Source organism: Ornithorhynchus anatinus, chromosome 11 (assembly GCF_004115215.2).
Source record: "Ornithorhynchus anatinus isolate Pmale09 chromosome 11, mOrnAna1.pri.v4, whole genome shotgun sequence".
NCBI lineage: Eukaryota > Metazoa > Chordata > Mammalia > Monotremata > Ornithorhynchidae > Ornithorhynchus > Ornithorhynchus anatinus.
The window spans coordinates 14,351,294-14,471,544 of record NC_041738.1 but is presented as its reverse complement, the minus strand read 5'-3'; the positions used below and the strand labels follow the sequence as shown (position 1 = coordinate 14,471,544).

At 44.3% G+C, this 120,251-nt stretch overlaps 6 protein-coding genes, 1 long non-coding RNA gene and 2 other non-coding genes across 9 annotated transcripts; 7 read left to right on the top strand and 2 right to left on the bottom strand.

The window, feature by feature from the left end:
• The first annotated feature begins 30,839 nt into the window (after positions 1-30,839).
• Positions 30,840-31,253, top strand: LOC103169165 (keratin-associated protein 1-3-like). Its single transcript, XM_029075268.1, has one exon. It carries the CDS (start codon positions 30,840-30,842, stop codon positions 31,251-31,253), a length of 414 nt encoding a protein of 137 aa, XP_028931101.1.
• Positions 31,254-32,378: 1,125 nt separating this feature from the next.
• On the bottom strand, positions 32,379-47,667 carry LOC120638691. The gene is made up of 3 exons (XR_005660555.1): positions 47,580-47,667; positions 46,101-46,166; positions 32,379-32,659 (listed from the first exon to the last, which is right to left on the bottom strand). It is a non-coding gene; the product is annotated as an uncharacterized LOC120638691 (long non-coding RNA).
• LOC100091834 (keratin-associated protein 3-1-like) lies at positions 35,116-35,609 on the top strand. The gene has a single exon (XM_007664245.4). The coding sequence runs from the start codon at positions 35,152-35,154 to the stop codon at positions 35,458-35,460; it is 309 nt and encodes a 102-aa protein (XP_007662435.1). The 5' UTR covers positions 35,116-35,151; the 3' UTR covers positions 35,461-35,609.
• A 7,237-nt stretch (positions 47,668-54,904) lies between the features above and the next one.
• LOC114815244 lies at positions 54,905-55,042 on the bottom strand. Its single transcript, XR_003763010.1, has one exon. It is a non-coding gene; the product is annotated as a small nucleolar RNA SNORA7 (small nucleolar RNA).
• Positions 55,043-55,713: 671 nt separating this feature from the next.
• On the top strand, positions 55,714-56,020 carry LOC100091810 (keratin-associated protein 3-3-like). The gene has a single exon (XM_001520538.2). The coding sequence runs from the start codon at positions 55,715-55,717 to the stop codon at positions 56,018-56,020; it is 306 nt and encodes a 101-aa protein (XP_001520588.1). The 5' UTR covers position 55,714.
• A 6,666-nt stretch (positions 56,021-62,686) lies between these two features.
• On the top strand, positions 62,687-62,992 carry LOC100091803 (keratin-associated protein 3-3-like). Its single transcript, XM_001520534.1, has one exon. The coding sequence runs from the start codon at positions 62,687-62,689 to the stop codon at positions 62,990-62,992; it is 306 nt and encodes a 101-aa protein (XP_001520584.1).
• Positions 62,993-70,307: 7,315 nt separating this feature from the next.
• On the top strand, positions 70,308-75,586 carry KRT40 (keratin 40). The gene is made up of 7 exons (XM_007664244.2): positions 70,308-70,718; positions 71,580-71,662; positions 72,298-72,454; positions 72,861-73,022; positions 73,120-73,245; positions 74,518-74,738; positions 75,487-75,586. The coding sequence occupies exons 1-7, from the start codon at positions 70,308-70,310 to the stop codon at positions 75,584-75,586; spliced, it is 1,260 nt and encodes a 419-aa protein (XP_007662434.2).
• Positions 75,587-90,410: 14,824 nt separating this feature from the next.
• Positions 90,411-90,548, top strand: LOC114815381. The gene has a single exon (XR_003763143.1). It is a non-coding gene; the product is annotated as a small nucleolar RNA SNORA7 (small nucleolar RNA).
• Positions 90,549-94,380: 3,832 nt separating this feature from the next.
• Positions 94,381-103,382, top strand: LOC100091780 (keratin, type I cuticular Ha4). The gene is made up of 8 exons (XM_029075267.2): positions 94,381-94,407; positions 94,927-95,199; positions 96,705-96,787; positions 99,249-99,405; positions 100,344-100,505; positions 100,613-100,738; positions 102,121-102,341; positions 102,868-103,382. The coding sequence occupies exons 1-8, from the start codon at positions 94,381-94,383 to the stop codon at positions 103,154-103,156; spliced, it is 1,338 nt and encodes a 445-aa protein (XP_028931100.1). The 3' UTR covers positions 103,157-103,382.
• The last annotated feature ends 16,869 nt before the right edge of the window (positions 103,383-120,251 follow it).

Below are 120,251 nucleotides of genomic sequence, written 5' to 3'. Positions count from 1 at the left end.
CAGAACAGTGTACTAAGAGCTTGGGAGAGTACAATACAACAGAATTGTCAGACATGTTCCCTGCCCACATTGAGCTTACAGTCTAGACGGGGTGTCAGACTTTAATCCAAATAATTTATTCCATATAGTCATCATGAACTCTGATTTTATTTCCAAAGTGACAAAATAAATATTTGAACGAACAGTAGATAACACCTGGAGGCCACACTGCTGGCTCCGAAACTGAGAAAATGGTTATTACTGCTGTCATTTGTTCTGTTATCCTTGCAAAGCCTCACTCTTCCCCTGCAAAGTGGTAGGCTGAGCCTCATCTCTTCCCTGGGCTGAGGGTAAGGATTTTACAACACGTCTAGTACTGAGTTAGGGAGGTTCAAAAATGGTGGTGGGTCCAGGTGCCAGTTGGCGGCATGCACTACTTATGATTTTGTCAGGGTTTGCTCTGCTCTGGAGCCAGGGAGAGAGCAATCCTCCCCAGAGAGCCACCCTAAAGGTGACCTGTGAAGCCTGCATGACATGGCAACTGAAGAAGGTTGGCCCAGAATTCACAATCACCAAATATGAACTCACTCCATCTATTTTCAGGTGTGACGATCCTCAGAGTAGAAAATTCAATGAATACTGAACCTAATGTAAAGGCTTTAATTCCAATTACAGGTATACACTTGGGTGAAATTTTTCTTCTCTGCTTCTTTACCCAAATGTGGTCTTCTTATCTTTTGTTTATCTCCAAAAAATTAGATATCCATTTGATATTTTCTCAGCCTATCGATGTGGTAATGATATAAAGAAAAAGAAAAATGAACTCATAAATAAACAGTATCAAGGGCATTGATTACAGTGAGAAGTAATGAAGTTACATTAAAATAAGCGAGAGTTTGGTTGGACACAAAGAAGAATTTCTTGACTCAGAGAAATGAAATATCATCATTACACCCTCCTCTTCTAACACTTACTAAAGCATCAACAAAGTACTGTGCTAAAAGCTGGATGAGAAACAGTGTTGCCTAGTGGGAAGAGCATGGGCCTGAGAGTCAGAGGACCTGGGTTCTAATTCCTGCTCTGCTACCCACCTGCGGTGTCATCTTGGGCAAGTGACTTAACTTCTCAGTGCCTCTGTTTCTTCATCTGTAAAATGGGGGTCATTCCCTCTGATTGAGACTGTGAGTCCCATGTGGGACAGGGACTGTGTCCAACCTGATTATCTTGTATCCCAGTGCTTAGTACAGCATTTGGCTTACAGTTAGCGCTTACCAAGTACCATAATTAATTCATGATTACACATAAATTCAGTGCTGTCTTCTCCTGATAATCTGTTTGTAGCAGATTTATATTTCCAATTTATATTAATGTGTTTCCCTCTAGACTGTAAGTTCTTTGTCGTCAGGGAATCTATCAACTCCTTCGTATCGCACTCTCCCAAGTGCTTAGGTCAGTGCGCTGTACACAGTAAGTGCTCAATAAATGCCACATTGATATATTGATTGTTAGTCTGAATTTTTTTTAGACAAATTTTTCAGGTATCAAAATGGGAAGAAGCCAAGGTTTTCCTTCTGAAGTATTCCAGGTCTACAGTACCCAGAATGTTGTTGAGGCTCCCTATGAATACAGTGGAAGGGACTGTTCCCTCCTTCCCTATACCAAAGGCTTTGGGGCTTAGTAGGTTTGAGCCTGGCTATGACAGAGAAACCAAGTAGTTTTTAAACCAGCATCTTTTATTTTAGGAGTCTAACTTTGTATTCTTTGGGGATTCCATTTCGATGACCTCAGACTTTTCGCACACTAACTGATTTCAGAATCAGTGGTGATTCTTTCCGCTTCCCACTGACCTGTCAAAGACAGGGTCAGATACTGGGATAATGGAATCACACAAAACTATCACGCCTTGCGTTAGACTTAGTCTATCATATACTGCCCTTGTTCATATAAAAATAAGAATAATTGTGGGTATTTGTTAAGCCCTTATTATATGTCAAGCACTGTACTAAACGCTGGGGTGGATACAGCCAAATTGGGCTGGACACAGTCCCTGTCCCAGGTGGAGCTTAGAGTCTCAATCTCCATTTTACGGATGAGGCAACTGAGGCACAGACAAGTGAAATGACCTGCCCAAGGTCACGCAGAAGACAAGTGGCGGAGCCTGGATTAGAACCCATGACCTTCTGACTCCCAGACCCGTGCTCCATCCACTGAGCCGTGGTGCTCATATGAAAGAGGGATGACGTTGGGGTTAGAATTATAAGATTTTTGAGTGAACTAAACAGAGTCATTTACTCTATGGATAAAGAGAAATTACGATGAGTATTGTCTGAGTAACAAAGCCATGCCAGCACTTATAGTTATCCAGAACGTTTCATGGATTACTTAGTAACTGGCCAATTGAAGGTCAAGAAGGAAACGTTCACTGGGACACCAACAAGGAAGTGGAGTTGGATGCTACGTAAACATCGAGCGATGAGGGTATATAAGGGGCCCAGGGTGCAAGGAGGCAAGCAGACATCGGGAATTTCTCCTTGCAACAAAACCCATAACACATCTCCTGCCACCATGGCCTGCAGCCCCTGCTCCACCGGCTTCTGCGGCTTCCCTGGCTGCTCCAGCGGCGGGTGTTCCGGAAGCGGTGCCTTCCCAGAGGGCGGCTCCGGCCCCCTCAGCTGCCGCACCAGGTGGTGCCGTCCCAGCTGCAGCGTGGAGGGCACCTTCCTCCCACCCTGCTGCGTGCTCAGCTGCACCCCACCCTCCTGCTGCCAGCTCCACCACGCCCAGGCCCCCTGCTGCCGCCCGTCCTACTGCGGGCAATCCTGCTGCCGCCCATCTTGCTGCTGCCCCTCCGACTGCGGCCCGCTGGCGTGCGGTCAGCCGTCTTGCGGCCAGTCATCCTGTGAATCAAGCTGCTGCCAGCCCACTTGCTGATGTTTTATCTGCTGAGGATGTATTACCATTAACCAAGCGGGAGAACACTGGTAACCTGTCACATCGCTCGCAACCTCCTCTTACTGCTGCTCGATTTGCTGTTTTCTGAGCTGATTTAAAGCACCAAAACCAGCCTGGAATGGGAATTCCTCAGGATATGGAAGGAGATTTACACCTTCATCATCAGCATTCAGGGAAAATTTCAAGCTATTCTCCGAGACTCAGTTTCCATGACGTTGCCCATCTCTCCTTCCTCTCAACTAATGGCTGTTTAGAACACGATTCCCTAAATGATATCTGAGGGCAAAGAGGACTTAAAATGAACAATAAATCTGACTTGGCAATATGATCTCAGTTCCTTCTTTATTCTTCCAATTATATTCCTTTTGATGATTTTTCTTATCTATATGCTCTCTAGCATGATGGCCAAAGTATATGCCAAAGAGAATATATTGAAATGGGTCTTGGATCTTCTAGAGTAAGCCATTCTACTCATACTTCATTGCCGATTAAAACTGAACTTCTGCTCATTGTGATCACTAGACCTTTTTAAAATGTTTGGGTAACTACCCAATTTCTCCCCATTCAGTATAAGCGTTTTTGTAGTAATAGTATTTATTAAGCACTTACTATATGCAGAATGCTCTACTAAGGCCTGGGAAAGAATAAAGGAGGGAATTGGTCACAGGTCCTGGTGTTCATAGGGCTCACGATCTAAAAATATAATAGAGGAGAGCGTCTGGCAACAAAGACATAAGGAAAGATGAAATAAAGCATTAAGACAACAAAAATATATGGTAAATGCACAAAATAAAAACAATATAGCAGTTTGGATGGAAAGCAAAGGGCGGATTTTGGTGATGTTGTGAAGGTGAGACCTGCAGGTTTTGGTGACGGCTTGGATATGTGGGGTGAAAGAGAGAGCGGAGTCAAGGATAACACCAAGGTTGGGGTCTGTGAGATGGGAAGGATGGCAGTGCCGTCCACAGGGAAGGGAAAGTCAGGGAGAGGACAGGGTTTGATCGGGAATGAACGGCCAGAGAAATAAGAGGAGAATCAGGAGAGGACAGAGTCAGCGAAGCCAAGGTTGGATAACGTGTTGAGGAGAAGCGGAAGTTTCATTCAGGAGGAAGGGGAATAACAGCGTGAGAAGCAGTATGGCTTAGTGGAAAGAGCATGAGTCTAGGAGTCAGAGGATCTGGGTTCTAATCTTAGCTCTGACACTTGTCTGTTGAATAACTTTACTTTTCTCCCATTTTGCAGATAAGAACTCCTTGTTTTACAGAAGAGGAAACTGGCACAGAGAAGTAAAGTGACTTGCCCAAGATCAAAAAGCAGACAAGTGGCAGAGCTGAGATTAGAACCCAGGTCCTCTGACTCGCAGGCCCATGCTCTTTCCAGTAGGCCAAGGTGTCCACAGGTGCTGGATAATTTTATTCATAGGAAGGTCTTGGATTTTAGACTGTAAACTCCTTATGGGTAGGTAATATACCTTGTAATTCTATAGTTTTGTACTATATTTTGTATATTACTGAACATATTTGGCGCTCAATAAATACGGTTGATTCTAACCCCTGCTGTGTGACCTTGGGAAAGTCACTTAACTTCTCTGTGCCTCAGTTATCTCATCTGTACAATGGGGATTGAGACTGTGAGTCCTATATGGGATAGGGACTGTGTCAAACCCCATTATCTTGTATATACCCCTGGACTAAGTACATAGTAAGTGTTTAATAAATGCCAAAATTATTATTAGAGTACCTCTATTTGAAATCTGATCATTTGAGGAGGACCTTTTTTTAGAAATTCTGGGAATCTTTTGGTCCCCTCCACAACAGAATCTAGTCCCCCTAAGCACAAGGCATGAGGCAAGACCTAGCACTTCTTCACTGGGGCCTCTGCATGAAGATAAAGTGAAATGCTTTATTCATTTGATGTATGTTTTATACAGCGGAGAAGCAGCGTGGCTCAGTGGAAAGAGCCCAGGCTTGGGAGTCAGAGGTCATGGGTTCGAATCCCGGCTCTGCCACTTGGCAGCAGTGTGACTGTGGGCAAGTCACTTAACTTCTCTGTGCCTCAGTAACGTCACCTGTAAAATGGGGATTAAGACTGTGAGCCTCACGTGGGACAACCTGATGACCCTGTATCTACCCCAGCGCTTAGTACAGTGCTCTGCACATAGTAAGCACTTACCAATACCAACATTATTATTATTATGACATGGGAATTTAAAATTAAGTGCTCAGAGGAAGAATGTTAATACTGAGTTAAATGTATACTACACCATGATGGAAAACTGTACTCCATTTGTGACATGAACTAAAATGGCAGTCAATCAATCAATCATACTCATTGAGTGCTTACTGTGTGTACTGAGCACTCGGGAGAGTATAATAGAATTGGTAGACATGTTCCCTGCCTACAATAAGGCTACAGTCTAGGGGCCATTAAAGTCAGTCAATCAATCAATCAATCATATTTATTGAGGGCTTATTGTGTGCAGAGCACTGTACTAACCACTTGGGAGAGTACAATTTAACAGTAGAACAGACACATTCCCTTACCACCGTGAGTTTAGAGGGGGAGGCAGACATTAATACAAATAAATGAATTACAGATATATACTTAAGAACTGAGGGTCTGTGGGATGGGGGATGAATAAAAAGAATAAGTCAGGGTGGCACAGAAGGGAGTAGAAGAAAAGGAAAACAGAGTTAAGTCACGGAAGGCCTCTTGGAGGAGATGTGGCTTCAATAAGGCCTTGAATGGGGGGGAAAGGAAGGGCATTCCAGACCAGAGGCAAGACGTGGGCAAGATGTCAGTGCCGAGATAGACAAGATCAAGGCACAATGAGTAGTTGGCATTACTGAAGTGAAGAGTGTGGGCTGACTTGTGGTTGTCGAGTAGTGAGGTGAGGTAGGCGGGGACAAGGTGACTGAATGCTTTAAAGCCAATAGGAGGGTGTTTCTGCTTGATGCAGAGGTGGATGGACAACACTGGAGGTTCTTGAGGAATGGGGAAACACAGACTAAATTTTTTTGTAGAAAAATGATCTGGGCAGCAGAATGAAATATCGAGACAGGAGGCAGGGAGGTCAGCAAGGAGTCTGATACAGTAATCAAGGCAGGGTAGATAAATGTTTGGATTTACATGGTAGCAGTTTGGTTGGAGAGGAAGGGGTGGACTTCAGCGATGCTGTGAAGATTTAAAGATAGATTGAATATGGGGGTTGAATGAGAGAGAGGAGTCAAGGATGATGCCAAGATTATGGGTTTGTGAGACAGGAAGAATGGTGGTGCTGTCTACAGTGATGGAAAATCAGGGAAAGGACAGAATTTGGGTGGGAACCTAAGGAACTCTATTTTGGACATATTAAGTTTGAGGTGACAGCAGGACATCCAACGAGAGATGTCTCGAAGGCAGGAGGAAATGCAAGACCGCAGAGAGGGAGAGAGACGAGGGCTGGAGATGTAGATTGTGGAATCGGGAATCATTCATTCATTCATTCAATTGTATTTACTGAGCACCTACTGTGTGCAGAGAGAGCACGCTACTAAATGTTTGGGAGAGTACAACAATAAACAAAGTCCCTACCCACAACGAGCTTACAGCCTATATGGGGTGAGACAGATAGCAATACAAATAAATAAATTAGAGATATGTACATAAGTGCCGTGGGGCTGGGAGGGGGGAAGAGAAAGGGAGCAAGTCAGGGAGTGGGAGAGGAGGAAAGGGTATGCTTCGTCTGGGAAGCCCTCTTGGAAATGTGCCTTCAGTGAGGCTTTGAAGCAGGGGGAGAGTAATCATCCGTTGGATTTGAGGAGGGTGGGCATTCCAGGCCGGAGGTAGGACGTGGGCGAGGGGTCAGAGGCGAGATGGGTGAGATTGAGGTGGTAGGAGGTGGGAGGTTGAGGAGACTGAGGCGGGAAGCAGCATGGCCTAGCGGCTTGGCAGTTAGAGGCCATGGGTTCTAATCCCGACTCCCCACTTGTCTGCTGTGTGACCTTGGGCAAGTCGCTTCACTTCTCTGTGCTTCAGTTACCTCATCTGTAAAATGGGGATTAAGACTGGGAGTCCCACTTGGGACAACCTGATTACCTTGTATCTACCCCCCGGCACTTGGAACAGTCCTTGGCACATAGTAATATTAGAAGCAGCATGGCTTAGTGGAAAGAGCACGGGCTTGGGAGTCAGAGGTCATGGGTTCAAATTCCAGCTGCCACTCGTCAGCTGTGTGACTCTGGGCAAGTCACTTAACTTCTCCGTTCCTCAGTTACCTCCTCAATAAAATGGGGACCAAGACTGTGAGCCCCATGTGGGACGACCTGATAACCTTGTATCTACCCCAGCGCTTAGAACAGTGCTTGACACATAGTAAGGTTCTTAACAAATACCGTGGTTGTTGTTATTATTAGTTCAACCATCTGCATAGATGTGGTAATTGAAGCCATGGGAGCGAATGTGTCCTCCAAGGGAGTGGGTGTAGATGCAAAATAGTATGGGATCCAGAAGTGAACCTTGAGGGACCCCCCACTTTAAGGCAGAGGAGGAGCCTGTAAATGAGGCTGAGAATGAGTGGCCAGAGACAGGCAGTGAACCAGGAGAGGCAGGCTGGAGATCTCCTCTTGTGATACTGCTGGGAGAGATGGGAGAGTTGGAGGAAGGGACTTTGGAGGGGCAGGGGAGATTTTATGGAGATCATGCCCTATAGTTTTGATTTTCCCAATAAATTAGGTGGCCAGTTCACTGGGGCAAGAGATGGGGAAGAATTGGGGGACAGAGATTGAGGAGGGAGTTAAAAATCTGGGCAGCTGGTGAGGGGAACAGGCATGGGTGTCAATAAGGAGGGAGAAATACTTTTGCCAGGCATAGGGGAGGATCTGTTAAAGCATGAAATAATAATAATAATGATGATGATGAATAGTTATGGTATTTGTAAAGCACTTTCTATGTGCAAAGCACTGTTCTAAGCACCGGGATAGACACAGAGTAACCCGGTTGTCCCATGTGGGGCTCACATTTTAATCCCCATTTGATAGATGAGGAAACTGGGGCACAGAGAAGTTAAGTGACTTGCCTAAGGTCCCACAGCAGACAAGTGGCAGAGCCGGAATTAGAACCCATGACCTCTGACTCCCAAGCACGTGCTCTTTCCACTAAGCCACGCTGCTTCTCTGAAAGGACAAAGTATTTTGTTTTCTTTATTTCTCCATTGCTGATGTCCAAAATCCTTCCTCCAAACAAACAGAATCACTGTGTACGGAAAATGACAATTCGCTTTAATGCTGAGACACTGGCAAGTTTTATGGGTTTACTAAGCATGTCCATAGGCCTCAGTAATGCTTAATGGATGGACTTCAAAGAGCTCCATTCTATGACATAAGGGTTTTGATATTCCTTCTCCATCCTTGCCCTGAAAAGTCTCTGAAGTTGACCTACTTTAAAAACAAAGATGCAAGTATTCATCTTATTGGGTCTTTTAATTGCCGTTTGGTATCTGTAACTCTGAATAAATACCTGGGTTAGTAATCGCAGATGTAAAGAGCCCTGACATAGCAGCAAAGTTATTTCAATTTTTCCTTTGAGCTGTGAAACAAAAATGCAGTTTTCTTGCAGATTAGGCATAGTATAAATGACCGTCTACATCCCGTCTTTCGGCACCAATCAGAGGTATTTATTGAGTGCTTGCTTTGTGCATAGTATTAGGAGCTTGGGAGAGTAATAGTAATAATTATTATGGCATTTGTTAAGCACTTACTATGTGCAAGGCACTGGTACTAAGCACTGGGGTAGATACAAGCAAATTAGGGTGACACAGTCCCTGTCCCACGTAGGGCTCACAGTTTTAACCACCGTTTTACAGAAGAGGGCACTGAGGGACAGAAAAATTAAATGATTTGCCCAAGGTCACACAGCGGGTAGGTGACAGAGCCGGGATTACAATAAAAAAGCAGCTTGGCTTAGTGGAAAGAGGATGGACTTGGGAGTCAGAGGGCGTGGGTTCTAATCCCACCTCCGCCACTTGTCTTCTGTGTGACCTTGGGCAAGTGTTTAGTAGAGTACCAGAAGCATAGTAAGTGCTTAGAAAATACCATTAAAAATTAAAAGAAAGTAGGTATAGAGCGTGGGAATGTAACGTTTGTGTTGGAAAGTTCCTCACTGGGAAAGGGTGACATTTCAGAGGTCCAAGCATGGAACAACTCACTCAGCTTCATTAATCATGTAACTCTGTCTTCAACCAAGGATCTCTTTCACTCTACCTGAGATTAAGAAGGAAGCTCAGAAAGGACAGAAATAAAAATGCATGCACTCAGTGGTGTTTTAGGATACGAAGGCCACCTGAATAAAAAAATAAAGATCTAAGCAACAAAGTGAAGTAACGAAGGGAGAGACGAGAGGCTGGGAGCCTCCCTGATATCTACCCTAATATTTAGAGATGCTCAGTCAAGCAACTGAAACTTTTCGTTCTGTACCCACTAACTTTCCCTATAGTAAAGTAGTGTGTAACACTTGCCCATGAATTTCTCTAAATCCCTTTTCAACTTAATAACTAATTCATTCATTTATTATTTTTGATTATTGAGTGTCTACTGTTTTCAGAGTACTGTTTTACTGTTTTCACCGTACTAGGTGCTTGGTGCCTTAAATAAAAGTTAAAGACATCGTCCCTGCTCTAAAGGAGTTTACATAATATCAACCCACACAACTTTTTGTGGGAGCAAATTCCATATGCTTGCCACCCATTTTCTGAAGAAGTGTTCCCTTTTGTTTTTGTGGAGCAATGTATTGTTACTCTTATTAAGTTTGTTAAGTGCATACTGTGTGTCAAACATCATTCTAAACACTGGAGTAGATAAGAGTTAATCAGGTAAGACATAGTCACTATCTCAAATGGAGGTCACATTCTAGGTATTAGGGAGAACAGGTATTTAATCCTTATTTTACAGTTGAGAAAATCAATCACATTTCCTGAGTGCTTATTTACTGAGAGCACTGTATTAAGCACTTGGGAGAGTACAATATAACAATATAACAGAATTGGTAGACGTATTTCCAGCCCACAATGACCTTATAGTCTAGATGGTGAGACAGACATTAATAATATAAACATATAAATTACAGATATGTGCATGTGTTATGGGTCTGTTAGGGGCGGTGAATAAAAGGAGCAAAGCAGGGCCCCACAGAAGGGAATTGGAGAAGAGGAAATGAGGGCTAAGTCAGGGAAGGCCTCTTGGAGATGTGCTTTCAATAAGGATTTGAAGGTGGGGAGAGTGATCACCTGTTGGAGATGAAGAGTGAGGACATTTTAGACCAAAGGCAGGATGTGGGCAAGAGGTCAGTGGCAAACAGACAAGATTGAGGTACAGTGAGTAGGTTAGCATTAGAGAAGTGAAGTGCGCAGGCTGGGTTTTCATAGGAGAGAAGGTATGTGAGACAGGAAGGGGCAAGGTGATTGAGTGCTTTAAAGCCAATAGTAAGGAGTGTCTTCTGATGTGGAGGTGGAGGGGCAACCACTGGAGGTTCTTGAGGAATGGGGAAATGTGGATTGAATGATTCTGTATAAAAATGATCTATACAACAGAGTGAAGTATGGATTAGAGTGGGAAGAGATGGGAAGCAAGGAGGTCAGCAGGGAGGCTGATACAGTAATCATGGCGGGATAGGATAAATGCTTGGATTAACAAGGTAGCAGTTCGATTGGAGAGGAAAGGGTGGATTTTAGTGACGTTGTGAAGGCTGAACTGATAGGATTTAGTGACAGATTGAATAGTGTATTGAATATGAGAGATGAATTGAGGTTGATGCCAAGGTTATTGAGTTGTGAGATGGAAAGGATGGTAATTCTGTCTTCAGCGATGGGAAAATCAGAGGAAGGACAGGGTTTGGGAGGGAAGATAAGGCGTTCTGTTTCGGACATGTTAAGTTTGAGGTGATGGCTGAACATCCAAGTATAGATGTCTTGAAGCCAGGAAGAAATGTGAGACTGCAGAGAGAGAGAAAGAGAGACAGAGAGATTAGGTTTGAAGTTGTAGATTTGGGTATCATCCACATAGAGGGGATGGTTGAACCCATGGGAGCAGATGAGTTTCCAAAGGAGTGGGTGTAGATAGAAAACAGAAGGGGTCCCAAGAACTACAACTTGCGGGAATCCCACAGTTAGAGGGTGAGAGCCTGAGAATGAGAAGCCGGATAGGAAGAGAAACACGAGTGGACAGTGTCAGTAAAGACAAAGCTGAATGATGCTTCCGGGAGAAGGGGGTGGTCGACAGTGTCGAAGACATCTAAGAAGTTGAGGAGGATTAGAAATTTAGGATCAGAGAAGTGAAATGACTTTTCTAAAATCACGCAGCAGGCAAGAGGCAGAGGTGGGATTAGAACCCAAGTCCTCTGACTCCCAGGTCCGTGCTCTTTCCATTATGCAACGCTGTCCCTCTTCTTGCCCTGAAGCATCGGTGAATAAAAATTCCATAATTCCACACTTGCCTAGGCCATGCCCTTCATGAGTTTATCTACTTCAATCCTGTCCTTTCTCAGTCTGAATTTGTTCAGATTGAATAGTTCTAATTTTCACTGTCTATCCTCCTGAAATTTCCCTCTGCACCTCCTCAAAATCCTCCGGTGGTTTTCATTTCCTGCAGAATCAAGCAGAAATTCATTACCAATGGCTTTAAGGCTCTATAGTAATTTCCCTATTTTACATATCAGCTCTCATTCTTCACTTCTCCCAAGCCCATATCTTGTTTTGCGCTGCACCTCTTCCAACCCTTTGCTCACGCTATTCCCCTGGCCTAAGAAAAATAATCATTATGGCATTTGTTAAGCGCTTACAAGTGCTGGGAAAGGTACAAGATTGTCAGGTTGAGGTACAGAGACTGTGTCCAGAGGGCTCCTAGTCTTAACTCCCATTTTACAGATGAGCCAACTGAGGCACTGAGAAGTGAAGTGACTTGCCCAAGATTGCCCAGCAGACAAGTGACAAAACAGAATTAGAACCCAGGTCCTTCTGACTCCCTAGCCCATGCTCTATCCACTAGGCCATGCTGCTTCTCATTCCAACCCAAGGCCTTCTCATTTCTTCCCACTTCAGCTCCACCAGATCTCAGCCTTCACTATATTGACAGCCCACCTAAAATCCTTCTCCTCCAGGAAGACTTCTTTGTTTAATTTCCAACACTCTAACTCACATCAACTCAAGACCCATCACACTCTTTATCTCAGTGCTTAGTCCAGTGCTTGGTTCAGAGTAAATACTTTACAAACATCACAAATATTAGAATTTATGTACTTATTCCCACTCTCCACACAAATATAGGTGTTTCACTGATTTATTCTGATATTTTGCCTTCTCATACAATATTCATATTTAGAATATGAGGCCCCCCCCCCTCCGACAGTGTGACTGGATCTGTGTCCAACCTGATTATTCTGTTTTTACTCCAGTGCCTAGTACAGTGTCTGTTTTAACAAATTCCTAACAATTACTATAAAATAATGAAATTTTGTTCTTGTTTTTCCTGCTATTCTTATTATTTGTAAAAAAAAAAATGTCTGACCACCCCCATTAAATTGTAAAATCTGTGAGAGTAAGGAAGGTGTCTTTTGCTTCTGGCATACTCTCTAAATTTCTCTGCACTCAGTGACTACTGAATATCACTGATTGCTGGATTTATTATTTTGGATATAAATTGTCTTAGAGAAAGCCTAAGCTCACTGCATCCTTCCCCATACTCATTCCGTCCAAACTGGGGAATCTGTTCTTTGCAGAGACATCATTTAAGAAATAGTTGCAAACAAGAGGACTCCACAATAGGAGCCTAGGAGATACTTCCAGAGGGATCTAATTTTCCCAAGAATTAAGATGCCACCTGATTCCTCTCTATCAACCTGCCTTTCTCTTCAAAGTCAAATGATTAGATATAAGCCCCAGGCAATGTATTCTTTCCATTGGTTCATTCTGAGCCAACTTGAATGTTCAATCAATCAACCACAGTTCATCAAATCTGCCCTTTTATAACTATTGTTTAATCTATTCCTTTCTTAGGGACTTTATACGGTAGCTTCTCAGGTTAACTATCTGAGTACAACATTACCCCATAAACTAAATTATCAGGCTGTAGGAGAAACTCCATTTCTTTTCCTTGACAAGCCTGTCCTTCTCCTTCTCTCGATCACACCCCTACGCCCCACCCTCAGCTAGGCGTAATGAGAGAGGCCCATCGGCAGCAGCAGCATTAGCAAGAAGCATTTTGCAACCTGAAGAGAGGGATTCTCCCTGCCCTCCTCTTAACCCTAGCTGAATCATACATATATGGATGTTTGTTTTGATTCCCTTAGCTGTAAATGCTTTCATTTCTGCCTCCCCTGTTGGAATGTAAGCTTCTTCTGGGCAGGAATGTGCTTTGAGGAAGCCTCTGTCCTTCTTTCCCAGTCGCACTTCACAGTTGTAGTATAGTAGCTTTAGAAGGAGCATTTTTAAATACACTGTACTAGGTTAAGGCCCCCACAACATACCATTAGTATCTTAATTCACCACCCCTGCATCCAAAACAACTTGAATTGGTAGTGAGGGGGACGATTTAGGGGCAAGACAAGGTGGAAAGAGGGAGGAATGGGACCTGAGGAGATGGAGGAAAAGGGGAGTGGGAAAGAAGGACGAGTGTGTAGGGGAGGAGATAAAAAAATGGAAGCAGCAGTGGAGAAGGGGATGTAGGGAGGTGGGGTCAGGGAGGTGGCTTAGGCAGTAGATTGTCAACAGGATGGAAAAAGGAGAAGGGGTGATGTTAGCCCTCTCTTCTCTCATTTGCCTGCCGCCACATCTCATATCATTTGGACTGGGTCCCTACTTCCTCTTTTTTCGGTCCACCCTCCCCCACCTCCCACCTTGTTCTTCAGGGAGAAGCAGGTCTTCCTCTAGGGAGTGTCATCTTAACCTTCTATTGTGAGGCAATTTGAACAGAGCCCTTATTTTCCCCTCTACCTCGTTCCTTCCCCTCTTTCTTGCCTCCTGCCTTCCTCCCAACTTCCCTTTTCTCTCTCATCATTCACCCTCTTTTCCCCCTTATCCCCTCTAAACTGTGAGCTCATTGTGGGCAGGGAATGTGTCTACCAACTCTGTTGCACTGTACTCTTCCAAGCTTTTAGTACAGTGCTCTGCATACGCTAAGGACTCAGTGAATACGACTGATTGATTGACTGGCGTAGTAATATGCTAGTCGTGTTGTTGAGGATCTCAATCAAATGCAAGGAACTTAAAAATGAGTTTCTACAACTGCTATATCGCCACTGTGAAGGAATGGCGAATGGGGAACTGAAAGAGCCAGTGGCCCCAGGTAATGGATTGCTACCATAAAACTGTCCGTCATGTGACATACGCACGTCCAAACAATGAAGATGGATGTTGGATAATAATGACCCTCTTTGATCTGTGAAGATGAAACATCAAGAAGGAGGGCAATGGGTAGATAACTCTTGAACCACCTAGAGCGCCGAGAGAGGGTTCAACAGAATTTGGGGATGATGAAAATAACAACGATGACGATGGTGGTGATGATGAAGAAGAAGGAAAAACATAATTAAGTAGGGGATGATCAACTTCTAAAGCTACTCAGAATGTTTTACAAATAACTCAGTAACAGACCTACTGGAGGTAAGGAAGGAAACGTTCACTGGGGCCCTAACAAGGAGGTGGAGTTGGTTGCTGAATAAACACCAAGCGATGAGGGTATATAAAAGGCACAGGATGCAAGGAGGCAGACAGACATCAGGAACCTCTCCCTGTAAGAAAACCCAAAACACATCTCCTGCCACCATGACCTGCAGCCCCTGCTCCACCGGCTTCTGCGGTTTCCCTGGCTGCTCCAGCGGCGGATGTTCCGGAAGCGGTGCCTTGCCAGAGGGCGGCTCCGGCCCCCTCAGCTGCCGTACCAGGTGGTGCCGTCCCAGCTGCAGCGTGGAGGGCACCTTCCTCCCACCCTGCTGCGTGCTCAGCTGCACCCCACCCTCCTGCTGCCAGCTCCACCACGCCCAGGCCCCCTGCTGCCGACCATCCTACTGCGGGCAATCCTGGTGCCGTCCATCTTGCTGCTGCCCCTCCGACTGCGGCCCGCTGGCGTGCGGTCAGCCGTCTTGCGGCCAGTCATCCTGCCTGTCACCCTGTGAACCAAGCTGCTGATAACCTATTTGCCAAGAGGAGAGTGGTTTAAGAAGAAAAAGACTGCAAAATCATTATCACCACGCTGCTACATTTTCATTTTGGCATCCTGCCTCAGGAATACTAACTCTCCATTGTATTCCGAAGTGATTCCACGCAGCAGGGAAACCTCCCTCCTCCACCCATCCAACATTCTCCCGGACAAGAAAGCAGGTCTTGATGTGATGAAGGAAAACCAGCTTTTGTTTCCTGGATCTCCATCTGACATGCCAAGATCTTGAGCTGAGATCCTTCTTCCAGTCTAATCTCTCTCTCATTTCAGGTTTCTTCTGGCCTTTTCCCTTTCTTCCAGTTTTCCTCCCCTTCCTGGTTTCAGGAGAGTCTTCACTGAACAGATGATTCTGAATCACTTTCTAATAAACATCATATATTTGGCATAACAAACCCAGTTCTCTTTCTTCATTAAGTGCGTTGATGGTATATCTATCAATCAGTGGTATTTACTGAGCACCTGCTGAGAGCAGAGCACTGTAATAGTATTAGCCTTTATTAAGCACTTTCTGTGAGCAGAGTATTTCTAAGACTGAGAGCCTAACGTGGGACAAGGACTGTGTTTGACTTGATTAACCTCTATCCACTCCAGTGCTTAGAACAGTGCGTTTCCCATAGTACGTGCATAAAAATGCCATAACGATAATAATCCTAAGCGCTGTGACACTGTAACTGATTGGTGACAGACACGTCAGGAGTGATGAAACAATAAAACTCCAAAAAAAGAACAAAAAGATAATACAAAACCAAAAATCAATAGGAGCTGTGCTGGTGGAGAGGAATTTCAGGCTCTTCGACACTTAGAGTCCATTCATTCATTCAGTATTATTTATTGAGCGCTAACTATGTGCAGAGCATTGTACCAAGGTACACCCATCGCTACCCGATTAGACTGTAAGCCCGTCAAAGGGCAGGGACTGTCTCTATCTGTTGCCCATTTGTACATTCCAAGCGCTTAGTACAGTGCTCTGCACATAGTAAGCGCTCAATAAATACTATTGAATGTATACAGCAACGGAAACCAATAGCCCTCATCACTCGGGAACCAATATCCTAAGCTTTTGTACTAAGTACAGTAGAAGCAAGCACAGGTTCCCTGCTCTCAGATATTTCATAAAAGTCCCACTGAGATAGATTCACTTTTGTTTTGTTAGGCAAAATATTCCATAGTACATACACCAAAGACAGATTTCACATTACTTCAGATTCACTTTTTCTTTTTAAAGCCTAATCCTTTGGGTACCACAATTAGGAATTATTAGGATATTCCCTATCTGCTGGCACAGAGAAAAGGCTTTAAAAAAACACACCATAAAATCCCTGCCAAGCAAGGTAATAATAATAATAATGTTGATATTTGTTAAGCCCTTACTATGTGCGGAGCACTGTTCTAAGTGCTGGGGTAGATACAGGGTAGTCAGGTTGTCCCACGTGAGGCTCACAGTTAATCCCCACTTTACAGATGAGGTAACTGAGGCACAGAGAAGTGAAGTGACTTGCCCACAGTCACGCAGCTGACAAGTGGCAGAGCCGGGAGTCGAACCCATGACCTCTGACTCCGAAGCCAAGGCTCTTTCCACTGAGCCACGCTGCTTCCCCAAGGTATCAGGGAGACTACACAGATGGAGAATGGCCAGAGTACCTAGTTGGTAGGAATAAACAACATCTTTCATAACTTGTACCACTTGCCCTTTCACCCTCAGTTTGAACAAAAAAAATTACATTCCAGAATTTCTAACCATTCATTCAATTGCATTTATTCAGCATTTACTGTGTGCAGAGCACTGCATTAAGTGCCTGGGAGAGTACGAGATAACAGTAAGCAGACACATTCCCTGTCCACAACAAGCTTACAGTTCTGCCACTTATCAGCTGTGTGACTGTGGGCAAGTCACTTAACTTCTCTGTGCCTCAGTTACCTCATCTGTAAAATGGGGATTAAGACTGTGAGCCCCACGTGGGACAACCTGATTCCCTTGTGTCTACCTCAGCGCTTAGAACAGTGCTCTGCACATAGTAAGCGCTTAACAAATACCAACAATAATGAGAGCTCCAGAGAGGGTCACCAATAACTATTTCTTTTGGGTCGAAACATGTCTGATTGTCGAAGATTTGCAGGAGGAAAAATGCCTTCTTTGGGTCTCTGGTAAGTGGGATACTACAGCGGAAGAGCGAGGAGGTTTCTTAGTGGTTTCCAAGATAGCTGGCGAGGCTTAAACAAACACTTCCTGTATCTCCTGGCATCTACCCGAGAACTGGCCGCGGGGGGGGTGGGGACTGATTCATATTTAATAATGTTGGTATTTGTTAAGCGCTTACTATGTGCAGAGCACTGTTCTAAGTGCTGGGGGAGATACAGGTTGATGAGGTTGCCCCACGTGGGGCTCGCAGTCTTAATCCCCATTTTACAGAAGAGGGAACTGAGGCCCAGAGAAGGGAAGTGACTTGCCCACAGCCCCCCAGCTGACAAGCGGCAGAGGCGGCATTCGCACCCATAACCTCGGACTCCCGAACCCTTGCTCATGCCACCAAACCACGATGCTTCTCTTAATAATAATGGTGGTACTTGTTAAGCGTGCTCACTCTGTGCAAAGCACTGTTCTAAGAGCTGGGGGGATACAGGGTGATCAGGTTGTCCCACGTGGGTCTCACAGCTTTTATCTCCATTTTACAGATGAGGGAACTGAGGCCCAGAGAAGGGAAGTGACTTGCCCACAGTCACCCAGCTTGTCCCACACGAGGCTCCCAGTCTTCATCCCCATTTTACAGATGAGGTCACTGAGGCCCAGAGAAGTGAAGTGACTTGCCCACAGTCCCCCAGCTGACAAGCGGCAGAGGCGGCATTCGCACCCATGACCTCGGACTCCCGAACCCTTGCTCTTGCCACCGAACCACGATGCTTCTCTTAATAATAATGGTGGTACTTGTTAAGCGTGCTTACTCTGTGCAAAGCACTGTTCTAAGCGCTGGGGGGATACAGGGTGATGAGGTTGTCCCACGTAAGGCTCACAGTTTTAATCCCCATTTTCCAGATGAGGTCACTGAGGCCCAGAGAAGTGAAATGACTCGCCCACAGTCCCCCAGCAGACAAGTGGCGGAGGCGGCATTCGAACCCATGACCTCTGACTCCCCAGCCCGGGCTCTCGCCCCCGAGCCCCGCTGCTTAAGACGTGAGACACCGTGGTTCCCCTTGGATCTACTCAGCGCTTAGAACAGGGTTGGGCCCGGAGTAAGCGCTTAAGATTGGCCCAAAAGTTGTGCATTCGTAGCCGAGCTCCCGGATCCCTCCGTCCCTTGCCCCCGGCCCCCCTCGGCGCTTCTCCTCTCGGGGCTCCGGCCGCTCACCTGCCGAGGGAACGAGCGGGCGGCCGAGCCGAAGGTCAGCGCAAAGTGGGCACCGCGGCGAGGACCGACCGGGCCGCCGAACGCCGACCGCCCCGCAAGATGTTCCGCAGAACATCCCTGCAAAACAGCCCAAATCCAGGAACATAGTCCTTATTTCCCCGGCTTCAAAGCCTTATTGAAGGCACATCTCCTTCAAGAGGCCTTCCCTGACTGAAACCCTCCTTTCCTTCTCTTCCACTCCTTTCTGCATTTCCTCAGACTTGCTCCCTTTATTCATCTCCCCCTCCCAGCCCCACAGCACTCATGTATGTATTCTGCAATCTATTTATTTATCCACATTAAATGTCTGTCTCCGCCTCTAGACTGTGAGCTCATTATGGTCTGGGAATGTGCGCGTTTATTGTTATATTGTACTCTCGCAAGCGCTTAGTATAGTGGTGTGCACACAGTAAGCACTCAATAAATGCGATTGAATGAGTCTCACAAAGAGGGGGGTTAGAAAAACTTAAACATCTGGACTGTGGGGGAAAAAAAAAAATCTTGGTCGGGAGGATATTTAATAATGTTGGTATTTGTTAAGCGCTTACTATGTGCAAAGCACTGTTCTAAGCCCTGGGGGGATACAGGGTGATCAGGTTGTCCCATGTGGGGCTCACAGTTTTCATCCCCATTTTACAGATGAGGTAACTGAGGCACAGAGAAGTGAAGTGACTTGCCCACAGTCACACAGCTGACCAGTGGCAGAGCCGGGATTCGAACCCACGACCTCTGACTCCAAAGCCCGTGCTCTTTCCACTGAGCCACGCTGCTTCTCTACTTCCCAAACCAATAACACTCCCCACTTTTATATTATTGTGCACCAACCCGGCATATCTTATAAAAACTTCCTGTCTACCGCTTGCTGAGACCCACCATGCACGGCTTGATAGATGCAGCTTGATCTAGTGGATAGAACCTGGGTTTGGGAGTCGCAGGTTCCGCGGTTTCTAATCCCGGCTCCAACTCATGTCTGCTATGTGACCTCAGACAAGCCACTTCACTTCTCTGGGCCTCTGTCACCTCATCTGGAAAATGGGGATCGTGAGTCCCAAGTGGGACAGCAACTGTGCCCAACCCGTTTTGCTGGACTCTACCCCAGGGCTTGGCACATAGTAAAAGCTTAACAAATACCACGATGATTATCATGATTACTATTGTTGAACGGTCCTAGATCCTCCCCATGGCTCCCCTGGGAGCTTTGCTTGGGATTCTCTGCATATTCTGGGGAACAAGTATTCTTACGCGATTAAACTATGATCTTATAACGCATTGAACTGTTGGGGCTTTTTTATTGCAGTGCCGGTATCTGACCCCAACCCTCTTTTTCTAACAATCTACATACCAGGGAAAGCAAAATTAGGAAGCTTTACAGTTATTCACTCATTCAGTCATATTTTTTTGACGGCTTACTGTGTGCAGAACACCGTACTAAAGGCTTGGGAGAGGACAATGCAACAATAAACAGACACATTCCCTGCTCAGGATTCAGCTGTGGGCCTGGTTTCATAAATCAGGACACAACAGGGTGTGTACTTGCTAGACACTGGAGAATTTGTCTACGAACTGTAGATGTCTTATGCTGACTAGAAGGGAGTTTTTCACTAATTTCTTTTTATAGTCACTTAAATGGCCATTTCAACATTTTGTTGGCCAGACATTTTAAAAATGAAAATAACAACTATTATTATTACTATTAAGACTACTAATAACAGCATTTGTTAAGCAGCTACTGTATGTAAAGTACCGTTCTAAGCACTGGAGAAGATACAGGATGATCAGGTGGAACACAGTTCCTGCTCCACACAGAATTCACAACCCGAATCCCCAGTTTACACATGAGCTAACTGTAGCACAGAGAAGTTAAGTGACTGGCCCAAGGTCACACTCCAGGCACGTGTCAGAGAGATTATTAGATCCCAGGTCTTCTGACTCTCAGGCCTGTGCTCGTTCCACTAAGCCGTAGTAAGCCACACTCCCACCTTCTCCTTTCTTTGGATTTTTCCTACTTGGTTGGCTGCACTTCTCCCTATCCCAGCCCTCCCCGGGGTGATCGTACACAGGAGGGCAGAGGAAAAAAAAAGGATGGAGGTGTTTGGCAGGAGGTGGGGGCTATTTTTTTTTTTGAAGGGCAGCCACAAGTAAAAGAAGTGACATCTTTAAAGGTGCCCAACAGCTATTTGCATTTTAAAAGAAATAACTCACTTCTGAATGAAAAGTTTGTTGTCAAACTCCTAAATACATTTGGATCAGGCTGAATTATTTTGGGGCTTTTTTTTTTTCAGAAATTTTTCTTTTCACTTTGTCCCTGCACTAATGACCTATTCTTCATAAAGACAGATGGGTGCATTTAAAATAGTGGATTTCAGATGCATTTTCAATAAAGGAGTACATATGGTAATATTTTAGTATATTTTTATTTCATTATGTTAATGGAATTCACCTTTTTGAATAGGTAAGGAAAATATACTAGCTCTATGGCTGTCTCCTGAAACTTTAAGGGTTTTCAAGGCAGATTTTTTTCTAGATCATCTGAAAAACTGATAGCACAGGAGTCTGCATTTTTCGCTTGAAAACATTAATGAACATAACTTTTTTTAAACTTTCCCTCATTTTTATTATTCATTCTCCTCTCATTCAGGATTGAATTACCCTATGTTGATATTTTGCATGGGGTCTATACTAGCCTCCATGGATGGCTCAAGTGAGAAATGAACTGGAAGCTAAGGTCAAAAGCTTAAATTATATTTTATTTGTCATCATTTTACTATTTATTCTCCTCTCACCATAGTGTTTACATCGACACTTTGCAAACGAGTTTATAAATGTCCCAATCCCCATTAGCTCAGAGTTTTCCAATCAAATGGAAACTTTAAAACTCTTCCAGTCAGTTGCTTAGATTCTCTTGCAACCCTGCCTTTGAGCATAATGGATTGCATTAAATGCAAGGTAAAACTTGGAGTGAGTTAACACATGACAGTTACATGGTAGTCATTATATTCATCAATCAATCAACGGCTGTATTAAGCGCTTACTAGGTTCGGAGCCCTGTAGGGAGTGCTTGGCAAAGTATAATAAAGCTGTCAGACACAATCTCTGCCCACAAGGAGCTTAGAGTCTGCAGAGGGAGACAGACAGTAAAATAAATTACAGGTAGGGGAAATAATAGAGTTGAAAATATTTACCCAAGTACTGTGGGGCTGGGGTATCAAAGTATTACATTTCTAGGTGTCAGTCATGCCAACAATAATAATAATGATACTCTTTAAGCTCTTACTATGTGCCAAACACTTCAATCATTCATTCCGTCGTGTTTATTGAGGGCTTACCGTGTGCAGAGCACTGTAATCAACACTTGGGATAGTACAATATAGCAATAAACGGACACATTCTCGGCCTACAGTGAGCTGACAGTCTAAAGGAGGTGACAAGCACTTATAATAACTAAGCGCTGGGGTAGATACAAGTCATTCAGGTTGGACACAGTCCCTGTCCCATATGGGGTTCACACTCTGAGGCCCAGAGAAGTTAAGTGACCTGCCCAAGGTCACAGACCTGACGTGTAGCAGAGCTGGGATTAGAGCCCAAGGTACTTCTAACCTCCAGGCCCACGTTCTATCCACTAATGAGAAGTGACGTGGCTTAGTGGAAAAAGCACAGCCTTGGGAGTCGGAGGACGTGGGTTCTAATCCCACCTCCACCGCCTGTCTCCTGTGTGATCTCGGGCAAGGCACTTCATTTCTCGGGGCCTCAGTTACCTCATCTGTAAAATGGGGATCGAGACTGTGAGCCCCACATGGGGCAGGGAGTACTGTCTCCAACTCGATTTGCTTGTAGCCATCCCGGTGCTTAGTCCAGTTTTTGGCATGCTGCTTCTCTATAATAATGGCTATTGTTAAGCACTGACCATTTGTCAGGGACCGTACTAACTGCTGGGGTGAATACAGGCAAATTGAGTTGGACACAGTCCCTGTCCCATGTGGGGCTCACAGTCTCAATCCCCATTTTCCAGTTGAGGTAACTGAGGCCCAGAGAAGTCAAGTGATTTGACCAAGGTCACACAGCAGACAAGTGGCAGAGCCAGGATTAGAACCCATTACCGTCCGATTCCCAGGCCTATCATTTATCTACTACACCATGCTGCTTCTCCAACTTACTGAGCGCTTACTGGGTGCAGAACTCTGTACTAAGCTCTTGAGAGAGTACGATACAACAATAAGTAGACACATTCCCCGCCCACAAAGAGTTCACAGACTAGAGGGGGAGTCAGACATTAATATTAATACCTCTTATCTTCCCACCCAAACCCTGTCCTCCGGCTCACTTTCACCTCACTGTTGACGGCACCGCCATCCTTCCTGTCTCAAAAGTCTGTAACTTTGGCATTATCCTTGACTCCCGTCTCTCAATCCACCCACATATTCACTAAATCCTGTCAGTTCTACCTTGGCAACAGTGCCAAAATCCACCCCTTCCTCTCCGTCCAAACTGCTACTACATTAATGTAAGCACTTATCCTAACCCGTCTTGATCACTGTATCGCTTAGTACAGTGCTCTGCACATAGTAAGCGCTCAATAAATACTATTGAATGAATGAACGAATGAATATTGTATCAGCTTCCTTGCTGCTCTCCCTGCCTCCTATCTCTCCCCACTCCAGTCCACACCGCTGCCTGAATCATTTTCCTTCAAAGCCGTTGAGACCATGTTTCCCCAATCCTCAAGAAACTCCAGTGGTCGCCCATCGCCCTCTGCATCAGACAAAACTCCTCACCGTGATCTTTGAAGCACTTAATCAATCACCTCGTCCCTTCCTACTTCACCTCACTACTCTCCTATTACAACAGCCCGTACACTTCGTTCCTCTAATGCTAACCTTCTCACCGTACTTCGATCTTGTCTGACTCGCCGTCAACCTTTCGCCTATATCCTACCTCTGGCCTGGAACACCCTCCCTCCCCCTATCAGACAGATAATTGCTCTCCCCCACTTCAAATCCTTATTGAAGGCACATCTCCTCCAAGAAGCCTTCCCTGACTAAACCATCCTCTCCTCTTCTCCCATTCCCTTCTGCACTGATCTTACTTGTTCCTTCATTCATCCTCCCTCCCATCCCTATGGAACATATGCATATACCTGTATCTGTAAATTATTTATGTATTTATACTGATGTGCATCTCCCCATTTGGACTGTGAGCTCGTTGTGGGCAGGAATGTGTCTGTTTGTCGTTACATTGTCCTCTCCCAAGCTCATAGTAAAGTGCTTTGCACACAGTAAGGGCTCCATAAATATGATTGAATAAATGAATATAAATAAATTACATATATGTACATAAGTGCTGTGGAGCTGGGAGGGGAGATAAAGAGAGCAAGTCAGGATGATGCAGAACAGAGTGGGAGATGAGGAAAGGAGGGCTTAGTCAGGGAAGACCTCTTGGAGGAGATGTGCCTTCAGCAAGGGCTACCTCAACTGCCAATTCTGGAGGGGGACACCTGGGCCCCTTTCACAAGTTGTCTATCCCCCGCCTCACTTAGGGTTGAACTACTTAGAGGATGACTTCCCCTTTAAGAGGGCGGCCTTGTTCCTGGGGCGATAATTTGCAGAGAAGATGTGTGGGCGAAGTTGCTGCGGTGTCAGAGCCAGGGTCATGCCAGGGCAGCATGTGGGGGCCAGAGCTGAGCTTCAAATTGGGGGTTCCCACATGGTCTCCTCCTCTGGCCCTTTCATCAACAGAGAAATTTAAAACAGTCATCACCCCCCCCCCCCCCCCCCGAGAAAAAGAGGGAGGGAAGAAGGGCATGCAGGGAGATTGCAAGTCAAATAAAGTACCGCCATTCCCACACTGGGTGTTGTACGTGTGGCGACCATCAGTCGATTAATCAGTGGTATTTATTGAGCACTTACTATGAGCAGAGTACTGTGCGAAATGCTTGGGAGAGTACAATACACCAAAATTAGTTGTACTGTACAAAGCAGCGGGGCTCAGTAGGGAAGCAGCGGGGCTCAGTGGAAAGAGCCCGGGCTTGGGAGTCAGAGGTCGTGGGTTCGAATTCCGGCTCTGCCACTTGTCAGCTGTGTGACTGTGGGCAAGTCACTTCACTTCTCTGTGCGTCAGTGACCTCATCTGTCAAATGGGGATTAAGACTGTGAGCTCACGTGGGACAACCGGATTACCCTGTATCTACCCCCAGCGCTTAGAACAGTGCTCTGCACATAGTAAGCGCTTAACAAATACCAACATTATTACTGTACTGTATTGTGAGACACCCGATCTGATTATCTTGTAACTATATGATCCTAGCTCCAGCCATCTTTGAAAGGTCTGGTTTGGGCGCCATCTTCATGACTTCCCAAACTATACCCACTTTGGAAGGATCAGGAGGGCTGTCTGCACCACTGGCAGTTCGAGTCGTGCAACTCTGGAAGGCAGCTGGGAGGAAGAGGCAGGCTGAGCCTGGGGCTACAGCCCTTCAGGTCCCTGTGCTAAAAGTTTTTAAAAGTTAGTTCTTCCCACACTTTATTTCCCTCTACTGAGCACTACAGCTATTGCTGCTGCTTTCTTCTCCCTCAGCAGTAAAAAGTTGCCCTGTGAATCTGAAGAGCAGCCTGTTGATAGAGACAACACCAAAAGTCTTTGGGAGCCGAGAAAGATTAATTCCTTGACCAATGTCAACGGAGGAGGGAGTTTAACACATCAAGAGATCGATAAAGGAAGAAGTGGGATTAACTAAATCATACTGGATGTGGAAATAAATCACTGCAGGGTGCTTAGGGAGGCAGGGTGGTCTAGTGGAAAGAGCACATGACTGGGAGTTAGGAGACCTAGGTTTTATTCCTGTCTCTGCTATTTGGCTGCTGTGTGACTTTTGGCAAGTCACTTAACCTCTCTGGGCCTCAGTTTCCTCATCTGGATTATGGAGATAAATACTTGTTCTCTCTCCCTTTTAGCCTGAGCCCTGTGTGAGCTAGGGATTACTCTGCCCGATCTGATTATCTTGTAACTATCTAATCCTGGCTTCACCACGTGCCTGCTCTGTGGTCTTGAGCAAGTCAATAAACTTCTCTGGATTTCAGTTTCCTCATCTATAAAATGAGGATTATATGCTTGTTCTCCCTCTCCCTTAGAATGTGAATCCTACATGGAACACGTACTGTGTCCAATCTAATTATCTATTATCTACCCCAGGGTAAACAGGGTAAGGGGTTTCCACTGCATCCGACATGGTAAATCCTCAGCAAAAACCACAGTCATTATGATTATCAATATTAACCTTCACTTAGCACAGTACTTGGCATAAGAAAGTCTTTAATTAATTAAATCATGATTATTCTTATTCACTGAAAGGAAAAACACATGACGTTAAATCTACAAAGGAGTTTAGAAACTAGAATATCAGCGGCAACATTTTTTCTAAATTTAAAATTGTTAAATATATGTCACCTAAGAGCTTGGAGGCAACATCTAAGTAGAGTGCTTATATTTAGGGCTTTAAACTCTGTTCTTTCTTCATTTATTTGTCTGCCTCACCAGCTAGAAAACTCCTTGAGGGCAGAATTCATATCTATTAAATCTTCTGTATTCTCCCAAAGCTTAGAAATAGTGCTTAGCACAGAGTAAGTGCTCACTAAATACTGACTGACTGAAATCTAAGAAATGAAAACTCCAAAGCTAAATAGGTAACTGAACACTCTTTTTCTGCTTCAATTACCCTCTTAACTGAAAAAGGCTTGTTATGACTGTACCAGCCCCAGCTGGGAAAAGACTACAGAGGAACGATAGTTTGAAAACCCTGTTTAACATGAACATCCATTTACAAGAAATGTGTTTCAAGATCAAAAAATCACAAAGCACAAGCTGTGAAAGTTTCTAGTTTATGAAATTGCCCTCAGAAGCAGCTTGGCCTAGTGGATAGAGCACAGGACTGGGAGTCAGAAGGACCAAGGTTCTGATTCCAGCTCTACCACCTGTCTGTTGGGTGACCTGGAGAAAGTCACTTAACTTTTCTAGGTCTCAGTTACTTCATCTGTAAAATGGGGATTAAGAATGGGGGCCCCTTGTGGGACAGGGACTGTGTTCGACCTATCAGCTTGTATCTACTGCAGAGCTTAGTAGAGTGCCTGCAACATAGTAAGCACTTAAGAAAAACCATCATAAATAAGTTAAGGGATGATGTTTTGATACCAAAAGAAGCAGGTGGAATCCTGCCTCTGGTCACCCCACAAAATAAGATTCAACTCAAACACGGACTGTTTCAAAAAAATTATCTATGCTCTTCCAATATCAATATTACAGTTTCTCCATTGCCGATTATTTCCAATCAGAAATTATAAAGCTTCTTAGAATAACTAGGGAAAAGGTTCAATCTAAGAATGCTCCATGCTTTAGTTGTTTTTAGTAATGCAGTCAGATTGTCATGTGATACACTCAGTCATGTAAAATGAGGGTTGACTTTTAGATTGTGTATAATGACGGGACTCTATAAACAAAGAAAATTAGACACTTATTTGAGAGGGCAAAGGTTCAGATTTGATGAGGCTTAATTAAGCAATGAACTAAATTAATATTTTAACATCACTTATAATATTTTATAAAAAATTCAAGCACCAGGTTATCATTAAATTTGTAAGAAGGAAGAGATTGAATGTCAGATAAATACCAAGTGATGTGGATGTATAAGAGGCCCAGGTTGCAAGGAGGCAAGTAGGCTTCAGGAACTTCTCTTTGCAACAAAATCCAAAACACATCTCCTGCTCCAACCGGCTTCTGCGGCTTCCCGAGCTGTGGATGTTCCGGAAGCAGTGTTTTCCCAGAGGGCGGCTCCGGCCCCCTCAGCTGCCGCACCAGGTGGTGCCGCCCCAGCTGCAGCGTGGAGGGCACCTTCCTCCCACCCTGCTGCGTGCTCAGCTGCACCCCACCCTCCTGCTGCCAGCTCCATCACGCCCAGACCCCCAAGCTGCCGCACATCCTACTGCGGGCAATCCTGGTGCCCCCCATCTTGCTGCTGCCCACCCAACTGTGGCCCGCTGGCCATCTTGTGTCAAAACATCTTGCTGCCAATCATCCTGCTGCCAGCCAACTGGCTGATGATTTACTGGCTGGGAAAAGAGTGATTTAATATCAAAACATCTCTCCCCTCCCAACACACTGCAGGATTTATTCCTTACCTACTTGTCAACTTGCTTTGGACTTCCTTGATTCTAATGGAAAGAGCCCAGGGTGGAGAGTCAGAGCACCTGGATTCTAATCCGGACTCTGCCACTTGCCGGCAGTGCGAACTTGAACAAGTCCATTAACTTCCCTATGCCTCCGTTTCCTCATCTGTAAAATTGAGATTCACTACCCGTTCTCCTTCCCCGTGAGATGGTGAGCCCCACGTGGGATAGAGACTTTCTGACTTGATAATTCTGTACCTACTGTCACGTAGTAAACACTTAACAAACCCCACAGTTATTAAAGAGGTGCCGACCCAATCCTCAGAGTGAGACGGGAACTCTGACATCTTGTAGCTGCAAAACCAGTTCCATGCTAGTCTCAAAGACTGAGCTCCTAGGAAATAATAATGAGTAATTATGGTGCTTGTGAAGTGCTTAGTATGTGCCAAGCCCTGCACTAAGCACTGGAAATCCCCTGGCTTCATTTTGTCAACGTTCCTTATGTCATTCAGTATCCATCTCATGCTCTCAATTACATCCATAATACGATATGTACTTTCTGGAGATTTTTAATAAAATCTCCAGACCTGTGAAGAAGTAATAGTCCTAATCTCTATCAATCATTCAGTGGTATTTATTGACCCCTTAGTGTGTGCTGAGCGCTGCATTGAGCATTTGGGAGAGTCCAATACCACAGAATTAGCAGACATGTTCCCTGGTCATAACGAGGTACTTGTCTGTAACAAATGCATGAAAAAAAACGTCAGTTTCACATTGGTTCCATGGTATCGAGTCACTTTGGAAAAATCTTGTAACAGAGAGAGAAAATGAAATATATTAGTACTCCAGGGTTTGGAAAGAGGAATATTTTTAAAGACATCACATACTCCTGCCAACATCCTATATCATGTACAATAGTCTCATTTTGGATTTATGTAAGGTCTTTCTTTCAAAGATAATTAAGACAGAGGCTCTCTATCTAATTATGCCTTTGAGATTTAACTCGATTTCACTCTCTCTTTCCATTTTTTCTACCTTGATTTATCCCACTTTTGTGTCCCACATACAGAGAGGTTCCAATCACCTTTATAACATGCTCATATTGCCATTTCTAGACTATAAGCCTGTGTGGGCAGGGACTGTCTCTCTTTATTGCTGAATTGAACTTTCCGAGCACTTAGTATAGTGGTCTGCACACAGCAAGCACTCAATAAATACTATTGAATGAATGAATGATTTCTTTCTCCCCTTCCTTCTTCCCACAACGAAAATCTTTCAGCTGATTCTCCTTTTTCTTCACTTGCCAGAATCCAGTTTTCTCTGTCACAACTTCTGGACTTACAGACTTCAGCTCTATGAATTTTGAAGGCTTGTTAGGGGTCTCTGGAATGACCAGAGGTAAAGAACCATTTCTCAGTAGCTTTAATTTTCACTGTAATAAAACATTTAAGTGAGCTAACATTCATTCATTCATTCAATAGCATTTATTGAGCGCTTACTAGGTGCAGAGCACTGTATTAAGAGCTTGGAATGTACTCGGCAACATATAGAGACATATAGAGACAATCCCTGCCCAGTGGTGGGCTCACAGTCTAATCACATACACGCTTCAACACACATAACTGTTTTTGCAACGTAGTCTCCAACGTCATGTCAACACTGACCTAAAAGTCAGTTCTAGTCTTGCATCTTTTTTTTGTTTGTTTTCAGTGGTATTTGTTTAGCACTTACTAAGTGCCAGACATCGTACTAAGCCCTGGGGTGGATACAAAGCTAATCAGGTTGAACAAAGTCCTTGCCCCACATGGGGTTCACAGTCTAAATTCCCATTTTACAGATGAGGTGACTGAGGCCCAGAGTAGTTAAGTGACTTGCCCCAGGTCACACAGCAGACAAATGGTCACACAGCATTCACTGGTTCATTCAATCATATATAGAGAATGCTTACTGTGTGCAGAGCACTAAACTGAGCACTTGAGAGAGTATAATATAATAATATTTTTACGAGAAACAACAATACGAGAAGCAGCGTGGCTTAGAGGAAAGAGCACAGGCTTGGGAATCAGAGGATGTGGATTCTAATGCCGACTCCACCGCTTCTCTGCTGTGTGGCCTTGGGCAATTCATTTCACTTCTCTGTGCCTCAGTTCCCTCGACAGTAAAAAGGGGATTAAAACTGTAAGCCCCACGTGGGACAACCTGATTACCCTGTATCTACTCTAGTTCTTAGAACAGCGCTTGGCACATAGTAAGCGCTTAACCAACACCATCATAACAGTAACCAGACAACCCCCATGCTCTATCTACTACGTCACACTGTTTCTCCCTGGTTTACAAACTGCTGACCCCTCTCATGAGCAGTCTATTGATGGTTCAGTTTCTTGATTATGATTCCTGTACTGAAGCAGAGAAGACAGCAACACCTCGTCAATTAAAAGCTGCTGCAAAGCTGTGCTATGATCAGTGAGCATAGCCAATTAGAAAGAGTGTAACTCTTGCCCTGACTCTCTGATGATTTTTTAAGAAACCCCAAAACCGGTTTCCTGAGTTTTCCAAAAAGTTTCCTTTTACATCCAGTTTCTTTTTTCACATTTAGAAATCATGTTTCCTGTCCAGTGGACGTGGAGACTTTCCCATCTAAAACCTGGGGATATGAACTTTTCACAAATTTGGAGCATACAGAAAAGAAGGACATAGTTGTGGCATTAGGAGATGCCACTGGAGTAGACGTGAAGGAAGTTTACAGTCAAATGAGCAACCAAATCATTTCCTCAAACATGAAAAAGTATGGATGGAAGATAGTAGTAGATTCCCAAAGAAGCAAACACAAAAGGCCCCAGACTCTGTCACGTGATATTTCTACAATTTCCAGCCTCTGAGATACCTTTCCTTTTAATCCAAACCTTGACCAACCTTTTACAGAGGAAAAAATATGTAAAAGTGGGTTGAGGTTTGGACTGGAATGACAAGTGTCTCTGAACCTGGAAAATTACACACACTGCACAGGGAAAAAAAAAACCCCAAAATGATGAGTCCTAATGAAACCATAAAATGGGTAATTTTTTTTAAATGCCTTTCAGAATGCTTTATGGTCAGTTCCGTGACAGGTCAATTAGAAGAAGTTCACAAAGAAACCAATTCAAACGTTAACAAGGAAACAGAGTTGGATGCTACATAAACACCACGCGATGAGGGTATATAAGAGGCCCGGGCTGCGAAGAGACCATCAGACGCCAAGAACTCCTCTTTGCAAGAAAACCCAAAACACATCTCCTGCCATCATGGCCTGCAGTCCCTGCTCCACCGGCTTCTGCGGCTTCCCGAGCTGCGGATGCTCCGGAGGCGGTGCCTTCCCAGAGGGCGGCTCCGGCCCCCTCAGCTGCCGCACCAGGTGGTGCCGTCCCAGCTGCAGCGTGGAGGGCACCTTCCTCCCACCCTGCTGCGTGCTCAGCTGCATCCCACCCTCCTGCTGCCAGCTCCACCACGCCCAGGCCTCCTGCTGCCGCCCTTCCTACTGCGGGCAATCCTGCTGCCGCCCATCTTGCTGCTGCTGCCCCGCCAACTGCGGCCCGCTGGCGTGCGGTCAGCCGTCTTGCTTCTAACCAAGACACTGCCAACCAAGAGGCTGATGATCCCCTACTGAGGATACAATTTCTTTAATTTGCCTGCCTAGAAGACTCATACCCAACCATTAGAAATTGTTGATACTGAATTTACTTCAAGCCTGCTTTGCAATCTGCCTCTTGACTGAGATCGTACATCTTATTCTGAAGGAATAAGGATCTTTCTTCTCCCAGAGAGTAAAAATGGAGCTTTCTTTCTCCCCTCTCCTGGCTTTATTACAAGTCATTCCCTGAGGCTCAACTTTGCCTTCAAATAAAAATTTGCTAAACTCCTCTGGAGATCAACAATCGATTGCCTCCTTATTTCCTCTGTTTTGGTTTTTTTTTCTCTTGACCTTTTTTGATATTTGGCGCTGAGCCTGTTTCATCACATCCTAAAAAATTTTCACCACCTGACAAAACAAATCTTGTCCATATTGACTCATTAAGTGCATTTATTGTTTATATTGCCAAAAATCCTACTTGAAGAAAATTCTATTTTCAATTTTAGGGCAATAGTGTCCTTAGCAAGCTAAGAAAAGAATAGTGAAGATAAAATAGATAAAAGAAGTGCCTGGTGCCTAGGTTGACAAATTAAACTAAATTAATCAGCAGCCAGTATCACTACATTGAGCAATCTCAATCAATAAATCAGTGGCGTTTATTGAGCACCAACTGAAATAGGAATAGTAACTGTAGCATTTGTTAATTTCTTACTGTGTGCCAAGCGCTGTATTAAGCACTGAGATAGATACAAGATAATTAGATTGGCACTATCCCTATCCAATGTAGGGTTACCAGTCTAGGTAAATATAATCCAAGTGAATCTAAATGAATACTGCTTACTCAGTGCTTGGGAGAGTACAACAGATACAATCCCTGTCCTCAAGAAGTTTATAATCTAGTAGCAGAGACAGACATTAAAATAAATAATTGGAGATTAAATGCTATCCTGAAGGATATTCAGTATCAGAAATCCATCTTCTCTTTTCCTACATAATTCTATGGATACTGGGCACCAGATTAAAAGAGCAAGTCTTGGATCTGGCCAGACAAAAGATGAAAAATCTAAATGAACAGAGCTTCTCCAGAGGTCGAGAGTTCAGATTGTTTTATTTCGCATACACAGTTTTAGAATTGTGTAGAATGCATCCAGAAACTTGCAATATTCCTGCCTGAGGGCTAGGGCAATGAATAAATCTTGAGGGAAAGGAATGTCCAACCTTAACCAAACAGCCTTTCCTTCATACTCTTCCAAATTCAATACACTAGATCTATCCATGTCACTGATGCTATTCCTGACGACCAAAAAATGACGAATGGACAAGCCTTGAAATCCAAAGAGATGCAGTCACCCCGTCATGTGATGTGTCTCATGGTGGAGGGGAATCTTTGATGAAATGCTCCTGTGGGGAGAGAACATTATTCATTCCAAAACCGGATACAATGAGTCTTCCTTGAACAAGTGAGCCAGGTCAGTGTCTTATGGTGCCTCAAACAATCTACAAGCAACTCATTCACTAGCCGAAAAGACAACCTGAGAGAAGATTTGAGTAGCAACAGGACAAATATCCTGGGAGTTGACAAAAGTGAAAAATTTAGGAAGATGAAGGTCACAGAATGGTAAGTTTTCTCCGGTTCTAACTTTGAAGCTGAAACAAGGAACACCTTGACACCCTGCCTCTGGCCAGGAAAGCACAGCACGTTTTTGAGTTGCTCAGCTTGCATTAATGGGAAAAACTTAGGAACCACTCTAAATTAATTGCACATTCTGTGGGTCTGTGAAGTTGTGTAGAGAATGATGCTCTTTATAGACAGGGAACTTGTCTGCTAATTCTGACGTATTGTACTCTTCCTAGTGCTTAGTACGATGATCTGCACATAGTAAGCACTCAATAAATATGATTGATTGATTGATTGATGATGTCTACGTAGTTGAACAAACTGCCTGACAAGCCTGAAGAAAACAGACTTTAAACACTAGCCCACAATTGGGAAGTCCTACACTTGACCAGAGGTTTCTGTCAATAGCACAGAATATAAAATAATCATCAATCTCTGCTACAGAGGCAGTATGCACGGGCCTGGGTCATAAGGACCTGTGTTCTAATTCCGGCTCTGCCCCGCGGCTGCTTTGCGATCCTGGGCAAGTCGCTTCATTTCTCTATGCTTCAGTTACTTCATCTGTAAAATGGAGACTAAGAGTGTGAGCCCCATATAGGTCACGGACTGTGTCCGAACCAATTACCTCTATCTACCCCAGCACTTAGAACAGTGATTGGCACATTCATTTATTCAATCGTATTTACTGAGCACTTACTCTGTGCAGACCACTGTACTAGGCTCTTGGAAAATACAATTAGGCAACAGATAGGAACAATCCCTACCCATAAACGGGCTCACGGTCTAGAAGGGGGAGATAGACAACAAAACAAAACATGTAGGCAGGTGTCGATGGCATCAAAATAGATAAATAGAATTATAGATATATGTACACACCATTAATAAAATAAATAGAATAATAAATAAGTACAAATATACACAAGTGTTGTGGGGTGAAGAAGGGGCTAGAGCATAGGGAGGGAGTAGGGGTAATGGGGAGGGGAGGAAGAGCAGAGGAAAAAGGGGGCTCAGTCTGGGAAGGCCTCCTGGAGGAGGTGAGCTCTTAGTAGGGCTTTGAGACATCAAATGGCAGGTCAGGATTCCCTATTTCATCATCAATAACCTTATCTTTGAAGACCAGGGAAGGTTATCGGACGTTGCTTTTATGAACGGTCTTGTTGGGGAAATCTTGCAACGTACTCCCAAGGCCTATTTTAAGGATCTTGTACCAATATAGTGACTGAATTGCAGATCAGTCCTGGATGATTAAAAGCTTTTAATTCTTTTTTAATCATCTGCCGCTTGGTTCTCAAATAGACGTAATCCCTGCCCACAAGGTCCTTATAGTTCACAACAAACCTCATAAAAAACCCCCTCACAATACAGTAAAATGCAACTTGAACACCCCTGCCTAGTATTTCACACAACCCTTACTTTCAGTCTCTGATCACATTCCATCCAGATAGATGTGCTCTGTGGGAAGAACCATCTCTAATTCTGTATAATAATAATAACTGTGGTATGTGTTAAGCATTTACTTCTTCCTAAGCACTGGGGCAGATACAAGGTAATCAGGTCCCGCAGGAGGCTCACAGTCTTGGAAGGAGGGAGAACAGATATTTAAACCCCATTCTGCAGATGGGGGAACCGAGACACAGAGAAGTTAAGTGACTTGCCCAAGGTCACAGTGCAGGTACGTGGCAGAGCCGGGATTAGAAACCGGGTCCTCTAACTCTCAGCCCCATGCTCTACCTACTAGGTCATGCTGTTTCTCCATCAGCAGTTGATTCAAAATGCATAGCAAAAACACATGCTATGCAGAGCTGAGTATATCTGAGTATATTTCTTTTTCAGGTTTGCATCAAGAACACCTCAGAGTTATTCACTTGATTCACTACTTAGACCAGAACAGCTGAGGAAGTATAATCCCCCAAGACACATACTCCATGGGGTGATTGTCTGTGTTATTAGACCCTGAGTAATGAGGACTGAGGTTCTGACTCTGCCGACTGCCCGAGGAAAGGAGGACCACGAAGCTCTTACTCAGATGACAAAAAACAATAGTAATAGTTCCTGCTTTGGAAACACTGAAAGGTGCCAGGTTTATAGGAAAATCAAACCAGGAGAATGAGCTGTCCTTTGTGGGAATCGGCCCAAGTAATGACACGGCCATACCCTATGAATTGACACCCACACCCTCTGAAGCAGGTATATAAGAGCCCAGTGAAAAAGGAAGCAGTCACACCTGAAAAGCTTCTCCACACAATTCAAAGGAAACCCCAATAAGCAAAGCAACATGGTCTACGGCTGCTGCTCAGGCTCCTCGTTGTTTTTGGCTGGCCGCTGCTGCAGCGTCCCCACGGGGCCGGCCACCACCATCTGCTCTTCGGACAAGTGCTGCCGCTGCGGGGTCTGCCTGCCCAGCACCTGCCCTCATGAAATCACCCTCCTCCAACCCACCTGCTGCGACCTCGGCCCCACTCCTTGCTGCGTGCCCGATACCTACGTGGCGTCCTGCTGGCTGCTAAACTCCTGCCACCCAACTCCCGGCCTCTATGGGATCCCCGTGACCACCTGCATTCAGCCTTGCCCCTGTGACTGCTAATGAGGCCAAAAATCTAGGGCTGGCTTAGCAGCGTTTTCTGCGCTCACAATACGCTGCTGAATTCTTCCTGTTCCGGCCCTTGAAGAAGCCCCTCTTCGCCAACTCTGCTATGTATCGCCAACTCTCGAAGGTCACCTCATCTCAGTTAACCAGCTACCGGGACCTCGTTGACCAAATGTACTCCTGGAATGGGAGAAACGGCTTCGATCCCCATGAAGGGGTTGTCGATAAGCAACGCGTCCACTAGTTCTCTGGACTGGAGGGAAGAATCGGCCAGCTGTCTGGGAAAAGTGAGGGCAAACTGTTTCCAAAGGGGATTTAATCAAAAATACTGAGCACTTACTGTGTGCGAGCACTCTACTGAGTGCTTGGGAAAGGAAAATACAATAAAGTTTAACATCACCAGAGGAATGAGGTGGAATTTGACTTAAGAGAGTGTTTCAGGGCAACCGGTGTTTATCCCCAGGTTTCAAAATATGATTTGAGGCATTTTGGACCAGTATTACTTGCTTCCCCAAAATAAAATATTTTGTAACACCATCTTCTGGTCTTCTGGGGAAAATGAAGGAATTTTATGCAATAAGAACGCTAAGATTCTACAAAATCTGAATTCCCTTCACCCCAGTACATTTAGACAGGGTCCCAGCCAGCTCTGGGACTGACAAATGATCTCTCAGGTCAACAGTCAGAAAAGTTATTTTACAGGAGAACTATAAATTTCTGATTCCAGGGACTGTGACTTTTTGCTTCTTTCGTTCTCTGGGGTTTCTTGGTGTCATGAGATTTGAAAAGGGTACCTCAGCATTTTTTCTAATAAACCTGGCATGCAAATACCCCTTCTATGTGTTCGTCAATTCTTTCACTATTTTCATATCCTGAAAATTCCATTCTTACAATAAGGATTTCAAGTCACCCTTCTGACAGCCCAATTATAGCCTATAAAGGGGAATCTCCGTAGAATGAGAACCAAAGCTTCAGGGATGGAGTCTCCTGTCAGGAACGACTGAGGAATCTCAGTCCTGAGACTTCAAGATTGAGAAGAAATCTGCTCAGGGGAATTGATTTTCGTGTCAGTGACTTATGCAGTGACACTCACTCTCTTTTGCCTCTGCCAGCCATGTTTCCTGCTGGGACATGGGGGCAAGCACCATGCTAAAGCATCCTGAAGATGCCTGCGCTGACTGATGAAGGAACTCAAAATATAGCTTTTAAAAATCAATCCAGGATAGAAGGGAGGCTTGCATCTGCAGAGCCAGGCATCCCACTCTCTACCTGGTGGTGACGTTTGCCAATTAATCATTTCATCAAGGGTATTTTTTGAATGCTTACTGTGTGCAGAGTGTTGTACTAAGCGCTTGGGAGAATACAACACAGCAGTGTTACAGAGCTTACAGGCACCAGAAGTCTAAACATTCCAGATTTTCTTCTAGTTCTCAGAAATAACTTTCCTTTGCGGCCAGCATATCACAGCCTCACTCTAGGCTTCAAGGCTCTACATCATCTTGCCCCCTCCTACCTCTCCTCCCTTCTCTCTTTCTACCGCCCACCCCGCACGCTCCGCTCCTCTGTCACCCACGTCCTCGCTGCCCCTCGGTCTCGCCTATCCCGCCGTCGACCCCTGGGCCACGTCCTCCCGCGGTCCCGGAACGCCCTCCCTCCTCACCTCTGCCAAACTGATTCTCTTCCCCTCTTCAAAACCCTACTTAAAACTCACCTCCTCCAAGAGGCCTTCCCAGACTGAGCTCCCCTTCTCCCTCTACTCCCTTTACGGCCCCCCCTTTACCTCTCCGCAGCTTAACTCTCTTTTCCCCCTTTTTCCCTCTGCTCCTCCCCCTCTCCCTTCCCATCCCCTCAGCACTGTACTCGTCTGCTCAACTGTATATATTTTCATTACCCTATTTATTTTGTTAATAAAATGTACATTGCCTTGATTCTATTTAGTTGCCACTGTTTTTACGAGATGTTCTTCCCCTTGACTCTATTTAGTGCCATTGTTGTTGTCTGTCCGTCTCCCCCAATTAGACCGTAAGTCAAACGGCAGGGACTGTCTCTATCTGTTGCCGACTTGTTCATCCCAAGCGCTTAGTACAGTGCTCTGCACATAGTAAGCGCTCAATAAATACTATTGAATGAATGAATGAATGAACAAAACCCATGAAACAGGTCATAAGAAGCAATTCAGCTTAGTAGAAAGAGTATGGGTCTAGGTAACAGAGAACTTGGGTTCTAATCCCAACTTTACCATCTGCCTGTGGTGTGACTTTGGGCAAGTGTCTTCACTTGCTGTGCCTCCATTCCTTTATCTGTAAATGGGGATTCATACCTGTTCTCCCTCCCACTTAGTCTGTGAGTCCCAGATAGGACAGGGTCTGTGTCCTAGCTGTTTAACGTCTATCTACCCAGTGCTTAGGACAATGCTTGACTCATAATTGCGCTTAAGAAATATAATAATGATAGTGTAATATTTTTGTGGTCTCTGGACATCAAAACTACCTCAAATCCTCTTGCTCAGTATTCATGACATTATAAACAGCTGAATTCATCCTGATAACTACAAAACCAGCAGCCCTGAGTTTGCTGAACATGTCATGCAGCTGAATGCTATGTAAACCACGAAGCATTTCCCAGTCAGACTCAGCATGACACACATGAACTAGAGAAAGGTTGTTGACATGCAATTTTCTTCAGATACATGTCTGCCTGCCAGCTACTGGGGGTGGAAGTGATGTCTTTAATGTGCACCGAAAACCTTGAAGGAAAGATGCCATTTAAAATAAGTAAAAAAAATTCCAGTCCACTTTCCCTCATTGAGTATTTCCTCAACCAAAGTTCTACTGGAACATTTCTGACCTCTTTCCATCGTTAAACTTGAATACAAGCACCTGGCCAGGATTATGAAATAACTCAAATAACTCAAGGGATTGCAGCATTTTTATTGGGATGACAGGGAACAGCCATGCACACTTGGCTTGGAACGTAATGTTTTCAAAAAGGAAGGATACAGGAATTGCCCTTGTGGGCGGTAGCTTTTCACACTGACTCTTCCACTGATGCACAATCTTATATGCTCACGCAAGTGCACTAACTGGTGAATAACTCGGTTTTTCCTTGTCCCCATCACGCTGAGGCAGGAAATGATTAAAGTACACAAAATCACCTAGGGAGTGGATAGGAGGAGCATAGAATCCTTATGTTCTGACCCCTAGTTAGACAGTCAGGCCCACGTGGGACAGGGAACGCGTCCAAACTGGTGATCTGCTATCTAACTTAGTACAGTGCCTGCCACTTAGTAAGCACCTTGCAAATACCACAGTTGCTATTATTCTTAACATTATCATTATTCACCAAATCCCACGCCACCAGAAAGAGAGGACGCCCACTGGATCTCCAAGGGGGTAGGTTCAAAACAAACTAAAGGAAAGACTTCTTTATACAAGTTATGAGAATATGGGAAATAAAGTGGGTCAAAAATATTACAGATTCAAGACAGATGGGACAATTTATGGATAAGGTATTATTTGAGGAAAGTTTGGGAACATAAAGAGGAGAGTTAGAGGTGCTGGATGGTTCATTCCTTACTATTAGGATTCCTGGTCAGGATTCCCTTTGCCAGTTTAAAACACTGGAACTAAGGGATCACCTAGGTTTAAGCTAGTAATGGTGGTGTAAGCTTGCTGTAGACAGGACTCACGGCTACCAATTATGTTGTATTGTACTCTCCCAAGTGCTTAGTAGAGTGCTCTGCACACAGTAAGCACTCAGTAAATACTACTGGTTGATTGATTCTTAAGGGCACGATATTAATTCCGATTACAAATACTCCTGATGCTATTGGGAAATGAATCTCAATAAATCACTCGGTGGTCTTTATTGAGCACTTACTATGTGCAATGTATTGTACTAAGCATTTAGGAGAATAATAATAATAAGGGTGCTATTTGTTAAGCATTTCCCAAGTGCCAAGCACTGTAATAATAAAATAATAACAATGGTATTTGTTAAGCGCTTTCTTTGTGCCAAGCACTGTTCTAAGTGCTGGGGTAGATACATGCTAATCAGGTTGTCCCATGTGGTGCTCACATTTTACAGAGGAGGCAACTGAGGCCCAGAGAAGTTAAATGACTTGCCCAAAGTCATACAGCTGACAAGTGGAGTCGATTTAGAACCCATGACCTCTGATTCCCAAACCCGTGCTCTTTCCACTGAGCCATGCTGCTCCTCAGCACAGGGGTAGATATAAGATAATCAGGTCCCACGTGAGGTTCACAGTCTAAGAAGGAGGGAGAACAGATACTAAAACCCCATTTTGCAGATGAGGGAACTGAGGCACAGAGAAGTTCAGTGACTTGCCCAAGGTCACACAGCAGATACGTTAGTAGCGAAGTCTGGATTAGAATGCAGGTCCTCTGACGCCCAGGCCTGGGCTGTTTCTCATAGGCCACGCTGCTTCCCTGTACAACACAAAAGAGTTTAGTAGGCATGGCCCCGGCTCTCAGGGACAGACCGAATATGCAGGTTGAATGAAAGAGATCAGCAAATTCAAGTCAAGATGGATGTCAATTCAGTTGCCCAAACAGATTGCCTAACAAAACGGAATGAATAGGAATATATGTGAAATAATGATTCTCTTTAGTGCAATTCCATTGGCAATTGATTTTGCAACTCCAGAATCTGAGATGCTGCCACATAGGCAGTTTGCAATGAGTTTGGTGCTTAGAATAAGATAGATTAGAAACAATGTGTGCTTACATAAATTTACGGGTGAATATAATATATATGTTATATATCCTCACTCTTAGAGCCACAGATCAATAAAAACTAAAGTCTTATATCCCTTGTTAGATGAGCTGTAATAGTTCTTTTTGGACATCAAAAGTAGCTGTCCTTAACTATTTCTATGATCTCTTCACTTATCGAATTACTTTCATTTGATGTTAGCTCATTCGGACGCTACTTTTTGATGAATATCAATAATGCATTCTCCTCCCTTATTAAATGTATTGTTTTTTACTGCACATTTATGTTCATTTCATAGTATACATTCCTCTCCTTACCAGGTTTGCATTTAATGAACTTATTTTTGTTACCCGTTTCTAGCGACTCTTTAGCTTATCAGAGGACCCCCCCCCCCCCGCCAAAACGTTCCCTGGGCACAGCGAGCCCGGTCAATCCCAAAGGACTCAGTAGTAGTAGCAAAATATTGGTATTTGTTAAGCACCTACTATTGACCAATCACCGTAATCAATTATTTGGTACTTATAGTGTGCAGAGCACTGTACTAAGTGTGTGGGAGAGTACAATTTAACAGAATCGGTAGACATATTCCTTGCCCACAAAAGTACCTGCTATAGAGGAGGAGATATTCAGAGAAGCAGCGTGGCTCAGTGGAAAGAGCACGGGCTTGGGAGTCAGAGGTCATGGGTTCAAATCCCAGCTCAGCCGCTTGTCAGCTGGGTGATTTTGAGCAAGTCACTTCACTTCTCTGTGCTTCAGTTCCCTCATCTGTAAAATGGGGATGAAGACTGTGAGCCCCACATGGGACAACCTGATCACCTTGTATCCTCTCCAGCGCTTAGAACAGTGCTTGGCACATAGTAAGCGCTTAACAAATACCAACATTATTATAGATAAGCATCTTGTATCTATAAGCATATAGATACAAGATAATCAAGTTAGGAACAGTCCCTGTCCCACGTGGAGGAACCGGTCGAAAGAGCGTGGAGGCCGAATGCACAGAGAAGTTAGGAAAAGCAATGTGGCCTAATGGAATGAGCACAGGCCTGGAAGTCAGAAACCCTGGGTTCTAATACCAACTCCTCTACTTGTCTGCTGGGTAAACTTGGACAAGTCACTTAACTTCTTTGTGCCTCTCTTATCTCAACTGTAAAATAGGGATCAAGACTGTGAGCCCCCTGCGGGACATGGACTCTGTCCCTCCTGATTAGCTTGTACCTACCCCAGTCCTTAGAACAGTCCTGGGCAAATAGTAAGCACTTAATAAATACCATTAAAAAATTAGTGGTGTTCTCAGGACTCTAAGAGCCGAGGCATGGACACTGTGCTGCTTGATCTGGGTGATAATAATAATAATAATTGTCTCTGTGCTTGTTGTGGGCAGGGATTATGTCTGTTTATTGTTATTTTGTACTCTCCCAAGAGCTCAGTATGGTGCTCTGCACACAATAAGTGCTCAATAAAGAGGAGCTGACTACACTAAGTGCTACTTAATGGGGCATTGACTATGTCCTCCTGGATTAGCTTATATCTACCCTAGTGCTTAGTACAGTGCCTGGAACATAGCAAGCGCTTAACAAGTACCACTTAAAAAGGCTCTGAAGGAGGGAAGAGATGTAGTTGGGCCAGATCACAAGATAGGACATCCCTGGGAGAAGTTCTAGGCTCTGAAATGAGTCTGTAAACCATGATATTGCTTTACATTTTTCTTCACCTGAAGCCCTGTTTGGAAGGGAAAGACCCCTTTTTCCTACACCTCATACTAATACTCAACCCCCTTTCCCATATGGGAGTCAGGGTGCTTTTAGACCATTGGTTAGGTAGTTTAACCAGAGGATAGGTCAGGACATGCATACACATGTTTAAGAATCCTCAAAGCAGAATGCAAACATGGCAAAATGCATGTGGTTTCTAGATGGTTGTTCTGTCTTCTCCTCCTTCTTAATTAATAATAATGTTGGTATTTGTTAAGTGCTTACTATGTGCAGAGCACTGTTTTAAGCGCTGGGGTAGGTACAGGGTAATCAGGTTGTCCCACATGAGGCTCACAGTCTTGATCCCCATTTTACAGATGAGGGAACTGAGGCACAGAGAAGTTAAGTGACTTGCCCACAGTCACACAGCTGACAAGTGACAGAGCTGGGATACGAAATACTTTTTTGCAATTTCATCTCACTGACTATGCTCCCCTCATTTTCTTCCACATCAGTCATTCATTCTATCGCATTTATTAAGTGCTTACTGTGTGCAGAGTACTGTCCTGAGCACTTGGGAAAACACAACAAAAAAGAGTAACATTCCCTTCCCACAACAAGCTCACAGTCTAGAGGGAGAGAAACAGATACTAATACAAATAAACGGACTTCGATACAAATAAATAAAATTACAGATACATACATAAGTGCTGTGGGGCTGGGGTGAGGTAGGGGGGAAGAGCAAAGGGAGAAAGCCAGGGAGATGCAGAAGGGAGTGGGAGCCGAGGAAAAGTGGGGCTTAGTCTGGGAAGGCTTCTTGGAGGAGATGTGCCTTCAGTAAGGCTCTGAATGGTGGGGGGAGAGTAATTGTACGGTGGATTTGAGGAGGGAGGATGTTCCAGGCCAGAGGTAGGACATGGGCTAGGGGTTGGTGGCAAAAGAGGCAAGTTCGAGGCATAGTGAGAAAAGTTAGCACCAGAGGAGCCAAGTATGAGGGCTGGGTTGTAGAAGGAGAGCAGCGAGGTGAGGTAGGAGGGGGCAAGGTGATGGAGTGCTTTAAGGTCAGTGATGAGGAGTTTTTATTCGATTCGGAGGTGAATAGGCAACTGCTGGAGATTTTTGAGGAGGGGGGTGACGTGTCCTGAACGTTTCTGTAGAAAGATGATCCAGGCAGCAGAGTGAAGTATGGACTGAAGTGGGGAGAGGCAGGAGGTTGGGAGCTCAGCGAGGAGGCTGATGCAGTAATCTAGGAGGGATAGGCTGAGTGACTTTATTAATGTGGTAGCAATTTGGATGGAGAGGAAAGGGTGGATTTTAGTGATGTTGTGAAGGTGGGACCGACAGGATTTTGCAACAGACTGAATATGTGGTTTGAATAAGAGAGAAGAGTCAAGGATAACGCCAAGGTTAGGGGCTTGTGAGATGGGAAGGATGGTGCTGCCGTCTACAGTGACGGGAAAGTCCGGGAGAGGACAGGGTTTGGATGGGAAGATAAGGAGCTCTGTTTTGGACATGTAAAGTTTGAGATAATAATAATAATAATAATGATGTTGGCATTTGTTAAGCGCTTACTATGTGCAGAGCACTGTTCTGAGCGCTGGGGGAGATACAGGGTCTTCAGGTTGTCCCACGTGAGGCTCACAGATAATCCCCATTTTACAGATGAGGTAACTGAGGCACAGAGAAGTGAAGCGACTTGCCCACAGTCACACAGCTGACAAGTGGCAGAGCCGGGAGTCGAGCCCATGACCTCTGACTCCCAAGTCCAGGCTCTTTCCACTGAGCCACGCTGCTTCCCCAGTGATGACAGGAGAACTTCCAAGTAGAGATGTCTTGAAGACAGGAGGAGATGTGAGCCTAGAGAAAGGGAGAGAGATCAGAGGAGGAGATGTAGATTTGTATATCATCTGCATAGAGATGGTAGTTGAAGACATGGGTGCGAATGAGTTCTCCAAGGGAATGAGGGTAAATGGAGAATAGAAGGGGACTGAGAACTGTACCTTGAGGGACCCCTACAAGTAGGGGGTGGGAGGCAGAGGAGGAGCCCACAAAAAAGAGAATGAATGGCCAGAGAGAGAACCAAGAGAGAAGAGTCAACAGGGTCTGGTGACCAGAAAAGCACATTGGCGTAGTGGATAGAGCACGGGCCTGGGAGTCGGAAGGTTATGGTTTCTAATCCTGGCTCTGCCCCTTGTCTGCTCTGTGAGCTTGGGCAAGTCACTTCACTTTTTTTTGCCTCAGTTACCTCATCTGTAAAATGGGATCTGAGACTGAGATCCCCATCTGGGACAGGGACAGGGTCTAACCCGATTTGCTTGTATCCACCCCAGAGCTTAGCATGCAGTCAGCACTTAACAAATACCAGAGTTATCATTATTAACTGTAGAAAAGCTTCCTCAACCCTAAGTGGCCCTCACTAGCCCAGTGAAAATGGTCCAGCAACTTCTCATCGTGTCTAACAAAAAAAACAAAGTCCTGAAGACTGGATGGTGTCTGATTTGCTTCCAACTTGGTGGTCGCACCAAGTCACCAGAACACATCACATCACAATGAAACCATAGTCCTAAAATAAATGGCCTTCTTCATTTTCTCTAAAAAATAAAAATTCTTAAATACTGGTTCTTCTTCTGAGGTCACGACCAGAATGTCAGCAAACACTTTTAACATCATCATCATCAGGTTCTCTAACAATGGTATTTTTTGAGCACTTACTACATACAGAGCACTGTATTGTGCACTTGGGAAAGTAGAGTGCCACAGAGTAGGGAGACAGATTCCCTGCACACAAAGAGTTTATAGTCTAGAGGGGGAGATAGACATTAATATAAATAAATGATTTATAGAATATCAGTCAGGAGGATTGTTCTTCTCTCCCTTCCAGCCCCTGTGAACAATAGCAGAGAGAAGAGACACTGTGGATCAAGCTGGCTAAGGCTGATAGCCAGTTAACATACCAACTCCCTTATTAATTCTAGTGAATGATTAGAAGATAATGACTTTGTCTCTTTGAAGCCTGGCATGAAGCCCTCGTGGCCATGACAAACAGCTATTGTGGTGAGTCCCCAGTTGGGAACTAAACAAACTGAATCCCCTTTATGAGGTGAGGAACACCTCTGAAGAAATAAACACAGATCTAATTACGTTTTTTTTATGGAAATTGGCGTCAACTGTAGCAGAGAAAAAAATCTTGTGGAATGAGTCAACGCTCATTCGGGTGGGTATATAAGAGTCTCCCGGAGGTAGAACACATTAAGTCTTGGAAATCTCCTCTTTGCCACTAAACCGAAAGCTCAGCTGCTGAGACCATGTCTTGCTGTGGAATTCGTCAAGACTGCTGCAGCGTCCCCACGGGGCCGGCCACCACCATCTGCTCTTCGGACAAGTGCTGCCGCTGCGGGGTCTGCCTGCCCAGCACCTGCCCTCATGAAATCACCCTCCTCCAACCCACCTGCTGCGACCTCGGCCCCACTCCTTGCTGCATGCCCGATACCTACGTGGCGTCTTGCTCTCTGCTAGGCTCCTGCCACCCAACTCCCGGCCTCTATGGGATCCCTGTGACCACCTGCATTCAGCCTTGCCCCTGTGACTGCTAACAAGCTGAAATGTCGAGGCCCGGCCTAATCAACAACTGCCCTTTCCAGAAGTCCAGTGGTGGGACAGTTCTGAATGTTTCCTGGCTCCCGGTGTTACCCGCAACTTCCCAGTTGGCTAAGTCTCTGTTCTTTTGAAGTTATTCAACATCATTATTCTTCGGGGTATTTTTCTACACTCCTGTGGGTTTGGACAATGTTCCTGTCTCTTCTATTTCATTGCCTTTTGAGGTGATGCGGAGCTCCCTTGCTCAGAAGCAAATAAACTTTTCTTTGACTTAGCAAATTTGGTTTTTGTAGCTCATTTTCCATCTCGATGTTTCCTCTCCATGCAATAAAGGGAGTTATTTTACTTAAGCTACTCCAGGTGAGACTTCAGAGCTCATCCTCGTTTTCCAAAAAGTTCAACACACTGATGGAGCGAAGAGGCTCTGGATCTGCTTGACTAACTCACCCTCTGAGTCCTCAACTGTATTTCCAAATCGTCCATTTCAAAATGTAGCCTAGCCTGGGGAACGCAAGCTATGAGAGATCTGAAAGAAGACTTTTGGACTTAGACTTCCCTATCTTAATAGACAACAGAAACTTTGGTTTTAAAATAGATAAGCTGATCTTGGTTTACCTTAAGGGTGAGGTTTTTCGGAAGTGCCTGGTTAAGGTGATGTGCAGGATTGTGTTGTGAGTGGTCCTGAAATAACATACAAAATAATAATTGTGGTATTCGTTCAGTGTCTAAGTCCCAAGTATTGTACTTACCGCTGAGGTAGACACTAGATAATCAGGTTGGACACAGTCCTTGTTGCACATGGGGCTCACAGACTAAGGGGAGGGTGACCAGGTGTTGAACGCCCATTTTAGAGATGAGAAAACTCAGGGCCAGGTTCACGTGTCCACAGTCACACAGCAGGCAAGTGACCTATACATTTGTGTCTAGAAACATTGGGGAATAACAGAAAGAGCATGGACCTGGAAGTCAGAGGACCTGTGCTCTAAACCCCGGGTCTACCTACTGTGTAACTTTGGGCAAGTCACTTAATTTCTCTGTGCCTCAGTTCCCTCATCTTCAAACTAGGGATTCAATACCTGTTCTTCCTTGTACTTAGACTGAAGCCCATTTGGGACTGAATTTTCTTTTATCTACCCAGGGTTTAGTACAATTCTTAGTACTAGAATTTAGTACAATTCTTAGTTTAGTATAATTCTTAGCACATATTAAGCCCTTAACAAATACCATGATTATTATAATAATGTTGGTATTTGTTAAGCGCTTACTACGTGCAGAGCACTGTTCTAAGCGCTGGGGTAGATACAGGGTAATCAGGTTGTCCTCCGTGAGGCTCACGGTTAATTCCCATTTTACAGATGAGGTAACTGAGGCACGGAGAAGTTAAGTGACTTGCCCACAGTCACACAGCTGACAAGTGGCAGATCCGGAATTCGAACCCATGAACTCTGACTCCCAAGCCCAGGCTCTTTCCACTGAGCCATGCTGCTTCTCAATATAAATCAATAAAAATCTTAGATTTACATGTAAATCTAATATCCTATCCATGAGGCAAGTTAATATTCACCAGGTATGGCACCCTAAATATACTCTGTGAAAAAATTGTTTGATCTTGGGGACTGATACGGTCATCACATTAGAGTCTTAAAAACCTTATCGATAACTGAAAGTTCATTTTAGGTCAAATCTAAGCATCTTGGGAAATCCCAGCTATAGCCAATCACATAGCTGAATCAAGTCTGCACTCATCGGGATGGCTCTCCCTTGACATGAACTCACTGACGGAGCTGAAGGCCAGCTTTAGGAAACCAATTCTAGCCCATCTCATGATACTCTCATACACCTCCCCAGGCTCCATCTTGCTACCATGGGAGTCATGTCCCATCCACACAGGAGTTGAAGGCAGCCAGAAGTGCTGGACCAGGCAGCTCTAAAATAGAGAGCTTCGAGGACTATAGGTGAGGGGGTGTGGAATTAATGGCTGAAATTGCTCCCACCCTTCCACCCATTCCTTCAAGTAGCAGAGGGATGGCAGAAGTCTACCTGTCCAATGCCTGGAGACATGAGAAGCCAAGACCTAGTACTGTCGTCTCTTACCAGTAAGAAGGTATCCTTTTTCTTGTCTTACGCTGTCGAGTCGTTTCCAACCTATAACGACACTATGGACACATCTGCATCTGCATCTGCAATCATTCTGCAATGTATCCGCAGATTTTCTTGGTAAAAATACAGCAGTGGTTTATCATTGCCTCCTTCCACGCAGTAAACTTGAATCTCCACCCTCGACTCCCTCCCGTGTCACTGCTGCCCAGCATGGGTGAGTTTTGACTTGTTGTAGATTGCCTTTCTCTCGCTAGCCACCGGCCAAGCTAGGAATGGAATGGGTATGACTCTGCTTGACTCTCCCACCCGTCGCCAAGACCGGTAGAGTACTGAAAACTCTCCAGCTGCAACCCTGAGAGGGGCTATCATTTTTACCGGTGTCATTTTCAATTGTTTATTTTAAAATCTCTTCTCCATTTATCCCCTCCCTCTCTCTTCCCCTCCGTGTTTGTTCGTAAAACATAGAGCCAGCATGGCCTAGTGGATGGAACATGGGCCTGGGAGTCAGAAGGACCTGGATTCCAATCCTGACTCCACCACATGTAAGCTGTGTGACCCTGGGTAAGTCACTTAACTTCTCTGTGCCTCAGTTACTTCAACCAGAAAATGGGGATTAAAACTGTGAATCCAATGTGGGGATAGGAACTGTGTCCAAGCAGATTAACTTGTATCTATCCCAGTGCTCAGTACGTGCCTGACTTGCTCCCTTTATTCATCCCCCTCTCCCAGCCCCAAAGCCCTTATTTTCATACCTGTAATTTTTATATTTATATTAATGTAAATTTCCCCCCTCTGGACTGTAAGCTCTTTGTGGGCAGGGAATGTGTCTGTTATTTTGGTATATTATACCAAATATGGTATTAATGAATACCATAGAAAGCCAAAAAAAATCCAGTTTAAGAGCAAGGAAGGCTAGCCTGGAGGTAATACTATTCAGTGTTATTTATTAAGCACATACTGTGTGCAGAGCACTGAACTAGGCCCTTGGAAAAGTGCAATACAATTGAGTTGATTTCAAAACCAAGGTTTCAGAAACAACATTAAAGAAGGGAAAGCTATACCTGAAGTACCCCATTGCACACCTTTCAAAGTTCACGCTATAAAGGTTATATTATATTTTGCCATGGAGAATTCAGGAATGGAGAAGTCAGTAGTTTGTGTAATGCAAATCTGGCCTAAAATGAACATCTAGTGACATTTTATAAAAGTAAAACAAGTTTTCAAAGACCAAACTGAGGATAAACCAAGCCTAAAGTTCTTTTGTTCTGTGACACTGTTTATGTCATATGAAGAGAATGTCAGTGTGAATGAAACAGAATGAATCCGAATAGATTCAGATTTTTGCCTTACAGCCAATGCAGTCCTGGCTTTGTTTGAAATGCACCTGCCCCTGGAATAGTAATGATGGTATTTGTTAAGCGCTTACTATGTGTCAAGCACTGTTCTAAGCACTGGGATAGATACAAGGTAATGAGGTTGTCCCACATGGGGCTCACGGTCTTAATCCGCATTTTACAGATGAGGGAATTGAGGCACAGGGAAGTGAAGTGACTTGTCCAGAGTCACACAGCTGACAAGCGGCGTAGCTGGGATTAGAACCCACGACCGCTGACTCCCAAGCCCGTGTTCTTTCCACTAAGCCAGGCTAAATAGCTTAGTTAAACTCACAGAGGAAAGATAGCTGGGCCATAGTATAGGATTCTTCTATGCACCTCTTAATTGCCCAGAGAACATGTGTGATTGGCAGTTGATAGTGGTGAAACTGGCAGCCCTGATGTCTCCTTCATCTTCACTGTAGGCCTGACTGGTGTGGTGGGCTTTCTTAAGGCCTAAGGCCAAGAAGGACTGTGGGGAAGTAGACCTGAGTTGCTCTCAGTCAGTAAGGTCTACATCCTGACATCAGTGTTTCAGGTTTGGGAGAATGGTTTGGAAAAGGCCCCTTTTCCAGAAAACCCGCTTGGAATATAATAGTACTAGTAATAATAGCAATAAAAAGGGTAAAGCATTTATTAAGCACTTAACTATGTGCAGAGCGCTGTACTAACCACTGGGAAAAATATACAAGTGGGAATTAGACACATTTTTTAGCCTTCGAGTGGTTCAAAACCTAAAAGAAGCAGCATGGCTTAATGAATAGAGGACTTATCTATAGATTTGAGTTCCATTTTGAAAATAGAAAAGGAAGTTCTGTTGCTGGATCTCAGTGACAGCGGTAGCCTGTCTAGATGTGGGAACGGACATAAATTTACAAAGGACAGACTATGAGGGAGGCAAATAAGAGCAATGTGTTTTTAAAAAACTCTGTGTAAACAACAACAAGGAAACATTCCTGAGCCTTGAGGCAATTTCCCAAGGGAAGGTTATAAAAGAGGGCTGCTAGGGGAAGGACTCTGTCTAACTCTCTTTGCGGCTACACAGAAAACTAAAGGATCGAGCCCATGTCTTGCCGTGGGATTCCTCAAGGCTGCGGCAGTGTCCCCACCGGGCCGGCCACCACCATCTGCTCTTCCGACAAGTTCCGCCGCTGTGGGATCTGCCTGCCCAGCACCTGCCCTGGTGAAATCAGCCTCCTCCGACCGGCCCGCTGCGACCCTTGCCCTCCACCTTCCTGCCAGCCCGATTCCTACGTGGCATCTTCCTGGCTGCTTAACTCCTGCCATCCAACTCCCGGCCTTCGTGGGATCCATCTAACCATTCACGTTCAGCCTTGTGAGTCTGAGCCAACTAGTTGCTAGCTGACAATTCCCCTTTCCATGGAGACCGTCGCCATGGTGAGAGAGGGAGTGCATGTCCGTGTGTATATGTGTACTTGGGGGGAGCAGACTGCCTTTGGTCCGATTATATGAATGTCAGGAAGGTTTCACCTCAGTGCGATAAGCCCAGCCGCTGCCAACCACCGGTAAGTTGTGTGTGCCGGAAGCCAGGGTGAAGAGTGGCTGGAGCCAAGAGAAGCAGGATCCAGTGGATGTGGGCAACTCCGAGGGAGCTGATGGCTCCGCCATTCCCTGCAGGTGTTGCCGGAAGACAGAGAAGACCTCCCAGAGAGACTCAGCCCTTGGAGGAAGACCCAGGATTTCTGTCCTGGATGAAGACAGTTGGAATTGAAAGTAGGGTGCTGGAACAGTGCTTAGAAAATAGCCTCTCTGGATCATAGAAGCCCTACTTGGGCCCCTGAACATGAAGAAGGACAGGTTGGAGATAAAGTCCTGGAGTGCCTGTGGAGGGAGGGCACAGGGGGCTGGGGCTTAGAAGCACTGTGGCCTGGCGGCAAGAGCAAGGGCTTGGGAGTCAAAGGATGCGGGTTCTAATGCCGGCTCCGCCACTTATCTGCTGCGTGACCTTGGGCAAATCACTTAACTTCTCTGGGCCTCAGCTACCTCATCTGTAAAATGGGGATTAAGACTGTGAGCCCCATATGGGCCAACCTGATTACCTTGTAGTTAACCCAGCACTTAGAGCGGTGCTTGGCACATAGTAAGCGCTTGACAAATACCATCATTATTATTATTATTATTAGCCCTGCCTTCTTGTCTCCCTGCTCTGCTTGCTGCTGTTTTCTCACCCAAGAAGAGAGTCTACTTAATCGGGCTGATTCTCTCCTAATCATGATCCTCACTAGCCGACAACCTTACTGTCACCCATCTTCAATCATATCAAATTTATCGAGCACTTACTGTGTGCAAAGCACTGTACTAAGGACTGAGGAGAGTACAATATAACAACAGACACATTCCCTAACCACAACAAGCTCACAAGATAGAGGGGAGACCTCTGAGACAACCGAGCATCGAATCCGAGCATTGGAGATCCCTGCTAGGTGTTTTATCCCTAGCAATGTTACCCCAAGTTCGGGGGGGGGGGGGACTTCAATTAGGGAATTTAAAAAATTATTTCTAATTTTATGACAGAGATATTTCCTCTGCATATTTTCAATTTTTTAAGTATTTCTTTTTATTTATAGAAGTTTCTTTCATAGTAGAAGTGAAAAAGGTCACCATATTTATTCATTCAAGCATTAATAAACATTTTCTGTGTGCCAGTGTGCTGTCTTTACTTGTAATTCATGACTACCTGCTGCTTCTTAATACCATCTTTGCATCACATCTCCATGCCTATATTTAGGAGAGTTGTTTTTTTCAAACGCATTTCCATAATTCTCTTTGTTTTAAGGGGAACTCTAGGGTGAATCTAAAGGGCTTTGGTAATCTAAAGAAGATTGTCTTTTGAAAATTAATGAGGAATGTCTATTGAAAGATTCAAATCTAATCAGTCCTCATGTACACTAGAGTTCCTCCTTTAATCTAAGCTTTTCCTTCTCCTCCTCTTCTTCCTCCTCCTCCTTATCATCAGCAGCAGCAGCATTTATTGGTTGTCTGCTCCGAGGAGAGCCATATATTAGCCATTTCCTCCTTTCCTTATAAACATTCCTATCTACCAAAATAACTAACGAGAACTGAAAGAGTTAGCCCTAAACTCTAAGGCACATTTGCAAACTTCACTCCTCAATCAGTAGCATTTCTTGAGTGCCTACGGAGGATTAGGCAGTGTACTAAACTCTAGGTTAGTAAGAAAGTAGTGAGACACATTCCCTGCCATCAGGGAGTTTACAATCTAATGGGGGAAAACGAGTATTCACTTGCGAATGACAAGTCTCAGAAGAAGAGGAAGAATCGTTGGATGGTTACCAAACTAATGCATAATCAATCGAGTTAATTGACTACCTAATGTTTGGAAGACACTGAACTAACTGCTTGTGAGAGTGCAGAGGAGTCAGAAGATTGGATTGTTGTCCTCCATAAGTTTACAATCGATCCCGGGAGACAGATTCTAAAATAAATTACAGATTGGAGGAGGAAGAGAAAGAAAAAATGGGTATGTGGATGAGTAAGTGCTCTAAGAGTGTAAGTCCACATGTTCAGAAGTACTTTGGGTTGTGAGTTGATAAATGCTGAGATTGCAGCTTTGAGGATGTGAAACAAGGAGAAGAAAAATTAATCAGGAAAAGTATTCTGGAGGAGGTGGGGGTTTAGAAGGGCTCTGAAGTTGGGGAGAGCTGTGGTCTGGTGAATTTCTAAAGGGTGGGAATCCCAGGCAGGAAAAAAACGCACTATTTTTTATTATTAGTAGTAGCAGTAGTACTAAAAATTGTGTTGTTTAGTACTTACTACATGCCAAGCACTCTACTAAGCACTGGGGTAGATGTAATGTAATCAAGTTAGACATAGAACCTGGCTCACGTGAGGTTTACAGCCTTTGAATTCAATTCATCTCCCATCTGTCCCAATAATATTGATGTTTTGTCACCTTCTTTGAAAATTGATAATCAATCAATGGTATTTATTGAGTGTATACTTTGTACAGAGAATTGTATTAAGTGTTGGGAAGGGTACAGTACAACAGAGCTAATACACCTGTTCCTGCCCACAATGAGCTTACACTGTCTTATTCTCCCAAATCCATAGCCCCAAGCTTCATACTCTATGGCCACTCAATAAATACCTCTAATTGTTTGATGGAATGATCCTTTTGGACCCTCTTGAAAATTAAATAATCCCTCTAATTTAAAACAAGATGGCTCAAATGAATGACAATCAGTACAGTATTTTGGTGAATTGGGCCACAAAGGTTCTAATAACCTGGCCACGTGAGAAATTCCAGTGAATAGAAAATGTCTCCTTTACACTGATGTTAACATTTGGGACATTTATTAGTAGTAGCATTAATATTTACTAAGTGCTTACTGTGCTTACTAAGTACTGGGAAAAAATTCACTGGTGAGAATTAAACAACGGTCCCTGTTCCTAGAGGTGTCTCACAATCTAAGAGACTTAAATAGTTCTGTCTTCACCATTTTCTAGTATGATTCTCTTTCTCTGTGTGGATGTATTTAAAGGTGTTCTATAAACTTCATTCTGATGTTACAATCTGGATGCGTGTGCAATTAGAATAATACAGAACAATTTAATAGGTAGTCTAAAAGACAAAATCACACCCGTGACAGAATCGATCAATCAATATTTGTTGAGTTCCTCCTGCTAAGTGCTTGGGAGAGAACAAAATAAAATAGTTTATAGATGCAATCTCTGCCTATAAGGAGCTTAAAGTTTAGAAGGGAAGACAAACATTAACATAGACTACTGAAGGGAAATAGTAGAATATAGGAATACTACATAAGTACTGTGGGATAAAGTGTTTAAGGGATACCCAGCAAAGACCATGGTTGATGCAGAGGGAAGGGCTGACAGAGGAAATAAACGTTTTAATCATTCAGTTGTATTTATTGAGCATTTACTGTGTGCAGAACACTGTACAAGGCGCTTGGAAAGTACAGTTCAGCTGGGCAGGCCTCTTGGAGAAGTGATTTCAGGAGGGTCTTGAAGTTGGGGAAGCTTACAGTCCTCTAGACCGTAAGCTCGTTGTGGGCAGGGAATGTGTGTACCAACTCTGTGGTAGATACTCTCGCAAGTGCTTAGTACAGTGTTCTGCAAAAAGTAAGCACTCAATTAATGCCATTGATGAGTAATGAGGATGAGAATGGTAGACTGTCAAATATAAAAGGGAAGAGAGTTCCAGCCCCCAAAACGAACACGGTCAGTGGTGAAATAGACAAATCGAGATATGGAGTGTAGGTTGGCATTAGAGGAACAGAGTGGATGGGTGAGGTTGTAGTAGATCAGCAAAATTGTGTAGGAAACATAGGTGATTAAGTAGCTTAAAGCCGATGGTACGGAGTTTCCATCTGTTGCGGAGGAGAGACATATGGTTTTAATGGTTTTTCAGCTTAGTACAATGTCCCACACCCAGTTATTACTCAAGAAATGGTAACCGACGAATACATACCTCAGGTATTGAATCCTCATTTGTAGATTGGGAAACCAAGGCACAGAGAGGTGAAGTGACTTGTCCAAGTTCCCAGAGAGCGTACATGGTGGAACTGGTGATAGAACCAAGGTCCTCTGAGTCCCAGGTCCGTGCTCTTTCCACTAGGCCTTGCTGTTTCCACTCAATTCATTCTCCTCTCATATCAAGGTCATTCAGAATATTCTGACAGGAAAGCAGGACAGGGAATAAGTGAACGTGTTCTTCGCTCTTTGTCTTGTCTTATGATGTCAAGTGGTCTACGACTCAGAGCGACGCCATGAACACATCTCTCACGGGACGTCCCAACTCCATCTGCAATCGTTCTGGTAGTTTATCCAAGAGGTTTTGTTGGGAAAAATATGGAAGTGGTTTACCATTACATCCTTCCGTGCAAGAAACTTGAGTATCCACCCTTGAATCTCTTCCATGCTGCTGCTGCCCAGCACAGGTGGGTTTTGACTTTTAGCAGATTGCCTTCCACTCGCTAGCCACTGGCCAAGCTGGGAATGGAATGGGTAGGCCTCTGCTTAACTCTCCCTTCCATAGTCGAGACTGGTAGAGTACCGGAAACTCTCCAGGTGTGACCCTGAGAGGGGACTTCCCTTAGGGATGTTGAAAATCAGGGGAATAATACAGAGCGCAATTTCTTGATTTCCATTGGATTTCTCTGAAACTTAATTGTCCCCAAAGAAGATAACGATTCAGGAATGTGATAAATGCATCAGCTCCTTCTAAATTTTTTTTTAAAAAATCAACCTGGAAGCTTTCTTGGTATTTATTAGCAGGAAAATTCTACTCACTGCATGAAAGCAAGCTTTACGCACGGAAAGGCATCTTTGACTCTCCTCATACTGATGGTGGAGGTGACCTCAAGCTTCTCACATCAGTGGTGCGTGTGTTCATTCAGACCTAAAGGAAACGCTGGGAAATCACTAAGGGGTTGTAGTCACATGACAAACTTCTTAGTGAAGACTCATGCACGGGAGGAGACTGTTCTTTTGAAGATACAATGTGACAGAACTGTGACAGCATCGAGGAAACGAGCCAGGATTTAGTAATCACCCAAATATGATTAATTCCGTAAGGAAGGATAACTAAATAGCAAATGGATTAGTGAACCAGGTATAAACACTAACAAGGAAAAGAAGCTTGTGAAATGGCCCAGCAGTCAACGGGGGTGGAATATAAAAGCCCCACGGGGTGAAGAGGCCTCCAAACGTCAGCAACTCCATCTCTCCTTCCAACCCAACAGAACGTCCAACACCACCATGGCTTGCACCTCCTGCTGCCGGACCTGCTGCAGCGTCCCCACCGGGCCGGCCACCACCATCTGCTCTTCGGACAAATGCTGCCGCTGCGGGGTCTGCCTGCCCAGCACCTGCCCCCACACTACTTGGCTCCTGGAGCCCACCTGCTGCGATAACACCCCGCCCCCTTGCCACGTGCCTCAGCCCTGTGTGCCCACCTGCTTCCTCCTCAATTCCTGCCTGCCCACCCCGGGCGTGGAGAGCATCCCGCTGACCACTTGCATCCAGCCTTGCCCCTGCGAACCCTGCCAGCCGAGCTGCTGCTGATCGGCGGCCATTTTCTTCATCGACGCCTACCGTCTCCCAGTTTCCGATCCGGGATCAACCCATCTCGCGGCCGCCAGACACCTGTCAGAGGCTTGTCCGGAGGGATGGAAGTCTCAAGCAAGAGGATACTGGGAGACTCTCAGAGCATCATCTGGCTAAGATGAAAGCTGTAGCAGATAACTCAATGACACTGAGTTATGTCCACAGTTAACCCCTCTGGATTATCTGTTCTTTGTCAATGGACTTCTTTGGTCATATTTCCAATCTACAGTATTTTTGAAAAGCTGAGGATTCCTCTGTGAATTCCCCAATAAAAGTTTCCTCACTGGCTGGGTAGCGGTGCTCTTTATTCATTTCAATTTTCCTTTTCATTTTAGAAAGCAGTATTTCAACGAGTTTAGACAATGAGGTAAATTTGGCATATTTCACATGTTTTAAAAATGAAATCCTCCTGATTTTAACCAATTTATTATTTCTGTCAGTCCTTTTTGACGTGATTTAGCAGGAGCCCTGAAAAACAGTAGATTGAAATACACTAGGTGAATACAGATGTGGATGATAAGAGCAAGGATCCAGCATCCTCCCCAACTTGAAAGCCTTATAAAGGTCACATCTCCTCCAAGAGACCTTCCCCAATTACACCCACTTTTACCCAGCTCCCTCTCCCTTCTGTGTTGTCTACATATTTATATTTGTGCACTTAGTATTCACCCCATCCTCAGCCCCACAGAATTTACGTATATATCCGTAATTCATTTATTTATATTAATGCCTGTCTCCCCCTCTAGACTGTAAGCTCACTGTGAGCTGGGATTGTGTTGTACTGTACCTTCCAAGCACTTAGTACAGTTGTTTGCACACTGCAAGCACTCAGTAAATACCATGGCCTAGTGGATAAACCATGTGCCTGGGAGTCCAAATGAGCTGGGTTTTAATTTCGGTTCCACCGCTTGTCTGCTGTATGACCTTGGGTCAGTCACTTCACTTCGCTGTGAAGGTCCCTCATCTGTAAAATGGGAATTAAGACTCTGAGCCCCAGGTGGGACAGGGACTGTGTCCAACCCGATATCCTTGTACACTCTAGTATTTAGTACAGTGCTTGACACATTGTAAGCATTTAGCAAATACCACAGTTTCTATTATTATTACTCGATTGTACTCGCCCAAGTGATTAGAATAATGCTCAGCACACTGTAAATGCACAAATACATTGGTTGAATGATTGATTGACTGAAGATCAGTGGGTGACTTTGGAAGCAGTGTGGCCTAGTAGGCCTGGGAGTCAGAGGACCTGGGCTTTATTTCCAGCTCTGCCACTTGCCTGCTGTGTGAACTTGGGCAAGTCACTTAACTTATCCATGTCTCAGTTTTCTCAACTGTAAAATGGGGATTTAGTACTTTTTCTACCTCCTCCTCAAACTCTTGAGACCCACATGGGACAGAAACTCGGCCTGACCTGATTTTCATGTACCTACCCCAGTACGTAGAACAGCGCTTGACCCGTAGAAAGTACTTAACAAATACTATGATTATTATCATCACTACATTCTTCATATCTGAGTGAAAAGATTATTCCGGGTTGTCCAACGCAGTTATAATTTCTGCCTCTCGGTGTCAAAAATCTTCCTAATTCTTTTTCTGCCTTCTTCTGTTATTTCCCAACTGGCCAAAGTAATGTTTGAGGCTTTCCACTGTGTTTATGAGGGTTTCTTTGGCTCAACCTGCTTGTGGTTAGCCCATTTCAGCTCATCATGAGCTGGCAGCTCTCTGAAAAAGCTACCGTGTTCCATTCGTCTCACGTGTGCTACCCAGTAAACATGTGATACGACAAGCACTCTTCCAGTGTTGGTGGTCTGACTGGGATCTACAACCACGTGGTTCACGATTCTATCTTACCACAGATTCTCGGGAAACAGTAAATAATCATAATAATAATGTTGGTATTTGTTAAGCGCTTACTATGTGCAGAGCACTGTTCTAAGCGCTGGGGTAGACACAGGGGAATCAGGTTGTCCCACGTGGGGCTCACAGTCTTCATCCCCATTTTACAGATGAGGTAACTGAGGCACAGAGAAGTTAAGTGACTTGCCCACAGTCACACAGCTGACAAGTGGCAGAGCCAGCATTCGAACCCATGACCTATGACTCCAAAGCCCGTTCTCTTTCCACTGAGCCACGCTGCTCACCATCCGAAAGATTATTTGGGAGTATAAGAGTCAGATGCAACATTTAGTCCTAGATGATCAGGAATTAGAAATTCTCTATTTGGTTAAGTGTGTATTGTACTGATTTTTTTTTCAGTGGTGTTTGTAAAGTACTATGTGCCAGGCACTGTTCTATGTGGTGGGGTAGTTACAAGCTAATCGATTTGAGAACAGTCCATGGTCCACATGGGGCTCACAGTCTTAATCCCCATTTTACAGATGAGGTAACAGAGGTATAGAAAAGTCAAGTGACTTATCCAAGGTCACAGAGCAAACGAGTGGCGGACCCGGGATTAAAGCTCAGGGCCTCTGACTCCCAGGCCCATGCCCTTTCCACTAGGCCAAGCCTCAAACACTGACAGGCCTCAAATAGAACAACTAGAGAAGAAACACGGCCTAGTTCTAATCCCAGCTCCACCACTTGTCTCCTGTGTGACCTTGGACAACTCACTTAATTTCTCTGTGCCTCAGTTGCCTCATCTGTAAAATGGGGATTAAGACTGTGAGCCCTGTTGGGCTAGGGACTGGGTCCAAGATGATTAACTCGAATCTACTCCAGGGCTTAGTAGAGTGCCTGGAACAACGTAAACACTTAACAAATACCATAAAACAATCAAGCAAATAGGCCAAGGTCTCTTCTCTTCAATATCCAGTTAAGGGCAGAAGGTGACTGATAATCAACTCGTCCTTGGATTTGAAGTTTAAGGCTATTTTTGCTTCAAGTCTCGACATTTAGCTTAGGTTTTCTATTACCATTAGCCTTAGTCTGTTTGTCAGGCATTTCAACTAGGCCCATACCAACATTTTCAATCCAAACAATACCAAGCCCACTGGTGACTTGCCCTTAGGAATGTCACCTAAGCAGTATGGCCTAGAGGGTAGACCACGGGCCTGGGAGCCAGGAGGACCTGGGTTCTAATCCCGGTTCTGCCACCTGTCTGCCGTGTGACTCTGGGCAAGTCACTTCACTTCTCTGTGCCTGGGTTACCTCATCTGTAAAAGGGGGATAAAGACGGTGAGTCTCATGGGAGACAGGGACTACGTCCAACTCAGGTTGGACCTCGTATCCACCCCAGCACTTAGAACAGTGTTTAGTAAGCGCTTAACAAATACCATTACTATTATTAAATGGACAATCTCCTCCGAGCCACAGTTTATCACAAAAAGTCTTGTCCTACCTTCAGCTGTCTCTGCATTCTTGTGCCCCACCTCCTGTGATCTGTATTTCTCAACTTCCTCCGTCTGCTCCAGTGCTGACTTCCCTCTTGTCATGGTCATGAGGAACTGCAAAATATTAGCATTCCACATGGCTTTGCACTGCAAGTAACTCTTTGATCTTGGAGTCATTCTCATCAAACCAGTTCTGGGAATTTTCTGCTAATAGTGCCCACAGTTTTATTTGGCTGCAAGGGAGATAATGTCTTGTAATGGCATCCATTCACCAGTCACTTTGTAGAAGGTAGCTAGAGTTTCTTGATCCACAAGGGACACTTTCAAGTTGATGTGTGGTTTCTGGCAGGTATCTCTCTTCCCCTGGAGTTTGATAGGGAATTGGATGATTTTGGATTTCACTACAGTCATTTTATCATTGGTGAAATAAAGAGTATCAGTCGATGGGGGCCGGAATTATTGATTCCACATTGGTTTTATCAGTCACTCTTGCAGTCTCTAATAAAATCTCACAATGAGAAGTATTAGGTATGAAATTTGAAGGTCTCCTTCTCTCACATACCCACATACCCACACAAACATACACCGGCAACCTTCAAATGTATCTCCTGCTGTGCCCTACAGATGCAAGAGAATGAGCAGCATCATCCTAGATAGGGCCAGTGGTCCATCCCATCCAGAGTCCATCATCCACAGTGGCACCAAGACGTTTCTTAGACAATTATGAAGATGGCGACTTCCGTCCTTGAAATCCATTCTCAGGATTATGGATGTCCTAGACTATGGCCCCCTTTTCCTCAGCTCCCTCTCCCCTCTTCGTCACTTTGACTTGCTCCCTTTTCTCCCCCTCTCCCCGCCCCACAGTACTTGTGTATATATGTACATATCTATAATTCTACTTATTTATATTGATGCCTGTTTACTTGTTTCAATGCGTATGTATCTATAATTTTACTTATTTATATGGATGCCTGTTTACTTGTTTTATGTCTGCCTCCCCACTTCTAGACTGTAAGCCTGGCAGGGATTTTCTCTCTTTATTGCTGAATTACACTTTGCAAGCACTCAGTACAGTGATCTACACACAGTAAGCACTCAATAAATACGAATGAATGAATGAATGAATGAATGAATGAGAATACAATTTAAAGAGTTGTTGGTCAGGTTCCCTGCCCACCAGGATTTACAGGCTTTAGGGGGAGCCAACATTAGTATAAATAAGTAAATTGCACACATGTAATATAAATTCTGTGGCGCTAAGGGTGGGGTAAATAAAGGGTACAAATCCACTGAGAGGACGATGCTGAAGGGAGTGGAAGAATCTTGACATTTGTAACTATCAGGAAAGCACTTGATAGTTGGCGGAGACTTTTATCACCACCAGATAGGAAGCTCTCATCTTTCTACCTAATCCCTCCTATTTTCAGAAATCTTGGCCTATGCCCTCACTGCCTCTCACTCTGACCCTCCCCTGAAACCCAAAGCAAGACGAAAGAACAGCTGAGTCTCTGACACCAACTCCAATCTGTGGAATAGAAATTCCTGGGAAACTCTCTCAAAATCATCCTATAAACTGAAAGAAGGAAAGAAAGCATAATGCATTACCAATAATGTTTAACACCTAATAATACATAATTTTAACTTCCATTGTTTGGGGGAATAGACCACAAGTCAGGAAATTTATTTTTATGAATCCTATTTTTAGTTTATAAATCAATGACTCAATGGATCTCCTTAGGCAAGTCATTTCATCTCTCAAGCTTTCATTCTCCCAGCTGGTAAAAGAGGTATAGTAAAACTTTTCTTACTTGTTCCATGGTGAAAATTAATTAATATTTGTAGAGCACTACGAGACCATTCAATGAAAAATGATATGGACATATAAACTATCACTAGAATCTGTCATTTTATTTTTCCATTCCTTTTATCTGTAGCTTTGTGGCATATTTGCACAATAAATACACAATGTTGAGCACAAAGTATTAGCAGCATGGCATAGTAGGTAGAGCATGGGCTTGGGAATCAGAAGATCATGGGTTCTAATCCTGGCTTTGCAGTCTACAGTGTGGCCTTGGCCAAGTCACTTCACTTCTCTCTGCCTCAGTTCCCTCATCTGTAAAATGGGGATTAAGACTGTGAGTCCCATGAGAGACAGGGACTGTGTCCAACCTGATTTGCTTGGGTCCACCCCAGAGCTTAGTACAGTGTCTGGCACATAGTAAGTGCTTAACAGATTATTATTATTATTATTATTATTTTATCCGTTCGATTATTACGATACGATTTTGTTGAAACTAGCAGGGCACTTCTCCTAAATATGGGAAATAAGATAGAAAGCATTCAGTGGATTGGATCAAAGCAGAATATCAATCTGGATAAATCAGTCCCCGAATCTCTTTTCACTCAGCTGAATTATCTACATATCAGCTTCAACTCTCTAATGATTTTACCTATGTACCAACAGGAAAAAGAAACATTTCTTTTCTTCCTCTACACTGCAAGATTTCTGTGGGCAAGGAACTTGTCTACCATCTCTGTAGTACTGAACTCTCTCAAGTACTTAGTACGGTGCTCTGCAAACAGTGCTCTTGTCATTAAATACATCCACTGAATGATGATTTCTTCCCCATTTAAAATTCAGGTTCCTGACAACACAGACTCAGGTTGTTACCTTAGCTACACAGATAAAATGGTCCATTCAACAATTCTCAGATGTATTTACCATTTTATAATTCCGGGATGCTTATTCTTTCTAGCCTGGGCTCTATCTGACATCCACCTGACCCAAAGCTTCACCTTCAATCCCTGTTTTGGTTGAAGGTTTTGAGGAAAAAAAAACCCTCTGTTCTTTAAATAATGGGAAAAGTTAATCACCCCAAAACATCCAAGAGGGTAGAGTGACAAAGACCCAGCAGGGGAACAACAATATCACTCATTGTCCCTAATCCTGGTTAAATTGGGTTGACATTGTAACCACAGTGTGACTGGACTCTTGAAGATGCATCACAAAGCTATTCCCCAGGGACACCCAGCAAGAAGAATCAGCGCAGATTTAGCAGGGAACTCAAATAAAACATAATTAGGAGGCCAGGGACTCTTTACAGGCATCTAAATGCCAAAGCAATTAGGGGATAATGGGACTGAAAATGTAAACAGTAACAAGGAAAAGAAGCCCGCCGATTGGCCCAGCATCCACCCAGGATGGTGTATAAAAGCCCCACGGGGTGAAGAGGCCTCCAAACTTCAGCAACTCCATCTCTCCTTCCAACCCAACAGAACATCCAACACCACCATGGCTTGCACCTCCTGCTGCCGGACCTGCTGCAGCGTCCCCACCGGGCCGGCCACCACCATCTGCTCTTCGGACAAATGCTGCCGCTGCGGGGTCTGCCTGCCCAGCACCTGCCCCCACACTACTTGGCTCCTGGAGCCCACTTGCTGTGATAACACCCCGCCCCCTTGCCACGTGCCTCAGCCCTGTGTGCCCACCTGCTTCCTCCTCAATTCCTGCCTGCCCACCCCGGGCGTGGAGAGCATCCCGCTGACCACTTGCATCCAGCCTTGCCCCTGCGAACCCTGCCAGCCGAGCTGCTGCTGATCGGCGGCCATTTTCTCCATCGACGCCTGACTACCGTCTCCCAGCTTCCGACCCTGGATCGATCTGCCTTGGGATGGCTCTTGACCTTACCAGAAGTCTGGCGTTCCAGTCTCCGGGATCAGGAAACTGAGAGGCTCTCATATAATTATCTGGCTAAGAAGCATGAAAAAGAATCCAGCATTGCATGCATGAAGGCTTGCTAAAACCCTTACAGTATTGAAGCTCTTAAGACTGAGGAATCAATGTCCTCTGTCAGGGTGTTTTGGAGGGTGCCTGTCCACCCTCCACTGTTCTTCCACACACTGATAATATTCGTTGTGGATTTCCCAATAAACTTTACTTCTCTGGCATAGCACAAATTGCTTTTATGGACTTTATTTGTTTTCCTGACTGCACTTTGTCTGCTCTAAGCTTCAAATTTAATTTCCATCTGTCACATTTTTTCCCACCTGGAAACAAGAGCTGCTGAAAAATTGCTGAGTTTTGGCTCTGTTTTTTTGTTTGTTTGTTTGATTTTGTAATTTTTTTTCACGTTAAAAGGAAAATGGCCAATTGATTTGCTGAATTACGAGGCAAGGGTAGACCATACTAAAGAATCTAGGTGACATTAAACAGGGTGTTCATTTATTCAGTCATATTTATTAAACACTTATTGTGTGCAGAGCACTGTACTAAGCATTTGGAAAATACAATTCGGCAACAGATAGAGAAAATCCCTACCCAACAATGGGCTCACAATCTAGAAGGGGGAGATAGACAACAAAACCAGTAGACAGGCATCAGTACCATCAAAATAGATGAACAGAATTATGGCTATATACGCATCATTAATAAAATAGAGTAATAAACGTACAAATAGACACGTGTTGTGGAAAGGGAAAGGGGGTAGAGCAGAGGGAAGGAGTAGGGGCAATGGGGAGGGGAGGAGGAGCAGAGGGAAAGGGAGGGCTCAGTCTGGGAAGGTCTCCTGGAGGAGGTGAACTCTCAGTAGGGCTTTGAAGAGGGGAAGAATGTTAGTTTGGCAGATGTGAGGAGGGAGGGCATTCCAGGTCAATGGTAGGATGTGGGCCAGGGGTCGACAGCGGGACAGGAGAGAAGGAGACCCTGTGAGGAGGGTAGCGGCAGAGGAGCAGAGTGTATGGGCTGGACTGTAGAAGGAGAGAAAGGAGATGGGGTAGGAGGTGGAAAGGTGATGGAGAGCTTTGAAGCCAAGAGTGAGGAGTTTTTGCTTCACGGGAAGGTTGATAGGCAACCACTGGAGGTTTTTGAGGAGGAGAGTGACATGTCCAGAGCATTTCTGTAGAAAGATAATCTGGGCAGCAGAGTGATGTATAGACTGCAGCAGGGAGACACAGGAGGATGGGAGATCAGAAAGGAGGCTGATACAGTAATCCAGTCAGGATATGATGAGAGAGTGTACCAGCAAAGTAGCAGTTTGGATGGAGAGAAAAGGGTGGATCTTGACGATGTTGTGAAGGTGAGACAGGCAGGTTTTGGTGATGGATTGGATGTGTGGGGTGAATGAGAGAGCAGAGTCAAGGATGACACCAAGGTTGCAGGCTTGTGAGACGGGAAGGGGGGTAGTGCTGTCCACAGCGATGGGAAAGTCGGGAGAGGACAGGGTTTGGGAGGGAAGATAAGGAGCTCAGTCTTCGACATGTTGAGTTTTAGGTGGCGGGAGGACATCCAGGTGGAGATGTCCTGAAGGCAGAAGGAGATACGAGTCTGGAGGGAAGAAGAGAGAACAGGGGAGGAGATGTAGATTTGGGTGTCATGTGCATAGAGATGATAGTTGAAGCCGTGGGAGCCACTGAGTTCACCAAGGGAGTGAGTATAGATGGAGAACAGAAGGGGAACCAAGAACTGACCCTTGAGGAACCCCTAAAGTTAGGGGACGGGAAGGGGAGGAGGAGCCCGCGAAGGAGGCCGAGAATGAACGGCCAGAGAGATAAGAGAAAAACCAGGAGAGGATGGAGTCCACGAAACCAAGATTGGATAATGTGTTGATAAGGGGCTGGTCGACAGTATCAAAGGGTCAACAGAACATATCTCCTGCTACTGATAGAACAAGAATGGCTGATTCTCCCCGACTTTAAAGGGGTCATAAATTCATCTCTTCATGATTATTTGGGGCACAAGTCCTGAAAGACACCTCTATATTCTAGGGCTTGACCTGTGAGTCAGAAGCACCTGGGTTCTATTTCCCAGTCTGTCCAATGTCTGATGTGTGACCTACGGCAAGTCACTTTATTTTTCTATGCCTCACTTACTTCTTCTGTGAAATTGGGATTAGGATTGTGAGCCCCATGTGGACAGGAACTATGTCCAAACTGATTATAATGTATCTACCCCAAAGTTTAGAGCAGTGTCTGCCACATAGTAAGCGCTTAACAAATACCTTAAAAAAATGACTCCACATCACTCCAGATACCTGACCTAACACGTCCATAAAACTATGAGGGAATGTTAGTTCTAATATTTTACAGTGTTAACCCATCATGCTTTAAATTTCTCCAGATGCTTTACCTCATCAGAAAAAGGCAAGTTTTCATTCATTCATTCAATCAGATTTATTGAGTGCTCGCTGTGTGCAAAGCACTGTACTAAATGCTTGGGAGAGTACAATACAGCAACAGACACATCCACTGTCCACAACGAGCTTACAATCAAGAGGGACAAACAAATGCTAGTAAGAATAAATAAATAAATTACAGGTAAGTACATAAATTACAACTACGTACATAAGGAATTAAGAGTGTGAGTCCCATGTGGGATATGGACCGCGTCCAACGTGCTTAGCTTGAATCTACTCCAGTGCTTACTAAAGTGCATGACAAATAGTAAATACTTAACAAATATCGTACGTAAAGAGGAAAAAAAAATTTCTATGCTTGTAAATTATAAGCCAAATTTTTGCTCCTCCATCACCTCATTGTTTTGGTCTGCTTTGGTAATTTGGAGAATTAAGTCTGGTTAAGGTCCTGAATGACATTAAGGGATGAATACTACTACCAACAATAATAATAATAATAACAATAATGATACTTGTTAAGGACTATTATGTTCCAAGCACTGTACTAAGCACTGAGTTAGATACAAGATAATCGGGTTGGACACAGTCCCTGTCCCACCTTGGACTCACACTCTAAGTAGAACAATTTTGTACCAATTTTCAGATGAGTAAATGGAGACACAGATATATTATGTGACTTGAGAAGCAGCAGGCCTAGAGGAGAGTTCAAAGGTCTGGAAGATAGAGGACCTGAGTTCTAATCCGGACTCCACCACATGTCCGCTATAAGATGTTGGGCAAGTTACTTAACTTTTCTGTGCCTCAGTTACCTCATCTGTAAAATGGGGATTCAATCCTATTCCCCTTTACTTAGATGTGAGCCTCATCTGGGACAGGGACTGTGTCTATCTGATTGACTTGCATCTATCCCAGTGCTCAGAAAAGTCCTTGGCATGTAGTAAGCGCTTAAAATGTACCATAAGTATTACTATTACTAGCTCAAGGTCAAACAGCAGGCAAATGGCAGAGCAGGATTAGAACCCAGGTCCTCTGACTCCCAGGCCCATGAACTTTCCAGCAAGCAACCCTTTTTACCCTTTGATGGGGCATTTGGGCAGTGGCCCAGGCTTCCCACTCAACATTGGCTTTAATGCACTCAATCACTTTGGACCCTCCTACCTCACCTTGCTACTCTCCTACTACAACCCAGCCCACACACTTCACTCCTCTAATGCCAATCTCCTCAATGTACCTCAATTTCTACCTTGCCGGTGACCCTTCACCCAAACCCTTCCTCTGATATGAAATGCCCTCCCTCCTCAAATCCGACAATTACGCCTCCTCCAGCTTCAAATATTAGAGGCACATCTCCTCCAAGAGGCTTTCCCCGACTCAGCCCTCCTTTCTTCTTCTCCCACTCCCTTCTACGTCACCCTGACTTCTTTTCCTTTATTCATTTCCCCATTCAAGCCTCTCAGCACTTAGGTACATATCTGTAATTTATTTCTTTATATTAATGCCTGTCTCCCCCTCTAGACTCTAAGCTCACTGTGGGCAGAGAATTTGTCTGTTTATTGTTATAGTGTATTCTCCCAAGTACAGTACTCTGCTCACAGTAAGCACTCAGTAAATATGATTGAATGAGTGAATGAATTCCCCACCCTTGAGAAGCCCCCAGGAATCCACATTCATATCAAATGCACCCCTCCTCCAAACCATCTCTTCCTACTAAAAATAATGCCCGAAGTTCTAGAGAGGGAGCACAGATGGATCTCGGGGCATTCTCACACACTGGTGAAGGAGGCCAAGATTTCCCTAGGGATCTTCTCACTTCCACAGCCCACAGTCTTTCGGAACTTTCCATCGGTCTTGTGCCTGGCACCTCCTGGCATCATCATTTAAAATGGGAGCAGGGAGGAGGGGAAGGGAAAGGGTCTTTCCATTCCACAGATTACAGCAGACCCAAATGTCCCTCTTGCCAAGGGTTCAAGGAGCAACTCTGACTACTGCTTTTTTCTGCCCGCGCTCACCGACCCCTAGCTCCACAGTACTGAAACATATATCCTTTGACTCAGTTGTTTCCCCTACCTGTAATTTATTTAAGTGTCCATCTCTCTCATTGTACTGTAAGCACTTTGAGGGCAGGGATTGGGTCTACTTGCTCCATGGTACTCTCCAAGTGCTTAGGATAGAGCTTTGCACCCAGTAAGTTCTCAATATATATCAATGATTGATTGACTGGGCGTTACACTGTATCAATGCCGCCCCAACACTGAGCTAAAGAACTATTTTCTCTTTCCAGAAAGAACTTGCCCATGCAGGGACTGTGTCCAACCTAATCCACCCCAGCACTTAATACAGTGACTGGCACATAGTAAGCACTTAACAAATAGCACAATTATTAAATACCGTAATTATTACCAAGTGAAGAGGGAGGGCAAAGGAAGATGTGTAATTACTTCAGCTGGACAACTGGGCCTGCAAAAGATGTTTGGCTTCTCTTAAGACTGTAGACCTGAACTTTGAGTGTTTTTGCTAAAAGTAAAGAAAGTCAGGGAAATGGATGTACACACAGATGAAATGCTTTGACAGCCCCAAGTGAACTCAAGAGTCCCTCGCTGAATGTTTTGTGCTTTGATTTGAAGACTGCAGGCTAAGCATCAGTGTGGCAAAATTGGATCGAAGGATAATAGTGGTATTTGTTAAAAGCCTACTGTGTGCCAAGCACCATACTAAGCACTGGGGCAGATTTTATTTATTTATTATTTAAATTAAACAGATATTATGTTCCAGACACTGTATTAAGCACTGGAGTGGGTACAAGCAAATCAGGTTGGATACGGTCCGGTTCCAAGTAGGGCTCAGAGTTTCAATCCCCATTTTATGGATGAGGTAATTGAGGCACAGGGAAGCCGAGTGACTTGCCCGAAGCTGCAAAGAAGACAAGTAGTGGAGCTGGGATTAGAACCCATGATCTTCTGACTCCCAGGCCCATGCTCTATCCACTGTGCCATGCTGCAAGATAATCACTTTGGACATAGTCCCTGTCCACATGGGACTCACAGTTTAAGAAGGAGTAGGATTTACTCCTTATTCTACAGATGAGGCAACTGAGGCACAGAGAATAGAAGTGACTTTCCAAAGGTCACACAGCAGGCAAGTGGTGGAATCGGGATTAGAACACAGGTCCTCTCACTCCCAGGCCCGTGCTCTTCCTGCTGCTTCTCTAGGATAGAGTGACTGCCTCATCGAAGGAGTTTAGGATTGGGAATCAAGAGATTTGCCATCTAGTTCTTGATGAATCACTTGCCTGCTAAGTAATTATGGGAAGCAGCGTGGCTCAGTGGAAAGAGCCGGAGCTTGGGAATCGGAGGTCATGGGTTTGAATCCCAGCTCCGCCACTTGTCAGCTGTGTGACTGTGGGCAAGTCACTTCACTTCTCTGGGCCTAAGTTCCCTCATCTGTAAAATGGGGATTAACTGTGAGTCTCATGTGGGGCAACTTGATTACCCTGTATCTACCTCAGAGCTTAGAACAGTGCTCTACACATAGTAAGCGCTTAAGAAATAACAGCATTATTAATTTTGGACATGTCACTTTAGTGTTCTACACCTCCATTTCCTCATCTGCAAAATGGGGATAAAACATCTTTTCTCCCTCCCAGTGAGCCCCATTTAAGTCACGAGCTGTGATCAATCTGATTATGTTTTACCTATTCCAACATGCTTGGCACAGGGTAAGCACTTAATAAGTAGTATCATTATTTATAAAGTCATGTATTGTCCCTAAAGAGAACAGGATAGGCCGCTGTCACCAAAGATGCCCTTTAAAACAACCAACCCCACCCATAACTCACGTGCCCATACTCCAGCGACAAAAAGCCATTGCTATGATTCTTAATCACATTAAACATTTTTACAAGCAGGAGGAACCGAACAATATTTTAATGAGATCCAGTACTCAGGGAGATTAAGAGATTCTTCCAAAGAGTAACAAACTCACTTTACCTATCATTCTACTCTTATTCCAGTCCCACTTTTCAAAATGTTATTGAACCGACTCCATAGTTCTGCTTTCTAATAGGCCCAGGACCTCTGGATGACCAAAATGCGCTCTTCCTTCTCTATTCCTTTGGCATCCGTCAGAGATTACGGTGATGCTTATCTGAAGCAAGTGATTTGTTTCTAAATGCTCTGATGGATGTTGGAGTTTCAATTACCAGATTCTTCAGGTAAAAATTCACTGTAACTTTTATGCATAGGTTAGTTGGGCAGATTACGAGTCAACATTTCACCTGGGTGACCTCAGGATAGGAAGAGGAAGTAGCCAAAGACGACACATTGTAACCTCCATTGATGAGCAGAAACAGATAGTGTAATAGAGGTCTTTGCAGTCTGTAAACTCTAGATTGCAAGCCTGCTGTGGGCGGTGAACGTGTCTACCGATTCGGTCGTACTCTCCCAAGCGCTGAATCCAGTGCTATGCCCGCAGTAAACAATTGATAAACGCCATCGATTGATCGATTGAAGAGATGGCCGCAATCTTAATCTCTTGGCATGGGTTCTGATTCAGAAACATGAAGCTAGCTATTTTTTATGAGACCAGGAACTCTTCCACAATAAATAAGGAGACTAATGAAATGTTCTTATGGAAGCAAGTGTAAACAGCAACAAAGAAAACATCCTGTGCATTCTGTCAACACCCATTATGAAAGCCATATAAAAAGGTCCAGGAAGGAAAGAAGGTTTCATACTCGGGTCTCTGGGGTCTTGCATCTCATCTTTCTCCTCCCCTTCTTGCACCATGACTTCTGCCTGCTCTTCGAGTTGCTCTCCCGAGTCCTGCTGCAGAGCAACTGATTGTCCATCTGTCTCAACCTGCTCTACTGACATCCCCTGCCTCCCAGCAACTTGTGGAGCAGCCAGATGTCAGACGCCCAGATTCCTGTGCCGATCTCGCCTGTCGAGCAGCTGCTATTTGCCCGTGGTAGGACACTGTGGTTGGCGTGACGAATGGGCCTTCAATAGCAACGAGAAGGAGACCATGCAATTTCTGAACGATCGCTTGGCAAACTACCTGGAGAGGGTGCGGTGTCTGGAGGTCGAGAACGCAGAACTGGAGTGCAAGATCCGAGAGCAATGCGAACAACAAATCCCTTTTGTGTGCCCCGACTACCAGTGTTATTTCAACACAGTTGAGAATCTCCAGCAAAAGGTCTGTTGATATTTAATGCTCAGTCCGTGGTCTAGATTCATGGGGGCAGGTTTTCTGGTCATGGGTTCTAATTCTGGCACTTGTCTGCTGTGCGACCTTGGGGAAGTTGCTTTACTTCTCTTGCCTCGGTTACCTCACCTGGAAAATGGGGATTGAGAATGTGAGCCCTACATGGGACTGGGACTGTGTCCAACCTGATTTCCTTGTATATCGACACCAATGCTTAGTACAGTGCCTGGGACAGAGTAAGTGATTAATGAATAGTATAATAATTGTTACTATTATTATTGTTCTGAAAACATTCTATTTCTTGAAAATGAAGTCTGGAATTGAACCTTTTTACTGCCTATGGCTATCTTGTTACCACTGTGCCTTCTTAATGCTGGACTCCTTTTTACTCTTTAAAATATAAAGGGCAAAGGATCAGGCCAATTAAACAAGAACTTGAGCACCTTCTGGGGAAAGCAATCAATTGATCGATCGATCAATCAATTCTATTTATTGAGTGTTTACTGGGTGAAGAGCAATGTATTAAATGTTTGAAAAAGTACAATATAACAGAGTTGGTAGAAACGTTTCCTGCCCATAACGAGCTTACAGTCTCAGATTTTGGGAATGATCAAGCTGCAAAAGAATTGGTTTTCATAAGAGCTTCTCCACTTTCTCAGTGGGTTCTAGATTCCCAGAAGATTAATATCAAATCTAAAAGGGTTTGGAAAATAAAGGTCAGTATTGCCAGCATACACTTTTCATTTCATTCAGAAATCGAAGGGAAGAAATCTAACCTCATAGGTTTTAAAGGGAGTAAGATTTTGGATTTGTTACCAGACCTCATTTCCTATGAAATAACTTATTTCCCAGATCTTGTGCACCAAGGCAGAGAATTCCAGGTTAGCTGTGCAGATTGACAACTGCAAACTGGCAGCTGATGACTTTAGAACCAAGTAAGTTTATGCCAACTTGAACTACCACTTTGCCTAGAACTCTCCAAAATAACGTTTTCATAGGCAGAAACTGTCCTCAGAAGAGAGTGCTTGAATCCCAGCAACGATGGCCTATTTTTCATTCATTCAATCATATTTATTGAGCACTTATTGTGTGCAGAGCACTGTCCTAAGCGCTTGGGAGAGTATAATATAAGAATAAACAGACACATTCCCTCCCCAAAATGAGATTACAATCAGTTGCAAATCATCGAATCTAGCAGAATGAATGGATGGGTCCCTTTTTAAAGAATTAAAGTAACAAAAAGAGGTGGTGGAAAAGCCATAAGAGGAAAAGGGGAATGTAAAATAGACTGAAACATGAAAAAACTGTCAGGCAATTTCTGCGTGGCTTTGTTGTTCTCTCTGTGTCCCTGAGACCGAATATCCTCAGGATTAAGTCACTCCCTGCCGCATGAGAGATGCCTTATTAACTAGTTCAAGTCCCTAAGGTGTCATTTAGACCCTTACTACTGCAGGATACTAAATGGTACCCTAAGACCCTGCAAGTGTTTGGTAAACACCTAAGCATCTAATTTAATACCAGAAATGGGGCACTGCGGACAGGAGGCCTCATTTGCCTTCCGTGATTAAAGGTATGAAGCTGAACTATCCCTCCGCCGGCCAGTCGAAGCTGATGTCGGTGGCCTGCGTAGGATTCTGGACGATTTGACCCTGTGCAAATCAGACTTGGAGGCACAGCTGGAGTCTCTGAAGGAAGATCTCCTTTGTCTCAAGAAGAATCATGAAGAGGTAAGGATAGGATGGAGAAAATGAAAGCATCATGGGAGAATTGTGCTTAAAAGAAGTTAATTTGATGCCACAGATTAGTAGATGGGCACATTTAGGAGTCTTGAGAACTAAATTTAGAGATAATATATTAGAATATAATGAAAACCCATATTGAATGGGGTTAAATTCAGGTACAGCTATGAGAATCACATAATCATTGGGACACATTCGAAAGCACATATTTATGCTATCCCGAATCATGAAAATTTTGCTTCTTCTATTTCCAGGTCTGAATTTAGAAACTAGGAAAGTAAAAATTCTAGAGTATTGAAATGCTTCCTTATAAGAAAATTCCAGATATTGTAACTGCGGAGCACAAAATAAGAAGGATGCTGTTGGTTTTATTCGACCTTCTCTCCTCTTTCAGGAAGTAAACGCCCTCCAGGCCCAGCTTGGAGATAGACTCAGTGTGGAGCTGGACACTGCCCCGACCGTTGACCTGAACAAGCTCCTGGATGAGATGAGGTGTCAGTATGAAACTGTGGTTGCTAACAATCGCAGAGAGGCCGAGGAATGGTTTGCTGTTCAGGTCAGTCCGCGGGGCCATTACTGCCAGAGAGGTTTTTAGTCTTGCTTTATCATTCTCTTAACCTCTTTCTATTTCTTGTTCTCTGGTCCGCGTTCAGACGGAAGAACTGAATCAGCAGCAGCTGTCCAGTGCAGAGGAGTTACATTGCTGCCAGTCGGAGATCATCGAATTGGACCGAACAGCCAACGCTCTGGAGATTGAACTAGAGGCCCAGGAGAGCCTGGTACGTAGCAGTCGGAGAGTTAATATTTTCTGAATGGAAGATCAAGTAGACACGATTGCTCACTCAGGTCAGACTGCAGAAGGAAGTTAGGCACCACTTTGCACGCGGGGTTGGCGTTACACGGATGGACCTGCCTCTGATTTATCAAAGGGCAGTGCCTTTATGCGAGAAGGTTTTCTTGGGTTCATGAGACATATTTTGAGATATTTTGCCAAGAAACTGGAAGCATCAGTCAAAGATTCTGGTCTAGACTGTCAGCTCCTTGTGGGCAGGGAACATGTCTACCAATTCTGTTATACTGTAGTCTCCCAGGTGTATAGTTCTACTTAGTCGATAGAGCATGGGTCTGGGAGTCAGAAGGATGTGGGTTCTAATCCCAGCTCTGCCATTTGTCTGCTGTGTGAATTTGGGCAATTCACTTAACTCCTCTGTGCCTCGGTTACTTCAACTGTAAAATCAATCAAGTACTTTATTGAGTACTTACTATGTCCAGAACACTGTACGAAGCGCTTGGGAGAGTTCAATACAACAAAGTTGGTAGACATGTTCCCTGCCCGTAATAAGTTTACAGTCTAGAGGGGAAGACAGGCAATAATGTAAATAAATTAATTACTGATATGTACATAAATTAATAATAATAATAATGTTGGTATTTGTTAAGCGCTTACTATGTGCCGAGCACTGTTCTAAGCGCTGGGGTAGACACAGGGGAATCAGGTTGTCCCACGTGGGGCTCACAATTGAGGGAGGGGTGAATGGGGATTAAAACTGTGATTCCATGGGCGACATGGACTTTGTCCAACTTAAATAGCTTTTATCTACCCCAGCACATAGTAAGGTGCCTGGCACATAATAAGCACTTAACAAATACTATTTAAAAAGAAGTGGTCAATAAATAATGATATTAAATAATTATGGTACTTGTTAAGTGTTTATTATGTGCCAGGCACTCTACTAAGCCCTGGGGAGGATACGAGCAAATTGGGTTGGACTCAGTTCCTGACCCACGTGGGGTACACAGTCTCAATCCCCATCTTACATGTGAGGTAACTGAGGCACAGAGAAGAAAAGTGACTTGTCCAAGGTCATACAGAGGACAAGTGGCGGAGTCAGGATTGGAACCCATGACCTTCTGACTCCCAGGCCTGTGATCTATCCACTATGCCATGCTGCTTCTCTAAATACAATAAAAGCAATTAATTAATTGATTGGCTTAAGTGAAGGCACCACAGCTTGGATTTTATCCGGCTTTTCCCACCCATTCCTTTGCAGAAAGAATCTCTGGAATGCACCTTATCAGAAACCGAGGACCGTTACAGTTCCCAACTGGCACAGATGCAGTGCCTGATTGACAATGTGGAGATCCAGCTGGCTGAGATCCGATGTGACCTGGAGCGGCAGAACCAAGAATACCAAATCCTCCTTGACGTCAAGGCCCGACTGGAATGTGAAATCGCCACATACCAGAGCTTGCTTGAGAATGAGGATTGCAAGTATGTATAGTTCAGTTGACATATGAAATGATGAAAGAGTCCAGAGGATTGAAAAGTTCAGGGAAACTCTTTCCTCGGATCAGGTCATCAAAACTGCACCCAAGAGAAAATTAGCAGTTTTCATGAGTTAATCTATAGAATATTGCATATTTCCTTCATTAAGACAGTGAGCCCCATGTGGAACAGAAGCTGTGGACAATCTGATTTGTTTGGATCCACCCCAGAGCTGGCCTAGAGCCAGGCAGACTGTAAATACTTAACAAATACCACTTAAGATAACTTCACAAGAGAAACAGCAGGACACTTGGTGATCCTTTCATCTCTTTAAGTTTCTCAGCCTCAATTATGTGTGTAGTATCTTGACTCTTAACATTCAGTTGCCTTCTCTCTGATCAGAATCATTCAGTGCATCTCCAGAGTTACTTTTTGTGCAGGAGACATTAAGGAAATCAACAGAAAATACAACTGATCGATTATTATAAAAAGAGAGCACCTTGGCTTTCTGGAATCCTCCAAGTGTAGTCTTTACCTCCTTATTTGTGGTTCTGATTTGGGTTGAATTAGAGAGGAGTGGAACAATCATTCTGGATTCTGGAGTTAAATAGATTTGAAATAACTTTGATTCTGAATGGGATTTCTCCTTGAAAATTCAGTATTTCTCTAATTTACTTTATGTTTTCTCCACTCTGGGTAGCATTGCCATACAATTCCTTCCCCTGGTACTAAATCAATTTTTTTTTTCCCTCAGGCTTCCCTGCAATCCATGCTCCGCACCAAATGCCTCCTGTACTTTCTGTGACCTGAGCGAACCATTTGTAATTTGTACAGTAGAAAATTGCCAAGCCTGAAAATGCCAATGGCCCATTTATTAAGGAATTGAATCTAAAACTTACCCAGGGACACAAGAAAAGCCACCTGAGTTCCCTACCCCCCGGCTTCAAAACTAGACCATCCTGAAGTTTTCACATTCTTTGTCTCCCTAGAACACATCTGCTTTGTTATTTCCTTTCTCTCTTTATGGTAGTTTTTATAAGCATTTATTAGGTGCCATGTACTGTATAAATTGCTGGGGTAGAAACAAGGTAATCAGATTGGGCACGGTCCCTGTACTACGATGAGATGGTCTAAATAGGAGGGAATAGCATTTAATCCTCATTTTACCGTTGAGGTAATTGAGGAAGAGAAAAGCGATTTGCCCAAGGTCACACAGCAGACATAGCAGAGCCGGTTTTGAAACGCAAGCAGTCTAACTCCCAGGCGTGTGGTTTTTCCACTAGGTCACTCTCCGTCCCTTTCTCTTGTGCTGCATCAGTCTTCCAGGATGCCATGAAGCTCTCTTGTACATTTCTCAGTAAAGACCATTTCTAACGCAGACTAATGCAGTTCTCATTATAATAAATTTCTACTGGTCTATGTGTCCTGGGCATAACACAAACACCTGTTTGATCTAGGGCAAATTGATAATGACGCCATCAACATCATGCTTAGTCTATGCAAAGACGTACACGGAAGGCAATCGAGACAGAGACTGTGATCTTCAAATAGACCGTAAGTTCCCCATGTAGACGGCAAGCTCACTGTGGACAGGGAACTTGTCTACCAACTCTGTTAGAGTATATTCTCCCTAGTGCTTAGTAGAGTGCTTAGTAAATACCATTGTTTAATCAATCGATTGATCACAATCTAAAAAGTTAAGCAGAGGCATAAAAAGAAGGGTGAGAACAGTTGGGATACTTTTAGAAATCCAGAACTTTACAATAATGATGCCGTGTGAAGTCACAACAGCAGAAAATCGGACAATTGAAACACTGTCTGGATGGGAGCAGGTTGGAATGGGGGAAGGAAAAGCAATCTTCTGGTTTAAGATCAGCCTGGGTGGGACTACTTCATTCAATCATTTCTTCTTCAATATTCTTCCTTGCATAGACAGGTGGGAGAAATAGTAATAATGATGGTTGTGGGTTTTGATAAGTGCTTACTTTATGCCAAGTACTTTACTAAGCACTGGGGATTTTACAAGATAACCAGGTTGGACATGATTCCTGTCCCAAACGGGGCTCCCAGTCTAAGCAGGAAAGGGACAGGTATAGAATCCCCATTATAAGATGAGGAAACTGAGACCGAGATAATTTGAGTGACTTGTCCAAGACAATAATAATAATTTCGGTATTTGTTAACTGTTTACTAGGTGTCAAGCACTGAACTCAGTGCTGGGGTAAATACAAGATCATCAGGTCCCATATAGGGCTCACAGTATGAAGTAAGAGGGAGAACCGATGTTGAATCCCCAATTTACAGGAGAGGAAACTGAGGCACAGAGAGGTGAAGTGACTACCCAAGGTCACACAGCAGGTACATGACAGACCTGGGGTCTTATCACTAGGTCACCCTGCTTCACGTCTGAGAGCAGGCATATTTATTAAGTGTCAGAGCCCAGATCTGATGCTGTCAAAGGCTTTTATAAGCTTTATGAAGACCTGGGTCGGGGCTGTGGTGTGCTCCCCTATACTTCCGTACCTGATGCAGTCTAAAGCCATATCAGACTTCTGGGAGTGGGTGATTACTGCCATTCTTCAGTAACCATCCAGAAAGACTGTGGCAAACCTTTCCAGGGAAAGAAAGAAATGAAATACAGCAATAGTTACTATAATTTCAAAGCAGCATGACAGCACAGGGAAAAGAACAAGGGCCTGGGAGGTAGAGGACCTGGGTTCTAATTCCAGATCCACCACTTGTCTGCTTGTGTGACTTTGTCAGTTAACTTCTCTGTGCTTCAGTTTCCTCATCTGAAAATGAGGATTAAGACAGTGAGCCCCATGTGGGGCCTGGACTGTGTCCAACCTGATTATCTTGTATCTGTAGCATACCTTATGTGAGACATGTAGTAAGCACTTAACAAATTCCATTTAAAAAAATGATTCTACTTTTCTCTTTGAAGAGAATGGTAATAGAGCCATCTCCTCAGTGCTCCGTATATTGAAACAGAGCTTGTACAATATTCAAGTAGTGTAATCCTTCCGTGCCTAGTCTCTATCTGTTACCGATTTGTACATTCCAAGCGCTTAGTACAGTGCTCTGCACATAGCAAGTGCTCAATAAATACTATTGAATGAATGGAGGCTTTCTGTGTTTATGAATAGTGCCAGGTATTTTACCATTCTTCATGGCTCTGTCTTAGGTGAGAACTCTGTCAGTAATGGAAATGAGTGCCATATCTTCATGGTATAAAGTTCCCTGTGCTTTGATGTTGGAAGACACATCGCTTAGAATGACAATGTATAGCCTTTACTGACTTTATCATATTCTACTCCCATTGTTGAAATCAATTAATCAACCAATAAATGTTTTTTATTAAGCATTTATGTGCAGAGTACTGTTCTAAGCGCTTAATAATAATAATGATAATAACAACTCTGGTATTTGTTCAGTGCTTACTATATGCCGGGGACTGTACTAAGCGCTGGGATATATACAAATTAATCTGGTCGGACACAGTCCCTGACCCACATGAGGCTCACAGTCTTAATCTCTAGTTTACAGATGAGGGAACTTGAGGCCCAGAGAAGGTCAGTGACTTGCCCATGGTCCCACAGCAGACAAGTGGCAGAGCTAGGAATAGAATTCAGGTCCTTCTGACTCCCAGGCCTGTGTTTTATCCACAGGGCCAGGCTGCTCCTCTGCTTCTCAAGTACACTTCATACAATTCAAGTACTTCATTCAAGTACTACATACAATACAACAGAGTATGTAGACGTGTCTCCTGTTCACTAGGAGCTTACAATCTAGAGAGGATGGGAGACAGACATAAAAACAAATTGCAGATATGTACATAAGTGGTGTGGAGTTGAGGGTGGGGTGAATATCAAGGGCTTCAATGGTACTGATCTAGTGCACTCATTTGTAAAAACAAATTGCAGATATGTACATAAGTGGTGTGGAGTTGAGGGTGGGGTGAATATCAAGTGCTTCATGGTACTGATCTAGTGCACTTAGAAGGGAGAGAGAGTAGGGGAATGAGAGGTCAGTCGGGGAAGCCCTCTTGGAGAAGGTTTGATTTTGGGGAGAATGGTGGCATGTCATATATCAAGGGGAAAAGAGTCCCAGGATAAAAGGAGGATTTGGGCAGGAGGTTGGCAGGTTGGCATTGGAGGAGTGGAGTGTGCGTGCTGGACTGTAAGATAGGAGGGGGCAAGATGATCGAATGCTTTAGAGGGTGAGATGAGACAGTCCGTGCCCCATATCTGTTTAGTATGGACTGGTGTGGGGAGAGACAGGAGGCAAGGAAGTCGGCGGGAAGACCGATGCTGTAATAAGGGAGAGGAAAGGGTGTATTTTAGTGATGTTGTGAAGGTAGAACCAACCAGATTTGGATACAGGTTGAATATGGGGGTTGAATGCGAGCGATGAGTCGGGGATCAGGCCGAAGATGTACACACCCGGTTGCTTAATACAGTGCTTTGCACATAGTAAGCACTTCATATCACAGATTGATAGATTGCTAATCACCTCCACAGGATTTTACCTCTGTCTGGGACAACAAGACCATCATTATAATTCCCCAGGGTTGTGCAAATGGGTATGAAACCTCATAGCTTCTTTTGTAATATACAGAAACCTTTCCTTGGTGGTAATCTGCATAACCTGGGATCTCTTCAAGGGAGGCAACACAATTGGCAGCTCTAGAAATCTCTCTTTTATCAGGGTCGTGAGGGGCTAACAAGTATCGTTGAGGCATTCGTTGTTTTGCTACAAGGACTCTTAAGTGTCTGTGTTATTTTTATCAAACCGGTCTTGGTAGCATCACCTCTGTGATCGCCAAGTCTTGGTGGCTGCCTTATAAATCCTACCACAGAGAAATGCTCATTCACTGTTTACGTTGGAACCTATAAACCGGGTTCCTCGTTGCACGGGGCTGTGGTCATATCTCTACGGCCCTCCTTTCAGGTATCTTCATTCTCCATGAACCTAACATTGAGCCGCCCAGGGGACAAGGACAATACTTTGTGATATATCTGCTGCACTGTTACTGTGAAATTAGAATAAATCAGATGATAGTCCAACTTTCTACTCTGAATATCACCACTGCATATCATCGCCATATAGTCTGCACATCATCCTTACAATTACAATGCATTTTGAGATATTATAATCATTTGAAGCTTTACTTCCATCTTTTCACTTAGTTTGAACTGCTTGGGGAAAGGAGTAAAATTTCCCATTTCCTCTAATCACAGTGGAAAATCATTCGATGTCACTGGCAAACATGAGGAGTATCATTTAGTTTTCTAAAGATTAAACCTATAAACCTACCACTGAAAAGCAAGAGAAGCAGTGTGGCCTACTGGCCAGAGCATGTGTGACTTTGACCAAGTCACTTAATTTCTCTGTGCCTCAGTTACCTCATTTGTAAAATGGGGATTTGATAATGTGAGCCCCAAGTGGAACACGGATTGTGTCCAACCTGTTTAGCTTATATCGACCCTACTACTTAGTAATCAGTCAGTCAATAAATTATATTTATTGAACATTTACTATGTGCAGAGAACTGTGCTTGGGAGAGTTCAGTGTAACAATATAACAGACACATTCCCTGCCCACAGTGAATTTACAATCTAGAGGAGACAGATATTAACATAAATCAGTGAAATTACAGATATGTATATAATTGCCGTGGGCTGGGAGGTGGGGATTGAATAAAGGAAGCAATTCAGGGTGATGCAGAAGGGAGTGGAAGAAAAGAAAAAAGGGCTTAGTCAGGGAAGGCCTCTTGGAGGAGATGGGCCTTTAATAAGGCTTTGAAAGGGGGGAGAGTAATTGTCTGTCAGATATGAAAAAGGAGGGCATTCCAGACCAGAGGCAGGACATGGGAGAGGTCAGCAGCAAGGTAAACAAGATCAAGGTACATTGAGAAGGTTGGCATCAGACGAGTGAAGTGTGCAGGCTGAGTTGTAATATGAGAGTAGTGAGATGAGGTAGGAAGGAAGAGAGTTATTGAATGCTTTGAAGCCATTGGTAAGGAGTTTGTGTTGGATACAGATATGGGTGGGCAACCACAGGAGGATCTTGAGGAGTGGGGAGACATGGTCTGAACGTTTCTGTAGAAGAATGATCCAGGCAGCAGAGTGAAGTATGGATTGGAGGGGGGAGAGACGGGAGGCAGGGAGGTCAGCAAGGAGGCTGGTACAATAATCAAGGTGGGTTAGGATAAATGCTTGCATTCTTGTGGCAGACATTTGGATAGACAGGAAAGGGTGGGTTTTAGTGATGCTGTGAGGTTTGAACAGACAGGATTTAGTGATTGATTGAATACATTGATTGAATGAGAGAGAGGAGTCAAGGATAACACCAAGGTTATGGGCTTGGGAGACAGGAAGGATAGTGGGGCTGTCTACAGTGATGGGAAAGCCAGGGGAAAAACAGGGTTTGGGAGGTAAGATATAAGGAGTTCTGTTTTAGACAAGTGAAGTAAAGTTAGTAAAGTGCCTGTCACATAGTAAGTGCTTAACAAACAACCGTTAAAAAAGATGAAATGGAAAAAAAGTCAGGGTTTCTAGATATAATACTCTTATGAAATAAAAGTATATATACTGAATGTTCTTAAAGCCTTTGCTGCTTCCTGTTTTGCCTTCTTGTCTCAAATTCTTTATAACGCTTTTGCTCAAAAAGAACTACTTCTTTCTTGATAGCAGTACCTCATGCTGTTCCATCTTCAGCAGTTTTCAACTTGGAAGCAGTGCTGTCTGAAGATTTGTTTTACCATATTTATTTAAAGAGAAGCTGCTCGGCCTAGCGGATGGAGTATGGGCCTGAGAATGAGAAGGATCTGGGTTCTAATCCCAGCTCCACCACTTATCTGCTTTGTGACCTCGGACAAAAGTCACTTACCTTCTCTGTGCTTCAGTTACCTCATCTGTAAAATGGGTATTAAAACTGGGATCCCCATGCAGGACAGGGACTATGTCCAACCTGACAAACTTGTACCTACCCTAGACCTTAGTACCCTTCCTGGCGCATAATAATAATAATAATGATGATGTTGGTATTTGTTAAGCGCTTACTATGTGCCGAGCACTGTTCTAAACGCTGGGGTAGATAGAAGATAATCAGGTTGTCCTCCGTGAGACTCACGGTTAATTCCCATTTTACAGATGAGGTAACTGAGGCACAGAGAAGTTAAGCGACTTGCCCACAGTCACACAGCTGGCAAGTGGCAGAACCGGGATTCGAACCTATGGCCTCTGATTCCCAAGCCCGGGCTCTTTCCACTGAGCCACGCAGCTTCTCTTAAGTACATAGCAGCACTTAACAAATACCATAAAAAACCAAACAAACTTGTCCTTAAAATTTTTCCTCTGCCCTTCTTGCTTTTGGTTTGCCAATTTCAGGGCTCCCATTTCAGCAGTTGTTTGGGTTTTCCGCTGTCTATCATTTTTCTCAAGTGTCCGAACCAGCTTCGTCAAAGTGAGCATTACTTTATTGCTAGGACTCTGACTCCATTCCAGAACGTCATTGTTCATGATCATGGCTTGACATTTGACATTAAGTATGACTCATAAATGATGCCGGTGGAACTGCTCAAAGAACTGGTGGTGGAGCTTGTGGGTTGGGTCTGATCGCCCAGCTGTAGAGGAGAGGTGACAGCACTACAGCTTACAGATGTTTAGCTTGGTCTAGAGCTTGACACTTTGCACTCTGACGATCTTTCAAAGATTCTTTCGAACTTCTTGATCAAGGTTTCTATTTCCTTGTCTATCATTGCATTGTCTTTCAGTGGGCTGCCTAGGTAACAGAATTGTATTTGGCACAGGGTGGCCAATATAATTTTTAAATTAGGTGTAGGGCTTCCCTGGTGCAGGTTGAACCGTCACTTCAGTTTTCTTTAGATTTATCATCAGCCCATAATGCCTGCTGATTCGGTGAAATGATTTACCATCATTTGTACGTCTTCTTGGGTGGAGGCCTCTAGAATACAGTCATCTGCATGCAGTAATTCTTCAATGACTGTCTCTGGAATTACATATGATGCATGAAGTCTGTTGAGTAGGAAGAGCTTCCCAGAGGTATGGAAGCATAGTCTAACACCTGAATCCGAAACTCTGGTTGCATCTCCCAGCTTTTAAAGAAGTTGATAGGATCAGACCCATTACACAGTTCGGCTTATTCCAATAGGCCTTCCCTGACTAATCCCACCTTTCCCCTTCTGCATCGCCCTAACTTGCTCCCTTTATTCATCCCCCCCTCCCAGCCCCACTGCACTTATGTACATATCTGTAATTCATTTATTTACATTAATGGTAACGTCTATCTCCCCCTCTAGACTGTAAGTCTGTTGTGAACAGGGAATACGTCTGTTAATTGTTATATTGTACTCTCCCAAGTTTGTTTAGCACAGTGCTCTGCACGCAGTAAGCTCTCAACTTGTTTTGATGTGTATAGGTCTTTCATTCTATTTATTATATTGAGGCCTGTTTACTTGTTTTGATGTCTGTCTCCCCCCTTCTAGACTGTAAGCCTGATGTAGGCAAAATTGTCTCTATTGCTGAATCGCTTAGTGCAATTACTGCAATCAGTAAGCGCTCAATAAATATGATTGAATGAATGAATGAGCAAATACGATTGAATTAATGAATTCAGTCTATACTTCATGATGCTGCCCCATCATTTTTCTACAGAAACGTTCAGGACATGTCACCCCCCTCCTCAAAAATCTCCAGTGGTTGCCTATCTTCCTCTGTATCCATCAAAAACTCCTCACCACTGGCTTTAAAGCAGTTCATCACCTTGGCCCCTCCTATCTCACCTCGCTTCTCTCCTTCTACAATCCAACCCACACACTTCACTCCTCTAGAGCTAAACTTCTCACTGTGCCTCCATCTCACCTGTCTCACCGCCAACCCCTGGTCCACGTCCTGCCTCTGGCCTGTAACGCCCCTCCGTCCTCAAATCTGACAACTACTCTCCCGCTCTTCAAGGCCTTATTGAGGGCACATCTCCTCCAAGAGGCCTTTCCAGATTAATCCCCAGTTTTCCTCATTTCCTACTCCTTTCTGCATCACCCTAATCTGCTCCCTTTGCTCTCTCTCCTCCAGCCCCACAGCACTTATGTGTATATTAATAATTTTATTTATTTGTATTGATGTCTGTCTCCCCACTTCTAGGCTGTGAGCTCGCTTTGGGTAGGGAATGTCACTGTTTATCGTTGTATTGTTCTTTCTAAAGTCCTTCGTACAGTGATCTGCACAGAGGAAGTGCTTAATAAATACAAGTGAATTAATTAATTAATTAAAGGATCATCAGACTGTCACATATTTTGGGGCATATCTAGAAAGTCCAATATTAGCGATTACCTGATTGCAAATCTGTCCCCTAATAGGTATCTTTCAGAGAGTTTTCCTTAATCTCTTAGTCCCGCGATGTCGATCGGGTCAGCAATTGCACAATTAGAGCTCTTCTCGTCAGCCGGGGCACTTTTCATTGTCAACACCAGGCAATGAGCTTGATGCTGACACTTAACAACTCATGCAAGATCTATTAATAGCTTAATGTCTTCTTTGACCAGGAGGCCTCTCACCTTTCCTGAGATGAAGAAAACCCCCAGAAAAAAGGTCAAGAAATAACCACACGGACTGAAGGTGAGAAAAGACTTACTTATCCTGCTGCTCTCCTTCTTGTCTTGTCTTATGCCGAGTCGTCTTCGACCCACAGTGATGTCATGGACACAACTCTCCCAGAAAGCCCCACCTCCATCAGCAATCGCTCTGGTAGTAGATCCATAGAGTTTTCTTGGTCAAAATACGGAAATGGTTTTCCATTGCCTCCTTCATGCAGTAAACTTGAGTCTCTGCCCTCGACTCTCTCCCGTGCTGCTGCTGCCCAGCACAGATGAGTCTTGACTCCTAGCAGATCACCTTCCACTCGCTAGCCACTGCCCAAGCTAGGAATGGAATGGAATGGACAGTCCTCTGCTTGACTCTCCCTCCTGTAGTCGAGACTGGTAGAGTGCTGGAAACTCACCAGGGGTGATCCTGAGCGGGGGTCCTCTCCTTCAGAGTGCAAATAATGCCTCCAATGAACTGGCCTATTAATTTTCCAGAGTGCGAGGAGCGAAGGGGCTTGCCGGGGGTCCCCTGGAGGGGTCTGATTGGGATTGATTGCACAGCCACGACCAGCTGCTCAGGCCCTTGGATTTCCTGGTTTTCCTGGAACGCCAGAGCTCAAAGCTGCAGTGGCTTCAGTTGGTGATGAAGTTAGTGACATTAAAAACAGCATTTATCAACCTCTCAGCTGCCTTTGACAGTACTGACCACCTCTTTTTTCCTGGAAACATTATCCAAGCCTGCCTTCACTGACACTGTCCTTTCCTGGTTTTCCTCCTGTCTCTCTGGCCACACATTCCCAGTCTTTTCGTGGGCTCCTCCTCTGCTTCCTATCTCCCTCAAGTCTCAGTTCTAGGTCCCCTTCTATTCTCCATCTACACCCACTCTTTTGGAGAATTCATTCACTCCTATGAGTTCAAATACCACCTCTATGAGGATGTTTACCAAATCTTCATCTCCAGCCCTGATTTCTCTCTTTTTCATATCGTATTTCCTCCTGCCTTCAGTACACCTTTATGTGGGGGGGCCCACCTACACCTCAGATAAACAGAAGGCCTCATATTCCTACCCAAACCCTTTCCTTCTGATTTTCCCATCACTGTAGACAACACCACTATCCTCCCTGTTGTGAGCTCATTCTGGTCAGGAAACATGTCTATCAATTCTGTTGCATTCAACTCTTCCACGCCCTGACTACAGTATTCTGCACATAGTAAGTGCTCAATAAATATGACTGATTGATTGATTGATGGATTGATAAACTGTAACATTGGTGTTATCCTCGACTCATCTCTCTCATCAACCTGCATATTCAATCCATCACCAAATCCTGTCTGTTTAGCCTTCACAGCATCACAAAAATCTGCCCTTTCCTCTCCATCCAAACTGCTATTACATTAATCTGAGCACTTATCCTACCCCTCCTTGATTACTCTATCCGCCTCCTTGCTGATTTCCCAATCTCCTGTTTCACCAATGACAGTCTATATTTCTCTCTGCTGCCTGGATTATTTTTCTACAAAAATGTTCATCCCATGTTTCCCCACTCCTCACGAACTTCTGGTGGTGGTCCATCCACCTCCACATCAAGCTTTAAAGCCTCATCACAGGCTTCAAAGCACTCGATCACTTTGCCACCACCTTTTTTCCTCCCTGACTACCTACTTCAACACAACCCGTGCACTTGGCTTCCCCAGTGCCAACGTACTACTCACTGTACCTCAATCCCATCTATCTCACCACTGACCCCTGGCCTACATCCCTCCTCTGGCCTGGAACACCCTCTCTCTTCGTATCTGACAGACATTCGCTCTCCCTCCCTTCAAAGTCTTATTAAAAGCACATCTCCTCCAAGAGGCCTTCCCCAACTAACTCCTCATTTTCCTCTGCTCCCACTCCCATCTGCGTTTTTCTTGCAATGGATACTGCACCCTCTCTGAGCCCTCTCTGAGTCCCACAGAATTTATGTACATATCTGTATTTTAATTTATTCATTTACATTAATATCTTTCTCCCACTCATGACTGTGAGTTCACTGTGGGCAGGGAATGAGAAGTAGTGTGGCTTAGTGGAAAGAACACGGGCTTGGGAGTCAGAGAATGTGGGATCTAATCCCGGCTCCGCAACTCATCTGTTGTGTGACCTTGGGCAAGCCACTTCACTTTTCTGTGGCTCAGTTACCTCATCTGTAAAATGGGGATTAAAACTTTGAGCCCCAAGTGGGACAACCTCACTACCCTGTATCTACCCCAGTGCTTAGAATAGTGCTTGGCACAGAGTAAGTGCCTAACCAATACCACAGTAATAATAATAATAATGCATCTACCAGATCTGTTATATTGTACTCTCCCAAGCATTTAGTATAGTGTGTTACACAAAGTAAGTGCTCAATACATTTGATTGATTATTTGACTGTTTGGATCAGAATCTGACTCCAAAAGAGGGAACATGAAATCATTTTGACACATATATCTGACTATCTAAAACACGAAGTGACCAGGTAAATCCAATCACTTATCCTATTCCATCTGATTACTGTATCAGCCTCCTGGCTGACCTCCCAGCCTCCTGCCTCTCCCCTCCAGTCCATACTTCACTCTGCTGCCCACATCATTTTTCTACTGAAACATTCAGGCCATGTTTCCCCACTCCTTAAGACTACTCCAGTGATTTCCCATCCACCTCCGCATCAAAGGAAAACTCTTCACCATTGGCTTTAAAGCTCTGCACTATCTTGCTCCCTCCTACCTCATCTCGCTACTCTTCTACTACAACCCAGCCTGCACACTTCACTCCTCTAATGCTAACCTTCTAACTGTACCTTGATCTCATCTATCTTGCTGCCAGCCCCTTGTCCACGTCCTTCCTCTGGCCTTGAATGTTCTCCCTCCTCAAATTTGACAGACAATTACTCTCCCCTCTTCAAAGCCTTATTGAAGTCACATCTCCTTCAAGAGACCTTCCCTGATTAAGCCCTCCTCTTCTCGCACTCAGTCCTACATTGTCCTGACTTTCTCCCTTAATTCACCCCCACCCAACCCCACAGTATTTATGTACATATCTGTAATCTATTAATTTACATTAATGACTGTTTCTCTCTCTAGACTGCAAGCTTGTTGTGGGAAGGGACTGTGTCTGTTTATTGTTATATTGTACTCACCCAAGTCCTTAATACGGTGCTCTGCACATAGTAAACACTCCAGAAATACAATTGTTTGAATGAATGAATGAATGACTTCTTCATTCTCTTTTGTAGCTTTCGAGCTAAATTAAAATATACCCAAATTAAACCTTAGAAATAGAATTCCTCATTGGCCTAGGTTTCAAGATCCATGAAGGTATTCAAGCTTTACCAAACTCTATCCACTAGGCCATGCTATTTCTGTAGAGGGAAGAGGAGAGAGTCTAGACGGGAGCCTACAACTCTTCCTATTTGAAAGTGAGCCCTCTTCTGCTAACCCAATGCCTACCCCAGTTTCAGCCCTCAGTATGCCTGGCTGGAGGAATGCGGAGGGCAGCAGTGAAAAACATCAGAGCTGAGGTCAAGAACCAGTCAGATTACAGAGGTCTTTTTCCATGAAGGGAGGGTAGAGGGCCTGGAGACCCAAAAGTTAGCATCAGTCAATATTTATTAAGCATCTCCTGCTTGAGTAAAGCTCCATACTAAGCACTTGGAGAGTATAAGAACACTAGGAGACAAAATCCCTGCCCTCAAGGAACTGACAGTCAAGTTGGGAGAGAGAAAATTATGGGTAGGAGGAAGTAATAGAGTAAAAAGAAATGTACATAAGTACTATGGGGGAACGCGTGAGTGCCTCGGTGTTAGGGAAGTGCTTAATAATAATAACAATAATAATAATAATTGTTTTATTTGTTAAGTGCTTAATATGTTCCAGGCACTGTTCTAAGCACTGGGGTAGATACAAGTTAATTGGGTTGGACACAGTCCCTGTCCCACATAGGGCTCACAGTCTTCATCCCCATTTTATAGATGAGGTAACTGAGGCCCAGAGAAGTGAAGTGACTTGCTCAAAGTCACACAGAAGACAAGTGGAGGATTCGGGATTAAAACCCAGGTCCTTAAGGGGTCCTTTAGTGATAGATGAGGGGGACACAGGGTGAGAAGATGAGAAATGAATCAGGGAAGGCCTCCTGGAGGAGATGTGATTGCAGAAGGACTTTGAAAATGGGGAGTGCAGTGGTGTGCCAAATGGGGAGTAGTAAATACTAGAAATAGTAGTATATATTAAGTGCTTAATGTGAGTAAATCACTATACTAAACACTGGAAAAGATATACACATAGGAATTAGACATAGATCCTCTCCGTGAAGGAGCTCACAATCTATGAATAGGTTTCGGTCCGGCGGGGTGGATGGAGACAGACTCATTTGGAACAAAGAGACACTAAAATATTAGAACAACATAAGGGACAAGGACAAATACACCAAATGGGTAAATAGAAACAAAAATTATTAGGGAGCTGTGGCCAGAGGAGGAAAATTTCTCCTGGTGAATCAGAGTCCCCAGCAGTGGCTACCTCAGCCACTGGTTTCCCAATTATACGAGGCCTCACTGCAGGTGCTGCTCTCATTCCCTCTAGTGCGACGGAAAGCAGGACAGGATGGGGCCACCCTCAGTGGTGCAGAGGGAAGCCAGTACCACTATGGCAGGCAGGGAGGAAAGGCAGTTCGCTTGGCCACATTGGAGTGGGGCCAAGAAGGTGTAGGGAGGCGAGGCTGAAAATGCCAGATGTTTAGTTCAGCTCTGCAGGTGAAAAAGGGTCCAGATGGCAGAGCAGCATCTGTTATTCCATACTGGCATGCATAGAACCTGCTGGGGGCAGGCAGAGGGTTCTTCAATCATGGTTGAGTGGGTCGAGGGAATGCATTTCATTCTTCGCCGATGGAAAATGGGGAGGGGGGACCAAGCAGGAAGGAGGGAGGGAACAAGAGATCCATGACAGGAGAAACCAGAAAACACGGTGAGCAGATTAGTTTGAGAGGAATAAAAACAGCAAACTGGAGGGAAGAGTGTTGATTAGGATGAGGGAGAGGTAACTGAGTGTTTTACTGAACTCTCCCAAGTGCTGAGAAGAGTTCTCTGCACATAGTAAGTGCTCAGTGAATATGATTAATTAATGTTAATGGTGAGGAACTTCTGCTTGTTAGAGACAGAAATAGACAAACTTTGGGAATTTTCAAGAAGATGGGAGGCATGTGCAGAATGACTCTTTTACAGTTTTTGTGAAGTCCTTACTAGGTGCCAGGCGCTGTTCTGAGTCCTGGGGTAGATACAAGTTAATCAGGTTGGACGCATTCCCTGTCCCACCTGGGACTCAGTCAGAATCCCCATTTTATAAATGAGGTAACTAAAGCACAGAGACTTTACTTGCCCAAGGTTGCACAGCAGACAAGGGGCAAAGTCAGGACTAGGACCCAGGTCCTACTGACTCCCAGAGCCACGCTCTGTCTGCTAGGCCATGCTGCTGTCGAGAGAAATATGGAATGGGGGAGGAAGATGCTACATTGAGAGATACTAGAAGCAGAGAAGTCAGCAAAGAGGCTAATGCAGCAGCCAAATTGGTATATAGCAGATGCTTGGGGCAGCGGGTCGTACAGAGAAGCAGCGTGGCTCAGTGGAAGGAGCCCGGGCTTGGGAGTCAGAGGTCATGGGTTCGAATCTGGGCTATGCCACTTGTCAGCTGTGTGACTGTGAGTGAGTCTCTGTGCCTCAGTGACCTCATCTGTAAAATGGGGATTAAGACTGAGCTTCACGTGGGACAACCCGATCACCCTGTGTCTCCCCCAGCGCTTAGAACAGTCCTCTGCACATAGTAAGTGCTTAACAAATACCAACATTATTATTATTATCATTAAACTTTGCCCCAGGGAGTCAAGGATGATCATCTCAAGCAGCGTAGCCTAGTGTGACCTTGGGAACATCACAACTTTCCTGGCCTCGGTTTCCTCATCTGTAAAATAGAGATTAAATCCTACTCCCTCTACTTAGACTGTGAACTCCATGTGGGACAGGGACTGTGTCCAACCTGAATATCTCGAAACTATCCCAGTAATTTCCCTCTTAGGGTCGCACCTGGAGAGTTCCCAGTACTCTACCAGTCTCGGCTACGGGAGGGAGAGTCAAGCAGAGGCCTACCCATGCCATTCCTAGCTTGGACAGTAGCTAGCGAGTGGAAGGCAATCTGCTACCAGTCGAAAATCATCCATGCCGGGCAGCCGCGGGATGGGAGAAAGTCAAGAGTGGAGACTCAAGTTTACTGCGGGCAAGGTGACAATGGTAAACCACTTCCGGATTTTTACCAAGAAAACTACGGATCCACTACCAGAACGATTGCAGATGGAGAGCGGGATGTTCTGGGAGAGACGTGTCTGTAGTTTTGCTAGGAGTTGGAAACGATCCGACGGCATAAGGTAATAATAATAATAATGTCGGTATTTGTTAAGCACTTACTATGTGCAGAGCACTGTTCTAAGTGCTGGGGTAGACACAAGGGAATCAGTTCGTCCCACGTGGGGCTCACAGTCTTAATCCCCACTTTACAGATGAGGTAAGTGAGGCACCGAGAAGTGAAGTGACTTGCCCAAAGTCACCCAGCTGACAAGTGGCAGAGCCGGGATTCGAATTCGTGATCTCTGACTCCAAAGCCCATGCTCTTTCCACTGAGCCATGCTGCTTCATCATAAGACAGGACCCCAATATTTAGTACAGTACTTGGCACGTAGTAAGCACTTAACAAATCTTTTATCATTATGATATTATTGTTATTATTATTGTTCTAATTATCATCTCAGCAGTGGATTCCCTGGTAATTAGATCCAGGGAGGAGAGAAGATTGACATGACTGGGAAGCAGTATTGTCTAGTGAGAAGAGCACAAGCCTGGAAGTCAAGAGACCGCAGTTCTAGTCCCACATCTGCCACTGGCATGCTGTGTGACCTTGGACAAGTCACATAACCACTCTAGGCTTCACTCTCCTCATCTGTACAATTGGGATAAGATAGGTTCTAAATCCTCTGTAGGAGGGGGACTGTGTCTAATCTCACTTGTATTTACCCTGGTGCTTAGCATATAGTAAGAGCTCAATAAATGCCATATTGATTATAATGATCACAAGTAGGGAGGCTCAATCAGGTCAGTGTAAAGAAAGGAAATCTGCAAGGGAGGACAGGAGGTCTCAAGTAGTAGGAATATTTATTGATCACTGAGTGGATGTAAGCACTGTGTAACACAATGCATTTTGTATTATAATGTCCAAAACAGAAGACCTCATGGTACCAATCAATCCCTATCTATCAGAGAAGCAGCGTGGCTCAGTGGAAAGAGCCGGGGCTTGGGAGTCAGAAGTCATGGGTTCGAAGCCCGGCTCAGCCACTTGGCAGCTGTGTGACTGTGGGCAAGTCACTTCACTTCTCTGTGCCTCAGTTCTCGCATCTGTAAAATGGGGATGAAGACTGTGAGCCTCACGTGGGACAACCTAATGACCCTGTATCTCCCCCGGCGCTTCGAACAGTGCTCTGCACAGAGTAAGCGCTTTACAAATACCAACATTATTATCTTCCCCCTGACTTTTCTATCGGTGTAAACCAAACCTTATCCTACTTTATCCTATTTGTCTCACAAGGCCGTAGCTTTAGCGTTATCCTCAACACATCTCTCTCATTCTACCTTCGCAACATCTCTAGAATCCACCCTTCCCTCCCCATCCAAATTGCCACTCCACTCATCCCAGCACGTTATATCCTGTCTTTTGACTTCTGCATCAGGCTCCTCGCTGACCTCTCTGCTTCCTGTCTTTCCCCCCTTCAGTCCATCCTACGCTCCGCTGCCCGGATCATTTATTTGAAAAAAAATCAGTCGGTACCTAACTCCCTACTCCTCAAAAACCTCCAATGGTTGCCCATCCATCTTGCATCAGACAGAAACTACTCCTAATCGGCTTTAAAGCACTCAATCAGCTCCCCCCCCCTCACTCACCTCTCTGATTTCCTATTACAACCACAACCGAATCTGCGCACTTCATTCAGTAATATTTATTGAGCACTTACTACATGCAGAGCACTGTACTAAGTGCTTGGAATGTACAATTCGGCAACAGATAGAGACAACCCCTGCCCAAAAACGGGCTCACAGTCTAAACGCTCCTTTGATGCCACTATACCTCGATCCCATCTGCCTTGCTGCTGACCCCTTGTCTTTATCCTCTTTCTGGCCTGGAACTACTTCTCGCTTCGTTTATGACAGACCACCACTCTTCTCACCTTCAAAATCCACTAAAAATCACATCTCTTGCAAGAGACTTTCCCTGACAAAATCTTCATTTCTCCACTTGCCCTCCCTTCTGCCTCAACTATGCACTTGGCTGTGAACCCTTTAAACACTTGAATACTCATTCCAGTCCCACTGCCCTTATGTCCGTATCCTTATACTCTGCTATTACCCCAAATGTGTAATTTATTTCAATATCTGTCTCCCCAGTATACTGTAAGCTCGTCATGGGGAGTGTCTACCACACAATTACTGTCCCCCCACTTCAAAGTCTTATTGAAGGCAAATCTCCTCCAAGAGGCCTTCCCTGACTAAGCCCTCCTTTCCTCTTCTCCCACTCCCTTCTGTGTCACCCTGACTTGTTCCCTTTCATTCATTCCCACTCCCAGCCCCACAGCACTTAATGTATATATTTGTAATGCTTCTATTTATAGTAATATCTCTCTCCCCCTCTAGGCTGTAAGCTCGTGGTGGGCAGGGAATTTGTCTGTTATATATTGTTCTATTGTACTTCTCAAATATTTAATGCAGTATTTTGAGCCCAATAAGCTCGAGGAAGCAGCGTGGCTCGGTGGAAAGAACCTGGGCTTCGGAGTCAGAGGTCATGAGTTCGACTCCCGGCTCTGCCACTTGTCAGCTGAGTGACTGTGGGCAAGTCACTTCACTTCTCTGTGCCTCAGTTACCTCATCTGTAAAATGAGGATTAACTCTGAGCCTCACATGGGACGACCTGATGACCCTGTATCTCCCCCAGCGCTTAGAACAGTGCTCTGCACATAGTAAGCGCTTAACAAATACCAACGTTATTAATAAGCAGACGATAAATACGATCGACCGACTGATGCCATCTCTATTGTATTCTACTTTCCCAAGCACTTAGCGCAGCCTTCTGCACCGAGTAGCACTCAATAAATTCAACTGATCGGTCGACTGATTGATACACTTGGGAAGTGAAAAACAGAGAAGTGACATGATCGTTGCTTACACCATCATGGAGTCTGGCTAGCAAGCCCGGCTTTATTTCCATTAGACCCCTTTGTGGGGGGGCTGCACGGGAGAGGAAGACCACCAGTTCAGCCCTGGACTGGATCTGTAGTGTGTTCACTGCTCCTCGTCCTTAATTTCTACTGGTACCGCAATTAAACCAGGATCGATGAATTGCTGCTGCTGCTGCTGCTGCTGAGGACTGATAATTAATCGATCAGCAGCGTTGATCAAAAGCATTTCTAGGCAAACTCAGCTCGTCAGACTGCATTTGCAAAAAACTACTTGTAATGAGCTCAGCTCCCAGTCCCACTGTAAGCTCACTATGGGGAGGAATGTGTCTGCCCCCTCTGCTGCGTTGTACTCTCCCAAACGCTTAGTTGAGCGCTCTGCACCCAGGAAGTACTCAATAAATGTCATTTCTTGATTGATTGATTCTCCAAAGTTCAGACCATAGGCTCGTTGTGTGCAGGAAATGTGTCTGCTTATTGTTATAATGTATTCTCCCAAGGGCCTAGTACAGTGTTCTGCACACGGTGAACACTCAATAATTACGATTGAATGAATGAATTCGGCCTCCTGGGGCTAATCTAAATATTTGAATGTACCTCTGAATAGAAAAAGCCCCAACTATTACTTCTTCATTTAACATTCCTTTTTCTAGAGGAAAGCTGATGGAGATGAGACTTTTCAGGAGATAATAGCCACTCCAATCAGAGCAGTTGTCTAATATTTGACACATCATACCTGATGATGAGGGATGACATTTAGACCTATGACGACAATTCTTTTTGAAGACAATGTATGAAGCTCTTACTCGGGTGACAAATAGTAGTTGCAATGGGTTATAATTTAGCAACAAACCAAACTGAACCTTTTTATGAGACAAGGAACTCTTCTCAGGCCAGTAAATAGCAAACTAATGAGATGTTCCTATGGAAATGGACATAAGCATTAGAAAGGAAAACATCCTTGGTGTTGTGTCATCACCTCACAGGAAGGCTATATAAGAGCTGCAGGAAGGACCATAATAGATTTGGGTATCTTGGGCGTTAGATTTGAGGGAGCTTGGGCTTTGAAGCCAAACCGAGACGGCGACCCTCACGGGCTGACGATGACTACCAACTCCTGCCAATCCACCTTCTCTTCCTCAGTCTCCCTCAAGAGCTACTACAGGGTCCCGATCTCAAAGCCCGTCTCTACTTCTTTTAGTTGTCATCCTGGGGATTTTGAACATGGTGACTGCCGACCCACCGGCTGCGTATCCAGTACCTGCCAACCCGGAGAATGTCCGCCCACCCTCTGCCTTCCCTCCCCACAGTGGACTTCCTCCCATTTAACGAGCAACTGCAACCCCCCTTCCCATCTGAGGAGCTGTGGCTGGTACGGCGAAGGCTACTTCAACGGCAACGAGAAAGAGACCATGCAATCCCTGAATGCTCGCCTGGCCAGTTATCTCGATAAAGTGCGGTGCTTGGAGCAAGAGAACGCCAATCTGGAGTGCAAGATCCAAGAATTCTGTCAAAATCAAGCGCCCGCAGTGTGTCCTGACTACCTTGCTTATTTTAGAATGATTGAAGAGCTCCAGCAAAAGGTAATGACTCCTTGGGGGCTGGTTAGCAATTCATTGGCTGACGTCTGCAAAGAGGTTTCGGTGCTTTATTTGTTAAGCTTTAACTATGTGGCAGGTACTGTTTTAAGTCCTGGGATAAATACAAGGTAATCAGGTTGGATACAGTCCCTGTCCCACATGGGGGTCACAGTCTTAATTCCCATTTTACAGTGGAGGTATCTGAGGAGCAGAGAAGTGAAGTGACTGCCCGGGCTTACACAGCAGACAAGTGGCAGAGCTGGGTTTAGAACCCAAGTCCTCTGACTCTCAGGCTCATATTCTTTCCACTAGGCCATGCTGCCTCTCTAACTTTTCTTTACCAAGGAGGAACTCTTGTATGGGGAAGCGAGAAGTGTTCGTCAGGGTCAAATTGGGATTTTAACATTTCTCTGTTATTCCCGGGAGGCCGTCCATGATCTCATTCCTAAGATGATTTGCGACCAGAGCCAAAATATGGGCTGAGGGACAGGTTTTTCTTCCTTTGTGGCTGAATTAGGGAAGGAAGAATCTTAGAAAACTTAACTGACAAAAATATCTGATTGACTGAAACTCAACGCTTTCCTTTCTGGCTTGCTTTGTCTCTCTGGCTACCTCTGAGTCATTGTTTACGGGCAACTTCTGGGCCTTGGTCTGCATTCCTTCTATCAGCCATTTTGTACTGCCTGAAGTCGGAGAAGGAGGGAAGGATGCTAAGGAGAATTACGAAAGTCGATCATAAAGGGTTTTAAAATGCTAAAAAGGAAATGAGGGAAGCAAACTTCACAGAGAAACAAAAGCAAAATTGCCCAACATTAATGTGAACATTAGGACGATAGGATCTTAAAGACCCAGAGAGAACCATATATGCCCGTAAGCAATCCATTCTACAGCTGGGGCTTAGAAAAGGCTGTGAGTTTCCCAAATAATAATAAGAAGAATGGCATTCTGAGATTATCAAGTGCAACTAACGTGGCTCACTGGAAAGAGCACGGGCTTTGGAGTCAGAGGTCATGGGTTCAAACCCAGGCTCTGCCACTTGCCAGCTGTGTGACTTTGGGCAAGTCACTTAACTTCTCGGTGCCTCAGTTCCCTCATCTGTAAAATGGGGATTAAGACTGTGAGCCCCACGTGGGACGACCTGATTCCCCTGTGTCTACCCCAGCGCTTAGAACAGTGCTCGGCACGTAGTAAGCGCTTAACAAATACCAACATTATTATTATTATTAACTATAATAATATATATATTTTTATATATAATAAAAACTATAATAATAATAATAATGTTGGTATTTGTTAAGCGCTTACTACGTGCCGAGCACTGTTCTAAGCGCTGGGGTAGATACAGGGTCATACTATACTAGATACTAGATACAGATTCTAGAAAAGCCATCATTGAAAACATCGCTCCTTCACATTCAGTAGGAATATGACGAAAGCAGAAGAGTCCCTTAGAAAAGAAGCTACAAACTTTCAAGTTTCATTAATCTGTGCAATCTCTTCTATCCTAGATCTTATGTACAAAAGCTGAGAATTCCAGACTGGTTACACAAATTGACAACACTCAACTAGCCTCTGATGACTTCAGGACCAAGTAAGCACAAGTGAAATTGGGCTGGTTAGAATGATTTGAATAATAAAAATAATAATGAATGTATTTAAGTACCTACTATGTGCTAAGCACTGCATTGGGTCCTGGAGTAGATTCAAGATAAATAGATCAGACACAGTGCCTGTCCCATATAGGGATCACAGTCTCATAGGGAGGGAGAACAGCTATTTAATCGCCAATTTACAGTTGAGGAAACTGAGGCACGGAGAGGTTAAATGACTTGAGCAAGGTCACTCAGCAGGCAAGAAGCAGAGCTGAGATTAGAACCCAGGTCTTCTTACTCCCATTGCTCTTTCCAGTAGGCAGCACTGTAACTAATGGTATTTTCTGAGCCCCTGCTGTGGACAGAGCACTGAATTAATCAGTTGGGAGAGTACGATAGAAGACCCGACTCCTTCCTCAAGGAGTTTGTAATTTAATGTGGGTGAGAGGCAGACAGATATCATTTATAAGCAGCTGAGCAGAAGGAAGAAAAAAACATTTAGAACCTACTGAGAGCTAAAATTTGACTCTGAGACGGTGTCCCGTAGACGCCAAGGTTAAATCTTTAAATCTAATAAGTCAATTCTGCCTTATTTTGCAGGCTAACAGCTGGTCAGTGCAGTTGAGTGGAAAAAAGTGCAAATATAAGAATAGTAGGGGTGACATACCTGTATTTATAATGAAATCCTTGTAGGCACTGACTTCCTGCCTCTTTAAAAATGGGGAAAAATCAATCTCATTTGGTCCGATTCTTCCGTCACATGATTGGTGTGTTGCCTTCCACTGAGGTTCTGTGAGTGAAGCAGGTGTACACATCTGACCCATCCGTGTCCACTGGCAGAATCAATCAATAAATCAAAAGTATTTATTGAGAGCTTACTGTATACAGACCATTTTATCAAGCTTTGGGGAGAGTTCAATACAACAGAGTTGGTAAACCTGTTCTCTGCCCTCCACAGGCTTACAGTCTAGTGGGGGAGACAAACATTAAAGTAATTTATGAGTATGAACGTAAGTGCTGTGCAGCTGAGAGTGAGCTGAATATTACGAGGGTAAAAGGGCACAGTTTTGAGGTTATAGGTGACATAGGAGGGAGAGGGGAAATGAGAACTTATTTGGGTGAGACCACTTCAGAGAGATGTGCTTTAAGTACAGCCTTGAATTTTGGGAGAGGTGAGCACATGGGGCTCACAGTCTTAATCCCCATTTTACAGATGAGGTAAGTCAGGCACAGAGAATTTAAGTGACTTGCCCACAGTCACACAGCTGACAAGTGGCAGAGCTGGGATTTGAACCCATGACCTCTGACTCCAAAGCCCGTGCTCTTTCCACTGAGCCACTCTGCTTCTCGAGATGTGTGAAGGTAGAACTGACAGAATTTTGTGATAGAGTGAGAGATGAGAGGAGGATAATGCCAGGGTTACGGATTTATGAAGCAGGGAGGATTGTAGTGCTGTGTTTAGTGATGGAAAAGTCAAGGGGAGACAGGGTTTGTGTGGGAAGAGGAGGAGTTCTAGAGCTGTTTTAGAGCTGTAAAGTCCAAAATATGTAAGTCCTGATGGAATCACTAGGCCAAGAGGAGTTTTCTGAACAGCCCTGTGCCTCCAAGCCCTGTGACAGCCTGGGGAATTTTACTCCCTCTTCCACCTGGCCACTACAAGTCTCTGTGAGAAACTCTAGATCAGTAGTGTGGCCTAGTGGGTAGAGCACAGCCATGGGAGTCAGAAGGAGCTGGGTTCTAAACCTGGCTCCACCACTCTTCTGCTTTGTGACCTTGGGCAAGTCGCTTACTTTCTCTATGCCTCACTTTCCTTATCTGTAGAATAGGGATTTAATACCTGTTGCTTTTTTATGGTAATTTTTAATTTTATGCCAGCAGTGTACGAAGCACTGGGGTAGATACAAGCTAATCAAGTTAGGCACAGTCTGGGTTCCACATGGGGCTCACAGTCCTAATCTCTATTTTACAGATGAGATACCTGAGACAGACAAGTTAAGTGACTTGCCCAAAGTCACCTAGAAAACAAGTGACAGAGCTGGGATTAGAATTTAGGTTCTTCGGACTACCAGGCCCACACTATCGGGCCATGCTGCTTCCTACTTATACTCTGAGCCCCATTTGGGACAGGGTCTGTGTCCAACCTGATTAACTGGTTATCTATCCCAGCCCTTTAAGAACAGTTCTTGACGCATAGTAAGCACTTAACAAAATAATAATGATAATAATAATAATAAGGAGAAGGAGGAAGAGAAGGAGGCTCAATATATTAAGGAACAAAGCCAACTTCTTTTAGAAAAGTCAATGCATTACACCTTCTTTACAAATAAATTGAGAGTTTTTTACTCCAGATTCTGAGACCATTATCATTATCATTATCATTAGCTCATTAGATACTGGATTTTTGATTTTTAAAATGGGGTTCATATTTTGACTTTCTTTTATTCTTTCCTACGTTTAAAGGTACAAAGTTGAGTTGTCCCTTCGCCAGCTGGTGGAAGCCGATATCAATGGCTTACAGAGGATCCTGGGCAAGTTGATCTTGTGTAAGGCCGATCTAGAAATGCAAGTTGAATCACTGAAGGAAGAGCTACTGTGTCTCAGAAACAACCATACCGAGGTTAGAGAAAAATACAAACTATGCACTAGATTTAAATTGTGCATATAAATTCATGTATTTCTTTCAATTACAACATTTAAAAACGAGACTATTCACCACTAAACATTTCTTCACTTTTAAGTTTATTTAATTGTATTAAGTCTGTCTCTATCAGGCCCATCTGTTCTATCATTTAAGACACTTTCTGTCACTGATTGACTTCTTCAACCAATCATTCCGATAGCGATCAATTAACATGGAACTTTCCCTGGACAACATTTCATTTGATTTGAAATACCTTTCTTATACCATAGCTAATTCATGAACCAAATTCCCAAATAGCCCATCAAAATTTGACTTTAGCAGACCCATCCACTAAAAGACCACGGTTTCTACCTTTGTGCTAGTACTTCTGATGATCTGCATTTGTGGGGAGAGGCTCTGAGGGAAAAAACTTTTATTCATAATATTTTGGTATTTGTTAAGCACTTACTGTGTGCCAGACTTTAATATCTGGTAGGTCCCAAGTGACTAATCTCAAAACAATCCCTAAGCTCAGGGGCACAACTAGTTCAACAAAATGAAAATCATTCTTTCTGAATTCTGTAAAATAGAGATAATAATTGCTGCCTTTTCTTAACTTTTGGATGGGCAGCCTCATGAGGGACAGGGACTGTTTACAAGTTAATCTCTTGTAGCTCTCACGGTGCTTAGCGCTTTTCTTTGGCACCCAGTGAGCACTTAATAAAATCTATAACTAGCAAACTAACACAGATTTGTTTGTGTCCACCCCAGCGCTTGATACAGTGCCCGGCACAGAGTTAAGCGCTTAACAAATGCCATAATAATAGTAATAATATTCATTAAGAGTTTCTTGGGAAAATTTGAAAGGAAGTACTCTGACCGATAGACACGTGGAATGGATCACTCAAAATAAACTCCTCTTTTTCATTCTATAGGAGGTCAATTCACTCCAATGTCAGCTTGGTAACAGACTGAATATTCAGGTGGACATTGCCCCATCCGTGGACCTGAATCAAGCGCTGGAAAAAATGAGATGCCAGTACGAAAGCTTGCTCGAAACTAACCGCAGAGACATTCAAGAGTGGTTTAACACCCAAGTGGGTATCGTGAGGATTTTGAAAGACCTAAAGTTTCCAGAGGATTTCTCAGGCCCTTTAAAGAAGAGCTTTAATATTTGACCGTGTCTCCTTTCCTTGCGTTCCAGAGAGAGGAATTGAACCAGCAAATTGCTTCCAGCTCAGGACAGCTGCAGTGCTGCCAGTCGGAGAGTATTGAGCTGAGACGCACCGTCAACGCCCTGGAGATCGAACTGGAGGCCCAGCACAGTTTGGTGTGTCACGTGAATCGCCCTGACATAGCCTACTTGACCTTGACTTCTGCAAATGTAGCCAAAGAGTTCATTTAATAATAATAATAATAATAATAATCTTGGTATTTGTTAAGCGCTTACTATGTGCAGAGCACTGTTCTAAGCGCTGGGGTAGACACAGGGGAATCAGGTTGTCCCACGTGGGGCTCACAGTCTTATCCCCATTGTACAGATGAGGTAACTGAGGCGCAGAGAAGTTAAGTGACTTGCCCACAGTCACACAGCTGACAAGTGGCCGAGCCAAGATTAGAACCCACGACCTCTGACCCCCAAGCCCCTGCTCTTTCCACTGAGCCACGAACTCCAGAGGGCTAAAAGGTCAGGGGAGGAGTAAGGAGCAGTGTGGTCTAGTGGAAAGAGCACAAGCCTAGGAGTCAGAGGACCTGTGTTTTATCCTGGCTCTGCCATTTTTGTGTCTCAGTTTCCTCATCTGTAAAATGGGGATTCAATTCCTGTTCTGCCTCCTAATTAGACTGAGTCCCATTTGGGACAAGGACTGTGTCCGACCTGATTAACTTGTATCTGCTCCAGCACTTAGAAAAGCGCTTGACACATAGTAAGCGTTTAACAAATACCGTAATTATTGTAATTATAAGTGATGAAGAGGAGACAAAAGACTGGAAGATCAAGAGGGATTCATTCCTTTCTTTTTAGGTGTCAAGATTTTAATATCTGGTAGGTCCCCAGTGACTAATCTCAAAACAATGTCTAAGAAATGCATTAAATTCCCAGAAAGTTGCAGGATAATCAATCAGCAGTATTTAATAAATGCTCACTGTGTGCAGAACACTGTACACGAGAAGCACTGTACTACAGAGAACACTGTACACGAGAGGCAGCGTGGCTCAGTGGAAAGAGCCCGGGCTTGGGGGGTCAGAGGTCGTGGGTTCTAATCTTGGCTCTGCCACTTATCTGCTGTGTGACCTTGGGCAAGTCACTTAACTTCTCTGTGCCTCAGTTACCTCATCTGTAAAAATGGGGATTAAAAAATGTGAGCCCCACGTGGGAAGATCTGATTACCCTGTGTCTACCCCAGCGCTTAGAACAGTGCTCTGCACATAGTAAGCACTTTACAAATACCATAATTATTATTATCATTACTAAGTGCTTGGGAAAGTACGATAGACTAGAGTCAGTAGATGCCATCCCTGCCTTCTAGGAGCTTACAACTCTATAGAGAGAAAGACATTTGAAAGAGTTGAAATAAGTTTTCCTAGAATGTGTAAAATGTACTCTAACTGACTTGTCTCTCACCTTAAGACAACCAAGGAGAAACAACCTTTAAAAAAAATATATTATGGAATAGGCATATCCTGTAAATCCAGTTTTCTTTTTCCACTCAGAGAAACTCCCAGGAAAACATCCTGACCGAAGTTAAGGCCCGTTACAGCTCCCAGCTGGCCCAAGTCCAGGCTCTGATTGATAATGTGGAGTTCCAGCTGGCAGAGATCCGGTGTGATCTGGAGCGGCAGAACCAGGAGTACCAAGTGCTGCTGGACGTCAAGGCCCGGCTGGAGGGCGAGATCTCCACCTATCGCAGCCTGCTGGAGAGCGAGGACTGCAAGTGAGTACCTTATAGTGATTTCTACCAGGCCACACGTATTGCCCGGAATTTGGGACGCTGAAAAGGACCCAAGAATGCAAATATTCCTCGATCAATCAATCAGTGGTATTTATTGAGCACTCACCGTGTGCAGATCACCGTACTAAGCACTTGGGAAAATTTAGGAGAGCCGGTCTACATGATTCGTGCTCACGAGGAGTTTACAATCTAAGGGGAAAACAGATGTTAAAATACATTATGGATAGGTAAAATGGTCACGCTTTTAAGGATAATTACAGAAGTGCTGTGGTGTGAGTGTTTAATGGGTACCCAGCCAAGGGCAAGTGACTTTTCTAAGCCTCTGCTTGCTTTCATGTTCTCTATGTAAATACACGGAAAAAAAGTATACAACTTCAGGTAGTTTGGGCCTTACAGGCAGTGTGCTGAGCAATATTTTAGGGATCCGTTTCTTTTGATACTATTGTAATTTTCCTTTTAGGGTTGACCAAAACATTTTAACCAATTCTACTTGAAATATTTTCCCCAGGCTCCCCAGCAACCCTTGTGCGAGAGAGAGTACGGTTTCAACCTGCCCACCCTGTAAACCCTGTGCTATTGAGTGTACAGCACCAACACAAGCAGCGTGTGAACCTTGCAACCTGTGTGCTCCCCCTGCATCTCTTGGAAAATGCATGCCCTGTAAGACCTGCACCCCTGCCCCACGGATAATTGTGAAAATATTTACTATTATTGAAGAGATTAGGGATGGGAAGGTCATTTCTACCCAAAAGCTCGTTCAGCCCTGTGTCTTCTATAACCCCCAGTTCCAAGTCTAACATGCTATGGGGCTGCCCCCCAAAGGATTTCTTTCACTAATAAGTCTTTTCAAGAACCTTGATTTCTCTGTTTGTCCAAAATATCAGCACAAACTGTGCATTGGCTCTTCTCGCTTTGCTTTCACTTGAATGTCTTCTAAAAACTAGTAACGTGCTTATATAATAACTCAAGAAGCTCCATTTTTCTGGAATTGGATTTGGTGTTTGGGAATTATAAAATCAATAAATGGCTGGTGAAGATAGACTTTGAAGCATCAAAGTTGCTGTGCAACTTCAATTTTCCAGGTCTGGCATCACTAACTCATCCTGCAAGTTCAAATGTCAAAGATCAGTTCTGCCGCTAAATCTGCTCTTGCTATGGCATGTGCAGGTGAAAGACACGGATTGATGCTTTAGAGGCAGTGATCCCAGATGTGGGTTCAGACTTGGGTAGTCAACCAATCAGTGGTATTCACTGAGCACTTGATGTAGGCAGAGCACTATGCTAAATGTCGAAACAGAGTGGGTAGACACATTCCAGAAAGGCAGACATTAAAATAAATCACAGATATATAAGAAAGTGTCATGGGGCTGAGAGTGGGGTGAATATCACGTGCTGAAAAACTACAGATCCAAGTGCATAGATGATGCAGAAAGGAGAGGGAGAAGGGAAAGTGAGGGCTTAGGCAGGGAAGATGTGATTTTCGTCGAGCTTTGAAGGTAGGGGGAGAGGTCATCTGTAGGATATAAAGGTAAAGGGAGTTCCAGGCCAGAGGCAGCACCTGGGCAAGGGATCGGACTTAATGGAAATTCATAATAGAAAACACGGTGATTTCACTTTGTTTCTGACCACACTAAGCCATCGACTCTGAGAGTTCCGTTCTCAACTATTTATGTCAATCTTACACCTTTTCCTTTATACGTTTCCCTATAAATGAACCTAAATCTTCTCACACCCCAGTTCTTTTTGTGAAGAAATATTTGTTTTGCCCCAGTTCTGGAAAAAAAATGACACCTATTTTGAAGAGAGACTCACCTTCCATTACAACATTCATTAACACTCTCACTCTAGGACCAAAGGAAAGCCTTTAGAGCAAAGAGGAATTTCATCTAACTGTGGGCAAAGCTTTCAGAACTAGAACTTTCCAGATCTACTTTCTACTTTTTCACTATGAGGAAGTGGAAAAGTGACTTACTCTCTGCTTTAATCTATCCATCAGTAAATTGGAAAGAATAACATTTATATACTTACTATACCTCCCAGACGGTCTTATTATGACATAAAAGGAGAGAAGGAAGCACTTTGGGTATACAAAGTATTATTATTATTTCTCTGCAATTTAATTACAGTGTATTTAATCAGGTGGTAAGCCACACTGAAAGCTCTTTCATATTTCTGTGAGTTCAGCAGAAAACAAGTAAATCCTTTATATGCTAAACAGTATCTAACAATAACCACAGAGAGGGAAAGGTGGTTGAGGGAGTTGAGACAGAAGCTACTGTTAAATTAGTTGGCTCAAATCCAAGGCTTTCATTATTATCCAACTCTGTCATTTTACGATGATGATATTTAGCCTCTTTCTCCGTGGCCTTCACTTGGAAATGGTTTATATAGCAGCCTAATCTTCCAAAAAGTTTATTAAAAGAATCTTGCAACCTAGCCAATAGTTTCCCACTTACTTATCAAAGGCCCGGCACTTGTGGGAGAGTAGATTGTTAGGATCTTCCTAAATTTTAAGTTACTAAATCATATGGCACTAATATTTCCTGAGGCCACAGAACAATATATGCCAGGAAAGTGAATCAGGACAAGTTTGAAGCTAGTATTACTTCCCGTGTTCCTTAAAAGGTATAAGGGAATAAACTAGGAAATAATATGATTGCTTTGATGCATTCATTCAGTCATATTTATTGAGTCCTTACTGTGTGTAGAGAACTGTACTAAGCGCTTGGGAGAGTACAATACAACAATAAGCAGTCGCATTCCCTGCTCACAAGGAGCTTAAGGTCTAGAATGGAGGAGACGCGACATCAATACAAATAGATGAAATCACAGATGGGTGCGTAAGTGTTTGAGGCTATTTGGGAAGCAGCCTGGTCTAGTGAAAGAGCATGGATGTGGGAGCTGGAGGACCTGGGTTCTAATCTCAGTTCTGCCACTTGCCTGCTGTGTGACCTTAGGGAAATCATTTAACTTCTCTGTGCCTCAGTTTCCTCCACTGAAAAGGGGGATTCGATACCTGTTCTCCCTCTTACCTAGACTCTGAGCCTCATGATGGACAGGGATAGTGTCTGACCTGATCGATTTGTATCTATCCCAGTCTTTAGAACGGTGCTTGACAGATAGAAAGCACTTAATGAATACCATAACCAAGATGATATTAGTCATTTGTATTTATTAATAATAATTATTATAGTACTCGTTAAGTGCTTACTATGTTCCAAACACTGTACTAAGTACTGAGGTAGATACACCATATTCAGTTTCAACACAGTCCCTTTTCAAGCATGGAGTTCACAGCCTAAGTAGAGGGAGTAGGATTTAATCCTCATTTTACAGGTGTGGAAACTGAGGCACAGAGAAGATAAGTGACTTGCCCAAGGTCTCCCAGCAGACGAGTGGCAGGGACAGGATTAGAACCCAGGTCCTCTGACTCCCAGAACTCTCTCTTTCCACTAGGCCAAGCTGCTTGAGCATTTAACCGGGTGCAGAGTACTGTATTAAGGTCTTGGGAAAGTACAGTACAATAAAGTTGATGGACACAATCCCTGCACTCAAGGAGTGTCGGTTTTCCTTGGTGTGGGTTGATACCTCAACCTGGTTTTCCTTAGACTTGTCTTTGGCCAGTAATAATAATAATAACGTTGGTATTTGTTAAGCGCTTACTATGTGCCGAGCACTGTTCTAAGCGCTGGGGTAGACACAGGGGAATCAGGTGGTCCCACGTGGGACTCACAGTCTTCATCCCCATTTTACAGATGAGGTAACTGAGGCACAGAGAAGTGAAGTGACTTGCCCCGAGTCACACAGCTGACAAGTGGCCGAGCTGGGATTCGAACTCATGACCTCTGACTCCAAAGCCCGTGCTCTTTCCACTGAGCCACGTAGGCCTAGTCGATTCAGTGAAACAGTTTACGATCATGTAGATTATCATTTCAGACTAAAAAATGATCATGAGTGCTCTGCACACAGTCAACTCTCACTAAATACCACTGATGATTGACGCTGCTGTGAAGTTACTCACTAACCCCTTTCTCCCCTCACACAAGAATCCTCAACCCTCCCGATAGACCTTCCCGGAAAGAACATACAATCATGATCCCACCTATGCTGCAACGCAGTCACATGCTACGCAATGACGATGAAGAACCAACAAAATTGCCCTACTGCCATTGGAAAAAAAACGCTCACAGGGAATTTAAAATTCCTTGTGCCGAATTTGGGGACCTCTATTTATGTGATTAAACCAGAGGATGGAGGTAGGGATATGAGAAACTGTGTAGATGCGGGGGGAACTAAAAAAATGAACCTGCTCATTCTGCTGCCTAGCCACAGGAGGGAGTGGAAGACCTATTTGACGGAGCACAGTAATATGACATTTTTGGCTGTCAGAGTAGGGTACCGAATTCAAATTTTACATTACGGGCCTGGGAGTCAGAAGGACCTAGGTTCTAATCCCACCTCTGCGACTTATCTGCTGCGTGACCTTGTGCAAATCACTTCACATCTCTGTGCCTCAGTTACCTCCTCCCCAGTGGGGATTGAGATTGGGACCCCAATTTGGGACAGGGATTATGTCCAACCTGATCGTCTCGTATCAACCCCAGAGCTTACTACAGTGGCTGGCACACAGTAAGTGCTTAACAAATACCACAGTTATTATTATTATTACTGTTATCTTAAAATGTCTGCTGGAAAAGCACATAGTAAAAATTAACTAAATTCATGGGAATATATTCAGTTTGGGGTCATAGTCTCTTGAACGTGGTTTCAGGTAAGACCAGCTAGCCTGAAGTGGGCTTCACCTGCTGTGATCTCTCATTTGTGGATCCACTTGAATCCAGAGAAGTAGTAGTTTTGCCCCGCCCACAAGGCACAGAGAAGTTAAGTGACTTGTTCAAGGTCAATCAGCAGACAAGTGGCCGAGTTGGGATTAGAACCCAGGTCTTTCTGACTTCCAAGAAGCAACGTGACATAGCGGTGGGAGCCCAGCCCTGGAAGTCAGAGGACCTGGGTTCTGATCCCGATTCTGCCACTTTTCTGCTGCATGATCTTGGGCGAGTCACTTAACTTCTCTGTGCCCCAGTTATCTCATCTGTAAAACGGAGGTTAACAATGTGAGTCTCATGTGGGTCATGGACTGCGTCCAGCCTGACTGGCTTGTAATCAATCCCGTTGCTTAGTACAGTGCCTGGCATAGAGCAAGTAGAGAAGCAGCGTGGCTCAGTGGAAAGAGCACGGGCTTTGGAGTCAGAGGTCATGGGTTCGAATCCCAGCTCGGCCACTTGTCAGCTGTGTGACTCTGGGCAAGTCACTTCACTTCTCTGGGCCTCAGTTACCTCATCTGTAAAATGGGGATGAAGACTGTGAGCCCCACGTGGGACAACCTGATTCCCCTGTGTCTACCCCAGCGCTTAGAACAGTGCTCTGCACACAGTAAGCGTTTAACAAATGCCAACATTATTACTAAGTACTTAACAAATGCTATTATTATTATTCCAGGCCCCTGCTCCATCCACCAGGCCATGCTGCTTCTCTGCGGTGTACTGTAGTGCTTGGGAGGTACAGAGTAAAAAAAGGGACAAGTTCCCTGACCACAAGGAGTTTACATTCTAATATGGGAGATAATCATTCAAGTATTTAAAGCTCGGGTTGTTGGTGTGAGGGTGCCTTCTTGGGGCATGTTTTGCCTCCTTCTTTCCCTTCAGTTCAATCTCGGTTGCCCATCCTCAAAACTACACCCCTCCAACCTCCCCTTCTCCTGAACCCTGCCACGTCCTACCCATTACTACCCGGGTTCTGTTTATATAGGATACTCCTTCCTATTACTCACAAATTGAGGCCTTCAAGACCCGCAAGCCTCTCTCCTAGTGTCTGATGCTAGTATAGTGCGTGACCTTAGACCTTAGTTTACCCGTCTGTTCAAGAAGGCTAATGGTATTTATTTTAAAATATTTTGATCTCCTCAATGACTTGAATTTTCATACCTCTCCAAGGACTCCACTAACCCCCCAGAAGAAAGAGAATTAACAAAAACAGTAAACACTTCAACTTTTCTAGGGAATAGGAAAACCATTTATTTTAAGGTTTGCTAATCACTGTTTTCAGTGAGCACCGTCATTACAGCAAGCCTCTGCTAACACCTCAGTAGCATCAATCATTAAACTCGGTTAGATAATTAAGGCAAATCCCTGGATCCATTCATACACCGGATGACCTTGTTTTGCCCTGAGAGAATTCAGGCCGGGGAGCCAGGTGACGAGAATTGGCCCCATCAATGTTGAATCAGAATAGCTTAATTACTCCCTTCCTTGGTCCTCAGCTTCCCCTTCTTGAAAATAGAAACACTCATTTATCATCCTCCTAAATGGCAGGGACTTCCTGCAGATTGACTAGAGGATGCCTGAAAGTGTTGGGAACTCTTCAGAGGCAGGTAGGAAATGCCTACTTCATAAGGCCAATGTTAATGTAGATGTTTTGATAAGGCCTCCTTTGGATGAATTGGCTAATCCAGAAGGGGTTTTTTCTTAGGTGTTTTTGTTTTCTTTTGTTTTTCCCATTTCCAAATCCTCCATCTGAGGGTTGGAAGATCTAAAGGAATACAACAGAGGGAGAGTGATGAAGAGTGGGAGGAGGGTGCTTCAACAACTCAAAAAAAAAAAAAAGAGAGAGACAATTCCTCCATAGATTAAAAGTTGTTCATCCATGAAAGGAGAGTAGCTTCGACTCAGACAGTGGAGCTGAGAATAATATAGCAAAAGGTATTAAGTTGGTTGACGGTGAACAAGATAGGCTTATTTTTCCTCTTCTCTGAAACCCTATGACTTGGTAGAGAGAATGAAAATACCCAGTCAGTCCGTAGTTAAATAAAGCACTTCATGGGAACAGCCCATACGACAGGTTCAAATGGGAACTACCCTGTTAAGCAACTTACCTGTTCAGGTCGAACATCATTCATCAGGAGCTTATCTTCCTTAGATAATGGTTTTGAAGACACATGCCACCCACTTTGAAATGTGTGGGTGAAGAGGGTAGGTCAATTGGAAGACAGTTTTTATGAAACCCAATAAATACAAGATGGATGTCTAGAGTTAATACCCAACTCAGCGAGTGGGATTATTTTCGCGCAGGGCCATCATGCCGTGCTTAATCACCAAATCGGATCTGAGCTGACTGTGGCTTAGATCACCATCCACCCTTTCTCTTGGGGGCAGTCTGGTATCAGGAGCCATTTCCCAGTGCTCATTCACTCAGTCATACTTATTGAGCACTTATGTGCCGAGCACTGTGTAAACCGCTTGGGAGAGTGTTACAGGGAAAACAAGCTGGAGACTGGAGAGTAGACCCCTCCCAGCCTTCTGTCCTTTGAAGCAGCAGAGGGTGCTAATAAGACATGCCTCCCGACTCTGCCCCTTGTCAGCTGTGTGACTGTGGGCAAGTCACTTCACTTCTCTGTGCCTCAGTTCCCTCATCTGTAAAATGGGGATGAAGACTGTGAGCCTCACATGGGGCAACCTCATTCCCCTCTATCTACCCCAGCGCTTAGAACAGTGCTCTGCACGTAGTAAGCGCTTAACAAATACCAACGTTATTATTATTATTATTATCAGCTTTGCTTTCCTCCTCCTCCACACCTCATGATCAGTTCAGTCAATCCATCCGTCGATATTCTTTGAACGCTCACAGTGTGCATAACACTGGTCTGGGAGTCAGAGGATCTGGCTTCTAATCTCGGCTCTGTCACCTGTCCAGTCTGTGACTTGGGCAAGTTACTTACCTTCTCTGTGCCTCAGTTACCTTATCTGTAAAATGGGGACAAAGATCGTGAGCCCTACGTGGGACAGGGAGTGAATCTGACCCAGTTAACTTGTATCTACCTCAATGCTCAGTACAGTGTCTGGCACAGAGTAAGTGCTTAACAAATACCAGAATTATTATTTACATTATTATTAGTCTTTCTAAGCACTTGGGAGAGTACAAGACAACCAAGTTGGTAGACATATTGGCTGCCCATAAGGAGCCTACTGTCTAGAAGGGGAGACAGACATTAAAATATATTATGGATATGTTTGTAAGTGATGTGGGGCTTAGGGAAGGGTGGATAGCAAATGTTTACAAGATACAGGTCTAAGGCAACACAGTAGGGGAAAAGGGATTTAGTCAGGGAAGGCCTCGTGGAAGAGATGTTATATTCGGTCCTGCAAGACTTCCTGAAATGCTACTGAAATTCACTTTCTTATGTATCCCCTAGGTTGTAATGTTCACTGGGCACACGAGCCCATCTCTTTGTTTTTTTAATGGTATTTGTAAAGTGCTTATTATGTTCCAGGCACTTTACTAAGATACAAGATACAAGCTAATCAGGTTGGACCCAATCCATGTCCACATGGGGCTCAGTCTTATTCCTCATTTTGCAGGTGAGGTAACTGAGGCACAGAGAAGTTAAGTGACTTGCCCAAGGCCACACAGCAGACAAGTGGCGGAGCCAGGATTAGAACCCAGGTCCTACTGACTCCCAGGCCCATGCTCTATCCTCTGGGCCATGCTGCTTCACTGGATCTGACAGGAACGCTACAGTTCTGAGGAGCACCTGCATGTCAGCTGGCCTACGCCGCGTCTGTGAGTTACAGCAGAGTAGAAGGGTAAATTTTTAAAAAACCCAAAAAACTAGAAGTTCCGGCTCCTCCAGGCCAGTTGGGCCCACGTTGGGACCCGCAAGAAACAACCCAGTAAACGGCACTGCCCTCAGGAGGCTTGTAGATCTTGGATTGGGCTGCAGAATCAGGCAGCATGGTCCTTTCCAGAATTCCCTAGGGCCAATCCACTCTCAGGAGAATTTCTGGACCTGTCCTAGCGCCCAGAGGTTCCTGTTCCCAGGAGGTGTTTGAAACTGAACTCCTCCGCCCCAGGGTGGCTGAAGATTTGCCAAGCCCAATCTTCGGCTATTCCAAGGAACCTAGTTATCTGGACACCTAAAAGAGTGGGGCTGCTTTGCCAAAGAAGATCTTAGCTGCAGTTCTCTGCATCTTTCCCTTATGATGATGATGGTGGTGATGATGATTATAAACATAGTGATATTTGCTAAGCATTTACTATGTGCTAAGCACCTTACGAAGTGCTGAGATGGATACACGGTAACCAGGGTTGACAGAGTCCTCATAATACCTGGGGCTCCCGGTCTATGGGGGAGGGCAGATATTTAGGCCCCGTTTTACAGAGAAGAAAACTAAAGCACATACAAGTTAAGTGGCTTGTTCAATTTCACACAAGGCGGGTGGCAGAGTCTGGATTAGAACCCAGGTCCTCTGTCTCTTAGGCTTGTGCTCTTTCCACTAAGCCATGTTGTTTCTCTGCATTGATTTTTCCCTTCATTAAAACGGCAGCCACGACATTTCGAATTAAATTATTTGCTCCATCTTCCGAGAGAAATTAGTTGTCCGCTGGGTGAACAGCAATGATTATCCTATTCAACCCTATTTAAAAGCTGGACAAGTTCACACCATGATCGACAGAGATATATGGTTAGGGGAGAATGAGAGATGGAGACAGAGGTAGAGAGAACTAGGCAAGAACAGAGAAACAAAGTGCAAAAAGATTCAGAGAGATAGAGGCAGGAAGGAAGAAAGAAAAAAGAGAGCCCCTATTACATGGAAAAACAGCAAAAAAAATATAGTTTAAAAACCGACGTAGAATGGGAAAGGCAAATAGCAAAAGATGACAAAGAAGGTGGCCCAGACTGGCCCAAACAGTAAATTAAATAATACTTTAAAAGGAATATGATCTAAAATAAATACACCCATGAATGCCTATGAATACAGAAACCTGCCCGGTGATGAAATATGAATCTGGTAGGTAGGCTAGTGGTTGAGATCTCTTCCCACCACCCACTGACTCACTGTGTAACCTGAGGTAAATCACTTCGCCTTCCATTACTGATTTCTTCATCTATCAAATGGGATTCATTAAACTGATTTGTAAAATGGCCGGGATTCTCAAATGATAGAACGTAGTGGGATGTTTATTATTGCTCCTTTGTACTATTCCCAGATGTGCGTGGAAGCTATTGCGTGCTGTATAATTAAATGATGAGTAGTGTATGGTCCTGTCAAATGATGGGTATTGGGGGGTGGCGGGGAGAAGGGAGGAACAGCCCGCCTCGGGGAACATGGGGAAACAAGATAGCCAAAGAAAACTAGGTGAGGGGCCGGAGGAAAACTGGCTCTCTCCTTGGCTACTGAGTCTCGACTCACGAGGCTTCCCGGAATTTCTAGTCATCATCGGTCATCATCAGTGGTATTTACTGAGCACTCGTTATGAGCAGAGCACTGTATTAATTGCTTGGGAGAGTACAATACAACAGAGTTGGCCGACACGTTCCCCACACACAACGAGCTTAGAGTCTAGAGGGGGAGACGGACACTAATAGAAATAAATAATTAGTCCCGGGTTGCTAGTTGCTCAGTTACCCCTACCTCCAAAATCCTACTCTATTAATAAAATGGATGATTATTGTGATGAAATAAATCCTTACCGCATACAGAGTTGAGTCAGCTGGGGGTTATCCATCCAGTTGACGATAAATATTAACCAATCAGTCAGTGGCATTTATTGAACATTTACTATGTACAGGTAGTAAGTACTTGGGAGGGAAGCAGCGTGGCTCAGTGGAAAGAGGCCAGGCTTGGGAGTCAGAGGTCATGGATTCGAATCCCTGCTCTGCCCCCTGTCAGCTGTGTGACTCTGGGCAAGTCACTTGACTTCTCTGTGCCTCAGTTCCCTCATCTCTAAAATGGGATGAAGACTGTGAGCCTAAAGTGGGACAACCTGATGACCCTGTATCTACCCCAGGGCTTAGAACAGTGCTCTGCACATAGTAAGCGCTTAACAGATACCAACATTATCATTACTATTATTACAATACAGTAGAGTTGGTAGCAATGATCACTGCCCTCAAGGAGTTTAGAATCTTGAGGAGGTGAGAGGAGGTAAAAGCACTAAAACAGAATATAGATACGGGGAAATCGCAGAGTATAAGGCTATGTACATCAGGACTTTGGGGGTAGGGGTGAGATGAGTATCAGAGCGTTTAAAGGAGACAGACGCTAGGGCATAGGAGATGCAGAAGGGAGGGCAAATACGGTGAGGAAATGAGGAGCGTATCGGGGAAGGCTTCTCAGTGGAGAATGAGATTGATTGGAATTAAAATGGCTGGGTTCTGCATATTCTGGCAGATTCTATGACTGGCGGGCCTTTTTCTGGACTTGGGGCAGGTAAGAACAGCTAACCAATTGGTGTTTCATGATTTAGAACATAAGAGATGTGTACCTTATGGGTGTGGAAATCATTTAAAATCGGGGATAGCACTCAAAACATTAGACTTCAACCCTTTACAAGCAGAAACCTTGTTTTCTACTTCTCTTGTTTCCCTAGGCAAAAAGTACAGTTTGTAGTTTACTGAACATTATTGCTGTATAGATTATTATTATTATGGTAATTGTTAAGCACTTACTATGCATCAAAAGTTGTTCTAAACACTGGCGTAGATACCAGTTAATCGGGTTGGTAAGAGTCCCTGTCCCACATGGGGCTCATAGTCTAAGCTGAAGGGGTAACAGGGATTGAATTCCTATTTTATAGTTGAGGAAACTGAAGTAACAGAGAAGTTACGTGACTTACCCAAAGTTACACAGCAAGCAATTGGCAGAGTTAGAATTAGAACCCAGATCCCCTGACTCCCAGACCCATGTTTTTTCCTCTAGGCCATGCTGCTTTTCATTCATGCAAGCAAAATCCTAAGGATTTATTCAAGCTGTCCCCAAATTATTATAAAATCTCTTGTCTCATCTGGTTCCCTTTAATGACAGAAAATCTTCAACTGCCATCATAAATATAATAAAAGAAATAAGGAGGAACTTTTATATTCCTGTTGATCTTCATGAGGATTTGAAGCCTCTTGTCTCAAGTAATTCCGGACTGGTCCAAACCAGGCTTTTCTCTGAATCACCTCTATGGAACAGCTACATTCTGGCAGAAAATAATTTAGCAGATTTAGCATTCAGAAAGGGCAGCCAACATTCTAGGGAAAGGTTTCAGCAAAATAATGCTCAAAAATGTATCTTTATTATAAGATAAGCCCAGAGAACACATACAACACTCCAAAACACACAGAACACTAAAGCTCTGCACTGAAGAGGAAAGATAATTGTTTTTAGCAATCCTAATCTATTCACTAAATGTTCTGAACCTCACTCTCTGCACTAGATTAAAGAGAGAAGTAAAAAGAAGAGCGAGATCATTCCGAATCCCCCAAACCCTGATAGTGATATCTTTTTCTGTTTCCAAGAGCAAATAATATGTGCCCGGGATAGTACCATACTAGCGAGAGGAAATAAAAACGCATAAGGACATCTGTTCAAAAATACCGGTGGGTGGGCTAATTTTTCAGAAGTTACTCATATTTTTTTTCCCTGTGGTATTTGTTAAGCACTTACTATGATTCAAGCACTGTTCTAAGCACTAGGGTAGATTCAAATCAATTCGGTGGGACACGGTCGTCAATCCTCATGGGGCTCATGGTCCAATTTAGAGAGGAGAATCCCCATTTTACAGATGAGGGAATTGAGGCCCAGAGAATATAAACTCCTTGGGGGCAAGGTCACATCTACCCCCTCTGTTTTACTGTATTTTCCAAAGCACTTAGGACAGTGCTCTGCACTCAGTAAGCACTCATTAAGTACCACCGATTGACTGACTGCTCTAATAATGCAACTGGATGATGAGATTATAATGGATGTAGCTCAAGATTTCAGTCCATGCTTCCCCACTGCTCAAAAGAAGCAGCATGGCCTAATGGATAGGGCACGGGTCTAGCAGTCAGAAGGACCTGTGCTCTAAACCCAGCTCTCCCACTTCTCTGCTGTGTGACCTTGGACAAGTCACTTAACTTCTCTGTGCCTCAATTACCTCATCTGTAAAATGGGGATTAAGACTGTGAGCCCCATATGGGACAGGGATTATGTCCAAACTGATGATCTTGAATCTACCCCAAGGCTTAGAACGGCGCGTGACCCAGAATAAGTGCTTAACAAATACCAACATTTTTATTATTATTAAGAACATCCAGTGGTTGCCCATCCATCTCTGCAACGAACAGAAGCTCCTTAGCATTGACACTCAATCGCCCTGCCCCCGTCCTACCTTGATTCTATTTATTGCCATTGTTCTTGTCCGTCTCCCTCGATTAGACCGTAAGCCCGTCAAAGGGCAGGGACTGTCTCTATCTGTTACCGATGTGTACATTCCAAGCGCTTAGTACAGTGCTCTGCACATAGTAAGCGCTCAATAAATACTATTGAATGAATGAATGAATACCTCACCTCGCTTCTCTCCCACTGGAACCCAGCCTGCAGACTTCACTCCGCTAATGCCAACCTACTCACTGTACCTCCATCTCCTCTATCTCGCCCCCAACTTCTCGTCCATGTCCTGCCTCTGGCCTGAAACACCCTCCCTCTTCATATCTGAAAGATAATTACACTTCCTACCTTCATAGCCTTATCGAAGGCACATATCCTCCAAGAGGCCTTCCGTGACTAAACCCTTATTTCCTTTTCTCCAGCTTCCTTCTGCATCGCCCTGACTTGCTCCCTTTATTCACGGTTCTCCACCCTCAACCTCTCAGCGTTATGTGCACACCAAAAATGTATTGATTGACCTTAATGCCTGTCTCTCCCTCTAGACTGTAAGCTGATTGGGGGCAGGGACTGTGTCTGTTATACTGTATTCTCCCGTCTTTAGTATATTGCTCTGCACACAGTAAGCTCTCAGTACATAGGATTGATTGAGCCTAGCCCCAGGGAGCTGGCTTTAAAAGGGCCCTGATTTAAAGTACAATGCGACAGACAGGTGACTGACATGTTTTCAGGAGGGTTTCAGGTCTATCCTGGAGGAAAGCACAAAATGTATTGGTAGCCAGGAATTCCTTCGGCGTTTTCTCTGTTAGTCCTAATATGGTCTCTCAGCAGCCCAACCCAGCATGTTAAGATAGTAAAGTGTGCTTTTCCCCTTTCTGAAACAGTTCCACCCAGTGCTGGTTTGTCTCCTAAAAATGTCCTGAAACAGGTTCCAGATCCAATGCTGGCTGTGAGACAGAAAGAGGTATGGGGGAAGCGTCAATTAATCCATCGATGGGTCCTTACTACACGCTTACTTTATGCAGACCGCTGTGCTAGGCGCTGGGGCAAGTACAATGCAATGAAGTTGGTAGATCCGCTCTGTAACCACAGGGAACTCGCAGTTTAGCCTGGGAGAGGTATTAAATTACAGTTAGGGGAAACAGGAGGGCAGAAGGATATATACATAAGTGCTGTGGAGCTAAGGGGTGTATCAAATCTGCACCTGTGATTTTGGAGACGACAGCTGGGGCTCTGAACCAATAGGAAAATTCTCCCTGTGCCGACGTGAAATTCTTTCTTTTCTTTTCCCAGTTCTCAAGCTTGGGTGATTGTTTCCCTGTCCATCCCTCCTTGGCTTATTGTTCAGTCTGTGCTTATCATCTCCTCCAGGAAGAGAGAAGCAGTTCCCGCTGTGCCAGATTCCTCCCCAGCTGACCACACCCTGGGTTGTCTAGGTCAAAGTCAGGGAAGCAGCATGGTCTAGTGGGAAGGGCACGGGCCTAAGAGTCAGAGGATGTGGGTTCTAATCCCCGCTCCGCCACTTGTCAGCTGTGTGACCTGGGGCAAGTCATTTCAGTTCTCTGGGCCTCAGTTACCTCATCTGTAAAATGGGGATTACGACTGTGAGCCCCATGCGCGACAGGGACTATGTCCAACCTGATTACCTTGCATCTACCCCAGTGCCCAGAACAGTGCTTGGCACAGAGTAAAGGCTTAACAAATACTACAATTATTATTATTCTGCAGAGTAATCATTGTTCCCTGAACAAATCAGAGGAATTTGGCCTGCAGTGGCTCAGAGGAAAATGTGACCTTCAGTCTCTGATGACTTTACAAGTCCAACCCTTTTCATTGGTACAAAAGGAATCACTTTGACAATTTTCAGCAGGGAAAAAGGAACAAATAAGGAAAAATAGCTCACTTCATAGGTCCAAAAATAATTAGCATTGTTAGAAAGACTTGCAATGACCAAATAATAATAATAACAAGAAGAAGAATGTTGTTTGTTAAGCACTTACTAGGTGCCAAGCACTGTTCTAAGCGCTGGGGTAGATACGAGGAAATCAGGTTGTCCCACATAGGGTTCACAGTCTTAATCCCCATTTTACAGATGAGGTAACTGACGCACAGAGAAGTGAAGTGACTTGCCCAAAGTCATACAGCTGACAAGTGGTGGAGCTGAAATTAGAACCTATGACCTCTGACTTCCAAGCCCGTGCTCTTCCTACTAAGCCATGCTGTTTCTCCATCTGAGTTTCTGGGAGGCACTTTTATTACCAAAGCACCTTACATTACTTAGTTATTTACTCCTCACAACACCCCTGCAAGGTAGGGTTTAGGCATTATTACCCCCACTTTCAGCTGGGGAAACTGAGGCAAGGGGAGGTTAAGTGACTTGCCCAAGGCCACAGAGGGAACGCATGTCAGAGCCGAAACTCGAACCCAGGACCTCTGGCTTTCTGGCCCACAGCTCTTCCATCGCACCGCACTGCCTCCCTGAACAAAAAGTAGATTCATTTATCATTTTTCTCAATGAACTTGGCAAACTTCATTTCCATGATTATTTGAAGAGGGCAAGTTCCCCAAAATGTGAAAGGATAGACAAGCCAGGGAGGTTTACAGCTATCAGCTCTATAAGAGAAGGGAACAAGGATTGTCACTGTTTATTGCTATATTGTACCTTCCCAAACGCTTAGTACAGAGCTCTGCACACAGTAGGCACTCAATAAGTATGATTGAATGAATGAATGAATGAATGAGTGTAGGGTTTCCACTCTGAAAATGCTTTCCTCAGTTAAATTGAAATGGGGGAAAAGAATACAAAGTATTTGCTAAAAAATCTGACCTAGCTGTAACGTAATGGTGATCTAAAGCTGCTGAGGTGCATTAACAAAGGAAGAGGATTAGTACTGGCAATATTTAAAAAAAAATAAAAACATCAGCAGTTGTTTGGAACATGGCGGTGTTCCTTGAAATGAGACCAAGATTTCAGAGCTGTTTCTATAGCTTTACCTAGAGAAGCAGTGTGGCACAGTGGAAAGAGAACGGGCTTTGGAGTCGGAGGTCATGAGTTTGAATCCCAGCTCTGCCACTTGTCAGCTGTGTGACTGTGGGCAAGTCACTTAACTTCTCTGTGCCTCAGTTACCTCATCTGTAAAATGGGGATTAAGACTGTGAGCCCCACGTGGGACATCCTGATTCCCCTGTGTCTATCCCAGTGCTTAGAACAGTGCTCGGCACATAGTAAGCGCTTAACAAATACCAACATTATTACCTAATAATTCTGGAATTCGATCACTTCAAGGTAATAATTTAGATTGAGTTCACTGTCAGAAAAAAAAATCAACACTGAATGTCTCAAAGAAAATCAAAGCACACAAAGCTTTTTATTACTCAGGGGCCCAAGCCATTACCATAAATGATCGTTTGGTGTTGACAGACTGGTCCTCAGTTGCTTCATCATTGAGCTGAGAAAGGGATTCTGGTCCCACTCACCTTTCTCTGGAGGCTTAAGCATTCCACAGCGCTGCGTCTTCTACCATGAACATCCACTATCACCCCCACCCATTCTAGGTCAGCTCTTTCTCCATCAGGACCTTATCTGTTGCTCACTCCTAAGCGACTCTCACTTGCTACAACTCCTTCTTCCTCATCAACTCTAAAACCCATTGCCCCCAACAATTATCCCAAGCCTTTAAATTCCTCCTGAAGGCCCTTATACCCCTCACCTCTCTCTTGTCTCTACAGCCCTCACCGATTACTTTAAAGGTAAGATCTTCCCAAAGCCCTCCCTACCCCCGACCAATATCCTCCCCAGCTTTCCAAACTCCACATCCACCCTCTCAAGAGGAGGGGTTTTTCCTGTCTTCAAAATTAACCCTCATTTTCTGCGACTCAGACCCAATCCCCTCACACTATTCCAAAACTCCTTGGTCCCACCCTTCGTGCCAAGCTAACCATTATTTTCCAACTCGAACATTTCTCTTTTCCTCAATAGTCTGGATACTTTAGCTTCCTCCGACTATCATCCTATCTTCCTGCTCCCATTCCTGCCCATACTCCCAGATTCGGCTATATATGCCTACTGTATTCACTTCCTCTCTTCCCGCTCCCTTCTTGACCCACTGAAATCTGTTTTTCAACCCCTTCTCTCTACCGAGACAGCACCTTATAAAGTCACCATTGACTACCTCCTTGCCGAATTTAATCCTCCTTGATTTCCTGGCTGCCTTCAATGCTGTTGACCACTTCCTTCTCCTTTAAATGCTATCCATCTTTGGCTTTACTTCATGTTCCCTCCTAATTCTCTTCCTAATTTTCTGGCTGCTCCTTCTAAGTCACTTTCACTGGTCTCTTCTTCCACTGTGGACATTCCTCAAGGTTCTATCCTTCTTGCTCTTCCTGCTCTCCACTTACAAAGCTTCTTCCCAATCTCACATTCAGACTGTTGCTGAACCCTGCCATTCTTTTCTCTACATTTCTTCCCATCCAAATGGCCACCATCTTTATCTAACTCCTCATTTTAATCCAAACTGGACTTCAGCCTCATCAGTCAACTCCTCCGGCCTCCAACCTCTCCCCTCTCCAATCCACACTTCATTCTGCTGCCTGGATCACTTTGCTAAAAACAACACTGAGCAGTGTGAGGTAGTGGAAAGAGCAAGAGCCTAAAAGTCAGAAGATCTGGGTTCTAATCCCGTCTCTGCCACTTGTCTGCTGG

Coding starts and splice junctions, on each gene's coding strand:
- LOC103169165 (XM_029075268.1), top strand. CDS start 30,840: ATGAGGGTATATAAGAGGCCCGGGCTGCGAAGAGACCATCAGACGCCA.
- LOC100091834 (XM_007664245.4), top strand. CDS start 35,152: ATGGTCTACGGCTGCTGCTCAGGCTCCTCGTTGTTTTTGGCTGGCCGC.
- LOC100091810 (XM_001520538.2), top strand. CDS start 55,715: ATGGCTTGCACCTCCTGCTGCCGGACCTGCTGCAGCGTCCCCACCGGG.
- LOC100091803 (XM_001520534.1), top strand. CDS start 62,687: ATGGCTTGCACCTCCTGCTGCCGGACCTGCTGCAGCGTCCCCACCGGG.
- KRT40 (XM_007664244.2), top strand. CDS start 70,308: ATGACTTCTGCCTGCTCTTCGAGTTGCTCTCCCGAGTCCTGCTGCAGA. Junction 71,663..72,297: donor GCTGATGACTTTAGAACCAA/GTAAGTTTATGC, acceptor CCGTGATTAAAG/GTATGAAGCTGAACTATCCC. Junction 72,455..72,860: donor TCAAGAAGAATCATGAAGAG/GTAAGGATAGGA, acceptor CTCCTCTTTCAG/GAAGTAAACGCCCTCCAGGC.
- LOC100091780 (XM_029075267.2), top strand. CDS start 94,381: ATGACGACAATTCTTTTTGAAGACAAT. Junction 96,788..99,248: donor TCTGATGACTTCAGGACCAA/GTAAGCACAAGT, acceptor CTACGTTTAAAG/GTACAAAGTTGAGTTGTCCC. Junction 100,739..102,120: donor TGGAGGCCCAGCACAGTTTG/GTGTGTCACGTG, acceptor TTTTCCACTCAG/AGAAACTCCCAGGAAAACAT.